Below are 113,270 nucleotides of genomic sequence, written 5' to 3' on the forward strand. Positions count from 1 at the left end.
CTGTTGGCATTTGGGGGACAAATAATTCTTCATTGTGGGAGGCTATCCTGAAAACTGCAGAATGTTTAGCAGCATCCCTGGCCTCTACCCGCTAGATTCTAGCAGCAGCACTACCCCCAGCCGTGACAACCAAACACCTCTACAGATGTTGCACAATAGATATATCCCCACTTGGGAACCACTGGTCTGCAGCATGTCTAGTTAAGCCTCAGAACAAGTAAAGCCCTGGCTGAAAGCTTAATGGCAATGTTGTGAGAGACCCTGATCCTTTCAGCTAAGCTCTTCTCAGATATCCGACTCCCAGGAACCACTGAGATAATAAATGCTTGTTGCTAAGTTTGGGGATAATTTGTTACGCAGCCATAGATGACTAATACAGTTTGGGCATGCCAAGCAGCAGCCCGGCAGCCAGAGTAAGCAGTGTCTACCAGAGTGGGGTCGAGCAGGCCCTAGAAACACAAGTGGGTTCCATGAACAGATAGCTCAGACTCCTGCAGCACTTCCTCTGGCTGTAGTTCAATTCTACCAAGCCCACACCCATGTCCTTTGACGAAGGAAAAAGAAAACACATTTGGGCCAGGTTCTCAGATGGTCCCTTGCCATTTGTAAGGCGCCGGGTGGGTATGGACTTCTAAGACACTGCAGCCCAAATTTCAATTTGGTGAGAGAGCTTCTCCCAAGGCTGAACACTGAGCAGTTGTCCACTTTGTGTAGATGGAGAGAGGGCCAGAAATGGGGGTGGGGTGGGTTACATCAATTATTGGGTAGCTAAAGTTTTGGCACATCTGTGACAGGGGAGTCCAAAGAAGAGGTGTGCAGGTGGACCTCTTTGTGTGGGTGCTGTCTCACGTGAATGCTCACTCAAGAGCACCCACTGGTAACGGTGCCAATGATCAACTGGACGGCAAGGGCCATTCTGTGAATGTCAGTCATGCCCCTCCCCAGTGACCTCAGCCACCCTGAGGCTTGCGCAGTAGGTTCCCACAGAGCGTGACCATTGTGGCAAGGATGGAAGGTATGCGTGGACTCGACAATATGGACTTCCTTCCACAAGGCTGATCGGGCTACTGTCACTGCCGAATGCCTAATCCTCTGACAGCGGGGATCCCAGCTGAGCCCCAATGTGGCATCATTCCCCAGGGGCCACCAGTCAGCCACCTGGTAGCAAGTTTATGACACTGAACTCTCCCCATTATGGAAAAAGTCGTTGGAACAGTATCGCAACCTGCAAGACTACTAAGTCTCAGACTTCAGAAATGAAGATGTACGTCATTCCATCGGGGAAGAACCCCAAACCACTGAGGTGTTGCTTAAAGGCAAAAGAAACATAGAATGGACATCAGAAGAAGCTCATTATCAATTATTGTTCAACTGTTATTATTATCAGTCAATTAGTTTTGTTACCAGTTATAAAAACAAGAATTTTAGTAGCTATGCATATTTTCTTCCTTGCCCATTATGTATATAATACTGAGTGTTACCGGTGGTTAACTTTACAATTTAGCTGTTAGATTACAAAATATCCAAGGTTTAATAGTGGCAGAAAGAGAAGAAGAATTATAGTCGATAACATTGTAATAACCATGCATGGTGCCAGGTGGGCACTGGAAAAATCAGGGGGCACACTTTGTAATGGAAATGGTTGTCTAACTGCTATGCCATACACCTGAAACCAGTACAAAATAATATGGAATGCAAACTGTAATTGAAAATGTAAAAAAGAATGTGAAATATTTTATATGGTCTGTGGGCAGTGCTCCCATTCAGCCTGTGCATCAGTCACCTTGGTCCACCATGGGGCTGGCGAATTGCCTGGACCAGCACAATGGCCTTGGCCTCACGAGGCTGCCTCTGTCCCCATCTCAGCCACCCGCTATCCTACTTCCGCTGGACTCAAGAATGAAGGCCTCATCAGCTCTTTCCTAACACCACCCCACGACTCTGTTTTCTGATTTTATCTCCTTCAATTAATTAAACAGCACTTTTGCTAGCTTCTTATCTTTTGGGTATTCAGATCACTTGGGCATTCTGCTGCCAGCTCCTAACTCATTGAAACTTTCTAAAATGGAAAAGGTAAGGTCTTGTTTTCAGTTGCCATGCCAACCCCAGCCAGCCTTTTTCCTAAGAGAATTTTTCTTGAGTGCTCTACACTTTCTCACCAACTTCGAATGTGACAGGAATCCTCATTCACGAGCATCTCGGCCAACAGGAACATGGGGCTGCATCCTTAAAATGAGTAACAGCCTTGTACCGTGGGGGCTCTACTTTGATCATCCTTAACATAGTCCTCTTAAGGCACAAATCCCCGGCAAATCCAAGCGACTAGGTTATGAAAATTCTAATTAAGGGCAAAAGCCAAAGCTGCTTTTGGTGGTCATGCGGTTATTCTGCCAACCTCATTGTCCGCCAAATTAACAAAATACATTTCTAATAACCCAGATAATGCTGGCTAAGAATTCAATATTCAAATTCGTTTAACTCTCAAAAGCATCGGCACTGGTAAATCACATTTCTTGTTTGTGCAGCTGACTCCTAGAAGCTAGCGTGGGTTATATTTCAAAGTAGTGTAAAAAATGAGAAGGAAAGTTTTTATATTTCAGGAATTGTCACACATAACATTTATGATCACTTTTACTACAGGTAACACAAGAGTTTACACTGAACATTGAATACATTAAATAGTAGTCATCTAAGGTAAGCGATGCCCTGATTTGCTTGTTTTCTAGATAGCTACAGGTTCAGGCCACAGGTGGATCTCACATACAGTTTATGGTAACTGGCTTTTAAACTCTCAAAACGTGAGGAATGTGGAAAGCCCACCCCCACATCCCTCATGGCCCACTGCCGCTATCTTCATACATAAAATCTTTTCTCGTCACTGGAATCGCTCATGTAAGTTGCGAAGCGGACGTGGACCTCGGGAGACGCTGCAGGTCTGATGCCACCCCACGTAAGTTCAACTCTTGCTGGTACATATTCCCAAAGCTCCGGTTCAAAGAAAACCCTTAGGCCTCCATCTGAATTTCAGGCAAAGGGTTCAGACTGCCCATTTCCTCCTGGCCCCGGATTCCTCTGGGGCCTATCTCTGGCCTTCTCTTTAGCTGTCGGCACCTTCAGAAACAGACTTTTCTCTCTGGGAAGTATTGTGCAGCAGTCTGGATTTTAGTTTATAATTGCATTATGAAGAAGAGTCTGAAGAGAGAGTTACTTAAGAATCACTGCACGACTTCATCTGGGATTTGGCCAACAGCTGTTGGAGTTCTTTTCAATCAGCCTTTTTCTATGAGAAACAGGGATTGAAATTTTATATTTTCTCAAATCCTCAGCCACTGCATCAAGTAGCTAAAAATGATGAAAAATAAAACAATATGGAGCATTTTCAGAATTATACATTCACTTTTGCTTCGCTTACCCCAAAATGAAGAGAACTGAGCAAATTTCATGGTAGCATATGTAATTTGAAGTAGATCCCTTTTACTGGAGTCCAGAATCTTCTCGGGTGTACTGTAGGGGGGCAATCTGTTGTTGCTGGCAGGCTTGGCCTGTAACTGATAAAGTTCTGCAGTGACAAAATACAGTTTTTATTGTCCTGGAAGAAAGGGTTGACTTTTGAAATATCTGGTAGTTTGCAAATTTAGAGCAAACAAGTAGTCTATTTTAAGAGTCTCATTGCTCCTAAGAGTGGAAGTAGGTCAAATTTTTCCTCCTTAGTTCCGGGATAGATACACAATTCTGTTAAACACCCATTACTGCAAAATTCCAGAGATGGTCACGCTCTCAGTTTCCCATTAGAAAATAGCTCAGACCCTTCGACAATAAATATTAGAGAATACTTATGAATTGCCAGATACACAACAACTCAAACAGGAGCTGTGGATTCAGGGTTGGATGCAATAGGCCAAGGACCCCGTGGTGGCAGAACTCATGTTGCTCCTTCCAAAAGGGCTTCCGGAGTGAACTGACGCACTAACAAAGTGTTGAGAGGGTGAACAAGCGAGTGCTCTTCACTGAATGTGTGAAGTCACAAATGTGATAAAAGCCATGAATAAAAAAACAAAACACTACACCAAGGACTTCTGCAATGTTCTTGTCCTTTATGCAACAGCAAGGTCCCTGAATTCTTCACTAGTGCCAGTGGGGGATGAGCCAAACTCTACTGGTTCTGTGGGGAGGGTGGTTTTCTGGAAACCATCTTGCTGAAGGGGGAAAAACACTCCTTTCTGGGGAGATTCAGACCGAGAGCTGTAAACGACTCTGGCAGGATGGGCGCTAAAGGGAGAGGATATTAGCAATTAGAAAAAGGCTGTGTTGCCAGAGGCTACATATGATGGCATTAGAAGCCACATGCGGGAATTAGGCAGAAGACATGTGCTGGTCTGGTTAAGCTCAAAGCCTCCAACAGACCACCATGAAATGACTGTAGGACAGCCAGAGAGGCGGCCGAATGCACCTCTATTGTCTCCTGGCTGGGAGCCCTGCTTTGCAGTGCAGACTTCGGGAGAGGGCTGAGAAATCGTGCCCGCACACCTGCAGGCTCTGCTCCGTTCTGTCCAGGCAGGCCCCAGTCTGGGTATCCAGCCCCGCTACACCAGGCCTTTTCACCTGGAAAAGCACCAACCTAGAACCTTCCCAATACTGCAGGGAGAGAGGAAAAAAGAAGAGAAGCAGCCAGAGGAGGAGAAAGAGGGAGAAAGGAACCACTGCTCTGCTTTGCAAGCGATTGGAGGTTTTGGAGGCGCTGGCTGTCTGTGGAGCAGCTGCTCCTGTCCGCAGTCAGACGCGTCCCACCCACCTGGGCACCTGGGCTCCCTTCTCCATCTGCCTCTAATTATCTCAGCCACACTGAGGGTTGTTTGTTGGTGGCAGTGAGGGGTTTTTTTTTCCTTTCCATTTCCTATTAATTTTTCCTGCCTTAGTTTTGTTTTCCTTTCAATAATGTACATCTTGAATCAATTCATGTGCCAAAGCGGCACAACAACCAGCCCAAACATCAGCAGGCTGCTTGGCTCACTTGTAAAATCTGCTATTACTCCAAAAATACTTAAAGGAGGGGCCTTCCCTTTTAGCCATGAACTTGCCTTTCTACTTCTCGAGGAGGCTAAGAAGAGACCTAGCACAGACCCACGGCTCTTCCAGAGAGAGCCGTCCCTGAAGCAGATGAAAGTGGTAGGAGGAGGCCGTATCACAGGGGGGGCCTGGGCTTAATGCCTGGTCGGATACTTAGGAAGTTATTTCTGACATTTTTTAAAGAACCTGGGTCCATGTTTATTTTCATTGTTAAAGAGTTTATAATCCTGGACATTGAAAATAAATATGTTTTGCATTTCCTAACTTGAGGTGGTGCTCTTAAGTGGTGTTGTTTGGTTTGAGCTGCATTTGATTGTGTTACAAACTGGTCCGGTTCCTTCAAGAAGCCACAGGCTGTAGACACTGAATCATTCACCCAGAGAAGGAATTAGGAGGATCTGGCAGCTGCTGCTAGTGGTTAAAACAGAGACCGAAGTGGAACAAAGCGCCTCCCTAGGCAAAGTTCCAGCTCCTCAAGCCCACATGGAGAGAGGAGAATGTCACACGCTGTTGAGAGCAAACCTCTGTGCACCGTGAAGCAAAGGTGATTCCCTGTGTCAGAGAGTGGACTTTGGCATCCTGGGGCCAGGGGTCAGCAGGGCCTAGTGGGTCAGCTGCTATTCTCTGTCATAGTCTGCAAGGCTGGTGGCTCAGGGATTCTCCTCCTTATACAATTCCACAGCTCCTGGCTACCTCCTGTGGCCTTTGAAATCGCCTGTTGTCTTGTGACCACTCTCCTGAAGATGGCGAAACCAGTTACAAATACACTGCATCTCAATGGGTCAAAGAATGATGTTAAAAACTGCAAAGTGATTAAGTGAAGGAAACAGGACTCAGCCTTGCCTCCAAGGTGAAAACAAAATAGAATCTGCAGATAATAAAGGACTGGAAAGATTTGTATTAGAAGTGTAGAAGCGATTATACTCGTGTTAGGGGCTTCTGCGTCACTTTGTGTTTGAAATACTCATATTTTTATGTGTTGACTGTTACTCTTCAGTGTGACATAAATACCCAGGTTCAGTATATCCTCTATTCCAGAAATGCTTTCTGAGCACATACTGTGTGTTTGTTGCTTTGCGGGGGAAGGAAAGCTGAGCTAATCCCCAGTTGTGACCTTGAAATTTTGTCTCCCATGGCTTGCACATCACCAGCCCCTCATCCTGGATCATACCACCCAGCTTTTATTCCAGTCTCAGAGCCTGGGCGAGACTCCATCCTGACCCTCCTCAGACCCTGCTCTGATTTTCTTCGTGGAACATGTCCACATGTATCTCTAAAGGTATTGTTTAGTTTTGTTTTTCTGGGGGGAGGTGGTGAAAATTATACGCAGAGACTAATCCTGTCTTTGCCAGCCTCAATTTATGTAGCACAGGTTCGCTGTGGGAATTATTATAATATCATAAGCCAATAGCATACAGGATAATATCTCTTACTCAGTAAATTAAATAAAAGAAATAACATACTTCAAACACAAAACAGATTCATCACATTATTGTTCCAGGCAAGATGAGATGAAGGAATAAAAGTCCAAATTTAATATAAGGTATACCTTTTTATAGCAGTAGGCACTCCAAGGAGACAACAACCAACCAAAACCGATTTCCATGCAAAAGTAAAAGTCCCCCTGTGAAAAGTCTCTGCTCTCTACTCCTAGTGTGAAGTTGCTCTTTCACTCCGTGGTTTCGGGCTCAGGGGAACAAACAGCTCATCAACCATCTTATCACGCAGACCAGCGGCACTTGAGGCTTCAAGGCTATTGTTGGGTCTACAGCTGGAGCTGGGGAGATGGGTGGTTCCCTAAAATCCACCTCCCTCTGGGATGTGCACCGCCAGATGTCTGCCAGTGATTCAGGAACCCGTCTCCACTTTCCTCCTTTGGGTTTTTCCCAAGATTTCCCAAACTTCCCGGATCTCTCCAGATCCAATCTCTTGTTTTTATCTGATGACACCTCTGCTGGGAATTTAGGGCTTTCTGTGGCGACAGAAGCAGAAGAATATGCACACCTCCGCATCTCTGCCCTTCACTGAAGATCGTTTTGTGGAAATTGTCAGTACATGTGTTTGTAAACACCTGATACCATTTTTCATGAGTGAGTATATCCTAATAACACTGGATTGTCGAATTCTTTTGTTCTTTCCTTGTAATGTTTCCAAACTGAATGTGACTGTCAACTTTTTTTGAAATATTTTTATTAATTTATTTTTAGGGAGTGGGGAAGGGAAGAAGAAAGAGAGGGAGAGAAACATTGATGCCAGAGGGAAACACCGATTGGTTGCCTTCCGTACATGCCCCAACAGGGGACTGAACCCTCAACCCAGTCATAAGCCCCGACCTTTGATTTGAGGGATGGCACCCAACCGACTAAGCCTCACCAGTCAGGGCAGCTATCAACTCTTCGTCATCTACTACAGGCCAAGCAGATAAGAAAAGTTTTCCAATGAAGAGTTGGAAATCACAGAAAATTTGAAATTGGGGTTCAGCACGACCTGCTGCCTGGGCAGGTACACCTTTCTCTTCTCTTTGACCAGCCAGCAAGGGAAGAATACATTCTAGAAGCAAAGTTATATGGAGCTCAGTTTACTTATGAGGCTAAAAGAGAGTTGCATTTCTTATTATGTAAGAAACTAGAATTCTTAAAGACCTGTTGTTAGGCTTTCAACTAACACTTGTGAAGAATTTTCAGGAGCAGGGGGAGCTCATTTGAGGGAGCCGTGTCTGGTTTGAGGTCCCTTGTCCTCTGTCCCTCACAGTTCTACCAAGGAAAACACATTTCGATGAGATTTCACCCTCAAAAAACCACCTCATTTGACTAAGCAAGATCCCTCTCCAGTGTTCCCTTCATCCTGTCCAAGAATCAGCTTCAACTTCCACTGCAATATTACTTCAAGTCATTTTTTAGATAAAATTTACGTATTTTTCCACTTTTGTTTATTTTTGCCCCAAAACCTTTGACATTTCCCTCCAGTGAGTCACACCATGGGAGCGTTTCAAAATGACCTCTTTAAAGAATATTCCTTTTCCTAGGGGAGATGGGAAACTGGTAAGTGACAGCTGTCCCAATATGTTCCTATATAGCATATGGATGTTTTACTAAAGAAATGCCATTTCACGTGCTACCAAAGCCACTCAATTAATGGACTTACAAAAAGACAGCTTTCTAGATATTTCCCTGACTCCACAGAGGCAAGATGGAAAAACTAAAGCATGGTTATGCAGGGTTTATTCAAATCAGCTGGATGTGAGTCAGTCCTGAAACAAACCCCATGTGGAACCCTCAGTGGTCAAGGCTGAGCCTTCTCCATGGGTCTCCCAGCAGAGCCATGGCAGTAGAAGGGCTTCTCTTCCTCTTTGCAAATGCAACCCCAAGGTCAAGTCAACTCACTGCCCTGGCCTCAGCACAATGCAGCAACAACATTCAGCAAGCTTCCCCTGGCCTGCTCTCTGTCATGAGAATGAGGAGACCAGTGTGAACATTGCCTCTGATTTGAGATTCTATGGAATTCTAAATTTCTCTGGTGTCAACCAGCATGTGGCCAGACTCTCTGTCTCTTACCTGCTCTAACCCTCTTCTCAAGTTTCTGCCATCCTCACCTCTCCAGTGTTCAGGCGCCCGAGGAACCCAAACACTCTCCTCCTCAGGGCATCTGCCAAGCAGATTGAGCCCACCAGGGCCGATCCTCAGGGCTCTGCTTCCTCCGCAAAACCACCCAGAAGGCAGTTCTTTCTCTGAGATCCTGAGGCCAGATTTTATTTATTTACATTTGTATATGTATATGTGTATATCATTGTATAAAATATAAGCACAAAATTCTATAAAAATCAAAACATACTTTAAAAACTGTCTGTTCTCCACCTATGCCTATAACCCAGCCCCTTCTCTCCATTGTTACTAGTTTCTCATTCATCTTGCTAAAGACATTCTATTCTTTACAAAATGTCTGTGTCTCCCTCCCTAATCTTCCTTCCTTTCCTTTCCTTTTCTTTCCTCCCTCCCTCCCTCCCTCCCTTCCTTCCTTCCTTCCTTCCTTCCTTCCTTCCTTCCTTCCTTCCTTCCTTCCTTCCTTCCTTCCTAATGAAAGCATACTATATTGTTAGCACACACTATAGGGCCACTTAAATTTAGATTTGTCCTCTCAAACAGTGCTCTCCAAACCTTTATGTTAACAACCTTACCATTAGGAAGTCGTTGAAGACATACCAAATGAATCTAATTAATTATTCATTTATAAAGTATAATCATGCCCCAAATAATATTTATATTATGAAATATGAATCAAAATAGAAACTTTAGAAAGATAAAATAAAGGTGAAATTTTAAATACTTAATTATTTTAAAGTTATATATTTTTGTAGCACAAAATACTTTGTTTTCTAAAATAGGACTGTTAATATTTTTAACGGGATCAGTGGGTTGAATATGCTTAGTCATGTTTGGAAAACCTTGGGGTTACTGATTGTGAAGTAGCAATTCAAATGTTTGGTTCTCTGCTCACTTCATTTTGCCTCTGGGTTTCAGATTCCATCAGAGCTGAAGGAGACACCTTCCAGAGATGTGTGGATCCAAATGGAAGAAATGTCTCACTTGCTGAGCTTTCCTAACTGTCCTGCTCGTTTTCTATCCCACGTATCTTTATGCAAGGAGGTTTGTTGAAATATTGCCTGACTTAGGGTGTTTTTTTGTAATACGCATACATTAGATGGAAATGTATCCAAACATCTGTTTCCAAATGCTCTTGCTGTGGATTAATTTCTTTTGAAAAGAAATTACTTTCTCACTAATTGTTAAATGACCACTTCTACCTTGAAAGGACAGATAATGTGTTTACTTTTAAAAAAAATACATGCTAGATGACCTACTAAGAATAGCTACTCGCCAAGGCTCATCTGCAACATCTGTCTTTTTGTCAGAAAGGAAACAAGTGCCTCATTCCCGGGTTCCATAACTCCTTTAAACACACTGCCCTGAGCTAGTCTGCGTCCTGCCAGAGACCTATGTGGCCATCCACCGCATGGTGACATGTCAGAAGATCCTCTGGGAGGGCTTTGTTTATGAAGTTAATCACACCAATAACATCCTCTAGGCATGGAAACTGCAATTCTTGGCCATAAGCTGGACCTAGGACCACAAGAAGCTGCCTCACTCCTCCTCCTGACAACAGCCCCTCCTTGCGTAAGTTGTCTGCTTACAGTAACAGCAGTCACGTGACAAATCCATCTCAGGGCTGGTCCAGGGGAGGGCACCTGAACGGATGGGTATTCCTGAGCATCTCATAGGGGGTGTGCCCCCTGATTGGAGCATTCTACACAAAGGACTCTCTCTGGTTAAACTCAAAAACTTGTTTTTCTTTAGCCTCTTTTTCTTTTACTTCTTTAAAGTAAAATACCTGGAAGATTCAGTGTTCACAGGAGCGTGTACCCTTAGAGGAGTTGGCTAGTGGGGCTCTGGGAAGGCCTGGCAAGGAGACCTCCACCCAACACCCTCCACGGTCCCAGGGCCTGGGACAGAGATGGTGAGAAAGGCAACGTCAACGGCTTCCACTTACGGAGCTATTGTTTTGTGTCCTCCTACTCTGTGCTCAGTAAATGAAGTTGACTCTCTTTGTTTCCTGTTCTTATTTTCTATAACATCTCTGCAAACACTGAATTGAAGAATTCTGAACCATTGCTTCTAGGGGAAATACAGGATTTGGTTCCTACCAGCTGTTGGTCATAATGGTTTTGTCAACCAGTCAATACAACACTATGTTTTATGTGTATTTCTGCTTAAAATTTTTTTTTTACTTTACAACATTTACTTTATATTGACTCATTACATGGAACTCATGGCCAACAGCATTAGTACTTGCACCCACTGGAAGGTTAGCTAATATACTTTGTTCATAAGGCACATCCCAGACTTCTTGCATTTACAGACAGTAGGTAGCACTTCGGCTCTATGCTTAGGAGCCCTTTAAATAGCAAAATCACCAACGAAAAGCACAAACATGAAAGTGTGGCACTAAATAGACCAAAAAGGGACATTTTCCCGATGGGAGAGCTGCCGTGAGAAGGCGGAGTGTGGCCTTGTTGGCCCTCAGCTGACTGCGTGCACAGGTGTGACTTAAAGCTCTGGTCACTCCGCACATGCTCCTGGTGACACCAAGTATTGATTGGAGGACGACAAATAAATTTTTAGCAAGGAGGGGAATACATCTATGGAATCCACGAACAATGAGGGTTGACTATGTCATTTAAAGGGACCCTTGTGAAATAGGTACTGTTACAGGGACAGGTGAGCCCCAGCAATCCCCTCTCCTGGCTACCATCCCTGAGACTTTGGTTGGCTGTTACAGAGAAGTGACTTATCCAGAAAAAGCCAGTGCATGTTTGACATGCATGCGACTAAATCCCAGGTCTCACAGCCACAGTTGGTGCCCTCTCTATGACATATTTATGGGACCAAATGCCATAGTTTGGACTTGCATGTGGGGCTCTATATAAGAATTCTTGCCTACTCTCCTGCCCAACTCTAGTGTCTTCTCTGAAACACTTAAAGTCTGCTTGTGATCAGAATGTTTGATTTGATGACTTACAGTAGGTGGGCCCAATATAAAATATGAAAAAAAAAACAAAGGAAGATCAAAACCTGAATGAAATAAGGCACAAAATGAGATGTTAAAAGAACTCCATAAAATATTTGCAGCAAGAACAAGCTTTGATTTTTTTAAATTTAGTTCTCCAAAGAGCCAATTCATAGATGGATAATATGAGAGGGTAATGAGAGGAAAACAGCCAGACACACTGTAGAACCTCAAAGATATGAGCTCATGATGAGTAAATAGGAGAAATGTGCCAAAATGCGATATTGTAATAGGAAATTTACTAATGTATGCATATTTTCAAATATGTATATTTTGATGCCAGGTTATCTCTTTCTCTTTTTTTTTTTTTGCTACTTCAATAACTATACAAAATTAAGTCATTATTTGGCTAAAAGGAGTACAGAATCTACAACCCAAATTAAAAATGGCTCATAATGAATGTGGCCTGCAGGCTGTTTGATAAATGTGAATACTCCAGATAAACCAACAAAGTGTTTTAAAAAAGAAAGAAAGAGAAGGAAAGGGCAAAGATTCAGTATGTCTTCTAACTAAGGTCTTCTGCTTATCATCAACTGTTGTATCATTACTTTTATATCTGAGATTTCTGTTTCAAAGAATTTCAGGCTACCTTTCATGTTATGACTTTCTACATTCTAGAGTCTTCCTTACCACCATTGTAACTTCACCGGTTCCTTCCGTGATGACTGAGCCATTCTTATCTAATAGTATTTACCAAACACCTGCCAGTGTGTGTTCTGGCAAAATCCTGCTCTTTATGCAACAAGGTGTTGTTACAGCTCTATTTATTCATTGTACTTTTCATATATTCTTAGGAGGAAATTTAAAATTCCTGTTCAGGGCCCCAACATCCCATTTATCCACATCTATCTTAATTGGTGTCTCAGAATCCATTCTTTTCATCTTTTAAGTTAAAAATGTAAGTCTCACTCATGTGCCACATTTTCTTGAAGTTATTTTCATGATGAACCACCTCTCTCTCCAAACGGGATCACACTTATCATTTCAAGGGTGACTTTTATTGATGAGCAACATTTTGCAGAGAGAAAAAAGATGGTTTTCTTATTTATATGACATTTTCCATTTTGAAAATTTTCTTTTCAAAAATTCACACCCCTGATATTCTCTTTGAAGAAAATAGCTCATCCATCAATAAGGATCCCATCCTTTTTCATAAATGAATCTATCAATCATTTCAAAAGCTCTCAGAGGCTGGTCAAAAGGTAAAATGTGTCCTGCACCCCGAACAATGACCTGAAAGAAGTAAAACAAAAGAAAAATAAAAAATTTGAGAAATGCATATTCTATTTTTTTTATTTTCTTCATCTTTTGTGGCTTATTTATTTATCTATTGAAAGCTTTTATTGAGATTGAAGTATTCTGAAAGCCTGCGTGGATACAGAACTTATTTTTTTCATTCCATGCCCTCAGATATGCCAGCCTCTTGCCTTTGGCAGCTTTAATAATAGGTACCTAAAGGTGGGAAAGTTTTGAAGTTGTGTAGTTATTTAATTTTACATAAAGTTGAGTTTATCATTAACTTGTATAAAACTAGAAAATTCCTTCTTGTCTTTTTCTGCTTGGGAGGGAGCTGTTGGCTCCCCTACACTGTGCTATGATTCTTACCTGGTTAGGCCCTGAGGTACAGGGCACCCACCGGAGGGATCTGTCCCAGCTCAGCTCTGCCTGCAGCTGGGTGGAGGAATTTACTCAATTCCACCCTTCATTTCGCTGGTCCACTTGGCCCTCACACTGAGCTGTACTTTTCACATCAGCCTTTATCATGAATAAATGAAAACCAAAAACAAAACAAAACAACAAGAAACAAAAAATTTTTACCACCCGAAATTTTAAAAGGCCATTGTGTTTGAGCAGCACAGAGTGAGTTCTCCCAACATTTCATTGGGAACAATTTTCAAACGTAGAGAAAATTTGAAAGATTTTCATATACACACCATTTTGATTCTCTCATCAACCCCCACTTTATTCACTTTCTCATACATGTATCCCACTATTTAGTATGAATATATCGTATCTTTTTGATACGTTTCAACGTCCTATAGCAATATCAGTACACTTTCCCCTCAAGTTGTATGCAAAATTAACGCACAATGACATGCACTAGATTTAAGTGTAGACTAAGTTTGGAAAGCAGTGGGCACCTGGGTCCCCTCTCAAGATATGTAAAACAAGTCACACAATTATAAGTGAGTGAATGAGCTAGAACCCTGGCTGCTAATGCAAACCAGTGTTTTTAATCAAATCATTGTCCTTGTCCCAAAATGCTTTCCTCTTGGACCAGACTTTACAGCTTAGTCACAGAACAGAACATTTTGCCCCTCTCTCAGCAGCCCTCCGAGGTGGGCCCAGGAAGCAGACCACCATCACAGACGTGCGCTCGCACACCGCAGAAAACACCTGCCCTGTGCTGCGCTCTGCCGAAGGCCGTCTGTGCCCTGCTGCAGTGATAGCGGGGCCATCTACCACCAGCGTCCAAGCTTGCATCTGGAAACCCAACATGTCCCACTTGTTGTCACAGGCTGAAAGTGAACAGATGTGCGACAGGAGCCCCTGCAGATGACTCTCGTGGAAAATGTTTGCTGTCCCCACGCTCCCAGGCCAGAGTTCTCTTCCTGTGAGTTCCCATCCAACTGTCTGGCCTCAGCAGGAATATGATACACAATTTTTGTGCAACTTCAGCTCAGCCAAGGACAAAATAAAGTTATGTTTGTGACAAAACCCACCTGCTTCAACTGGAAATGAGTTTGGCAGCAATGGCCCAGCACAGCAATAAACTGAATACCCATGAGTTAAGGTTATCCCATCTCCAGGACCAGAGCCGCCACTAATGGAAGGGGGGCTAGCACAGTGCTTTTCTGCCCCAGCTCAGGGCAGGGGGGCCGTGTGTCAGAGTGTGACTTTAGGCATTGCATGCTATGTGCCTTTGGGCAAGTAACTTAACCTCTCTTAGCCTCTGTTTCCTTAACTATACAATAGGAAAAGAAGTATTTCCACTGGGGAGAGCTGTGAGTTGTGTGAGAGATTCATGGAATAATGTCCTTAGAACACTTAGCACAATGCTTGGGATGATACTCAAGAAATGTTAGTCATTGTCGTTATTCTTCTAACAACTATCTTTATTCAAGATTCAGCATCAAAATGTTTGTATCAACCACCCTGGACTACTGTGTTCCCACATTAGCATCAAAGATCTCGGTTTATGGAGATCGTTTAAAACTTGGACATGCATGAAAGTACCTGAGCTTGTTCAGATGGGCTGCTGGGCCTTCTCCACACAGGGTGCAATTCTGAAGGTTTCAGGCAAGGCCTAAGAATTTGCATTATTAACAATTCCAAGGCAGTGCTGATGCTGCCCGCCCAAGGACTGCTCTTGGAGAACTACTGCTTAGAAGAGCTTTTTCTGTTCTGTGACAAGCCAGGCAATTCTCCATTTACTTCAATTTGAGGGAGGCTAAAGACATTCACTGAATGCTTACTCATGACCTCACCTTAGTGTATTTCTTCCTGGTCATCTGCTCTCCTGGTATTTACATACACACACATTCACACACCTGCCTTTTACGTCCCTGGCAATCATGTGGTCAGAGAGAGAGGACACGGTTGGAGGTTATAATGCTTATTCTCAGTGACCTGCCTGACCCTAGTCCGATTCTGAGCTGCCATATGTAATAACCAAATGCCATCATGAGGGTGTCATTCAGACTGGAAAGGAAAGCTCCTTTAGGAACAAAGTCTTCTTGCTACAAATTCTCAAAGTCCGTTCTCCAGCAGGTTCACATACAGCATTTCACCGATATTACTCTCACAAGTAAGTTTGTGAGCACAAAAAAATATACCCTTCTGTTTACAGCCACGCTGTCCGCCACTCACGAGCAAAGGCCACCCCTCCTTGCGCATGCAGCGGCACGTGACAGGGCCTGGTTACACGTGCAAATGTGAGGAGATTAATGCGCAGGCTCCCTGGGCGGTACTAGCCTCGTCACCAGAAACTGTGTATTTGGGCTGCTTCCACGCTAGAACTGAAACCGCTGGACTCCCGTGTTCCAGATGTTCCAGGGGGTCACAAATGCATCTGAATGTTAAGAAGGTCACAGAGAACGCGCTCAAACTTCAATGTGCTTTGTTTGTTAGAAAATTGTACAATTCTGCCTGGAACTAGAAGTGTGCACTGCCAGTGAAGGCTTCCCAGTAGTGGCTGCAGCTCGAACCCTGTGCCTTACAGACAAATAATAAGCACTCACACAGGGGTCATCGTACCATTATTTTCTGACTCTTTGTGACGAAAAAAAAGTTTTTTTCCCTTTGGAGAGTGGAGGAAGGGCATAAGTTACAAGATTAATAAATATAAAATTCACTGCAATACTTTTTCAGAAAGGAAGGGTTATGATACATTCTTCGGGAGGGGGAATACTTCTCTCCCGGGTGTCTTTTATTTCCGTGTGGTGAGTCCTTCCTTCCCCTGGGAAAGTTCCCAGTGAAAGTACAGAGGCAGCTTGAATATGAGCTCAAACCTCTGTCAATGTGCTTGACTTCACTGTCAGGAGTGAGTGTTACCCCTTCGGCCTGCCAACACCACGATCCACCCCGCCCTCTCCCTCCACCGCCTTTCAGCGCCCGCCCTGCCAAACGCCCTCCTCCCCACACAGGTGTCAGACGAGCAAGACCTCACTTGTCTTAGCAGAACGAGAGAAAGCTGTCCTGCCTTTTTTCCTTTCCAAGAACCCACCTCACAATGAAAGGATTTGATGCGATTAAAAAGTAACCAAAACCTCACTTCCTCCATGTCCGGGTTTATATTTGACATCCACAAGAGGATAAAAAGCACAATCCAATCCATTCATGCCCTTGCTCAATATCTAGCTTTATGATCTATATTTGTAGTTTTCTTTTGGAGGACAGAATGAGCTGGGGAGAGAGCGCGGAGGTTCCAGCAGCGAGCGCCCTGGACCAGGGGTGCCCTGGGGGCTTGGATCCTGACTCACTCACTGGCTTCTGGGTAACACGAAACAAGAGCCAGCCAGCCCGGTGGTATTTGATTTCCTGCACACGGCAGTGCTGGCTGGCTTCAGCAGTGGTGTGCCGCGGTCCTCGCCCTTGCACGCATCGCCGCCCCCTCCTCAGTCAGTGAGGCCACGCGGGTAGCTTGAACTCCGCCACGGGGAGCGTTCCCACCTTGGAAACTGGTCAACACTACGGATCAGCGTGTCCCCCTCCTTGCAACCCGCTTCGCCCCCAGACCGCTGGTTCTCTGACATTTCAACTCTCCTGGTGAAAGAAGAAACATTTGGGCATTCTTTCTTTTTCTCAAAATAGATCAAAGAGACATCCACCCGAGTGGGTAAGTCATAAGATCCAAAACTTTTCTGAAACCCTGGCTCAGGAAATCCGAAGAGCAGGAAGACCAGAAGGTCCTAACGCCGGTGTCCAATCTGGCGTCCCCACTTGGTTCCAGTATGACCGGCAACAATTGTTTCAGGGCTCCACCACCGCTTTCATCGGGACCTTCTCCATGGCGTCGTGGGAGCCCATGAGGTCCAGAGCCAGCCTGTTTGAGACAACCGACCAGACAGGGCATCTAGATTTAACTGTGTTTCATGACCCACAGCCTAACGGGACCCAGGACCCTCCAATGTCCCCAGGTCCCAGGAATTTAAAAATACAACACGGGCCAAGGATGCAACATTTTCATGGTAACATTTGTTGACAGGAAACAAGCCGCACTGTTCACTACCCAAGCCAAGACTGTGCAAAGCAAAAACTGGGCCCTTAGTTCCTCTGTTTCATCCCTCTGCCCATTTCTCTGCCCCACCCTACCTCCACCTAGTTTAACATTCCCACCTGAAATTCCGTTACTCTGGTTACACTTCTGATTCAACAGCAAAAAAAGGTGACTGTTTAAAAAGCAAACCCAATGCCCTCTTTGTTCCTCAAATAGTATTAATTGTTTAAACCCATCTTCCATGTGTGGATAATACTTTAAATGATAAACTTCTTAGTTATTTATTCACTTCCTGTAATGAATTTGTTCTCTGTTAAATTTCAATAGATTATTAAAAACCACTCAACAGCTAAGAGAAAATTATGCACCATTGCCTAGCTGCTCTACCTCAGTAAATAGATCTGCTATCCAATTTATATTTTAAATAATACAATAAATTAGCTCCCTGAGTATTAGCTAAGTGCATATTTGAGTAGATTGATTTAGAAGCATTCTTTTTCTGCTAATAAGTCTTCGCTAATGAAAAAGAGCCACAGGAACTAAGGAACTAAGAGGCTGCTTGGCAAATAATCAGAGTAAAACTGGGAGTTGCTATTGTTTATTATTTTCTTTGTTTTCAGGAAGCAAGCTGTGTCCTTTTTTAAGAACAGGAAAAATAATTCGAATACCAGGAATTCAATTTTTAAAAGGAGAAGACACTCCAGTCAGCCCTTGAGACAATGAAAGTTTTACAACACCTTCTGTAAATTGGTTTCCCAGAATGTTTTCCCTTATTCCTTTTATATGACGCAGAAAGGAAATAGTCTCCAACTGACCTAAGCAATGCCTCTTTGGGAGGGGACTGTTTTGAACCACTCATTGGCTCTGCATGTCTGGTCTGCTTCCTAGAAGATACTGTGGTGTGTACAACTGGTGAGTGACAACAACATTCCTTGTGAATTGTACTATTAACACACACATACACACAAACACACACAACTAGAAGGGTGTAGGCATGAGGCAGGGGCCAGTTTGATTTTAATACTAACTTGCTGAACATTTGCTGAGCGCTAGGAGTTGGGCCAAAGGGTTTGCTGCAGCAGAACTCATACAGTATTCCTTAGGGAGCTTAGGGAGCTCACCTGCAGTGGGAAAGTTGCACAGAGAGATGCTAAGAAGGAGGTGACTTAGATGCTGAGATTTTTGGGAGGAGGGCTTCCTAGAGGTGATGCTGGAGCTTAGCTTTGAGAGGCAAACAAAGGTTTTCCAAGCTGTCTGAGGAGCAGAAAGGGCCTCCTGAGGAACGGGGAGGGCATCCCATGGAAACTGCTGGCTGACAGCACAGCAGGTGTGTTGGAGTATTATGAGGTGGGTTTTTTCCATCCAAATTCTACTTGAGAAAAAGAGAGAGTGAAAGTTCAGGATGGGGAAGGAAGCTGAGGCCAGGTCAAACACCTTCACTCTTCTGGTAGAGTTTGGATTTTATTCTGCAAGGAGCAGAGAGTCAGGAAGAGGTTTTATACACGGGGAAAACAGGACCAGACTTGCGTTTTGGAAAAAGCACAGAGAGGATAGGACACTGGAGAGGAGGGAGACTAGTTAAGACCAGCTGAGGAGGCTCCTGCAAAAGGCAAAACATTTTAAACAACAACTTAAACCACAGTTGAACAGTTGAGTGTTCTTTTAAAACTTGTGCCTTTTCTTAAAACACCACAGGGGCAACTGACTTACTTTAGAATTTATGATATGGGGCAGCCATCATTTCTTTTAGTGTACCTAAAATGCTGCACTTTTTTGTTGGTTTGTGTAGAACCCATGTTTTTCTTTTTAAGTCATTCTTTGTGGTTTCCGTGTCAAGCACTAGGAAATGAATAAAGTCATGGCAGCGAGAAGGATGTTACAAAACAGATGTGAGAAATGCTAGCTAAGGAACTGGGGGAGTTCTATTTGCCAATTACAATTTTTCTTAATTTTCTGGTAAGACTCCCAGCAAAGCAACTGCTAAATAACTTCCTTTCCTTGCTGATTCAATAGAAAAGTAATGGAAGTGAGGAGATTTGTCCTGTGTTGGGAAAAGATTCATGTTTTTCTCCCACATGGTCCAGGGCTTGCCTGCAAATCCATGCTGTAAGTTGAAATCGGTTTATTTTATTTAGTTACTTCTTACTCTGAGCCACTGTGGGTGAGGTAAGGTGCTGAAGCAATACATTTCTGATTTTTTTTTGAGCTGGATGTTTTGGTAGCCCACCTTAGCACAGGACATCCCTAAAGAAAAACACATCTGCGTAAACAAAGCAGCACCAACACTTAGACATGATTTGTTGACTTGTTCTCATCACCCTTCCATTGTGCCCACGTGGGTGGTAGTCTTTCAATCTGATGGTAGCCAGAGAAGATGCGGAAGACAGCAAGAAAAAAAAAGGGCAAACCATGAATGGTAGACATGAGAAAGGCCATTAAGCCCACCTTCAACTTAACAAACCTAGGCGAAAGATGACAAGAGACAAGTCCAAGAGTTGGTGATGCAATAGAATAACCAGAATTCTTGTACTTTACTAGCTAGATGGCATCGATTTTGAAAATGTTTTGGCATTAGTGAATGAAGTTGAAAAAGCTCATCTTGCAAAGTCCTCAGTTCCGCCTCTAGACATTATTCTTAGAGAAACACTTACACAAAGGTACGAGGAGACAAGTGCAAAAAAGTTTGTAGCAGCAATATCTGTAGTAGCAAAAAAACTGGGAAGAACCCAAATGTCCAGTAGCAATGGAATGGGTAGATAATATAATCATGCAATGTAATACTATGCAGCAATGAAAAAGAATGAAGTGCCACAGAACATATCAACTTGGTGAATCTCACAAAGAACTGAATAGCAAAAGCATTTTAAAGCAAAATACACACAGAGTAATCCCTTTCTCTAATATTAACCAGGAAAAGTAAAATATTGTTTATGGAGATGTATATCTATAGTAAAACTATTAATTTTTTAAAGTGGGAAAAAGATGATGAAAACGAAATCCAGGACAGTAAGGAAAGGGATGGAATTGGGGAGGGCAAACTCATGGTAATGTTGCATTTCCAAACTAGCTGATAAGTAATAAGGGTGTTCACTTACCATTGTTTTATCTTATACAAGTATTATACATATTCTTTGGATATTATTCAAATTTTAATTTAAAAAAATAAAAGAAAAACCACCTACTGATGCTGTCAAACTCACAAAAACAAATCTGTAAGAAATTTAACATGTTCTCTGTCATGCTTTTTTCTTCTGCCCAACACAGAGGTGATGAGATGGGCCATATGGCTAAAAGCAGGAAGTGGGGAGGATACAGAGAAGTAATTGAACAGAAACAAAGGCAAACATGGGAAGTCCCCCTCTGGAAAGTAGCTCAAAGAAGACAGAGCTGGTGCCAGAATCTAAACCTTGGGACTCTGGTTGCTGCATAAAAAAATAAATTTTAGGAACTAAGACAAACACCCACACCTCCATGCTGACAGCAGAAGAGAAAGTTGCCAAACATTTGAGGGATTTTTTTCTCAATTGTTTTTTACTCTCTAAATCGAAACTCCTATGTTCCTCTTCTTCCCTGTTTCCATATGTTAGAAGCTAAGTACAAGTGGAAAAACAAAACCCAAAAGGCTGGGTGCTTCCTTTATTGTCAACAGGGATGGTTCCAATTATTGTTCAACCAGAAGGAGCTCGGTGCTTCAGAAGTACCTCATTACTCAATTTAGCCACTTTCATTTGCTATTATTAGACTGCCATGTAGCAAAATGTGGAACACCTTCCAAGCCCTCTATTTCTTCCACCTCTCACCAAGTGAGTTTCCTTATTTCAGTGACGCTAACACCAGATACAATTACAGTAGTTCCATACCTTTCTGAGAAATAATATTTAGTCCATTTCATCATCTGAGCCTTTAAAACATAGTGTCTATTAAGGACTGTGTTAGAGAAAAAGCTTCTTGCCCCGTGAAAACAGATTAATACTAGAAGCCGATAAAGGCAGTAGGAATAAATATTATACGTTACCAGGTGCCAGGTAGAGTCAAGTAATGTATAAGCATTATTTCAATTAACCCTAACCCTAATAAGTAATGCTTTCATGAGAGAGGTAGGTACTCATATTATGCCCACTTCACAAATGAGGCATCTCTGGAGAGTTTAAGTGACTTGCCCAAGGTCATACAACCTGTAAGCAGTGGAACAGGCAGCAAACTCACATCTAACATGGTATCAGTTTCTTAGTCCCTGTGTTACAGTGTCACTGGAGTGTGGTGACAGTAGAAGTAGTTAGACCTGCCAAGGTAATAAATTGGGAATAAAATTCAAGTCTACTTAATAGCTAAGCTCATAGCTTCTGCATCTGGAGTCACCAAAGGTGGTCTGTGCTTTGGGATGGGGAAAGTCAGTAACTTAACAACTCAAATAATCTAGCACATGGGTTCTTGGTGTTTTGTGTACCATAGACCCCTATGGCTGTTATCTCATGCAGCTCAGGGGCACCTCTCAGAATAATGGTTTTAAATATAATATAATATATATATTTAAATGTTTAAGTAAAATAGATCACACATAAAACCCTTACACTGAAATTATCAATATAGTAAAAAGTTTATGATGTAGTCATATATATATATAAACATATTCAATAAGAGCAAACAGTGGATCTGACCGTTACTGTGATTTTGGAGTAGGGATGGCCATAAATGTTGTTTCAAGGTATTTGCAACAGCATATGTATTTGACATGAAAATATTTCTGCTTTCTATTAGTGACAAAGTTGAAGGCACCACTAATGACACTGTGGGCCATTGCCTACACTCATAATGGCAGGAAATGCTAAATTTCATAATTCATAATGAAAGGAAATGCTGTTTTGGTTAGAGGTTAGTAAAAATAAAGCTGCAATCTTTTTCCCTTCTAAGTTCACTGACCCCTTGAATCCTAACCACAGGCCCTACCTAACCCCAGGTTAAGAATCCCCCTTAAAAACCTAGCCACCAGCTTAGGCAGTGCTCAGTTTATTCCTGAAAAGACTTCAATCTACATCAAGGTATTTGAATTTTTGCCTTGATGTAGAATTACTTGTAGCTGCCTAGAACATCATTTGATCAATTTTTAATATCCAGAACCAGATAATAAGGAGTGAATACCCAGATGCACATTCGCTGTGACTGGTGGGCCACATCTTTGCAGAGCCCCCTATGGACGGTGTTAACAGTAGACCCTGCTTGATCAAATTGTCTCTTTGTTGGAAAGTAACGAAGAGACACTATGACCTAAGGACTTTGCCCACAAGGGCCACATCGGTTCAGCACAGGACAAAACTTGGCTGGGAAGAAGAAGCTAATGTTTTGAATAAATAAAAGAGTTTTTCTTCGAGTCTAAATTACCTGTAGTCTATCAGTGTTTGGGGAGAACAAAGTCCACTTGTAACCCTACAATGCATGGCAGGGACTGAGGTCTAAAATTTAGCGTCAGGTTTTGGCTGAAGATTTCAGCAAACCAGAGCCACACCGGTGGACACTGTGGACCAGGGGACACTTTGCTCAATGTGATGCTTCAGCTCAATGGCTGGTTTGTTAGAAGCAAAACTAGGGTCTCAGGTTTCTGGTTGGCCGGAAAGTAAGTAAAATAGGTCAGGGTTTAGGAAACACTTTAGGTGTCAGGATGGAAATTTATTCAAACATAAGCCCCACAGGGTTCCTGCAAGATGAAGTCCATTTTAGTATCAACAGAGAGACAAACCACATCACAGCATAGGGTTCCCCCAAACGGCCTATGAGAATTAGAATTTTCCAAGAACCTAAATACTGACTGATGCTCAAGTCCCACTCCAGACAAAGAAAGTCAGAATATCTGGGGAGAGGGCCCAGGAATCTTCATCCGTAAGGTATGAGACACACCAATTCAGGAAATGTAGTAGATTAACAATGGTCCAAAGTTCTTTGCCATTCTTCCCATCAAAATGCTGCTGGCCTTGCTCTAAGATTTGCTATGACCCAGTGAAGGCAATGGAGAAAAAGATTCTGGGACTTTAGAAGCTTGGCCTTCAAAGGACTGGCATCTCTTGCTTCTCATTTTGGGAGAGGAGCTGCCATGCTGTGAAGGCCAGGCCAGGACACTGCATGGTTAGAGGCCATCCTGAGAGAGCCCTGGAGGGGAGGTGACCACCTCGCATGGCCTAGCTTCAGCCAAACTCTCAGCTGAACACAGTTGTATGTGTGACCTCAGACCGTGTCATCTGAATCAGAAGAACCACCCAGCTGAGCCCATTCCATCCACATAATTGTGAGAAATAATGAATTATTGGTGTTTAAGTCACTACATTTTGGTATGATTTCTTATTCCATAATAAGTAACTGAAAAAATATTTGCTGACAACTCTCTATTCTTTTTCTTTGAAAGATCTGTTGTTCTTATCTTGGAATCTTGACATGAACTAAAAAGCAAGGCTGGATTCATCTTTCTAATGCAGACAGGACACACAGTTACACTGCTAGCTCAGGTGGAAGCTTACCTAATACAAACAAAGGAAGACCAATCCCATATGGTCTTAGGTAAGCCCCCAGCCCCTGGATCTTGCAACTACCTCATACAGTGGCCCTTGTGATAAACATGGAACTCCACCATCAGATCCCCCTCAATGATGTACTTGCTGCTCAGCTGTGGGGAGTTTCTTCAGCAGAAAGCCTCCAGCCATCACCTCCTTTGGAGTCTGCCTCAGCTGCAGAGAGTAGTCTTTCTTAGAATGAGGCCTTTCCTGGGGTAGCTCACATTTGGGGCCTGAGAGACGTGAGGATAGACAAGCCTGGTTGTTCTGACCTGATGTGAAACCTCGATGGAAAACACTCCCTCCAGAGCTCCCTGCAATGTTGGCCAGGGATCGTGAGGCTGTATCACACCTAGATTTTTCTCCTGTGCCAGTGCTGCTTCCCACCCCTCCTTGCACAAGTGTCAATCACTAATGAACGTCCCGGGTCCCCATCGTGGCCTCGATGCCAGCTTCCGGAGGTCCAACCTGTGACTGCCATGGGGCTAGCAGGTGTTATTATTAAGGATGTGGAGTGGGGTGTGGTTTGATTGCTGCGTTCTGGTTCTCTGGCCACAGACTGATTCCCTTAAATGGACAGAAGAACTCTCCCCAGGTCTAGAAGATGGAGACAAACAACTCATGAATCAGGACTTCTGTCTTTGTGGAAGGAAACAGGACTGGGAGAGAAATGAAGATTCTGTTGAATGGTTTCTGTAACAAAGCCAAAACATTTCCCCAGGGAATTAGCTGCATTTGGTAATCATGGTCTCAAATCTGTCTAACAGTTACTTTCCCTCATTACGTACTGTCTTAAATGCTCATTCCCTCTCAGCCAGTCACATTCATTTCTCTTTGCTTACTCTGATTTGGTCAGTGCAATCAAAGACATGCTGAAGACCTTCCTGGAGCTGTAATTTCCTTCAGAAATAGTTCATAATGCTCCCCAAGCTGTTTAAAATCGTATGAAAGTGAATTGTCAGCAGGAAGTAGAAGAAAGGCAGGCGGCCAGGTCTCTGTCATTCCCTCCCTGGATTATCCACTCAAATCCTCATCTGACCTTCCCTTCTGCTCAAAGCACTGTGGTTATCTTTTTCTCAGACTCTTGGTTGTATGTAGTCAATGAAACGCAGTGAAGGTTATGGTAATTTTAGAAAATCACAGCTAGGAATCTGGAGTTACATTTTCTGTCTGCATACCATGTTTTCCTCCTCCTCCTTGTATGCACCCCTCTTTATTTTAGGGGACAAATTATCCCATGTGGACTGGATGTCCTGCAAAGACTGTGTAGCACTGACGCTCCACTCCATGAATGTCACCACCATGTCATACACATCCCAAGGGCAGACATGTGGCTCACTTCTGGGCAGTCAGAATATCCCACCCTTTACAGTAACTCCAGTGCCTCTCAGGTTCAAAGACGCCATGGTGCAGGGGAGGGGTCCATTTGGGTTGCCAAACCTTAGGTATGACTACTATTTGAAGCCTTAAGCAAGTTTCTCAGGGGAAACTTCCACTTCTTCATATATGAGTTAGTAAATTCAATCATGTAATTTACAGGGGAGCTACTATAACAGGGTACAGCTAAGGGGGTCCCCAAATGGGGATTTGTAATGGGGTCCAGAACTCAGGGAGTTCAGGAAATATTAGAAAAATATATACAGCCTTGGCTGGTGTAGCTCAGTGGATTGAGCACGGACCTGCAAACCAGAGGATCATGGTCTGATTCCCAGTCAGGGCACATGCCTGCGTTGCAGGCCAGTTTCCAGCAGAGGACTCATAAGAGGCAGCCATACCTTGATATTCTCTCCCTCTCTCCTTCCCTTCCCCTCTAAAGATAAATAAATAAAATCTTTTTAAAAAATAAATAAAAAAGAAAAATATATACATACAGGATGTCCTCACCCCCACAAGTCTGAGCTGGATGGGACACATGGAGCAGGGCCACTGAGAGTTGTTTTGAATAGCAATAGTTTTGCAGATAACCTCTAGAACGGTCATTTAACATATCTATAACCTTTAACTGGTTTTATAGATATGTTAAATAGCTGTGGCTATGCTTTGAGCCAGGGGGATGGGAGTGACTTCAACCCATGATGTTAGGGGGAGGCAACTCCTCCTGGTTACAGCACCTGTGTGAGAGCTTGGAGATGATTGGCTCCACGGCACGAGGCCACACCTGGCTGGACTTACTATGGCAGCCCAGCAAAGCTGGAAGAATACGGGAATGCTGGCAGGTGTAACTGATTGTGGGAGGAGTCAGAAATGGTGTGGCAGAGGAAGATGGGTGCTGGGATTTAAACCCAGGCACAGCAGCCATGCAGCATCTTTTTGGGACCATGCAACTTGGACAGAGAAGAATCACAGACTTCTATTTCTTTTTCTAAGATACAGTACCCTGGACTGGGCAGAGGGGTAAGGAAATACTGTGCATTTGTGGGTATTCTAAAGGACTTTGGGATCTCAGTGAAGACATTAAGTCATTACTCTTAAGTTTATGTAACTCTTTAAATAAATAATCTCTTTCCTTATCACCAATTTCTGGTCTCGAGAGACGTCTTTCCCTGGTGGTGGGCAAGGCAAACCTAGTATGGGGTGAGGGCCCCCTGGAACTCAAGGGGGGGTCCATTCAGTAAAAGTATATCGTTCAGCACCCCCTTCACCCCCGCCCGGGTCTGTTCTGTAACACTACCAGAATTCCATAACGTCGTGAGTGAAAAAGTGTCTGGCAGGCCACAGGCCAAGGGCTTGCCGGTGCCCCTTTGGCCTTCCCAACACCCCTGTGCAGCAGCTGAGCTAGCTTAGGATTCACAGAGCCAGAAACTGGCCTGGAGCTGATCAATGGCATTCAAACCAGGTTTATGTGGCTCCGCAGTCTGCCTTCCTCTCTGGCACCAAACCACCTGCAATGGTCGTGTTGTGAGGGTGACAAGCTCTCTCCCTTTGGTTCACCTGCACATAACCTCCAGCTAAAGGTCTCATTTTTTTTTTTTAGAGACTCCGGAGAAAGCCCGGGAGGGGAGGGATGCAGACCCTAGTCCCAAAGGCTCCATAAGCCAGGCCCTGGCAGGGTCCAGGTGTAGGTGCTCAGGGCATGCTCCGCTGGGGCGGGAGGTGCTCTGCTGTGACACCAGCAGCCAGGCTTTCCCTGTGGACACCTAGCTGGTCAGTGGGTATGGCCCCACAGGAAGCGCCATCTCTCAGACAGGAATCAGTCCTCCAAGTGGAATCATCCGAAGCTCATCCCCACACTGCTATTTCAGAATCGAGCATCGAGAAAGCAGTCTCAGGAAGGAGGATGGGAACCTTCTTTTCACCCAGCTCCTAACATGCTCCTGTTTTCCCGGGACCCCTTTCACTGACCTCTCTCCACCCTGGATTCATCCATTTGCTGACATTTTCAACTACCCAAAGGACAGCCTTGAAAATATGCTTCAGCCCCTCCCACGGTGACAAGTACTGCATGCTTCCACTCCTAGGAGGTCCCTGGAGCAATCAAACTCATAGAGACAGACAGTAGAATGCTGGTTCCCCGGCCAAAGAGTATGGTGGGGATTCGGTGTTAAATGGGGCAGAGTCTCAGTTTTACAAGATGAAAAGAGCTATGGAGAGGAATGGTGGTGATTGGCAGCACATGAATGGGTTTAGTGCCCCTAAACTATGCACTCCAGATGGTTAAGATCGTGAATTTTACATTTTGTGTTTACCACAGTAAAAAGGAAATTGGAAAGAAAAGCGCAGTAGACTTCTGTGGCTCTGCAGTGCTTATCTGATGAGCACTCACCCCTTTGCCTACAGTGGAGGCCACAAAATCCCTTTCCACGTCCCCTCCCTGCTTTTATTATCCAGGCTCCAGCCTGCAGACCAGGTAATGTGCTCTGCCAGTGCCCTGCCCTGCCCTAAAAACTCCTATTCCAGGGTTCTGCCCACCATGTTTTCTCTGTTCATCTTAACTGATTTTAGCATCTGTTCTTTTATAATATCAGAAGTTCCCAGGTAAAGCCATAACTTTTCTTAACAGTGGATGAGCCTGGCCTTACCACTGACTAAGCTCCAATGTCTTTTTTAAAACCCTGACACTCTGTCTCCCAGAGGTCAGCTGCTCACCCTAGATGTGAAGCACATTATTTCCCAGGCCTGCTGTAATTTATGCAGACTTGTATGCAGATTCCATTTTAAATACGTTAGCATACCGCTTCTAATCTGTCATTTTGGAGGTGGTGCCAATGTGAAGCAGGAAGCCACTGGGCTGGAAACCACAAGACCTGGAGTTTCAGGCATGAAATTGGTGGGAGACTTCGGGACGGTCACTTACCCTCTGGGTCTCAGTTTTCCCAATTGGAGAACTAGACCAAAATTTGTTCCAGCTAAAAAATGTTATCTAGCTCAGATGATCCACCCTGAAATTAGTGAGTAATTTGAATTGTGATCTATAATGAAAACACAATAAAAATACAAAGATTTAAACTGAAACTATGAAAAGCAGACTTGTCGGATAGTAGGCAAAAGCCAAAACATCAGAAGCTCTACCCAGTAAGATTTGATAACAATGAAAACTGACCAGTGACTCAACTCTTCTTTCAATGGTTATGTAGAAAATAATTTAAACAAAAGTACTTTCAGGGACATAAAGATAGAAAAGTGTGAAATGGCTCCAATGCTATTGTCAGAAAAATGTAGCTTAATAAAATTTGTTCTAGAGAAAGGTTCTTTAAAGTCATCGGTATAGTTGATGTTTCGCTTCCAATGCTCTATTTCTGCATGCAGAGTCAACCCTTCCTTGGAGTCGAAATGATGACCCAGTGACAGAAGAACTACCTGTCCTGCATTTCAAAAGCCATGACAACACCCAAAGAGATCCTGACAGTGACTCTGACGTTTGGAGAAGGACAGAGAAAGACCCTAGAAGAAGCAGCAAGGTGGACTCGACAGTGATGGCCACAGGTTGTCACCAGCCAAGGACAGAGAATGAGACCTCCGATCTACACTACAGCAGTATTAAGTTAGTACATGTCTGTAAATACACATGCACACACACATATACACACATACATACACCTACACACACACCGGAGTTGGTACCATCAGAGGGGTGTGTGTGTGGTAGGCGTGTGTGTATATCGATGCCTATAAATGCATGCACTGAAGAGCACTATACTGTTCTATACTTCTTGCTAACTGAGCCCCTCTGGGCATTAATAAAAAATAGATATTTTAGTTATTTCTCCAAAGATGTCTTAGAGAAAACTCAGTCCAAACCTGGCATTTTACAGACAAACTGAGGCTCAGAAAAGGCCACTGCCCCAGGTGACATCATAAGGTGACATGCCCCAGGTGACATGCCCAGGATGTCAAAGGCTCAGCACCTCTAGGCAAGGTCCACCACGGGGCAACAAACTACCTCCTCCCTTGGCCTGGCCCCTGAAGGCTGGCTGCAGCTGCCTTTGGTTTTCCTGGGCATCGCTTGACGGGAATACGTGGGGACGCTTGCTCTCTGCCTCAAGCACCGTTTCTCTCAGGGAGAGCTGTCATTCCTTTAATTGGACGCTTTAAAAGTAAGCATCCAAAGACAAGTCTACTTTGGTTTCGATTTTTAAATTAAGATCTGTGGAGTTTGGCAGGGAGCGAGGTTTCCTGTTTGGCAGACACACACGCATGCTTCTGTTTTGTGCGTCTAATGTTGAAAAGCAAGGCCATGGCTAAGGTCTGTTGTTTGCCTTATCGGACGCCTGACATTTGGACAGTGTCCTCCGTCCAACCCTCACAGAGAATGCCTTTGTTAACGCCAGGGCTCTTTCCCTCCTGCATTCTGCTCTCATCTCCACCCGCCGCCCCCACCCTCTGCTGAGCGTTACTGGGCAGGAGCTCCGCCAACATTTTAAAATCACCTACATAAAATGCAGACCCCTTGCCACGTGGTGAAACCCTCCCTATCACAAACATATGTGGGCCTTGCTTCTTTTGTTACCCACTTTTTGGCTGCCAGAGGAGTGCCATTTCAGCTCTCAGTGGGTTCTGCATTCATGAGAAGGGTCCGCAGGCTTTCTTGTGATATTTGCCACAAGTTCCTGAGTGGTGGCCAATCCCTTTTCTCACCTCAGTGACACATGCAGCCACAATCTGGTCTCCCCAGCTGACACTCTGTGCACAGAGCTGAGTAGGACATGTGCAATGCCAGGCCTTGGAATGCTCACAGGCTCGGCTGGGATGGTGACTTACAGGTGGCAGAGGTAGCTGACAAGGAATCTGTAAGATGTGCTGAGTGTGCCCAAAGCCATCGTCCTTGGGAAGTAGTGCAGCAGATGAGGGACAGGCGACATGCCTGCTGCTCCCTGGCTGCACAACATGCAAGTCTGCCCTTAATGGCCTAAACATGAGTATTTCAACTTTTCCCTAAGAGTTGACTTTCCATCAAACATCTTCCCTGACCTTGACTTTTATCATTTATGGATTGGCTAAAAAATCTGCTTAGTTTTTTCCATAAAATAAAAGACACATTTTTCATTTTCACCCATAAAACTTCATTCTTTGGATATTTGAGTATGTCGGCTACCTCTGGCCATTGGCTTCTGGTGGGTAGAAGTCAGGGGTGGTGCTAAATATCTTCTAATGCATAAGACAGCCTCACAGAGAAGAATTATTTGGCCAAAATGTCAATAGTACCAAGAAACTTCACAAACCACTTTCAACACACTCACTCAGTCACAGCACCTTCTCCAGACACTGCACAAATCTTTTTTTGTGTTCAGTTGCATTTTTACTTTTCTTGAGATAATGAAGTATAATATGCCAAAAATGTTGCACATTTTCTTCCATCTTCAGTATTAAAATGGCGGCACAAAAATGCACCAATTTTGATTTTTTTAAAATAAAATGCACACTGATATGACAGCTGACACAATTCAGTCTAACAAAATGGTTTCCAATGAAACTGAAGACAACTAAGCACTACTAGACCCATTCATTGTATGGAAAAAACTAAATGAACATTTTGGCCAACCCAATATAATTTTTCTCTTGTTATGTACATTCTTTACAAGTGATGCAGGGTAATAATGATAATGATAATACTAGCAAATGTTTACTAGGAGTCAGGTACTGGGCTACGCTTACGAGCTTATTGAATCCCTTCAAGAATCCGATGAAAATGCCATAGACCGTTGTTTAAGAAGTGGATCATAGTTCTGGAGCTTTCAGTTCTAGAGCTGAGAAGTCCACAAGATCAAAGTGCTAGCCGATTTGGTTCCTGGTGGGATCTCTTTCTGGCTCCCACAATGCTGCCTTCTTGCTATGTCTTCACATGGCAGAGGGGGTGGGGCAGGGAGTGCAAGTAGGCTTTCCGTGTCTCTTCTTATAAGGACACTAATCCCATAGAATCAGAGTGCCGCCTTTATGGCCTCATTTAACCTAATTACTTCCTGTCTGTCCTACCTCCAAATACCATCACATCTTAAGCTAGGGCTTCAACATATGACTTTGTGGAGACATACTTCAGTCCATAGCAAGGAGGTACTGTTTCTATCCCTATTTTTGGGAAGAGGAAATTGGGGCACAGAGAGGTAAGAAACTTACCTAAGGTCATGTTGCTATCAAGTGAAAGATTTGGAATGCAAATCATGGTCTTCCTGACTCAAATACTCATGTCTCTAACCACTGCCTTATACTGTTTCTGTATACGTATAGGTGTATGCAATAGTTGATTCTGGGCAAAGAGGCAATAAAACCGATAAACTACCATGAAGTCATAGTTAAGGGACTGGAAACCTGCATGCAGCTTTAGGGAGACAAAATTGACGTTGACATAGCACTTTCCATCTTCTCTCCAGAACTCCCTGCATGTAAACAGACACTCTTTCCTGCCCTCCCTGGCCCCATTTTCAGACCTCACACATGTGCTGCCAGAATCGTTTCTGTTGAGTCATTGAGCTTGCCATTCCACCAGTCTTTAAGCCTTTGGCATAATTTACCTCGATATAGAAACTATAACACTATAACTTTTCCAAGGTAGAGTTTCCTCTCACTCAAGCCCAGAAATATGTCTTTCAACTATTTTCTTTGTCCAAGGCAGTTAACATTCTGGGCAATATCTACATTTCTTACATGTTTCGGTGGTTGGAATGGCTGGAGTTGCAGACACAAAGCTGCCCTTTTTACATTAGAACACACATCATTTTACTTGATCTATCATTTCTTCCAACATAAATGAGTAATACATATTATAACCCAGTAACCCCCAAGAAATTCTTTGTGAACTCTCATTTATTATCTCAAAGCAAAGTACTTTCAAGGAAGTAAGTGTCTGATTAATTTCTGTTTGGAGCATGTATTTGCCTCATGGAAAATTCAAGCATTTAGAAGCTGTAATTCCAAATACCCAGAGAGGTGGAATTAAGGTCCCAAAGTCGCCTCAAATAAAACATTGTAGGGGAAAACAGTCAAGTCCAAAAGATTTAAATTTCTTGTCTTGACTAAGCAAAGGCTCACTGAAGGGCTTTCTGAATTTCTCCAAAAACTTTCTGGAGGTGAATGGTGTAATCTTCATGTAATTACGGGGAAGCCCTGCACATCCTTGAGGGGCTGAGACCCACAAACCAAAGGCACAGGGGACACCCCCAAAGTGGAGGTCACACTAGGGCCATGAGAGCAAGATTTTGTCCTGGGTTCCATGTACAATGTCCACACGGGATCCCAGATTTGCCAGCAGAGATCGCATCCACCCCTCCTTCTGTAATTCTTTCAAGTTTCCCTTTGTCCTCCGATAGACTCATTCTTTCCATAATGATTCCCCCTCTACGGCTGAGGATTATCTTTTTGATTGTTGAACCAGACCTACCTACACGTTGGCCTTGATACTTCAGTACAGACTCAGATCACTCCCCTCTTGTGGAAAGCAGACGGCAGAAGAAATGTTTTGGCTGACATGACTCTGCTTGAAGCCAGCCAGGCCTTACTGGCTCTCAGGCTTTGTCGTCAGTCCCACTGTCCTAGTCCCACTACCCACAGGCACCACGGCATTTTCATACCTGATGGAAGTTACCCACTTGCTGCACATAACCGGCCACTTCCTGATCAGACTTAAAGATCTTCCAAATCTTTCATTCTGCTTCCCTGTATTCCTGGGATCCTTTCCAATTTATGGTGATCAAATAGTTCTCAATCAGGGATACTGGCATGAGGTTGTCCATTTGGCCACCGTACATGAGAATCTAGATGAAATTGAAGCAGATAAAAATGCAGGATTTAGTAAGCGAAGCCAGAGACTCTATCCAGGTAGAGAAGGTGTGCATGCACAGGCACACACTTGAGAGAAAAGGGACCATTGTGAGCTTGTCTGATGCAGGCAGTGCTCGGAGAGGCCCGTCCCACAGGGCAGTGGGGTCGTCTTCTTCCAGGTGGCCACACACGCCGGCAACCTGAAATAAACTCAAGCCTTGTCTCAACCCTTGCATTGGCCCAAAAGATTGATCCTTTCGAGGAATCTACATAAAGGCCTTCTTTGGTTGCAGCAGTGTTTATGCCGTATTGCTCAGGGACGTCACATACTCAGATGTATGACTATGTCAAAGAGGACAGTCATTACCACATTTTAGTGGGACTAAAGAATGCCACCACTTAACACCTTCATGCAGCCTGCCTTTTATTAACTTGGCTTTCAGACCCCACGGTAGCTGGTGGTCTGGGCCTTTTCTGAGGGGTTGCGAACCTGTATTTCTCTCCTCTCCCACACTGATTTTACAGTGGCAGCTACAGTCTTTTGAGGCAGACAGACAGGTACAGGTGCCTCATGTTTGTTACTTGTTGGAGACAACTATGTCAGCCATGAAACTTCCAAGACCTCCTTTTCTTAAATAAGATAGCCACTTATCAACCGTGAAAAATGCCCTATTGTCCCAGAATTTAATTTTTTTTTTCTCAATGCTGATGAGTTGTGAAATTCCCAGGACAGTGTAGCATGGCCCTACTCTTCAGGGGAGCAGCGGTCCATTTTCAACACAAAGGTGCTAAGTGTGGAGACCTTTTGTCCCGGTAATCCCAACCTTTGAAATTTACTTTATGAAAATAAGCCCCCAAAAGTGAAAAAATACATAACTCTATTCATTAGTCTCATCACGATAAGAAACTCGAACGCAATCTAAAAGTTCCGAAATGAGTGAGTGCTGCAGTGAAGGGAGTTGTAGAAGTTTCTGGGACAGCCCAAAACCACTTACGATGCCTGAGCCACGGACGAAGCTGAACATGCTTGTCGCAAAAGTGCCAAGTGTGAAAGCCACAAGTCAAATATCCATCACAATTACGATTAGCTAAAACAGGTACGCACATTCACAGATATAGAATGAAACTCCAAAAAAAAAATGAATGCAGTCAATTAATTAATGTAGGTGGTGGAAATTTTAGTAATTTTCTCCTTTGTCTTCTACTCTGTCTGCTTAGGCTGTTTTTATGTAACTAACACGATATTAATGCCCATGAAGCATTGCCACTCTATCCCCAGCAGGGAGGTTTTGCTCAACCCCATGGACCCTTTGATCTATTTGGAAGCTCTCTGGTTTGGCTCAAGCAAAGACCTTTGGTTGAATCCTCAAACTGGATATAAAATGTTTCACTGCATGTGTTTCCATCTCCGCCTTCCTGGTGTAGGCTTCTTGAAAGGCTTACACATAATTAAACAGCCCGGGACCTTCACACACTGCAAATCCTCAAGCAGCACGGGCCAGGAATGGGCTGGAGATGAAAGGGCCCTCAGCCTCCGCTGCAAGAACATGGGGTCTTTCATGTCATCCCTCACCATCACCACCTCCCCTCCCCTCAGCAGAAACCCAAAGGGAAAAAATCCCAGTCGATTTAAAGCATCTTTAAAAGACTCAACTCCCCCATCGCAATAAAAATGTGCATTGTTTATACAAAGACATTGCCTCAAAGACCTTGAGTCCTTGGGCCCCAGACAAAACCACCACAGCTGTTTTGCCAACAATATGGAAACAATTATATATGATCTGTACCAGCAAACAAGGCTTAAATGCTTCACCATTCTAGGAAGGCCTGATTATAGCTGATTAATGAAGATAATCATCTATAAAGCAATTCCTCTGCTAGACCTCAGTGAGAAGATGCTGACTGACTAGCAAATGCATGAGCATCTCTGGACGTTTTCCTCTCTGTGGGCTGTGGAGCTTGTGTTTTTCTGACCATCTCTTGTGGCTGCTCACTATGATCAGTATATTTTGGAATTGATTTAAGGGATTTCACTCAATCGATGTCATCTTTAAAGGGTGAAAACCCACAGATGACAGCAAAAACAGGCTCAGATGTAAATCATTTGAGGGCATGTTTGTTGAACTGAATGGAAATGAAACCCATCCATGAGCTGTGTCCCTGGTTCCTCCAGACTTGACATAAACTGGAGCATTAACTCCCTGGAATGAGGTAGTGATGGGCTGAACTGCATAATTTTGTGCATGTGCTGGGTGGAAGGCCCACCTTGGGTGACAAAGGGAAATCCTTCTGCGGCAAAGCAAGGAAAAGGTCTTTAACTTCTAAAGGGCACATAAGTCAAATGCAACCCAAAAAAAAGAAGACAGATTAATGATCAAGTGAAGTGATTTCAGAGCTGGCATTTAAGGCTGCAAGCCTTAAATGTAAGGATTCTCGAGCGCTTGCTTTTATCTAAATGTCACATTTACTCTGGTCAGCCCCTATAGGAATATCCCAGGTGTCTCTGGGGCTGGGTAAGTGAACAACATAACCCAGGATGCAGTGCCAGTGAGTTGAAAAGCCAAGTGGGCGGAGTGCTGGCCTGGGTGGTCCTGAAGTCCACTGGCACATGTGGGTGACCCACGTCCTGAGGGTCAGAGACATTCGAAGACAAAGCACAAGCCCTGGTGGGCTGACCAATAATGTAGGGTCTGCACACATACATTTGCTTCATTTCTTCTCTGTAGGGTGACCAGCTGTCTCAGTTTCTTCCTGGGCTGTGGAGTTTCCCAGGATGCAGGACTTTCATGCCAGTTCTGGGACAGTCTGGGGCAAACCTCCCCCTGAGGCTTGCTGGTATTTTAAGCAACAGGGTCTAAAGACAGAGTGGAGACAGACATGAATGCAGCTCTGAGCTCCACTTCCCTTGTCGGTAATGAGTCTCACAAAACACGGAGTAGGAATGGGGCTGGAGTTGGTTGACCAGGCAGCGCCTACAACACATCCTCACTTGCCTCTCTGGTCAGCTGGGAGGCCTCCTTTTAGAGAACTTTCTTTTCTATTAGCACTTAGAGATCTGACTGCTTAGCTTGTTGAAACTAATGGTTATGCTAAGACATGGAAAATATTCCTTATTAAAAAACCAATGAGAAACTGGTGCTCTATAATTACTATAAAAAGATGCTTCTCACTTGGGAAAAGAAAACATCAAAATGCAAGCAGTAAAGGCAGTTTAAGTATGGCTGATTCATTTTAACCTACTTTCTAGATTTTTTTTGGTAAACATGGTTAAGATGCTTTTATAATGAAAAATAAATAAATAAAACAATAACAGTAAGAGGTTAGGCACCTCCATCCAGCAAAAAGATGGGCTTTGCTGCAGAATAATTTGTGCAAACTCAACTATTACAAGTTCTCAATTTTTCATGACAACTAGGTAAAAAAAAAAGGCATAACTTTAGTTCATTTACAGATGACCCTAAAAACTCATTTCAGAATTTAAGCATTCATGAGGGAGGGCACTAGGTCATTTGGATTACAGCATCTTTTTTTTTCCTTTTGTCAAAAGGTAGAGATGAGAAAAGCATTTTTATTATCTTCCTTTCTTTTTGAAGTGTTTTCATGGGTATGTGGCTTTATTCCCCCACTGCCTCACGAGGTCGGGATGAGAAGTATTACCTGGCGCACACCTCCACAGCGAGGTGGCAGAATGCATCTGAGATCACAAACTTCCAAACTTACTACCTGGAACTCCTTCAGGAAGGACCCGAATTCCTTCCAACCAACGAGCATGCACTGACTCCCCAGAGCTCAATGCTCCATGCCTCTGGAAACAGACGGCTGGTTGGACACAACATAGCTCCTATCTTCAGTTCAGAAACACTTTAGGTCTGTTTGTCCAATTCTGATAATGCACCTCCGTCATTTCTCACACTGGCTCTGCGGACAGTGATGTATGCAAGGGCTTTGCTCAGCTGGTGACAGATGCCTCCCTTCTGTGGCAGGGAGTGGCCTTGATGAAGCAGCTATGGAATAGCATCAGCTCCTAGCAAAGAGGCTTTAGTAGCAGTCCATCCATCTGCAGCCCTCGCACAGTGCCCGGCACCCCCATAAACCACATTGACACTTAGAAGGTATAGTCAGCTGCTCTCTTTGAAGGCTTTCCGTCATGCTGCGCAGGGACCGTCTACTGCCGTGGCTTGCCTAGGTCCACTTCTCCCTCTCACGAGGACTGTACTCCAGTCCCTAGAAGGATACAGCCCAAGTGGAGGCTGTCAATCAGAGTCCCTTCTTTTCTGTGCCAGGGAGGAGCCTGGGACCGAAGCTAGGATTCCCTGATGAATCTGCCCATTAGTTTTGCCACCCGGATCCCCAGAATTTTCCCTGGTTCCTATCCTTCCTCCCTTCAGGTCTTTAGGTTTTCTGTGAATTCTGTGATCTATTATGTCTTTGATTCAATTCCCTTCATACTTCCAGTCACCACAGTTGGTTTCTGTTGCAAAGAGCATGACATGCAAACCCATGCACCATCAGACCCATGAACACAGGCCTCAGCAGCATGCAGTCACTGGGAGCCCCGGGACACATGGCCTGACCTCCATGAGCTTCAGTTCCCTTTCCCGGTCATGAAGATGGCAAGACCTACATCCATTTGCAGTGACAACTAATGAGGTAATGTGCATACAGTTCCCAGTACAGCGCCTGATACCAGCTGGGAGTTCAGTGAGTGTTAGGTTGGCCTTCTGCCTTATTTGATAATTTTATAATGGCTCAGCAAAGCTCTTCTAAAATAAACCTTCAGGGTGTGTAGGGATGGTCCTCTGGTGCTGCATACTTGGTCGCCAAGCTCACTCCTTCAGACAAAGGCCTACTGTAGGAGGAAGTCCAGCCAGGGTAAACCTGAACTCTAGGTATTCAGCCTCCCAAAATACACACTCTTCACTACGACTTCCATGCATACTGGGGGTCCACTGCATCCCAAAAGCATTTTCTTGGTAATCAGAGCCATAAGTCCACTAATTACTCTTTTAAAGGAACTTTTAGTGTGGAAGCATGGGATGGAAAATCACAAGAAATTTTCCCATATTTAAATGCTAGAAAAGTATGGTAAAAGCATGGCTTTTCAAATGACATTTTGAATAAGAATTGAACTCTCATTCTTATTACAGGAACTGTGTTAACCAATTCACATCTACAGTGATTTCAAAGCACCCCCAGAAGTCTGGTATTATTTATTCTTTTTCCGATACGTGGAGACAGAGACGCAGGGAGCTGAGCTAACCAGTAACAAAGATTCAACTGCAGGTCTGCCTGCGCTCAAAGTGTGTGCTTCTAACCTCTCCTCCACACTGCCTCACTGCCTCAAGTCACTGCCTAGAAAGGAACAATTGGATAGGTGACATATTCTTTATTCATAACTCCCCATGCAAGGGGCAAACTCAAAGATTAGTGTGACTCTGAATAAAGGATACAAGTTTATAGTTAAGAGCACAGGCCCCATGACTGGGTTTGAATCATAGCGCTGCTACTTGCTAGAAGGATTATCTCAATTAACTTACCTAGCCTGTCTAGAGTTCAGTTTCTTCATCTGTACAATGGGTATGAAAGAGAAACATACAGGACAGAGAGTCACTGGGAGAACCACATTATGTAGTGCGCATATAGCTTTCTGCATCCCAGGCACATAGTAATTGGTCCAGAGCACAACTTACCTATGCAAACAGCTCCATAATCTCCAAACGAAATGTTACCTGTGGGTTACAAGTGATTTAGAATATAGTTAGAATTCTAACACAACTGCATGAGGTCAGGAATTTGGTAAAATGAATCGCAGGGATTATATAAGTAGTATGCAGACAGAAGTCTTGGCTCAACCTTGCTCAGCCTGGCCCCAGCCCTGGCTGAGCCTCCCAGGGCCTGCGCTTACTGGGTAACTTTGATATGTTATCTCGTCACTCTGAACCTTAGCTTTCTCCTCTGTGGAGTGTAGAGTGGAGTGCACATCACAGAATTGTTAGGCAGGCCATGCGAGATACGAGGTGCAAAAATGTCCTACAGCCTACAGAGCAGGGTCTCATCAATGCTTTTGTTCCTCCTTATCAAGGATAATATGAAAATTACATTTCCACAGTGGCGTGCAGAGGTTTGAAATTGGCTACCTGAGGCCTTGAGCCTTCATAGTGGTTTTGTCGGTGGTGTGCTTGCAATTAGATGCCAGCGTTCCAATACTGGGAGACCTGACTGAGCTGGGCCACCACGATGAGCGCTGGGTAGCTGCTGCCCCCTTAGACACAGCCCCTCCCCTTCCGTAGTGGTTCCCCACCCCCACAGAGGTGCAAGGGCCCTTGTCATGTGCTCAGTGCTATTGCTCTTGTTTTTCTTAAAAGAGAAAAATATTTCTCTGTATCCAAGTCTTTGTCACAGGCAAAACAGAAAGATCACTAGGTTCCAATCCAACACTCATCATTGACTTCATTTCCTTCCTGGATCCCTAAGCAGTGAGTTTCACTTCCATCCAAAATGGAAGGAAAGTAGCCTTTTGTCTGAGTGGGCGAAGACAGCATGGCTTACACAAGGAATATGCTGTGTTAGTTTACTCTGCTCGTATGCAATCTCTACTTACACAACAGCAAATGAGAGCCCAAGGACTGGGCTCTCGGGGGACAGATAGGAAAAGATATGACCCTTGCCCTGGTGACGCTCCAGATTTTTTTTTTTTTTTTTTTTTACTTTTCTAAACAGTGAATAGTCAGAAGAGGAAAGGCAAGTGTGCTCTTTCCTTCTCTAAGCTTTCCTTGCAGGAGGGGTCACCAAAAGTCTATTTCGCTTACATCTTTCTGAAATCTGGTCATTGTGACATTTCAGACCACAACCGTGTCAAGTTCTGGGTGTATATACATCAGCAGTTTATCTATAATTTAACTCTGTCAGAAAAAAAACAAAACTTTTCTCAGGAAAGACCTAACGAACAGGATCAGATGATAAGGAATCCTTATGTTACATACTGTATGCTTCTAAGAAGTATTTTTCTGGGCATATATAAAGCAGCCAACTGTGTTAGGCCAAAAAAACTATCTGTCAACCAATTAATCGGCAGACTCATCCAAAAAGATCCTACGCCCTCAGAACTCAGACTGACTTTGGGGAAGTTAGGGGGCGCCACACGACTGATACCCGAAGGGGAAAAGAGACACCTGTGCTTCCAATGGTGCCCGCACACCTGAATTCTTGAACAGAGGGGTTGGGGCCAGAGATGTACAGAAATGTGCATTTTACTATATATTGAACATTTTATTGTCGCCAGTCAAAAGCATAAGACTAAAAATAAATCATGTGAGGGCTCCTTGCCGACCTAAACTTTAACTTTTTTTTCAGTCCAAATCAAAACACTCACATTACTCACAGGAACACAAGACTGTTCCCTCTATTCGCCTGCTTACTCCACCACTTACTGGGAAAATCACTGAAACGCCCCAGAAGGAGGCTTCGGTCTCTCAATATAACAGGAAAGCAAACGGCTTTTGTGAGAAGGCTGGGTTTTTGTTGTTTCATTTTCAGACCAGAGATTTATGCTTAGATTTTGGCTCACTTACAACCCATCATAATACTTTGCAGACACAGTTGTGCTCTTTTCCCAATGATCTAGTGACCTTAATCTCTAATATTTTGTGGTTTCCTGTTTGGGGAAATGATTGAGCAGCAGCCTAAGCTATTCCAGGCGGCCCGGTGTTCCCAGTTGGCCACTATCTGTCTTCGTTTTCAATGTTCTCCTGTCCACCAATCAAAAAAAAAAATTTTTTTTTAAAGAAGTTTCCCTACAGATGCTAAATCAATGAAACTCCTACAAAGCGGCCCTCCACACTTCCTCTTCTGGCTGCCTTACTTATCTTTCTTGTGTTACAAGCTCCTACAGGGCCAGGAGTCCTTTCTGACTGAAGCAATTAGCATGCCCCACCAGGGCCTTTCTCCTGAGCAGAAGGGAATTCATTTCACTAAGATCCATCTCAGCCTCAGGTCATTCCCAAGGGTTTCTCCAAAGCTCAGCTGCCAAAGAAGAACTGAACTTTAGCTGAGGGGTACAGGTTCCAGAACTGCTCCCGACTGGGGGCAGAGTGGTTATCCTTTCACGGACACGGCCTGTGCCCCAGCTTCCTGTTGCTCGCACGTTTTGTGTGAGCCCTTCTTCCTGGCCATTTTGCAGGAATAGAAGGCAGTAAGAAATGCTCAGGAAGCCTGAGTCCCCAGGGTCTGCCCGGAGAAGCCTGTGGTAGAAAATAATACAACCGCTGAATGAAACAGTAGTCACTTCTGCCACCAAGTTAGGCTTCAAAAGGGACATATTTTGCTTCTAAGTTTAAGGAAAAGGGAAGACAATGAAAGAGGGAAAATGAACTTGGAATAAACACCCCCATGTTTCTGCCATTCGTCTACCAGCCAGTTTTGCCAAGACGCATAAAGAAAAATGAGAGTGGAGCAAAACAAGGTTGAGAGAGTGTACAGCGATTGTACAAACAATGTCTTTCAGCCAAAGAAAATTATGCCTGCTTTCTTGCAACTTAACTCTAAATAATTTCATTGCTTTCAGAGGGGAACAAGAAGCAAAGCCAGCTTGAAAAAGATCCAGCGAGTTCTCACGCCAACTCAGGGATCTCGGAAAACAAATTAACTACCTAGAACAGCGCACTTTGAATCACTTTTAGTGATGACCAAGAGTAATAGTTTGCCCCCAGTTTGAGTGGAACAGTGTCTGGGGCCCGTGCCAGGGCTCCTTTGCTTTGCCCTCTTCTTTCAGGGTCTGCTTTCACAGCCCTTTCCAGATCTGCTCACCCCTTTGAGCGTCTCCTCTGATCATCGGCTGTAACTGGATTCTGAAAACCAAATGTGTCCAGGAGCAGGCCTGCCATTCCCCCAGACAAGGCTCTCTGGGGACAGAGGTCCTCCCTGGTTGTCAGAATGTCAGCTTCAAGGCTACAGCAAGGGTCACGTCCAAAGAGTGCCACTTGCTTGCCAGCGTTACTATCCCATGGACAGGCAGGCCAAGTGGCCATTTCTTTCTCCTCCCACATCATTAAAGGGACCCAACTAACATACACACACACAATCCACCAACAAGAAACAGCGCTGCAGAGCAAACAAAACATGCTGTCATTTCTAATAGTTAAGTCTAGACCTATTAATCCATACTGAACAATACAGTAGCCACTAGCCACGTATGGCCAGTGGACACTTGAAACGTGACTACTCCAAAATGAGATATGTGATAAATCTGTGAAACCCACTGGATTTTGAAGACTTATTACAAAGAAAAGAATGTAAAATATCTCAATGATTTCTTAATATTGATTGCATGTTGATATGATAATATTTTGGATATATTGGGTTAAAAAATGTTATTGAAACTAATTTTACCTGTTTCTTTTTGTCTTTTTCATGTGCCTTCTAAAAAATTTAAATGTACATGGGTAGCTTGCATCCTCCTTGTATTAGACAGCACCCATAGACCTTGGGTTTGGTATGTCCCACAAAGGTAATCGGTCCCTTGGCAACAGTTGCCAAATGACAGATGACACTTGCAAAGGCAGCCACTTTTAGAGGCACACCCTGCAGTTCAAGAGGCTGGGTTAAGCTAATCGGAAACGAGTTCACGTGGAGGTGTGGAAGGTGCTCCTGCAGCCTCTGTGACCACAGGAGGAGTAGACAGGAGCTGTAGGAAGGCCCTTTGCCGTCAAGTCCATGAACCAGCTCTCTGCTCCCCAATATTATCAACACCTCTCAAGTTCAAAAAATAGTAGGACTGCATAACACTGAGTGGATTGAGTGGATCCATCAGAGATCTTGAGGGGAGCCCTGCCTGGCATCACTCAGTGGATTGAGTGCTAGCCTGTGAACCGAAAGGTCACTGGTTTGATTCCTGATCAGGGCACATTCCTAATACAATGTATAATTCCTAAGGCGATATAAATGCCATGTAAATAATGCCAACTGGCATGCAAGAGGCAACCGACTGTTTTTCTTGCACATCGATGTTTCTCTCCCTCTCTTTCTCCCTCCCTTCCCCTCTTTCCAAAAATAAATAAATAAAATCATTTTTTAAAAAGGTCTTAAGGGGAAAAATTGGCAAGGTGATTCCCTTTGGGACTACGAAGTGTCCCTGCTACTCTACCTTCCTTTATGCCCAGGACCACCCTGCTGAAGTTATCAGAAGGTCATCAGAACGTAGGGTGGCCTTGTCATAGGAGAAATGCTGGACAACCTGCAGAGGTAGAGGGGTATAGGTGTTCAGAAGCTCTTCTAGGAACATGGGCTGTGGGAAGTCAGACTTTGGAGTGTCCTGTGAGCAGAGTCCTCAGCAAGAAACAGCCCACCTTGGACTCAGCTGGCCTTGAGATGCACCAGACCCATCGACATCCCCTTCTCCCATAACAAACTTGCCTTCCAGTGAGAGAGAAAGTTCTAGTTGTCTGTGAATGAAGATCCCTCTGCTTTTCTCTTAGGAGAAAACTGAGAGTAAGTAGGCACTCTGCCAAAGAGCCAGAAAAACCATTTCTGCAAGTCTACTTTCCACCCGTGCTTATCCACCCCCAGGTGAAAAGAAAAGTTAGTGAAAGGTTTCCAACCAGGCTGATCTCGTGAAAGGAGGAAAGTACCTGTTTGCACAGCTCACTTTTCCTTACCAAATCAGAAACAAAAGCCCAGCTAATGCTCTGTGCTCTTTAGGATCTCATCTACACAGGAAGACCTGCTACCAGGCAGGTGCAAGGTTCTCTGCCCCATACTCTCAATGGTGCTATTCATCAAAGCCACCCCATTAGCCTGCAATTAGTTTTTTTTCTCCCCAAAACACAACTTCCCCTTGTTTGGTAAGTAAAGCATCCCTTTCCATTTTCTTTGCTGAGAATGTCAGATAGGCTCAAAAGGATTGTGCAAGTCCCTGTAACAAATACGGGGACTGTCAGGAGGCTGAAGAAACAGACGTGAATGTTCAGAATGGAAGAAGCACAGGGAGACAGGAAAATCAGGACAGAGGATATCAGGGGCTCCCGTGCAGGGCTCTTCTTTCAAAAAGCTTGCTCAAAGTTTCTGGCTTCCACTCAGTCACATGTCATTCAGTGCAGGAAGCCTGTGCTGTGGGGTTGACTGTCACCCAGGGACAGACTTGGGAGTTTCCCATCCTAAGCAGGTGCCATCGATGGCACAGACTGAGCCACGCGGGGCTGTAGTTGGAGGACTTCTACAGAGCAGGCCAGGCAAAGCCAGGGATGCAAAGCCCTTAGGAGGAGCCCTAGAGGTTGGAACCGGGGCTTCCTCAGACACTGGGGCGGGTGGGAAGGTGCCTTCCTGTCTGGACTAATGCCACTGAATGAAGTCACCCGTGCCCAGGGGGAAGAGGAAACTGCAGCGGAAAGAGCGCTGGGCCTGCAGTCACATCTTGTGGCAAATGGACTCGAGGATCACAATCAGAAAAGCCGAAGGCTGACTTTGCATTCTGGCTCTATGACACCTAATATGTGACTCTAACTTAGAGACCAAATGAGCTCCCCGGTGCCATAATGTTTGCTAATGCAGTAAATGTTAACGAAAGTTATGATCCTGTTTTCTTTCTTAAATAAAAAGGTAGAGCTTAACTATTCTGCTCCCTTGTGCCCAGGGAGGGCGGTGGGCACACACTGCTTTGGACACCACCAGCTTCCAATGGTCCGGTCTTGTTGGACATTTGCATCATAGGTTTGCATCTTCTGCTCTACTCTGACCCACTGAATAGATGGAGAGGCCTGCTTACATTTATTGTTCACAAGCTGCTCCTCATTGTATCCGTAAAAGAATAGTCACCTTGCCCTCTGTCTTTTCAAAGTAAAATGAATTGATGTGATAGCCTTTGTTTAATAGCAATTGGATTTCATAGTAACTGGATTTAAATACAGTCACTCCTCCGTATGTATAGGGGATTGGTTACTGGTCCCCTGCAGATATCAAAATCTGAGGGTGCCCAAGTCTCTTATGTAAAATGGTATGATATTTTCATATAACATACGTACATTCTCCTGTATACCTTAAATTACTCTAGACTGCTTATAATTCCTAATACATTCTAAATGCCATGTAAATAGTTGGTATACTGTATTGTTTGGGGAATAATGACAAGGAAAAAAATGTCTGTACATGTTCAGTACAGATGCAGCCATCGTTGGCCTAACTACATGGGACATGTCAGCAACAACATAATTTTTCTCTCGAATATTTTTGATCCATGGTAGGTCAACTATTCAGAGGCAGAGCCCATAGCAGTGGTGGGCCAACTGTGTGCATTTCTGAGCTTATTGATCTTAGATCCCTGGCAGCTGCATAGCAAATGGTATTGCCACTTAATATCTTTCTCCTTGCACCACCCTCGCCCTGCCATATTTGGGTGACGCCAAAATGAATTCTACTTTCCCTGTTGCCATAGATCACCAATGTACCTTCTCATGTTTTGAGCATGATCTACCTTCAAACAAACAAAAAAAAACCCTTGTAAAATGATGGCAGTGCTCACCATGCGAAGCGATTTCAAACAAGCCAGTCTGCACAGCAACAGCATGCAGTATCAAAGGGCTTTAAAAAAGGAGAAAAAAAAAACAAAAAATACACTCATTTGAACATTTGATCCCAACATAAGTATGAAGAACAGACTAGAAAATGTGTCAAAAGCATGGCAACTTTGAGTGAAATCAAAGTCTGTCTTATAATGTATGGTTAGTCTCTTTTCCCTTTATTCTTTGAAATGGTTAAAAATCAAAGAAGCCCAGATGTACGTCTCATTAAACAAACAAACAAAAAAGCGGATGCTACTCTTGCACTTGGATTGTAACTGAAGCAGGTAAAGTGAATTCACAAGGCACTCTGCAGTAGAAATGTATACTATTTATTTGCCTGTAAAGTGTCAGTTGCTTATCTGTCCCAGGATTAGCTTCCCTGTTTTCCGCTATGCTTCACTGGGAGCTAAGCCACTTCCTCCTCCCAGACATTTTTCACGGAGTGGCACTGGCATCCCCTGCACTGTCTTCAAAGGGTTTGGAAGAAAGTCAGCACCTCAGCTTCCAGTCAACAAAGCCAGACTTTTCCCATCATGGTTTCACAGGAGCTAGGGATCTAACTGTGCAGCTGAAGAATCAGGCTGACTTAAGTGGTACATTTTTCTTGGTGTGCTAGACACTTATCAAATCTAGTTTCCTGGTCACTTTCCCCATTGACATTTTACTGTCAGAAGATATTATGAAGGGAAATCCCAAAGGCAATTAGAATGACTGCTAAAATGACTTTGTTTTACTAGAAATATTTATCTTTCAAACTTTTAAGTCACATCCATTCATCAGGAACTGCCTATTTCTAAACGAAGACCTTTTGATAGCCTAGGACAAGTAAATAAAACTCTTAACGACCTGGGTGTTAAGATTTCAGTCTGGTGGTGGAGCTGAGAAACATTAAGATCCCCAATTCTGAAGATGCAATTAGTTGAAACTTAATGAGCTGCAGAATGATAAGTGACAGGGAAATGTAACTTTATAGTTACAATTTCCTGACTACAGGAACTTTTAAACACAGCAAACTAAGCCCTGCCCCAGGGCAACTTAACCTTTCAAAGTCTAATAATGTGGAAGTTGAGAACTGGCATTTGGAGATGGTGCCTCTTAAAATTATGGTGGTCTTCTAGACAACTTCGTAACAGAGATGGCCTCAAATCCATGGCCATTTTTTTTACTTTGAATACAAATGACCTTTATGTTATAGGGCTGTGGCTCCTGTTTGTTAAAACGAAGGTTTCACACAGGAAGTGCTCACACACTCACGCACATGCACATTCTCATGTCTTTGAAAATATAGTGCATATATTTTTAGAAAGGCAAGAACTATAACCAGACAAAGAAAGAAGTTAAAAACCTATTCTGAGTCTTTAGCAAGAGCCTTTGCAAGAACAATGTAACCTCTCTATCAGAAAGTACTAAAGCCCAGGGGACCTTTACGAAGAGCAGAGTTTTCAAAGCCAACAGCTCTCATGGAGTATGACTTGCATTTCTTAGATTTTAGAGATGCCCTGTCCATCCCATGTAACATTTTGTCAGTGTTAAAATCAGGATACACCTTACAATCAGTGTATAAGAGTGGCTTTGTTTTTGTTTTTTAAAGAATCGCTGCTTGACCCTGGCTGGTGTTGCTCAGTGGATTGAGTGCAGGCCTATGAATCAGAGGATAGCAGTTCGATTCCCAGTCAGGGCACATGCCTGGGTTGCAGGCCAGTTCCCAGCAGGGGATGCAGGAGAGGCAACCATACATTGATATTTCTCTCCTTCCCTTCCCCTCTAAAGATAAATAAATAAAATCTTTAATTTTTTTTAAATTAAAAAAAAAAGCTGCTTGAAAGAGGAAGGAATACCATGCTTTGCATGGTGAGCACTGCCATCATTTTACAAGGGTTTTTTTGTTTGTTTGTTTGAAGGTAGATTGTGCTCAAAACATACGTAATCAATGTAATTAGTGTGGCAAATCACTTGCAGTTAGTAAAATTAAATATGAGCTTATTATAAAGACAGCTTATGGAATAAATAACAGACCATCTGTCTTTCTAGCACTTTGTGCTTTTTTCTCTCCCTGCATTCCGCCTTTCCTCCTTCCCTCATCCGTCCTTCCCTTCCTTTCTTCCCAGTTCCTTGCACACTACTACGTGATTGTTGCTATGCCAGGATAGTTGCTGCACTAAATCAGAAATCTGGTGGAGGGGCAGTGATCAAGTATTGTTTGCAAGCTTTCCAGGTGCTTCTAATGCAAAGAGGCCAAAGCCCAGCACCAGACCTAGGACATGTGTAGGGAGGGGCTCAATCGGTTCCAGGCTGGTAATGAATTCTAGCATACAATGGAGGCGAATAAACAATGCCTACAGGTGTTTGACTTTCTCAGATTTTTCATTGCTAAATTCAACAAAAATGTAAGTTTGTAACAGGATGCAGCCAAGAGGGTCCCCAAATAGGGATTTGTAATTGGGTCCGGAATTCAGGCTGTTCAGAAAATATTAGAAAAATATATACATATAGGATGTCCTCACCCCCACAAGTCTGAGCTGGGAGATGGGACTCATGGAGCAGGGCCATTTAGAGTAGTTTTGAATAGCAACAGTTTTGCAGGTAACCTCTAGAACGGTCATTTAACATAACTATAACCTTTAACTGGTTTCATAGATATGTTAAACAGCTGTGGCCGTGCTTTGAGCCAGGGGGATGGGAGTGACTTCAACCCATGATATTAGGGGGAGGCAACTCCTTCTGGTTACAGCACCTGTGTGAGAGCTTGGAGATGATTGGCTCCACACCACTGGGCTACGCCTGCTCGGACGTACTATGGCAGCCCAGTAAAGCTGGAAGAATATGGGAATGCTGGCAGGTGTAACTGATTGTGGGAGGAGTTAGAAATGGTGTGGCAGAGGAAGACTGGAGGTGGGATTTAAATCCAGGTGCTGCAGCTATGCGTAGCTTTTTTGGGGACCACTCGGCTTTGGTGAAAGTTGTGACCATGCAGCTTTAAGGTGCTCCCTTTTCCCACACGGCTTAGGAAGCAGGAGAGATTTTGCCTGGAAGAAAAGGGGGAAAGGATTCTTGCTGGTGGGCCATGAAAAGGTGCCCCACGGTTTTGGATTAACTGGAGATCATGGTGGTGACGCAGCTGATGGTGCTGGAACTGAGCGTCTGCCTGAACCATGGACTTCCACTTCTTTTCCTGAGATAAGGTACCCTGGACTGGGCAGAGGGAGAAGGAAGGACTGTGCATTTGTGGGCATTCTAAAGGACTTCAGTATTTTTAATGAAGACATTCAGTCATTACTCTCAGTCTACATAACTTTTTAAATAAGTAATGCCTTTCCTTTTCACCAATCTCTGGCACTGAGAAATGTCTTTCCCTGGTGGCGGGCAAGGCGAACCTAGTACGGGGAGGGGGTTGCCCTGGAGCACAAGGGTGGGTCCATTCGGTAATAGTATATCATTCACCTCTGCTCCCCAGGTCTGTTCTGTGAGACGTTCATAATCAAAAATCACGTAACACACAAGTAAACAGGCCTGTTCTTTTAGTCTGTTGGTCTGTTCTCCAGCCAGTGCTGTTCTGTCCCGATGACTGTAGTTCCCTAGCAAGTCTTCAAGTGCAGCAGTGCCATTTCTCTGACTTGCTCTTCTCTTTCAGTATTGAGTTGGCTGTTCTGAGTTTCTTGCCTCTCCAAAGAAACTTTAAAATGATTTTGTCAATATCCATAAAAGTAACTCACTACAATTTTAATTACAATTACATTGAATGTATAGTATAGATCAAGCTGTGAAGAATGGTAGTTACCTGGATGAATCCTAAAAATCCTGATACCATTGTGACCTGACTGAATCATGAAGCCTTCCAATAGCCCAACAGATTATTTCTCATTCTAGCTACTTTGGAAATTGCTAATCTGGTATTTCAATTTACCCCACACACATCTGAAATTACTGAGTAGAAAATGAGTTTGAGTACGCATCCCTATAGGTCGTTACAAGAAAAGGACAATGTTTCCATGCAGTCCACCCAGAGACTGATATAATGAAGGAGTTCTATTAGTTCCCAGAAACTGAGGAGCATCCTCCTCGGTCCATCAGGGATACTCTGCGTTGGCTAAAATGAATGCAGTACTGGAAAAAGACCTCCAGGTTCCTATGAATAGAAGCATGTGCACTATTTTCTATGACAAGTTAGCACTGAGTCTTAAGTAAATACCAGTCTGAGGGAACTAATGTTTTAAGCCAACCTACGTACCTTGTTCTGATTCCACTGCATATACATTGAGGTTCACCACCACTGCAGACCAGCCAAAGCTGATGGCCACCCTGTGGGCTCTGCCAGCAGAGAAAATGAATACGCTGCCTCCACAACAGCCGCTTGGACATGTGCCCTTGGGCCGACGGAATACTTTATTTTCTTTCTTTATGGAAATGTGGTTTATCTGCATCACTAATCTATTCTCTCTCTCTTTTTTTTTTTCCGGACAACTGAGTTAGAGTTTCAAAGTTTAGGAGATACTCTTATTTCATTGGAATTCATATTGGTGGGTGTAGGATACATAGGAAATGGACAGAGATGTTTAAATGTCTTTAATCAATGTATTCTCTCTCAGTCCAGTGGACACTCTATGGCAATTGGCCAATATCAGGTGAACCGATGGTATAAACTCTCCTTGGCTGAGAAAGGAATCAGGTTCTAGTTCAATATATACAGTGGGAACATGTATCTCCCAAGGGCATCAAAAAAAATGTGCTCGGGAACTTCCCTATTGTGCTCTCCACTCTGCGTGCCACTGATGTTAGATTATTTGAAAAAGTGTTGTGCATCTAGAGATGCGACCTCTATGCTAGAGGCAGGGCCACAAAATGGACCTTCTAGGTCTGACACCAGTAAACACAGGCTAGTGATTGTGCATTTGTCCAGAAACGCCCTGGACGGTACTGAGAGTTGTGCGGTGAGCACCCCCAAGGACACGACTCTTAACCTGGATGTTGTAGAAATGAGTATCAGAAAACGGCAGTAAAGAGTTTAGATCAAATGAAAGCAGTATATGAGGGCAGGTTTTGACAGATGGGAGTGAGGTATAGTGAAGAGAGACTGGCTTTTTTCTAGTTGATGCAAAGGTGTGTTGACCACTGGCAGCTCTAGTTTTTGTTTGTCCCAACATTATTCTTGCCTCTGCCAGGAAATAGAAAGTGGACTGTCTCGCGGAGTGATCTCCTCTATCATTTACACACACTTACCCTGCATAGTTGCCCCATAAACCACGCCTGGGACGGGGGTAACAGCCCTGGAGGATCCGAGGAGATGAGAATAGAAGTGGGGGAAAAGTGCACACGATGACTTTCCCTACTTCACTTGCTCTTGGTGTCCCCCGTGTTTGTTAGAGTTTGAGAGTCTAGGAGTCCTTTGCCCGAACCCTCAGGGCTTCCTTTCCACAGCTTTGCTTTCTTCTGTTGCCTCCAGCAGCAAAGCAGGCGGTACGTAGAGCTCCACCAAATAACTCAGTGGCAGGCGTCACACACCTCCAAGGATCCTTCTGCATTCGCTTCAACCTGACACCCTGGCACAGTGTTTGGCTGAATGGAGATACTAAGACAACTGCATTTAAGCAACATGAATGAAGTCAATTATTAAGCAAAAGACACTTTTTGACTAACCAGTCGATTTCATTTATCCCTGACTTCACTGGGATTAATGTAATACACCAAACAATAAGGGGCATTGGCTTACACAAGGCAGCACCTTCTCATCTCTCCTGTGATTTTTTTTCCTCAGGAAAGAGTGAGAGGTGGCACATGCCTAGAATTTTATTTCAGGAACTACCAGGGTAAGTGATTTCATTAGAAAGGAAAACAACAAAACTTTTCATTCAAAGCATTCAAACAATTAGTGGATTGTTATTTATATTTGTAAAGCACCATAAATGTAAACATAAAATAGAAGTTGGAAGAAATAGAAGAAAGTCACCTCTGCTCTGGATAATCTGAAAAGTTCCTAAAATAGTAACTCAAATAGCTCTCTTACCTTATAATTATTCATGAGTTCAGCTAACTGTGGGAGAACTGAACGCAACATGTCTTCCCCCAAGTACTTCATAGCTTCGGATCCATCATCATGAAAAGTCTGATCTCCCACATGGATGGCTCGCCTCACTTCTGAGAGGGCCAAAAATTTCTTAAAGTAACTATATGCCTCAGGTTCCTGGTAGAAAGGGGCATCAGAAAGATATTAGGGAGCATGAAGAGCTCAATGCTGTCCAAGTTTCAAATTTCTTACAACACAGATTATAATGACCAAGATAGGATGCAACTGCTCACTTGCCTCCACCCAGAAAACTTTAACCTGGGGTTTTGTGTTCATTTAAATTTTACTAACAACAAATCTGGATGCTCTGATACTCTCGGAGACAATACCCAATTAGCAAATGCTGGATTTTCCCCTTTTAGAACTTAATCTTTTGCATTCTGTAACTCCAAAGAACAATCCCACCTGAAGTGGATACAGGGAAAGTGGAAGAGGTGAGATTATCAGAACTGATTTGCTCCTTGCCTGAGGGTCTATGGAAAGAAGGTCTAATGAGCACAGGGCTCAGGGGGACCAACTGATGATTTCTTTTCTTTGTTCAGTTTATCAAAGCCACACATACCCCATAATCAGCTGACCATCATTTGGGCGGGGGAGATAGAATATAAAAACAGGTAATACTTTTTGAGGCACATGAGACAAAAGAAAAGTTATCCATGAGTCTTATTTTTAAAACAATACTGCATGCAAGTCTCTGTAATATTCATTAAACTAAAATAAAAAGGATTCAATGTTTTAAAAAGCTACAAAAGGATGAAAAAACTCATCAGAGTTTTGAGATCAACTGTTTCATGCATCAGCAATAATTTTTGCTAACTGTGGATTATTACTTTGAAAAAAATAAAAAATTTTGTCTCTTCTGATAGCATATATTTTTTCTCTTGGTAAACTCTAAAACCACACAGCTGGCAAATTCTGTTGATAGTAGCTTTAAATTTTATTAACAAAATAGTTCATAAATAAGGTAATTTTAAACAGAATGTATTGTCCTATACACTAGACAAAGAGTACACAACCCAAACCCCCAATTTTGGCTCACTTTGCCTTATTTGATTAATTCTATACAAAAGACATCAACTCTGGCCTACTTTTATGAAAGAAGCTACTTGAATACTTTGAGAAATACTCCAGTAGGTGCAAAGTGAGGCCTATACTAGGTGTGAGAAACATCTTAAGATAAAAAAAAAAATAATAATAAAATAAATAAAAATAAAATAAATTTAAAAATTAAAAAAAAAAAGAAACATCTTAAGGTGTAAATAAGACAAAGCCAGTATTTTTGTAAAGATTTTGGTGGTTTTGATGATTTAAGTTGTCTGAAAAACAGAACAAGTAATGTGGGCATTCTCAAGAAACTCACTACAGGCTTGGAACCCTGGGACCTGATGCTCAGAAATGCGGTCTCAGCTTCTGTTCTTCCCAGAGGAATTTCTGTAAACAAGCTCTTTTGGGGGGAAATTGTGTTAATTAGAGCTTATTTTGAGTTATATGGAATATCACACATTCTCGATGGTCAGAAGGGGAAAAATCCTATAGATTAAAAGACCAAATAATGCAATACAGTTTGGCCACATTTGTCTAGTATAAAGTCAACTCTATTTCCCAAAACAAAGGAAGTTTGCTTTTGCTAAAAGTTTTAAGCCAACACTATCATGGTTTTTTAAAGTGTCATTACCATGCAGTAAACAATGTTAGACAGATCAGGACACCCTGTGACATTCACCAAGTAACTATGGTCATCATCCATTAGTCTTTCCAATACCTAAGTTGGGAAAGAAAGGAGAAAGAAAGAAAACATCCGGGTGAGTGAAAATGTACAGGCATTTGTCATTTCATTTCTTCAATAACTATTTCACTTTTTCACTCTTCCATTCAACAACCACTTATTACACACCTCCTCTGTGCTAGACACTGGGGAAATAGTAGTGACCAAAGACAGACAAAAAGTCCTTCCTTGTGGACATATATTCTAGAAGGGGACAATAAACTAGCATTAATAGGTAAGATAAGTAGTATGTTAAGGAGTGATAAGTGCTAAGGAGACAACAAAAAAGGAGGGAAGGAGAAAGTGTCATGGGAACACATGGGCGTGTGTATATGCATGCACTTATGGGACACTTACAAAGTGGCACTGGAGCAAAGACCTATTGGAAGGAGCGAGCAAGCCATGCAGACACCTAGGGCAAGCACATTCCAGGCAGAGGAAACAGCAAGTCCAAGGCTTCCACTATGAGAGCGAGCCTTGTTGGGGAGGGTTGCCATGATATGGATCATTGACCACTTGGCCACAGTGTGAGGAGAGAGGACAGAGGATATGGATATGCATGCATATGTGTGGAGCTGAACTTTAACTGCCAGGTCATCAGCAAAGGATGAGAGCAGTCAGCTTGGTTGTCAGCTTCTTTCCAGGCATGTTCAGCTCCTGAGGGACGGCATGGAATGGTTGAGAGGTGCATTCAGCAGAAAAAGCTGGAGGAGGTGCCAAAGGCTTGGAACCATGTATAATGACTGACCTTGACTTTAAGTTGGGTAATCAGAGAAATTAGAACTTGAGAACGTTAGGGATCATAGAGAAGTAGTAAGATCAATGGACAAAAAGATAACATGGCTGCATGATGGTTGTTTGAGTTTGTATATTTACAGACATGAGCTATGAGGATGGGAGGTAGTTGGAATAAGATATTTGAATCTGAGATTGTGGAGCAGTTGTTGGCTTTGGGTGGTGATGATGGGAATGAGCAGCTAAGGTAAAGAAGAGACGAGATCCCTGAAAGGGAGGAGATTCAGGAAGTGAGGTACAAATTACTAACAGAATCACGAATGTGGATACTGCAGTTCCCAGGACAAGAGTGATGCCAGAGAGAGTGACAGTGAGGGGGGGGGGTGATCAAATATGTTCAAAGAATGAAAAGGAGAGAGCGAGGGGGTGATAGGTAACTCTAAGAGTAAGTGGTGGGGGTGTCACTAAGGACATGAGAGTTGAAGTGCATTGCTTTAGGAGAGGGAACATGAACTGGAAGCAGCAATGAGGGGTCAGGAGGATACTTCCTCTACCTGTGAACCAAGTGGTACAAAGTAGGGAAGGAGGAAAACAGCCCCAGCTTGAGAGGGCTGGAGAAACAGGCGTGGGGGTAGAGGAAGAAGAGGAAGGGAAAGTCACCAGAAGAGACTGAGGATATGGGGAGTTTTTGGATGAGTCATAAGGTACTCTTGTAAAAGGACTTTAAGAGATAAATTTGGAACACTTTCAAAATCATCCATCAAGTATAAATGTAGGCTTCTTACGAGGTAAGATATTAGTATCCTAATTTTACAAGTGAGGAAACTGAGGCACACAGAGGTCAAGTCTCTTGCCAAGGACAACTCCTGAACGATGTCAGAGGTGAGGGTCGAACTCGGCCCCTGACCCTGTGTGCAACCACGCACACAGACCAGCTCCCAGTGGCCAGACCATGGTGGCTCCCACTCCGTAATTCTTTCTGGCCATGCTTTTGGGTTTAACTTTAAAATTTCATCATCTTATTAGATTATGATGCTTTTCAAACATGAAGCAACTTAAATTTATCCAAGGTACTACTGCTACAGGTTTAGGGACCAAGTATTACATTACAAGCACAATCACTGTGGAAAGTGGGGGATGGGGTGGGTAATGGGTATGCCTTCGCAATCTTGGCTCAGGGCCACTGCCTCTGGCTGTGCAGACAGTGCAGAACATGGGGACGTCTGGCTGAGGGGTGAGATGGGGCAGAAAACCAGCCAAAGTTCTTCTTGCTAAACTGGGTAATCCAGCTTAGGTCCATGTATGAAGAAATGGGCACTTCTTACTCTAGTACAATTGTGGCATCTGCCTGCCAAATCCTAAACCAACAGGACTGTGTCACCCCAGAGGTGTCCTTTTCTCATTTGTCCACTCAGAGGGGACAGAAGAGCCTAGTAGGAGTCCTGAGTGCTTGTGGCATTTTTGAAATTCATCTTTAAAAATTATCCTCAACACCAAGGGGAGCATAAACTCGACCTTTAAGAATGGATTTAATTCCGAAGAGTCAAAAATCATTGGCTGTCAGATAAGGAGGGTGGTCCAGACCCGTGAAATACAGTTTTGATTCAAAACTTGGTTCACAAAGAGAACGCTGTGATCCAGAACCCTGTCAGGGTGAGAAAGGTAATATAGGCCCAGAGATGGGTTTGTGTGCATCTTGCAGAATCTTTAAGATGTCCCAGGACTTTTACAGAAAGCCTCAAAATTACCACAGAAGAAATACTGGGGTGGGAACTGGGGAAGGAAGGACAGTTCTAGCCCCAGACCACCCACAACCTGTGAGGTGGCTTTGGGCAATTGATTGCATACCTTCTGATGCGCGCATGTGTGTCGGGAAAGAGGACGATCTTGCAAGTTCCCTCCAGCTCTGAGCTACTATTCTTCAATTAACTAAATCACTTTAAGGGATCAGAGCATCAGACAGTCTTCATTATTTAGGCTTGAGACATTGAAACCCATTTTGCTCTTGGGTTTCTGGATTTCTTACAGTTTCCATTGCACCCATTGAAACACATTGACCACGACTTGCTGACTCCCTTAAGTACCATTTGATCTACTTCCTTTGAAAAAAGCAAAGGTCTTTATGTTGTAATTCATCACTCAAGATACTGGACCAGAGGTTGGAGAGACACTGCATACCTTCAAGGGTTTGGGGGTTTTGTTTGTTTGTTTGTTTTCTGATGAATCTGGTTCAAGAGAGACCCTATTGAACCTCATGGGCCATCTCATTATCTCTGAATATACAACATACTCGAACTTTTCAACAGTGTCACTGCATCACGTACAACAAACATTGTTTTGCTTTCTTTATCCCTTCGGGCCTATGAACTGTTCTTGTTCTTGAAATTGCTTAATTACCATATGCTTTGCCAAACCCACCAAATGTCTTACTTGCAGATTGGTCTAACATGATGTAAATTTTGATAGGATTTCTAAATTCTAATGACTTGCTCCTTTCCCCTTTTTTTATCTACCATAGTGCAGGGCCTAAAATCAGCCTTGAAAATGCTGTCATTGTGAGTTAAAGAATGACCTCACACGTCCCCAGTAAGATCTCCACATTTACAACTGCGCAATTGCATAAGAAATTCTGAATCCACACTTTGCAGCCACAGCAGGTGTCCTGCCTGACACAGAGAAAGGGGAGACAGCTGGCACCCTGCGGATGGATGGCTCCGGATGTCCTGAGCTGAGTCCAGCTGCACAGCTGGCTGCTATCAAAATTCGTAGCCAGGGCAGTCACTGCCACCGCGTTGGGGGATTCCAGGTAGCGCCCTGGCACCCACTTGCAAACTGGAGCATAATTTATGTTACTCCCCTTCTCCTTAAGTTTGTGTGTCTCTTGTTTTGATCTGAACCAGCTGACATGCAGTGCCCAGAAGACTATCGATATCAGGCGTCAGTCTTAACAACAATAATGCTGTTAGATAAACTGTTATAGGATGTGCTTTCAATAACAAAAAAGATTAAAGAGCTCAAAATTCAACTCCTGCCTCATTTGCTAATGTGTCAAACATGACAGCCCTAGCATGAAGGTGGCGCCCCCACACCCCCAGGAAAGGCTGCTTACACATCACCTTTGTCTGCATTGGCAAGAGTAGCAAAAATCCCAACCTTCTGTACCCTAATACTTAGTATAGTCTTACCTTTTAAATAATAAAAAAAGGTGAAGAATATAATTATATTCTTCAATTCTCAATTTCAATATTAGGGGGGCAATGTGCCAGTATTTATAAATACCAATGGCTTTTTGCAAAAGTTTCAAATGACTACACTTTATAATCTTTGTTGCTGACCCACAGGAACCTGTGACATTTGTGACACACTCAGTCACTTCCCCAGCTAAAACCCCGTGTGTGGATGTTACCCTCCTGAAGGGTTTAGAGCAGAGGTTGAAGCATATGCATCCATTTTCCCCACTGCCTCTCCTCCTGATTTCCCTATAATAGGCTGTGCCTTTAGGGTCTACAGAGCAGCTAAAGAAATAAAACTGTTAATGAAAGACGCAGCTAGATAAACACTCCAAGGTGATCTCAGGTTTGAAATGTAGCCAAAGGAAATTCAAAGACACCCAGACAGTTCTTTTCTTCGCTATCAGCCTCCTTCTCCATGTCAACAGGCACAATAGAGACACCTTCTGTGGCAACAGAAGGGCCCTGGGGGGCTTCCAGGCCCTCCTCCTTGGCCCTCCCCGCCACTGGCCCCAGGACTCACTTCAAAGGCTTGGAGCCACTCTCCCTCCTTGACGTGCGCCAAACCCTTGTCAATCTGCTCCTGGAAATACTTTTCTCTGCTTTTCATAACAAGCCCACTTGGTACAGGAATGTCCCATAGTCCCGCACAAACTGAGGAGAAAAGAGACAAACACAAATGCCACAAAGCGAGGAAGAGGTTAGGGAAGCCCATCTGCTTGGTGAAGTAACCCTTTGTAATTTCTCGTGTCATGCTAGAATTAGCCAAGCATGACAATTACACACACATCCACCACATACTACACAGTACATAGTGTAAATGCAAACACAACTCAAAGCACAAACGCATACATTGCAAACATGCATGTGCTGCACACACAAACATACCCACACAATACATAGCACATGCCACACACACACCCATCACACAAACACACACTGCACCAACACAGTGCACAAACACACGCATAGACAACACACACCAACACATACCATAGACACACATATACACACACAACCCCAGACTTGTCCTCACGGTTAACCTCGGCTGATATAGTAAGTTGACATCTTAAAACATTTGGTAAAAATTAGAAGATTGAAATTATTAGCCATCAATTGGGCAACAGTATTTCTCTTCATCAGGATTGATCTCTAAAATAAGAGGAACCTCCATCTAAGTGAAGGAGGATTATTCTCCTTAAGGGACAAAATAGAAAGGAAGAGGAGGCACATACCATTTCAGGGTCGCAAAACCCATTTCCAATGGCGATTTCTTTTCAGGTTGATCTGCAGCAATAGCCTGGGGTTGAGGGTGTGGATATAGTGTGCAATGGCCGTCACGAATTTGCCTGCATAAGACTGAGAATAAGGGTACATGTTAAGATGAACCAGCAAAAAGGTACGCTAGTAAGATTACCTGTGTCTGCTCAGTAAGATAACAATGAGACAGCAGCATCTCTACATGAGACATATCATTTACTTCTTAACCTCCCATTATTCCACAACAGCAAACAGCTCTCACTCCATTCGTCATCCCAAATAGCCCCAAGTGACATGCAGATCACAGGTTAGGTACACAAAAAATAATGAGTGAAAAATAATAGGTGGGCCTTCGAATTTCCTTCCAAAATTAAAAAAACAAAACAAACAAAACATGGACCAGTAAGCACAATTCTGCCCCTCAATGGGCTTTTCTTATCAGAAAGTTCCATTAAAAACTTTATTTAAAAATAATCTCAAGGCCAAAATTAAGGTTTCAAAATCTGTCGAATGATGCAAATTTTAGTATTAACATGTACTAAAGGAAGAAGGAAAGGAAAATACCATTCATTGGCTAATAATTGTCACTGGAACTTACCTCTGTTTCCAATCTTTTTAGTACAAGGTTTTTTTTTTGTTTGTTTCAAAATATTTTGTGTACATAAACATATTAATAATGCTGCTTTGAGATCATGCTTAAAAAGCTACTACTATGAGTTCAGTAATATTTTAAAAATTATTTTATTGTTGTTCAATTACAGTTGTCTGCATTTTCCCCGCACCATGAGTTCAGTAAGATTTTAAAAACCACTTTACATTTCTCCCACGAAAAACTGGCTTTCTTGACATCTCCACTTGTACATTTAATGTGAAACTTCCTGTGTCCAAGATGAGGCTCCCGTCCCCAAGCCCTCCTTGCAGCTGCCCTTCCCATTCACGGTCACTCTGCCCTTCTAACTGCTCAGGCCATTCTTTAACTGGGCACCATTCTTTACCTCGCTCGTACCCTAGAACAGCCCATCTGTGACTCCACTCTGTAACCCATGGCCAAAATGCACCCCCACTTCATGTCTTTGCTCCAGGTGGATCATCGCTCACCTGGATTATTGCAGTAGCCTCCTAACTGGCTGCCTGCTTTCACCCTTGCCCTTGTCCAGTGTATTGTCAAGACAGTGGTCTGTGAAAAAAATCAGATCATGCCACTCCTCAAATCCTAAGGGCTTCCCACCTCCCTCAGAAGAAAGGCTAAGTGCTTTTTCTGAGACATAAGAGCTTACATGATATGGTCCTTCCACTAGCATTATCCCCTGCTAGCCTCTTCCTCATTCCTCTCCAGCCCCTCTGTGGTCCCACTGTCCCTCCCCTCCTGGCCCTTGCATGAGCTGTTCCTGCCACCTGGAATGTTCCCCCCAGATATCCTTATGGCTAACTCCCTCACTTCCTTAAGCGAGGCCTTTTGAGAGATGCCTTCCCTGTCCGCCATATCTAATTTTTCACACCTCTTTTTTTTTTTTTTGACATTTTCTAGGTTCCTTCTCTTCTTTTACATCTCAATCCTCATCACTTGCCCAACTAACTTTTACTTATTTTGAATTGTTATTCCCCCACCCAGACTGGAAGAGGCACAAACACAAGGATATCAGTTGCTTTGTTCATTAGTGCAGCCCCTGGGGCTGGTGTTGTTTATCTGTTAGTGCTCAGTAGACGGTTGTTGAATGAATCTTGAGCTAACCTACATGTATTTAAAAAACAGCAGTGCATTATTGTTCAAAATAGACTAGAGGGCCCTGGCTGGTGTAGCTCAGTGGATTGAGCATGGGCCTGTGAAGCAAAGGGTCCCCGGTTCAATTCCCAATCAGGGCACATGCCTGGATTGCAGGACAGGTCCCCAGTAGGGGACACATGAGAGGCAACCACACATTGATGTTTCTCTCCCACTCTTTCTCCTTTCCTTCCCCTCTCTAAAAATAAAGAAATAAAATATTTTAAAAAATAGACCGGAGGCATCATGTGGGTACATCTGAGTCTGCAGACCCTTCCCAATATTTCCAAGGCTCTCTAGTGGTCTGCATTTCAAAGACTGGGAACCCCTGAGAGCTCTCATTGATTTCAGACCATAATCATATGCTGGAGATATCATTACTTCCATTTCAATATGTGGACGCTGAGAGCTTAATTGGCGCAGTCAGAATTAAACTTGGTCTGACCTGCTCTAAAACCTAAACGCCTTCTGAGTTATGATTAAAAAGGTAATTTCCATAATTTATACAAAATCTCCTCCCTGAAGCAGCCCTCATGTGCAATAATATTATTTAGGCAAAGTCCTGAATCAAAGCAATTTATTTATTCATACTGATGGGCACATTTTAGCTTCCTTATGATAATATAAAGAGGTGTTTACATGCCTGAAACTTGGTTTGCTGCATAAATGTGCTGTATATTCTCTTTTTAAGCATAAGAAGTGAACATTTATCACATAAACTTTCTGTAGGATGATCCCCCAAAGCAAATTTTCTTAAGTAATCATTTCACCGGTAAAGATGTATTATATCATTTCCACTAGGTGATAGTTAATTGGGCAACTCTTCTGTCAGAGGCATTATAGTAAATGCTTGAGGAGACACAAACATGAATAAAGCACAAAACTTGTAAAGTTCACCATTTCTTTTGAGAATACATTATGTAAAACTTGACTCAAATGAGGTAAAGCAAAGTTTACCATTTCGTAGGTAATTATGCCCATAATGTGTATGTTGTCCAGCACATAAACCCTATTTCGTAAGTGAATGACTTATCCGATACTACTGCTAAACATTTTTCTCTATTGGAAATTAGTACAAATACTAAAAGTATATCTTCCAGTGATATCATCACTCTAGTTGTCTTGTTACAAAACCTGGCAATAAAACACCTCTCTTGACTCTCCCTGAGATGGAAAGATACGTATTCTAAATTGCTCTACAGGTAGTGATGACAAACTTAGACCAAAACAGCCACACTTTTGTGACACCTTCTCCCTTGTGACCATCCCATGCACCTGGGTATGTCCAGGCAGGAAATTGACAAGAAACACCTACTCAATTTCTGTGCCTCAAAGACAAACCAGGCTTTTTTACCTCCTTTAATCTGAGCCAATTAAAGTTAATCTTATCCTCTTATCATATTTTGAATGAGGAAATCAAAGGCCTGTGAGTTTCATTCACAGGCCTGGCTGGAATTCTATCAAGGCCCGGGTGCCTCACCACCTCCCATTTCTCATATCCAATCATATTTCAGTCAGCAGCGCTGGAACAGATTATGGGTCTCTGGTGCTCTGAGCTGGGCCTCAACCTTGGGTTCCCTGATGGCACACGCTTGCTAAGCTGACCATTTATGGAAGACACTATGGGGAGATGGGCAGTTCAATAACAACATCCAAAACAGATTCCTCCACGTTGGCTGACCTGGCAACGAGGAGGTTCACCTCATTTTCTGCTTTCTAATGACTGTCACACACTTTCTGGCCTGTGTCAGTGTGACAAATCCTTCCCTGCCATTTTCATTCATCATTTCATTGGTTGAGCTACTCAGGCTGTCACACGGTAGACAATTACAGGATTATTTAATGGAAAGCAGACACTGAAACAGTGTAGTGAAATTACAATGATTTTCACTCTCCTGTTGACACATAATTTTTTTGCAAGATCAGACTTGTTTATTCTTTTTCAATTATTTATTTCTCACTTGAATGATTCTCTGGGCACCATGAGCAGTTTAAAAGACAGTCAAACAATAAATCATATTCTCTTTTGCCTGGTTTTCCCTCTTCTCCACATGTTTTAAACAGAATTCCTTGCTTGAGGGGAAGAATTTAGGTGTGGGTGTCTGAGGGATCAGAAATGGACTAAATAGCCCCTGAGGACTCGTCATTATGATCCTGTGATTTCATGAACTCTTGCTGCTTCTGTTCTGAGTTCTGCCCGTAACGAGGAAGGACAAAGGCAATGACCATCACAGCTGAATGCCTTGTGGTTTCTCTGATCTCTTGCTGGTGCTCACCAATGTGGGCGGCAGGTGGTTCGCGAAGCTCCTGACGTCTGTGAATTAACACTGACCTTCTACCACTGAATCAGACCCTGGCCTCATAAAAGCCCAGAACAGCATCCGAGCAATTATGAAAGGACGGAACAAAAGCATGGCCAGAGAGTATCTGAGCACATATTATTTTAGAACTTGGCTGTGACCTTCAAATGAGGAACTTAGCCATATAAACATATTTATCTACCCCAATAATTCAAACTAGGTGGGTTGTCAACACATCGGGATTTTAGGCTGCTCTTATTGTTCCTTTCTAATATTTAAAGAAGCTTCAAGATGCAGTTTTCAGCTCAGTTCTTGTAAGGCTCATATTTTGAGCTCACCTCTGACAAGGACCAGAGGTACTGGGGGTGCGTTTGTATCTGCTTGCATTCGCTGGAACTTAAAGAAGCAGCTACCCCCAGTTTTCCTTGTTACATCAGAAGGATCTCAGAATTCAGCTCTCAGTCTTTTATTTCCCCCAGGAGAGAGCAAGGTCTCAACATCACAGTGGAAGAGTGGTTTTGAATCGCGGTCTGCAATCTTTCTGAGTTCTTAAATGATATTTGGAACAGCCTAATGGAAATCACATTAAGAGCATACTGTACTTGTAAAAATAGTCTAGAGAGAATGTAATGCTTGGTTAATTATCCAGATGTGTAAAAGCACAATGAAATTGTACTTTAAAAAATCTTGTAACTGTGTATTCTGTCTGAATCTCTCCCTTCTTACATGTTTTAACAATATTCATAGCAGACTTACTGTACTCTACACCCAGTGACTGTTAAGGGAGGAAAAAATATTTCATATCTAAAATCAAGCTTCAATCAGCTCCTACAGAAGAAAAAAATTGTGTCAGAAAATAATACTATAATGGAAACAATGTCCTCTCACAGAAATTTCACATATGTTAGCAGTTAGTATTGTTTAAGCTTCTCTCCGTGGTCTACATTTCTTACTCAAGTTTAGTTTTTAAAAAATGCAGTTCTGTGTATTCATTCTCTGCCTTACTTCTAAGCCTGCGTTTTATGGCAAAGAATGCAGAAACTTTACGGGTGATAATGAGCAATGGCCTTGGAAATGAGATGCACTTAAACCCAGACACAAAGTGTCACTCTCCACAGGCCCTAATTCCTAACTCTGCTTGGCAAGTGAAGAGGGGCAGTCACTGACCTCAGCCATGCTATGCTGAGGAAGGTCAGGGTCCTTCTGCACCCTTCTGCCTGCCCTGCCCCCACACCGCCAGCCAATCCAGCTAGAATGAATGACTGTTTGAAGGATTCACATGGGGGATGATGAGAACTTCTTCATGGCCCCAGAAAGAGACAAGGTGGGCTGCCCTTCTGGAGACAGTCACACTGTCCCCCTAGTTGTCCCCAAGCATAGACCATGGTGGAGGCACCCCCATTTATGGGGGCAGCAAAAGGAAAAATATGCCTTAAAGAGAATTTTATACACTGATTGCAAACCACAGAAACTGGTGAATGGAGTAACACAGGAAGCAGCAGCCAAGGGGACAGGATTAATCTAGGGTGACCTTGACTTCATCTGGCCTTGGGGTAGAGTCTTACTTCACTGTACGGTTGTTTTCTCTGAGGAGAGAAGAGGTGTGATCTTAAAGGGCCACTTCAGAACTAATGAATGGGGAAAGCAGAAACTTCAGCATTGTGGTAATCTCTATAACTTTCTAGACATTTCTAGACCATGTGTCATCCAATTTCAAGACCACACTGCTGCAATTAAAAGAAAAAACATGGCTTCTCACAAGAATATCACTTTATCTAAACATCTATTTCTCTTGAATGTGAGCTTAAAAAGAGATGAAGAATTTATAGGAATAGACATAAGAAAAACATTTTGCTCTGTATCCAACTTTTAGCCACATGCACTTATGCAAAGGTATGTTCTGCCTTCCAAGTGATAAGTCCTTATTTCAGAGTGAGAAGATGCTTCTTTAAAAAGAAATATCCATCCATGACAAGCACAGGTGAAAAAGATGTGTCTTCTCCCCAGCACCCCAACTGACCTGGTGTCAATTTTGGAGAAACCCAGCTTGAAGCCAGGTGACTCAACCAGATGAGTAAACCCTTATGTTTCAAGAGACTACAGTTAGTTTGACTTTTGAACAACGAGTATAAACATACTAGGCCGAAGTCAACAATCTGAGTCCTTTGTTTGCTGACTGCAGCTGACGTGCAGAAGGTTGAAGTTGCATGACAGATACAAGAGCCCTTCTGGCCCCAACCGTCTAATCAGGCACTATTTGTGTGGCAGCTTGCTAGGTCGCCTCAAACAAAGCTTATAATGACTTCCGATTTACTTATTTTCTTTTCCAAGGAACTGAGGAACCAGTAAACATGTGTGGATTCGACTTAGATATGCCATCCAAAAGCCTCAGGCACAATTTACAAACATTTCCATATGCCCCTGTTCAATTTTTCAGGTTGCAGCTTCAACTTTAACTTTTCTAATATTCAGCTCATTAAATAGTCACAAATCGGTTTTCAGTTCTAAAAGAAAATACTGGTGAGGCAGATGAACATAACTGAAAATAGACATTTGTCATGAGCTCCAGAGTTAAATTTCAGTTAAAATTTAGCAAGTTCCAAGCTTTGGGAAATAATTGCATTCCAAGGACTGCAAGTCTTTACATCACTTGAAACTTCCACTGACTCCATAAAACTGTGTGATCAAAGCCAAGCCTTTATGATTAAAAGTAAGTCTTGGCCAGGAAGACAGAAACATCTAAGAAGCTAGGAACTTCTTTTCTATTTGTGTAAGGTTGATAACCCTGAGAGATTCTGCACAAAATATGGAAGGAACGTTTGCCTCCCTTCCACAGAAAGGGGGTCTGTTCTGTGGGAAGGGGCAGGTCTCAAAGACAGTGTAGTTTTGTTTTTTTAAGATTTTATTTATTTATCTTTAGAGGGGAAGGGAAGGAGAGAGGGAGAGAAACATCAATGTATGGTTGCCTTTCGTGTGTTCCCTGCTGGGAATAATCGGCCTACAGGGAATAATCGGCCTGCAACTCTGAAATGTGCCCTGACTGGGAATCAAACCATGATTGTCTAGTTCGCAGGCCCGTGCTCAATTCACTGAGCTACACCAGCCAGGTCCTGACAGTGTAGTTTTGAAGACAGAGTGCCAGGCTCCATATTGGGTCCCACAAGCAGGGGCACAATCCTTACCGAGCTCTGGAGTCTGGCTGGGAGACCTGAGTAAGACCTACCTAACCTCTCTGAACCTCAGTCAACTCATCTGTAAAATGGGAATGATAATAACAGTGTTGGCTTCCTAAAGGAGCTGTGAGGATTAGGTAAGATAATGCCCAAAACAGTGCTTAGCATCATGCCTATCAACAAGTATTCTCAAATAGGACCTGCAAATAAAGGAAGTGAACTTGGTACTCTTGAAGGCCCCCTTCTGGCTACTGTATTCAATGACCACAAGCCTGGACTGAGAGCATAGTGGGGTTTGCCTATGTAAAATGAGGAGAAGCCCGTTGCCTATCCCACCCCATATTAGATATCACCCCTCAACTTGTGGGTCAGTATTTATTCCCCATTTCAAGTACCTTTTCGTGACCTGGGCTCTGTCCTCTATTCAAATGCACGGCTGTTTGTTGGGAGTCAGTTTAATGGAGTAGATCCTTTCTGATGGGCAGTGAGCTGGTAAGTCGGAATCGGGGAGAGGAACATGGCAGTCACAATGGAGATGGAGGAAGCGTTGGAAAATAGGACCTGAGCCCAACAGAGACAAGGAAAGGAAGGCTAAGAGTGGCGTAGGGCACCAGATGACCCTGTAACATAAGGGAGTAGAGAAAGGAGGGTTCCCAGGGCCTGGGAAGCAGCATAGGGAGCCAAGGGCCATGAGAGGGTAATGAGAAGAAGCTGGAGAGAAATAACTGTCCACAGTTTCATCTAGCAACAGGCTTGCTGCAGGAAGCCACTCTCTAACATGCCTTAAGTAATGTGCTTAGTATTGCATGAAACAAATTACACAAACATGGCTCTGGCCTCCTGGGAGCCTGCCCCCCAGCCGTTCCTCACCCCCCAGCCCCCAAACCCAGTGAACCATGATGATTTCAATCAAGGCTGCCAGACTCTGTGAGGCCAGCAGGACTTCGCTCATGCAAATGAAGATAAAGTATCCTATTAAGCTCACTAATTTTTAAATAGCTTCAAAGGGCCCTTAAATTAACTATGGCTGCAAAACTGCTTCTAAGGAGAGTAGGCCCCTTTCTGCGGATCAGGAAAGTTTCGATGGCATGTCCTGCCCTTCTGGAAGCTCTCCCCATCACTGCTGCCACCCTGCCCCCACCGTGAATGCCCCGAATCTTTCATGGGAGTGGACACAAAGCCACATGCTCAGAGAACAAAGGGCAGGCCCCCTTCCTCCTGTCCCCTCCCTGCCTTCCACAGAGGGCTGCTTTGCTTTCCCATCTAGCTGGGCCCACATCCTTCTGGATTCTAAGTGTGTCCACACCTTAAGAACGAGAGCAACCTCTCTAATAGTTGCTGGCTCAGAAAGGATAACACTTATAAAGCAAGTTAATTATGGGAATTAAACACAGCTTGTTTCTCTTTTTGAAGTGCTTTTTTGCTTTTTTTCATGCCTGGAGGAGGGTGATTTACAGACGCATTTGTCTCTCTTTAGGGAAAATTAATTCCAGTTGGCGTTCCAGGCAGACGCGGAGAGAAAGCAGCCCTTCCTGCTCGGTCATGCTGATGGCAGGCCCACACCGGGCCTCTGGCGGGGGTCTCCCCACGGTCCACATGGCAGTGGCAAGGAGCCTGCAGTTGGTTCCGACACATTCACTAGTGTCCAAACTTTCTAAGCTCCACCAGCATCTCTTAGATGAAGCGAACTACTTCTTTGAAAGACGATTTCAAGGTAACAGGGGACGCAATGCCACATCTGAAAACAGGTGAGCAGAGCTCTCTAAACATCCCAGCCCCTGTCCACATGCATTAGGCCATAAGCTTTGGAGCCATAATATATTAATCCAGCTTTTCAACATCAATGGTAATAATAGTCATCATGTGTTGGGTACTCCCTACACCCTGTCACTCTGCTAACTATTTGAGGAGGATTATCTAATTAAATGCTCGAAACAACCCTGTGCCGTGGATACTATTATTACTTCCAGATTTCCTTACACCATGGGAGGGGGGCACCAAACAGCTGCTCCAGACCCTCAGAGAGCCAGGCTACCCTCATCCACCCCACACTAATGTCAAGGGTATTTAGGTCCTAGTACATTTGCACTGAGAAGCGGAACACCCTTTCTTAGTTCATGTGCTTATTTTCCAAGGATGATTCTATACATTGAGCAGCACCATTTCTTCACTCTCCCTGGGAGCATGAGGAAATGAAGGGTTCAGAAGAGAAAAGGTTTCCCCTTCTTGAAAAATCTATTACAATTTTTTTCTTTTTCTCATGGTAGGAAGAGGAAGGATGGGTGGCATATGTTAAGACTGCAATTATACACAGATGTTTTAAGAGTACATCTAGGGAACTTCAGTTGAATGTCTAGTAAAGAGAAATACCCCTGGAAGTGATTTAATTTACAAACCAACCCCTCTGATGTTAAGATGAAAAGCAGAAGCCCAGAGACATTAAAGAACATGTTTGGAATCATCCAGAGAGAGGCAAAGCCCACAATGAATCTCAGGTCTGCTGATTATTTATCCAGAACGCCTTCCACTTATCCATTCTGCCTTTAAACAGAAGACCAGATGGAACAAACTAGACTGCAGAAACAGCACTCTAATAATAATAAACCATCAGGGCATTATTGGGTGCTCTTCCTTCTAGAAGGGCATGTACCCCCAGCTTTGACATATCCCATGTAGTTCTTAGGAAGGTGCTGCTGCCCGGCAACTGCCTCTCCACCCCAGGCCCTGCCTGCCCTTCTTCATATCCTCCTGCACCACTTGTAAGGCCAGGTTTCCTTAAAAGTATTCATCCTAGCAACAAAGAACATACAAATAACATTGCTCTTTCCTATACACATTTGGAAATTATATGCATGGAAACCAGCAGGCAGACATGAAATAGACAAATTTTCCATCCGGAATTTGGCAGCTTTGCTGAGAATTCAACATCATGGTTAACAACATCACCACATTATTTGCAAGACAAGGAATTACACACTAAGTAGATCACTCTTCTGTTGGAGGTGGAGACTGGGTGTTTTCCAAGGTTGCTACTAAAAATGATGGGAGTGTCTCTTCCTGCCCTTTTCCCCAACCTGCTTCTGAAATAGTTTAAAAGGCAGGGAATAACAGAGAACTACTGGTAGAGATCCCAAATACTCCTGGATGGATAACTGGCTTAAAAAATAAGCAGTCGGGATGTCCTTTCAAAAGAGCTTAGAAAGAAAAAAAAGCAGACTGAAGAAAACGGAGTTCCTAGTTCCATTAACTTGCCATTTCCTTGGAAAATGAAGACTGTTTTCCGCTTTGACTTCCTTTGAGTGGACATCTGTGGTTTAGCTTGCTCAGGATCTGTCCAGCCTCTCCTCAGGTATCATCACTTGGATCTCCCCGTGCAGACCACTGGTCTTCCACTCTCCAGCCCAAGGGTTCAGAGGGTGAGCGCCCCGCCATGATGCCTCCCCTCCTGGGGTACTGCGGTGGGCCTCAGGCCGCACTCTGGCCAATTTGTATATTACAGCCCCGAACCCCAGTTATTAATTTAGATACTCCAGTCATCACTCCACTATGTCACTCAGGACGCTGCTCCGTTGTCACCCTGTCAGAGAGCCTTTTTCGGACCATTATGTCCTAAGCGGCACCTCCTTGGCTCTCTGACCCTTACCCAGCTTTGTCCTTGCCATGACCCTTACCACTGGGTGACTGAACAGTGCATACTTATGTCTTTATTTATCTTTGTCTTCACCTCTAGGATGTAGGAAGGCAGAGAACTTTTCCTGCTTTGTTCACAGTTGTATTCCTAGCACTCAGACATTTTTGTGCTTTCAAAATATGGGTTGCTCTACATTTTTGAAATAACCTTAAACTTAAATGCAGGGGGAAAAAGGAAAAAAAAAACCCTAAATTGAAACAAACATATGCAAGTGAACCTGTACATTAAATTATAACGTGATCATCCTAAAACTAGAATCAATTTTTATAACTTTTAAATATAGTACTTGTTTTTAGACCTGTAGTGAAATAATAGTCTAATGATAAAAAATAATCGCAGCAAAAAATATTGACAATAGCTTGGAGGTTTTTTGTTGTAGTGGTACTGAGGTAGTAATTCTGAAATCATTTTGCACTTGTTATAGGACTGAGCAAAAGAATGCATACACTGATACTGTTGGGAACCCTGGTCCTCAGTGTGAACAAAGGGGCATACAAATACAGAATGGGGGAGAGAGAACCTTGTGTTGTTGAATTAGAATGACAGGTATTGGTACAAAGTCATTGTGTTTCCTACCTTTGCCCAAACACCAAGTCTAAAAGAAACTGCATCCCAGTACCAATGAGCACACTTAGTGCTGGAGTCTTGGTTTCTAAATCACAATTTCCATGAAAATGAACCAAGGTTCCTTGATTCCAGGGCTAAGGCAGGAAAAGCACAAGATAATCCTAGGAGCAGATTTGTGCCAAAAAGCAAGGACATACTCAGAAACTACCTGTCAGGAAGGATGTAGGAGCCAGACAGAGGGGCTTCCATGGACCAAATGTGGGATAAGGTGAGCATCCAAAACAACAATGATAGCAGCCAAGTTAAACACACCAGACAGAAATAACAGTTCATGAGTCCACAGTGATATTTTACACTGTAAAAACAGAGAAGAATAGGGGATGAAAGATCTGTTCTGAAGGCTGACAGACACTATCCGTAGGAAGATGGATGAGAAAAATCTGGTATCTGCCATATCTTGCCATTGGAAAGGTACCATTTTTCTTTTGAAATTAATAAATGATCTGGGAGCATGTGAATACCTGTTCCCCCCTCAATCTGTCACCCAGTACTTTTAGCATCCATTGATGACTCCTGTCTCCATCAGTTATTACACTGGGGCCGGGGGGATGCAACGACATTACCAACAAGGGGACAAATGGACATGATGTGCCTTCTGATGTGACACATAGAAAGTACACAACAGCATCTATGTTGTGTTCTTGCCGAAATGTTTCCTCCAAATCTAAGTGTGAAGGAAAGAATCAGACAAATTCAGAAAAGTAGAACATTCTATAAACCACGTGGCCTAGGCTCTTCAAAGGATAATCATGAATGACAACAACAACAACAAAGGTTAGGGGACTTAGGCATGACAGCCCATTGTGATATAGGAACCATTACTGAGCCCTACATTTGAAAAGCAATGTTACGAAATAAACGTAGAGGGGTTATTAGAGAGCGTTCGGTATGGGCTGAATTAATATTTGTGTGTGCATGCACATTCTGAATGAATACACCACAAGTGTCATGAAATATTTTAGTCCTCACAATGTTGGAATCACACAAGAAAACATGACTTCAACTCACCTGCCCCGTGACATAAAAGTCATTCTCTTGAAATTCGGGGAACAACTGGAAGAACTGAATCAGTGCGCTGCAGGAAAGAACAGGAATACAAACTGGTGAAATTGGAAAGGCTCCATGCTGCACGTGTCTATGCCTTGGACAATACTTTTCAAATTTGAAATAAGATATTATTATGGTATAAGCTCCTGTAGGCATTCTTTGTCCAAGTCTCCTGTGTGTAACATGTCACACTCTGTGGATGGTTAGAAAATATTGTGGTCTTGCTTTGTGATACTAAGAAGTTAAGACAAGTGGACGTCAATACTCTGGGCAGGTTTCCAGATCTTTGAGTTACCAACTGGGATCATTTACTTGTTCAGGGGACCCTTGAGCCAAGTGATACAGGCTTTCTCCTTCTATTTAGCAATTTTTGGAGGCAGTTCTGCACACCTCGTGACCCCATTGACCAAGGTTTGTGGTGAGTTGATGGGAACTTTTGTTGCTTACCAGCCTCTCCCTGTGGGCAACTGTGAACATTTCTGATGGGGCTCCCAGAATTTCAGGGATTTAATAATGGAGGAACTGAAAAGCTGTAAAATGACTGTAGTCTAAAGGAAACCACCAAAAGGCCATAGATATGGGAAAAGATGCACGATGGCTTCCAGGCTCAAAAAAAAAAAATCACATTTACTGAAGAATGCCAAAGCCACTTGGTGAGTTATGCTGAAATAGATTTAAATGGACTTAAGGAAACAAAATGTGTGAAACTCAGAAGCTCTACGAATGTTTTCACCCAGATTGCATCGCCGGAGAAGGGTTTTTGTGGCAGCCTCCTGCTGAGGGACTAAAAGCCAGTGAACCACCCAGTAAAGATGAAAGGCAAGGAGGCCCTGCAACATCAGAAGGAGGAGCAAGTTCAAGGATTAGAGAGAGGCCAAATTGGGCCATTGCAATCACCAAGATCCTGGCTGTACTTAATTTTCAAAGGTTCCATAAAAATCCACCATTAAAAACACTACTGAGGAGTTTTGGTGTATTTCTCTATTTTTATTATTTATAGTAAGTAAAGTCTCTGCAGCAACCATGTCTGGGAAGCTGCTTTATGTAGCTTACATTTTAGTGTTGACAATAAGCTGTCTTTGGAGGAGATAAAAATAGGAGTTGATCCTTCTCCCTTCCCTCTCTATGCTTCAGGCTGAAACAATGACTTCCCTTTCTTTCTGCTAATTGGAAAGGCAATAGATAATTTAATATAGTACATTTCAATTAAGCCATGTGCCTTAGCTTAAAGCTTGTTGGCTTGGAGAATTTGCTGGAGAGTCGTTAGGGTTGCCGGATTGAGCAAAAAAAATACAAGACAGCCGACTAAATTAGAATTTTAGATAAGCAACCAATAATGTTTTAGCATAAGTATGTCCCACATGTTGCACAGGACATACTTAGATCCAAAAAAAATTATTCGTTGTGTATCTGAAATTCATATTTCACTGGGCATTTATTTTGGCAATTTTAGTTGCTTCTTGCTCAAAGTATGCCAGCATTCTCTAGCTGAAGTGTGCAAAGCAAGGCCCCACTTAAAGAAGTTATAGAATTTCAACTTCACAGTAAGATCAGAACAAAAAGAAAAAGGCTAATTATAGCAAGCCTTTGGTAGGCCTTTCTTAAATGGGATTGAAAAATGAAAAAGTTAAATCTAGTGAGTTAGATTTCCATATGGCTTTTAGTCAAGGACTCTTCTTGTCACATGATGAAGGTTCGCCTAAAAATATAATCTAAAAGGATGGTCACATGAAATTTCAAATTTTAGAAGCAGAATTGCTAAAATATATGATACACAGTACACACAAATGTGCGTGCCCTCCACACGTGTATTCCGGCATCGGGAAGCATGCCTCTTCCAGGCAATTCCATTTGGCAACCTTGCTGGCATTGAGCCAAGTAATAATTAGAATGTTAGTCAGAAGCTACCTGGTAGCGGAGAGACATCAGGAAGAAACAGAACCTTACAAGAGAAAATGACTAGCAGAAAATTGCGCCTCAGGCCCCAAAAGGGATGATGCTGGGCTGGGTGTGTGAAAAGAGAAGGTATGTGAAAATCATAGCGCTTTAGAGACCAGGAGACGGAAGTGAGATGGGTCAGGCTGAACAGTGTCAGAGGCATAATAAATTCATGACATTCGGGAGGATCGAGGTTAAAATAATCTACGCAAAAGCTCCATAATACAAAACGCAAATAAGGGGCAGCTTTAGTCACTGGCAGTTTGACCCAAACAAGCTCAGCAACAAGGATCTGGGTGGTTTTGTTCCGATGCCAGGGACCACAGACAGGAAACCACCCGCGGCATCCATTCACCCTGCTTTGTGGTGTGGCCGGGCCTGAATGACCTTCTCGGGCCTGTGAGTGTCAGGCCATGTTCTCATTTAATATATGAAACCTGTCTCACAGTCACATGGCTGTGCAGCTTCGGGTAGCGGTAGGTACTGTTTCTCATGCTACTCTAACACGTGGGATGGATGACAGCACCCTCTCCATGCGGCAGTGAGAAAGCCACGCCAGGCAAATCATGCAGGCGGGCAGGGGCTCCCTCACTCTGTGCCCCAGCCCCAGAACGCCTGCCACGGGGTAGCCATAGATACGCAGTGGCAGAAGGGGAGGGGCACCGGTTGCTATTCTCCAAGCCAAAGTTAGTAAATGTATGATTCTTAGTTCACTTGCTATTTTTCTAAACCACAGAGGCATGGTGGCTCAATAGCCCAACCCAAGTATGAAAAAGAGAAACCAAGAGGAAGAACATTTAAACATCTTGTTAGTAAAAACATTGCCTTTCCAAGCACACAGAAAAGCAGCCCGAATGTTGGGTGCCCTGTGAGGCTTCTTCTCTTTTCCCCGGGCACTATTCATGGCCAAAAGAAAGGGGATTTTTGGAAGAAAAGAAAGATGGTTTTCAAACAGAGAAGAAGAAAGGTTTACTCTTTAAACCTGCAGTAGCCCATTTGCAGGTTCCAAAGCGACCTTTTCATTCCAACCACCCATCTGGAGAGCTGGAGAGAGGAAACAAATAGTGTAAACGAGAGAGGAAACAGCTGAAATCAGTTTTCTGCACTGCCCTTGATTAGCTATTTTTCAGTTCTAAGAGCCTGAAGCAAAAAGAACTCAAACGGCTGTAAACAATGGGTGCTTTGAAATAGGTTCTCTTTACATGTCATGCGAGAGGAGATGTGCCACATGTCAGCAGTAGATATCCACTCGGAGGGTCCACTGGAAGCTGTGATCATCCTGGGGGAGGGGAGGGGAAGGAGAGACAGAAGGGGAAAGGCAGGGCTGCAGCCCTCTGGCTTCCAGGGGACTGGTGTGTTTCTTTAATACAGAACCTCCGCCCTGGGGGTGTTTGCTAGTTAAACAACTAAGCTGGTTTGGATTTAAACCAAAAGAGGGTGGGGGTGTTGGGTAGGGGAGAAAAGGAGGTTTCCCATCTGAACAAATGAGAGCCCACAGTTGACACAAATAAGAAACACCCAGCGCTTGAGTACACTGGGAAGTGCACTTTGGAGATCATATCTGAGGATGCGGCGTGAGCCAGAATGGGGAGGGGGCCTCTTCCAGGACCTGCCCAGCCTGCTCCCGGGATTGGGGTACCGGGAGACAGAAGTGTGGGGTCCTGTGCATCCCCCTGGAAATGGAATGGAAGTGTGCAAATCACGGGACAACAGCTGCGTTCTTTTCTGGGTCAGGAAGCAGAGCAGAGAGTAATGTCTCTGGCAGAAAGGCAGGGAAGGTCCCACTTCCTCTCTCCCAGAGCCACCTGCCTTGGGGACAAAGAATACAACGGAAGGCTTTTTTGTCAGAGATTAAAAACCTCTGGCTCGATTGGATTCACTTTCACTTTTGGGCTTGGTTGCAGTTGGCTCCCCAAGTAATTAGCAGAGTGAGTGTTTGGGGGAGGTTGGACAGAGGGGCTGGTTAGCTCCTTCTGGCCACTTGGGTGCTTTTAGTAAGTTCCCATAATGCATAAAGAGTGGTGGCTTCGTGGTTGGAAGGAACTCAGGACTTGGTCACTAGTAATAATTCACAAGCTGGAAAAATGTGAATATGAAAGGTCATTTACTTTTTAAAAAAGGGTACTAGAAATAGCTATAACAATGTAAGAAAAAGAAAGGAAGAAACTACGTATGTGTACTGTTCGATTAGGCTTATAACTTTATTTTTCTTCCGTTTTTAAAATATTTATTTTCAGAGAGAGGGGAAGGGAAGGAGAAAGAAGGAGAGAAACATCAATGTTGGAAAGATACATCAATCGGTTGCCTCTTGCACACCCCCAGCTGGTGACCTGGCCCACAACCCAGTCATGTGCCCTGACTGGGAATCAAACCAGTGACCCTTTGATTTAAAGACCAGCACTCAATCCACTGAGCTATGCCAGCTAGGGAACCGTAATAAAAGAATAATTTTGTAAGATGAAGGGAAAAGGGAAGAAACTAGCCGATGAGCTGCACTGTCAGCCTGGAGAGTGATGGGAAGCAAGAGAATGAAAACCTGCCTCTGAGGGTCACAGAAGGAGGAATGCTGGGAAAGAAAACAAACACCCAAGATGTTGCTTCCTGACAGATGCGGAGTTCAACGTAATGTTGGAAGGCAAGCGGAGACCTCTCGGGCATCTGGTTGAAAGTTTTGAAGATCGTCTTTGGTTGAATAATTCTGCTCCATTCCCATTGTTTCTTTTGAAAAAGTATATTTTATTGATTATGCTATTACAGTTGTCCCAATTTTTTACCCAGTCTGTCCCCCTCTGCCCTGCACCCCCTGACCCTCCAGCACTTGCCTCCCCCCACCTTAGCTCATGTCCATGGGTTGTACATATAAGTTCTTTGGCTTTTCTATCTCCTATACTATTCTTACCTCCCCCTGTCTATTTTATGCCTACCAATTATGCTTCTTATTCCCTGTACCTTTTCCCTCCTATTCTCCCTCTTTCTCTTCAGATCATATAAATCTTTCACCATTTTCATTGTTTTCTTAAGGATTTCCATTGTTTAAGATTTCAGCTGTCCTTGTTACTTTCTCAGCTGGCCACTTTTACAGTTATCGTTGATACTATGAAAAGATAGAAAATAGACTGTGTGTGTGTGTGTGTGTGTGTGTGTATACTCCTCATGAAGAAGTATTCTGAAAATGTCTAGGAATTAGACTACAAGGACCAGTCAGTAATACTTCCACTACCGAAAGAATGTATCTGTTGAAAGAAAAGTGTTTGGTCTGCTGAAGGTTAAGAGAGAGCCGGGGCCTTTTACCTGAATAAATCTTGAGCCACATCTTCCTGGTTGGTGGCATACCCCTGGGGATCATCGGTAAAACTGAAACCTGTGCCCACCTAAAGGTGAAATAAATAAGCAGGTGTAAACACAAAGGAACACATACTTTGGAGCCCCACCGACAGATACCACACTGGGAGGAAACCGACCTGTCCCGGAAGCCCCGCCCCCGACCTCGGATTTTTGCCACCCCCTCACAGGAGGGTTCTGCCTTTCTCTTACTTCCCTTCCCCTTCTCTAAGCCCAAAGAAAAAGCATCAGCACAAACTCTGCCCTTGGTCAGTGGCTGGGCTGTCTGATCCCACAGTGGAGCCCCTGCCAAATGTTGATTTAGGGATGAGGAAGTCACCTTTTCTTGGCCCCTGCTGCAGTATCAAAAGTCTCAGTTGTGTCCTCTCTGAAACCTGGATGGTGCATGGGTGTCCTGAGCTAACAGATCGTGTGTGTGTGTGTGTGTGTGTGTGTGTGTGGTGTGTGTGTGGTGTGTATTCATTTCCTTATCAGTGAAGAATATGGCCACTCAGCCCATTCCCTTCAGTAGACAAGAGGCTATAAAACAAGAATTAGTTTTTAAGTAGTATTTCCTTATACCTAGAAGTTCATAGACAACTGAGTTGTGAGCATAAACTATTCCTTATTTTGTATCAGTAATTTGTGTGAGAAAAGCACTATCCACCAAATATAACTTTTTTCCCAAAACACCCAAGGGATCAAGAAATTTAATTCAACTTTTATTCAGTTACAGACTAGGAAAGAGGAGGGTTGATGGGGGGGGTCAGAGGGCAAGTGTGTTGGGACTTTTTTCTCTCCCTATTTACCTGTTTTCTTTCTGAGTCATCTGGGAAGTAAGAGACATTAGAGAAATTAGGAGGCAAATCATCTGCAGAAGCTGATCCTAAAGTTGCCATCTTACTTGGTAGTTTTTTGGACTCACTTTCAGAAGAGCTCCCAAGGTGAATTCCACTTTTTGTCCAGAGATGAGGCATTCTGCTTGTGATGGAAAGCGGAGGAGACCAGTTTTGACTTTTTGTATCTAGAACTCTTTGTGAAAGATTTGGAGTCCTGATACTTTGTAATAACCCCCGATGTCAGGAAGTTGTATCATCGTGGAAAGAAGCTAACCCCTTATCGTGGATGATGTAACTCAGTGAGCAGGATGTTTTACAAGATTTAAAATGAGAAAAGGAGAGAAGGCACCAAGCAAAAAATCTCCAAACCCAGATATAATGATACATGTCAGAAACACTAAATATCTAAAAATATTTTTACTAGATTAAATGCTATTTAAGAAAGAAAAAAATGAGATTTCTATTTCTTTGTTTTCCTATTTCTCAAATGTACTTAATCAAAAGGACAAAGACCAGCGAGGCCAGCATGGCCATCTTGGCAGGCCCTTGGCACTCACTGGGTTGTCAATGTACAGCATGGACAGGGTGGAGGTCCAAGCGAAGTCTCGGATGGCCACTGGCAGGACAGAGAAAATGTTCAAGAGTAAGTCATGAGCAAACCTCCCACTGAAGGCCAGGCTCCGGTCCGGAGCCCAGCATGCCCTCCTGTCCTCACCACATCGACACACTCTTGGTGTCCCTCAGCCATCTTTGTCCCCTCACTGTGGGAGCAGACACCAACACTTTCTCCTCTCCTCTCCTTTACTTTTGCCAAACCCAGAGGGTTTCTTTATCCAAGATGAAGTTTAGAAACAAAACCGTGGGCAGCTTGGTTTAGAACAAAACAGTGTGCAGCTCGCGTAGAACACCCATCCACCACCCATTCAATAAACCTGCCTGTTTCCTCCAAGGGACCATCCTCTTGTCCTGTCCTCCTGGTCCTCTTCCTCCCACCCAGTGCTGAAAAGAAGAACCTCAACAGAGGTGGCACGCAGGCACTCCTAATGAGTCACCAGCTGATGCACCTGCCAGATTCTAACCCAGGGAAAGTAAACAATTTCCCCCAAAAAAGAGATGGAGATAGACCTGGGTTACAGCCAGCGAAGCTCCCCCTCCATTCCTTCCTTCACCCCAGCCCCCACCCATAGTCTCCTGCTTCCAAGATATCCGATCACTTGTGACTGAACCACACAGTGTTCAGTTCATATGAATAATTAGGGATATAATTCACCATTAGGCCCATGCACAAGAGCTTGCCTACGTAGTAATTAGTACCACCTGTTTTCATAAGCCCAGATTGCTTCAGTTAGCAGCAGACTGCAAGAAAATAGCTTAGAACCTTTCACCCAAATTTCGAGGGAAAGAGCAGCCCAGCTCTGCTGGCCCCTCCTTCTGGGGCAGACATTGCCAGGAGGCCATGTTTTCATAATCTGGAACTGCTAAGCTATTCCTAGCGGTTCACTGTGTACTCTAAATTATTCCTGGAGCAGACAGAAGGTTCAGATGAAGAATTCTCCATAGGGAAATAAAGCTCAAGCAATACTTACCAGTCAGGTTTTCTGTGACAACGTAAGGCCCATGTTCCACAAAGAGTCCCATCAAGGATGAAACTCCTAGCCCGCCCTGCAGCCAGAGGACCACTGGAGCAGTTGACGACTGTATCTAGAGGGGACAGAGAGGATGGTGACCACACAGAGTGCTAAGGCTGTGGGGTGCACTCCAGCAAATTCGCACAAATCCTGTCTTGAGTAAATCTCATAAAGACTTCCCAGACCCCAGTGACCCTCTCCATCACAAGCAAGGCACTCATCATCTTTTGTAGTTTTGAGTTAGTATTTGCCTCCCATCCTGGGTTCTCTCTTACACCATTGTCTTTTCTCTCCAATAATCAAAAAACCCCATGGCAATGCAGAGCTGTGCCTTTGTATGTCCCTAACCATCCAGCATACTGCCTAGGACACGGTTACCGTTTTTCAGGTGTTTCAACTTTCATTTGACCCACGTATCTCCGAAGAGGCACAAAGAACCCGTCATCCTCAGTGGCAGTTTGCATCCTTCACCGAGAGCCCAAAGAGCCTCTCTAACTTTACACACTCAGAAGGTGTCTGCCAGTACAACGGCAGCGTCATTCAGCATGAGGGCACTGAGAAGCAGTGCACTGGCCTGGTGTCACCGAGCCCATGCAAAAACCACAGCAACAAAACCCTAAGCAACATCCAGGTTTGTCTCAGAGATGTAGGAGACGTAAATAAGAAACAGTCCTTGACGGGGTTGGGATGCCGCCCTGGTGTCAGCATCCTCACTCCCAACGACGGGGTATTCTTCAGTTCTTTCATTCAGCCCATATTCGCTGAGCACCTCCTACTGGCCAGGCACCATGCAGGACGGTACTCAGCAGCTCCTATTGGTCAGAAACCATGCAAAAAGATATACCGCATGAATGAAAAAGGAAGCTCCTTATTTTCTTTGAGCTTACATTTTCATGGGGAGTATAGACAATATGTAAGTAAATAAATAAATGTGATGTTTAAAGAGTACCAAAAAAAATAAAGGTGATGTTAAAAGAGTAGCTGAGGGTGGAGAGAGAGGGTCTTCCTTTAGACACATTGACCAGGGAAGGACTCAGTGATATCCTGAGAATTAAGGTAAGCCCTGGAAGCAGAGAAGGAGCCGGGCACACAGGAGCCAGGAAGCAATGCCGAAGATAAAAGGAAAACCCAGGGGAAATCTTCAAGACAAGAGGACTGGGTATAAGAGTGGTGGGTACAGAGGCTGCCTGGCAAAGTGACCCTCCAGAGCAATGTGAAAGATGGTCCATGGGGCCTCCCCAAGGCTCAGATCGGAACGTGGCAGTGAGCCCTCGTTTGACGTCATGGCTCATGTGAGGTTTGGTCAACCAGGCTTCAAAAAGGAGGATCCTATTGCTTCAGCCCAGAACGAAACGCTGTGTCTTCTGACTCAGCCCACTCATAGAGACAAACCAGCACTTGGTGAGAAGGTCTGAGAGAACTGGCCCCGTCTACGTGAGGTTGCAAGAAGGCTGTGGGCAGAAGGCAAGACTAAGTCAAGAGGAGGCGATCTGGGAGGCCACAGCTGGGACTGGAGAAAGAGTAGACCATATGGGGTTCGATCCCTGAGGACAGACTGGCTGGAGGACTTCTGTTCTTCAGTCATGAGAAGTCAGACATAGAGTCACGCGGTAGCTTTGGAAAGGGACTGAGGGTGCCTTGCTGAAAGAGAGGTGGTGGTAAGAACAGCCTCCCCATGAGGGGCTGCCCGTGGGGCCCACTCTCCAGGATTAAGGAATTAAATGAGATACTATTTGTGAAGCCCCTAGAACAACCCTAATGCATGATTAAAGCAGAGCCAGTGCAAATAGTATCACAAAGGAAACAGGTAGAAAAGGTCAGGGCCCAGAGTCAGACTGGGGACTCGGATCAGCAGGCTGTACTCCAAGAGTCAGCATGGTATAATGGATGGATCTGTGAGCTCTTGCCCTCAACTAGCTTCAAATCTGGACTTCACTGTCCACTAGCAGTGTGTCTTTAGACAAGTTACTTAAGCTCTCTGGGCCTCAGTTTCCCCACCTGTAAAATGGGGATCCGTCATAGCACCTGTGCCCTGTGGTGGTCAAGAGGACTAAATAAATGATTGGGTTGGCCAAAAAGTCCATTTAGCTTTTCCTGTAAAGTAAAAGACACATTTTTCATTTTCACCAATAACTTTATTGATTTGGGTATTTTGAGTATGTCGGCTATCTCCCACTGTTGGCTTCTAGTGGGTAGAAGCCAGGGGTGTTGCTAAACATCTTCCAACATATCAGACAGCCCCACAGCAAAGAATTACTTGGCCAAAATGTCAATAGAACCAAGAAACTTCGCAAACCACTTTTGGCATGTTTGATCAGTTATAGCACCTTCTCCACACACTGCACAAATCTTTTTTTGTTTCAGTTTGCATTTTTACCTTTCTTGAAATAATAAAGCATAACATAATATGCTGAAAATGTTGCTTATTTTCTTCCATCTTTCATATTAAAATGACTACACAAAATTTATCAATTTTGATGTTTTTTAAATGCATGCTGATATGACAGCTGTCACAATACACTCTGACAAAACTGTTTCGAATGCAGTTAAAGACAACTAAGCACTGCCAGAGCCATTGTACAGAAAAAAATGAAAGTAATAATGAAACAATAATTTCAGAAGGCCCAGTGAGTGGCATATAACTCAGGTTCTGCAAGTGTTAGCTGTTGCTATAATAGACAAATACTAGGAATTTGTAAATGGTTTTAAGGTAAACCCTCTCTACATGAGAGAATAAGAAAAACAGGTAATTTGGTGTTTTTCTTTGCTCCTTTGGCAGACATCTTCCCTAGTTGGTTTTTTATTAGTTAGTCCTCTTGCCTCAAGTGTTGCAAATATTCACAAAAAGTCAAAAGAAGTAGGGACTTGTCCTGTAAATTGAAGAAGAAAAAATTAAAATCAAAGACAGCCTTTTAAAGGTGCTTCAGGGAAACAAAGTGAGCCCTGGAATGGGGAGCCAGATGGGTTCCGGTTCTACTTGGTCGCCTAATAGCCCTGGTGTCCCAGCCCTCAGTTTCCCCATCCACTGAAAGGCGGTAGTGCCCACCTCACCTGCTGGCCTGAGCCTCAGTGAAAAGAAACGCATGGTGACATGATACTGACAACTCTGCCGGGCGGAGTAAATACAGCCAGCCTGCCCCCCCCCCAGGCCTGGCTCAAACGGTATGTATTTTGTTTGTATAAGTGATCTTTATCTCCCCTCAGATCCTCTCACTTGCTATTCAGTACCACTCACCAGGACCACATTCCACTTGTATTCCAGCAGCAGTAGAAGAATATTAGAGGGGAGAAACAATGGAATCCGTATGAAATTAGTCCTGGCCTCCGGGGAATGACATACGGCAAGTCCACCCATCCAGTGGACATCCAGTCTCCTCACCCCAAAGCACACACACTTCCTTCCTTCCTTCCTGATGTGCACGTGAGTTTCTAGAAGCCACAGTGTGCTGCAGGCGAGACAGTGGTTCTCAGCTTTTTCCTCCCATTAAAAGAGCCTAGAGAGATAAAAAAAAAAACCAAAAACACAGCTTAGGCTGAAATCCCAGGGATTCTGAATTAACTGGTCTGGTTTGAGCAGACACCAGTCTTTTTCATTTTTAATTTATTTTAAAGAATTTTTTATTTTAGGGAGGTAAAAAAGGGAGAGAGAGACATCAATTTTTTTTTTGTTCTACTTATTCATGCATTGATTGGTTGATTCCTGTATGTGTCCTGACCAGGGATTGAACCCCCAGCCGTGGGGTATCAGGACAACACTCTAGCCAAGGAAGCCACCTGGCCCGGGCTGAGACATTAGTCTCTTTTAAAGCTCCCAGGTGGGAGCTTTGTGCAGGCAGCGCTGTGGCTCTGGGAGGGCGATGGATGGGAGGTTTGCGCTCGTGGATGCCTGGGCCCTCTGCTCTCCGCCCTATCCTCCCTGGCTTTTCATGTCCCTTCCTGTGACCTGGCACAAAGAGGGAGTTCCCAGCTCTCGGGAAAATAGCCCGACCCTGAGAGGCCACACTACAAAGTCAAGTCAAACACCTAAGTGCCAAACATCTTTATTATGCAACTTCGAAACCCAGGGCACTGCATTCTTGGAATGCTTAAATAATAAGAGATCTGCATAGACACCTCTCGCCTCAGCTGACCTTGCTGCTCAAATTTGCTTTCCTGAAGGATGCGAGTGAGCTCAACAACCCTTGAAAAGGCCTATTTTTAACGAAAACTCCATGTGCACATATTTCTTCCTTGATGGGCCAACCAACCCATGAACTGCCCTTCTCTGGGATGAAATGCAAAAGTCAGATTCTAGAAGGTAAAGATGTACATGTTCAGTGCTAAAAACCCAAGAGTGAGTGATATCCCAGTACGCAGACTTTTGTAATATAATATGGCATTGTGATGTAATGACATACAGCAATAATTAATAATGACATCGTTATTATTAATTAACTAATAAGGTCATAACTAATAATGACATAGTTATTATGCGACAATGCTCAGGGGATGTGTTTAGCTCTCAGGTGTGAGAACGCGGCCCTTCCCCCACTCACCGTCCCCCACTTAGGAAGAAATAAGGATACATGAAGACATCCTGAAAAGAACTACGCTGCAAAGCTTGGGAGCAAACAAAGTAAAAACCTGCTTTAATTCATTTACAATTTTTCCAAAAGTTAGGACTTTGAAAGTATGTATTGTTTTGAGGCTCTAATTTGAGAGTGTGTTGAAGCAAGAAAAATAGGACATTGATTTTGGTCAAATGTTCTAAAAATTTTACACAAAACATTCAGGTTACAAAGAAAGTACTTATTCTTAACAATTTTTTTTCAAATAAGGTATAAAAACATTCCCCTTGCCTCACCAGTTCTTTTCCCTAAAGAAGATCCTGAAATGTTTAGGCTTCCAGATTTTTCTCTACTCACCCCCCCCACATAGATATATACATATCTTGTAGATATTATGTATACTATATATAAAAATACTTTTGCCCAAAAAATAGGATCAGGCTATAAATAATACTCTGTATTTGTTGTATCCACCTAACAACATGCTGTGAAAATGTCTTCTTGTCAGTACCTGTCACCGGGCTGAAGAGCACGCCACTCCGAATTTGCCGCAGTGTATTAACTCACTAGGCGTGTGACACGGGCCACTCATGGGGGTTGGTCTGGAGCTGGCGATGGAGACCAGCTCCCACTCACGGACAGGTGAGTAAGTGCACGAATTTTGGCACCAGACAGCCAAGTTTTGAATTCCACCTACACTATTCTATAGCTGTGTGTCCTTGGGCAAGTTACTTAATATCTCTGTGTCTCCGTGTTCTCTGCTTACAAATAAAAAAGACCGAAAATATCTACCTCATATGGTCTTTGTGCAGATTGGAAGAGTGAATATATATATATATGTATATATATATACATATATATGTATATATATATATATACACACATACACACACAACACTTAAAATAGAGCCTGGCACATTTATTTAAATGTTAGATCTGCTTATTTTTTCTTGTGAGGTGGGAAGTAAAGAAGGAATTAAAGAAATGGGTGCTCTGAGGGAGTAATGGAGGGACTAGAGGTTAAATACTTAAAGGCCTTTGTCATAACTTAACATTGGAGCTGATGCCTGAAAGATGAGTAACTCCTACTGATAAGCATTCGTATATTTAATTAAAAAGAAAATAAAATCTCTATTAAAGACATAGGTCTGAGTAGTGTAGCAAGCGCCGACAATTATAAGAAGGAACACAGAAATTCTAAATGTAAAAGGAGTCCTAAATATTTAAGGGAGAAGTCCCCGTAGCAACAGAAGAGTGTGGGCACCCAGGTCCCACAAACCAGCTCTTTCTGCTGATGAACAAGAAATTGGCTTTGCCTCCGAAGCCCTTTCAATTCTCCTGGTGACCCCTGGTGGCCAATTTGTGAACTTGGTCACTCCTTGCTTGGAGTTTGTTCCAGGATAATCAGCCCAGAAGGAGGCAGGTTATCGATTCCATTTGTGAAGAATCTCCATAGAAGGAGATTTCACAATTTCTCACACTAGTGCATTTCCTTGTTTATTCACGATGGTGAAAAATCTACCCTATGTCTTAGTAGCTTGTCGTTTGAAGCAACACTCATATTTTTGGTGAGTCTTCCTTTTCAGCCCTGCTCCCCGACCCCTTCCCATATCAAATCAAACCAGGCTTCTCTCCTTCCTCTTCTATGTAACATGGCAGAGAGAACCTTCTATGCAGGCCTTACACATATCACTGAGGTATTGAGTGCACATCCTGGGGTGGGGGAGGGCTAAAGACATGTAGGTTTCAGTACTCCCAGATACCATGACTGTATTGTATACAGAGGACTTACTGGAGTGACTCCAGGGATTCATAGGTGTCTCAACAAGTATTGGGGCCACATTTTCTGCCAATGCCCAGGGCTGGGTGCATACTCTAGCCACCCCCTTTGCCCCGCCCCCAGTAAGGCACACCACACTTTGTAAGAAAAACAGCAACTAAAACACTAACCAACCCAAATCAATGGTACTTACAATGAGAAGTGTAATTAGGAAAGTAATTAAGGCTCCCCTCACACTTCTATATGTAGAAGCTGGTTATTTGCTCGGCTTAAGTAATGTTCTCTATCTTAACTGAAGTCAGTACCCCCAAGTAAATATCCCCCAAATTCCCCCAAGTATGTTTGAAGGGACTCCTATTTTGCCATAGAGATTCCAGTTCAGCTGATACATGAGTGGCTACAATAATGGTGTTAATCAAGGCAGAGCTTTTTATTTCAAACAATTGGCTTTGTGACCAGAATCATTAACAAGGTACCTAATAACAGTTTAATCCTGCATACACACTGCCAGTGTATACTAACCACTCCCTTCAGACATTCTGCGCTTTCCAGAGGAATTGCGCCTATGGTGCTGGGGGTCGACCCTGCAGGAAGCCTTCCTTCACAGCAGTTGTCTCCCTGTGCCATCCTACAGAAAAGAGACCCTCTCAGACTTTCTTGTCTCGAGCCTCCTGCCATCACTCAAGCCTCCACTGTTGTCGAGTTTTGAGTTGTCACATTAGCCAGCTCACACCCCACTAGAGCCCTTCCCTCCTTTCTCCTTCCTAACTTTTCTACTCAGCTCTCATTACTTCATGAGGCAGTTCTGGCTTCTCTGTTTGTGCCTCTTGCCAGAAAGTTGCACTTTAGAAGACATGGGGGGTGGGGTGGAGAAAAGACCTGACTCCCCCTCCTTGATGCAAAGAAATGGTTGAAAAAATCAGTTGCTTTCTTCTCGGGGTTAAGTTTTTGTTTCTCAAAGGGAATCGGGCACACAGAGGTTTCTGCAGAGTTCATACATCCCTGGGAATGGAATGATCTATAATTTATCATTTTAGCTACTTTTTTCTGTTTTGTCTCACCTCCCTGCTACTCTTCCCAATTCCTGAAGCCGTAAGAACACAGCAAGGAGAAGATACAGTGGAAGTTTGAAGAAGACAAATGTCTGGGATCTCCAGATCTGAGCTGTAAGGTTGTTGGTTCCATAGCCATCTATGGTTAAGACATAATTAGCTCAAGCCCCCTTCTCTAAGAACTGACTCTCCATTCACCAATGGAAAGGGCCCATTAGCCACATGACCCAGCACCCTCAGCCTTAGCTGATTGGACCAGGAAAGAGCACCTGACCCAAACTGGGCCAATCGCATTCTGTCCCTGGGAGAAGTGATAATTAATCTCTGTTGATAGTACGGTCCAAAGACAGGTAAACTTGGACACTGTAGGGTAGTCATCTTCTACCAAATGCCTGAAGAAGCAAAACTTGTTGATCTGCCAACAGAGAAGAATGAAGCACAGATGGGTGATCCTGTGGCCTTGGACAGAATAGGGCTGAGACAGAAAACTGGCTCCTGATTTCTGTTCCTGGTTCCGTAGGCCAGGAACACTTTTTGCCCTTGGTGGCTCCAGGCAGGAGAGAAGGATTCAGAATGGGGTAGTTTTCTCAATTTCAAGTCAATCAGAAGATAGAAACTACATCGTAGTTTTAATTTAAACAGTTTTCTTTTTTAAAATATTACTATTATTATTGTTATTCTTACTTGGAAACACTGATCTTCAGTTCTGTTCAAATTTCCAATATTTGCTCTGGCCCCCATCAGCCATGAGCATGTGTGGGGAATCAGGGAAATTTTCACATAAAAATGATTCATTATAATGGGAGAATAATCACACGTATGTAAAGAGGATCCTAAAGAATGCCCCAGCCTGAGGCAAAGTTCCCATGGATGGACAAATTCACAAGGTGTGAACGGGGCCTTCCCAAGGCTACCCTGCAGACCTCACTTGGGAAGGTGTGGTTACAGCCCACTGCGTGGCTGAGAAGTTCACTGGGGGACTGGCCCGAAGCTGACCAACAACCCCTGGACAAGTAGGAAAGGCCCCAGGGGCTGTGGGCTGTGGCTGGCAGGGTGGTGCTGCAGAGGACGTCAGGGCCGTGGGAGCCCCGTTGCTTGAAGGGTGACGTGCAACTAAGAGTATCTGTGTCCGTGCATGGTGTCCATGATGGGAGGGCTGTGGGAAAGCAGCCTTGCGGGGCAGGTGGTCAAGGCTGCTGAGGGGGCTGCCGAGAGGTGGGCTGCTGGAAGCCTGCTTGCTGGCCAGGCCTGGGATGTATGGTGTCCATGATGAGAGGGCCACAGCCAGGTGGTCATCCTGGGACAGAGCCAGACTATACATTTGCCGAGGGTCTTCATGGTCTCGGTGCCCCTGAGGCAGAGGGCCACTGAATGTCCCCCCACACATGTTGCTGACAAATTAGTCAACAGGGAAAAGAGAAAGCAAAATTCGGGACACAGGAACAGGAAGACTCCCGCTTCCTCCTGCAATGTCCCTGTAGCACCCTCTACTGGCTAAGTTTTGTATCGTGTTCACTGCATAGGAAAATGTTTAAGCTCTATTATCACAGAGCAAGGTAAGGGTAGAGTTGAAGCTGAGAGGCAAACAAACAAACAAAAAAATGTCACAGTAGTCACCTCTCCTGTAGTTCTAATTGCCACAAGATATCACAGTCACAGCCCAAAAGTACACGACAAGAGGCTGTATTAGTTATCTAATGCTGCATAACATGTCTCCAAACGTAATAGCTTAAAACAACAATCACGTATTATCTCTTCCATTCTCTGTAGGTTAGGAACTCAGAGATATCTATCTGGCTGGATGGTGCCAGCTCAGGGGCTCTTATGAGGATGCAATCAAGTTATCAGGCAGGCTGCAGTCATCTGAAGGCTGGACTTGGGCTAGTACTTCATCCAAGGTTGATGGAGACCTCACTTCCTCTTCAGTGAGGGTTTATCTGGATGGTTGCCATAGCATCTGCCTTCCCTCAAAGTGAGTGATCCAAGAGACCAAGGCACAAGCAGCTTTGTCCTTTATAAACCTTGGAAGTCACATGCCATCATTTCTGCTATAATGTGTTGGTCATAAAGGCCAGCCTAGATTAAGTATGGAAGGGGACAACAGAGGAACCCACAGACCAAGAAACAAAGGTCACTGGTGACTTTTTGGAAGCTTGGGTAGCAGAGAGGCCATAAATTCAAGGGCTCTTCCACTCAACCTGGACCCTGACTTGGATTTCCTCAATGTTTCTATACCTTAGGGAGTACATTTAGGCATGTCTTACTAGGGAAGCTAACACTGTGAACCACAGAATGTAAGTCTGGGAAGGGACCTCAGACATAAACTAGGTTCCACATCTTCGTTTCTATATGAGCAAACTGAGGCCCAGAGGGTATGAATGCCATATTCTAATGTGGACAGCCAGGAACTGCAGACCCAGAACTAGAATTCTGGGGTCCTGACCTCCAGTTCTCTTTTCCCAAAGTCAAGTCCTCTTGCTAGCTGTACTGGAACCACTCGTTAGGCATACTTGTCAGAAATAGTGATCCCCAGACTTCTGCCAAGATAGAGGCATAGGTGGAAACACTTTGCCTCCTCGCACAACCAAATCTAAAAACAATAAAGTTTTAATAACAATAAATGCAGCCAAGCCACAGAAAATCAAACAATAAACGATAAACCACTCAGCTAAACTGGTTAGAGGGGTGAAGCCAGCAGCAGAGCAGGTTGGTCAAAAAAGATCCCCCTGACCTGGGCGGCCGCACAGGCAGCCGAGGGCACGGATCCCAGGTGCAGGGTAGCTACGGGCGGACCCAGGGAAAGCGCGGGGCAGCTGGCTGACTGCGGTCATGCATTTGCGCGCAGATAAACCAGCGAAGAGAGGATCATTGAGACAGACTGAGCAGGCCAGGCGCAGGGCGGCAAGCTCGCACATCTGCGCACAAATAAACAGGCGGGGTGTGAGCTATGAGGGGGACTGGCGGGAGGGAGGGAAGAGGACCACCATTGCTCCCTCTCTGACCCCGCCCCCACATATAACGTCACAAACCAGAGACCTGGGTGGCCCCACCCTGGTGAACAACTAAGGCACCTCTCCTTAAATGTAACAGGCATGAACAGATCAAAATAATGGCTCAAGAAGAACTCAGAGCCCCAAAGCCGATAAATCTAAGTGATCAAGAAATTGCCAACCTATCAGAGGCACAATTCAAAACACTGGTGATCAGGATGCTCACAGAACTGGTTGATTTTAGCCACAAATTAGAGGAACATGTGAAGACTAAACTAATTGAAATGAAGGGAAATGCACAGGAAACCAATAGTGATGGAAAGGAAACTGGGACTCAAATCAGGGAGCGGACCAGAAAGAAGGAAAAAATGACCAAACAGAAAAATATGAAGAAACAAGAATTCAAAAAAATGAAGAGAGGCTAAAGAATCTCCAGGACATCTTTAAATGCTCCAACATCTGAATTATAGAGGTACCAGAAGGGAAAGGAACAGCCACGAGTGGAAACCTTATTTGAACAAATAATAAAGGAGAACTTCCCCATTCTGACAAAGGAAATAGACTTCCAGGAAATCCAGGAAGCTCAGAAAGTCCCAAAGAAGTTGGACATAAGAAGGAACACACCAAGGCACATCATCATTACATTAGCCAAGATTCATATGAAGGAGAGAATCCTAGAAGCAGCAAGAGATAAGGGGACAGTCACCTACTTACAAAGGAGTTCCCATCAGACTGTCAGCTGATTTCTCAAGAGACCTTACAGGCAAGAAGGGGCTGGAAAGAAGTATTCCAAGTCATGAAAACCAAAGACCTACAACCAAAATTGCTCTATCCAGCAAAACTTTCATTTAGAATGGAAGGACAGATAAAGTGCTTCTCAGATAAGACCAAATTCAAGGAGTTCATCATCACCAAGCCCTTATTATATGAAATGTTAAAGGGACTTACCTAAGAAAAAGAAGATAAAAAAGATGAACAGTGAAAGGACAGCAAACTCACAGTTATTAAGAACCACACCTAAAACAAAAGCAAATTAAGAGGACAGCTGGATCAGGAGTGGAAACATAGAAATGAAGATCTCATGGAGGGTTAGCAACAGGGGAGTGGCAGGAGGAGAAGGGGGGAGAAGGTACAGAGAATAAGTAGCATAGACCATAGATAAAAAATAGATAGGGGGAGGGTAAGAATAGTATGGGAAATTCAGAATCTAAAGAACTTGAGACAGGTGGTCATAAACTAAAGGGGGTGAATGGTGGGGGTGGGGTGTGCAGGGTGGAGGAGAATGAAGGGGGAAATAGAACAAATGTAATGGCATAATCAATAAAACTAAAAAATATATAAAAAAGAAAGAAATAGTGATCCCCAGACCCTCTCTACACCAGCTGGATCAGACTCTACTTGGAGGGGCTGAACCCAGAGCTGGGGCATCTGTCCTATTTGTAATGCTCCCCAGGTGTTTCTGAGGTGCAGTGGCCAGCCTGGGAGCCACTGTGCTCCACCTTGTCTGTCACTGAGGAACTGGAGCCTGGTTCTGTGCCTTAACCCTGGGGGAGGTTGTCCTGCTGGCGACAGGGCACTCTTGGGGACACATGCTCCCTCTCGCAGAGAGAATGCCTCTGTGGTGACCTTGCACTTGACTGTAGACTTGTGGACTGTATTAGCCTAACCCCATGCTCTCTTGATGCTCCTGCTCTCTGATGAAGCAGGGTCAGCACCTGTATGATCCTGAAAGGGAGGAAGCACCTCGTGTTGTCTCCAGGGCCCCCATGCCTCACCCCATCTGAGCCTTTCTGATGCCTCGATATTGACCTTTCTCAGTCATTGGATGCTCAGACTCCAGGAATCCCAGCCATTCTTTTTGGCCAGAGGAGCAAGATAGAGACCCCCACGAAGGGGCCTAGGCCCAACTCTGAACACCTCTGGTTTTGACTCCATGATATTCGAGGTAAATAACCTGCAGGTTCGGGCTAAGTGTGTCCAACAAATTACCTATATTCCTATGAGAAAGTCAAATATTACATATGTTTTCCAATGAGAAGGGTATTAATTAAAAAGAATAATAATCTATATCCATCTGTATCTTCTTCAATGTGGAAAAGCCCAATTTCACTTTGTAGTTTTTTTACCTGGTAGCAATGAACCTACATGCCTGGCACTCAGCTACTTCCGTTTTGGAACAGCCCTGTACTTCCCATCTTCTTTACCCTCCTAAATTGTGACTGTTTAGTTATGTACAGTATTTGTGTTAATAACAAAAAATGATAATGATAATGATAATAGTGCAGTAATAACAATAGCAGCTGTACTTACTAGAAATCAGGCACCAATCTAAGGGCTTTCCACATTATACCAATGGTCTCGAAGCCATTGCCAAGTAGGTATTTAATCTTCATTTCAAACCAGGAAACTGGTCCCAGCTGGTGTAGCTCAGTGGATTGAGCACCAGCCTATGAACAAAAGGGTCGCTGATTTGATTCCCAGTCAGGGCACATGCCTGGGTTGTGGGCCAGGTCCCCAGGTGTGGGTGTGTGAGAGACTGCCAACCCATGTTCTTTCCCTTTCTTTTTCCTCTCTCTCTTAAAGTATACAAAAAAAAAAAAAACAACCCAAAATGGACATCACGGCTCAGAAAGGTTAAGAAAATGCACCCAAGGTCACATTTGGTCCAAGTAGTGAAGCCGAGGTTTTATGCCAGTTTGACTGACATCAGTGCCTTCATGACTAGTTTTCTCAGGATCCCCGTGGTGATCAAGAGCACAGACTTCTCTGGACCAGATCTGGCTTTAAATTCCAGTCTTGCCCATTTCTTCTTGGGCAACTGAAGAGTAATTATTCAATCTCTGTAATTCTCTTCATCTAAAAAAGGAGGATAATAATTCCTTTCTCATGGTTATTGTAAGGATTAAATAAAAATACAGTGTTTAGCAGAGGCAATGTTCAGTGAACAACAGCTATTATAATTGTTACATTTTTATTGGCTTCATTATACAATACTTTTTATCCCATGCAAAAATGCCTTTTCCTTTCTCTTGCAGACCGTGTCCCCACTGCACGCCAACTTCCAGTTCTAGAACCCATCATGCCCTGATTTGTATACAATAACAGGGGAGTCTCACAGGAATAACAGGAAAACAAAACTAATTTGAGAAATGGCAGCCCCCGAAAATACTCAGAGGATATTACAAATGTGGCGGCATCCTTCCTGGATGTCTTATTCTCTTTGCCTTTGGTTTTTCTAAGGGGTCATTTCTGTCCTGATGACGATATCGGCTGCTTCCCCGAGACAGGCAATGGATGAATATTTCTGCCAGATAAAAGGAATTCTTCCCCCATCTGGGCAACCACTGCTTCTCCTCCTCACGTGCTTTATCTCCTTCACCCAAACTGCCCGGTTCCGTAATTTATAGCCCAACTGACTTGGCAGGGACAGTTGCTTTGGGGCCCCAGGGACTGTTTCTGCAGGTGGGCCCTGGGAAGGAAGGTCTTGGAACCATCTAGCCTGGCTGCCACCAGGTGACAGCTGCCAGCGGTACTCTCTTTTCATCTCTGCCTCTCTCCCCTGAAGCTTCTATCATTTCCAACAGAACACTCCGCATTTCTTTCCTGGCATGGCGGCCTTGTGTTTACATCTTGGGGATCACCTTGAATGTATTTAGGACAACATTATTGGTCCCCCAAGACATAATCTGGTCAAGAGATGGGCAGCTAGGTTTTCATTTAATTAAGGGGGGAACCCTAACAGCTTGGTCATGTGTGATGCAGGGGGTCTGAGTTTCAGCACTCAGCCTGGCACCCAGGAGAAGGTGCAGGACCCAGGCCCATTCTCCTGACCAGCGTGACCATCCCGCTACATCACCCACATTGTAGCTATTCACCTGCTCAGGGGCAACCTAAGGAAGAAAGGACTGGGTCTTTGTTCTGTTGTTAAAACAAAAGATCAGCCCTGGGTGGTATAGCTCAGTGAATTGAGCTAAGGGGATTCCCCCTGTTCCCCTCTCTCAAATCTTTAAAGGGGAAAAAAAGATCACTTCCCTTGTCATTAGTTTCTGTTTTCACAAATCTGGGTCATGGTTAAAGAAGACTCAATATGCAGAAGTCATTGAGGAAATTACTGGTGTTGTAAACAGCCACCAAAGCTGAAGAGAAAGTAAGAAATTAGGGTCCTTGGGCAGGGTGGGGTGGGAGTAGGGTGGGGTGACAGAGAATGCAGTGGAGGCTGAGGCCCAGTAGCTGTTAGAGGAAACCAAGCAGGATTGGGGAAGCTGATCCCCAAAGGCTGCCCTCCCCTCTTCATCCTCTGTCCCGGGAGGGCGCACCAGACAACACCACCTCCATCTGGGTTTAACTGCTCTCATTGTTTCTTTCTAGGAAAAAGCATCATGGACCACTCTGGGGTCAGGAACACTGCATGCAGGGCAGTGGCCCATAGGCTATAGCGTTGGTTTCTCACACATGCCCCACGTATTCACTTTCCCAGTTTCAGGTGGGATTTGGAGGTAACTCAAATACAATAAAATGTGAGACTCGCTGAGAGAGAACATATCAAGAACCACAGATCTAGGCAAACTTCTATTTTGCAGACACCAAAGACCACCGAAGATCTCTACATCCCAATCCCCAGAACCTGTGAACAGGTTCAGCCCCATGGCAAAAGGGAATTAAGGTTGCAGATGGAATGAAGGTTGTTAGCCAGCTGACCTGCACACAGGGAGTGCATCTGGGATTATCCAGGTGGACACAGTGAAATCAGAAGGGTCCTTCAGTGTAGAAGAATGAGGCAAAAGACAAGAGACCGAGAAGGCCAAGTGACTATGGAGTCAGCCAGAGCAATGCACGTTGAGGATGCAACTTACCGAAGCAGGATTTAAAGGCAAAGGAGGGGGCTGTGAGCCAAGGAACGCAGGCCACTTCTAGAAACTGTGGAAGGCAACGGATTCTCCCCTGGAGCCTCCAGAAGCACCACAGTCCTACTAACGACACCTAGACCTCAGCTCAGTGAGACTGTGTCAGACTTCTGACCAACTGAACTGTGAAACAATACATCTGTGTTGTTACAGCCACTATTGTGATAATTTATTTGCATAGCAGCAACAGAAAACAAATGCAACAGGGTTCTCAATAAATGTCTGTACTCAATAACACTGAGAGATGTGATATTAAAAATGCACTTGCGTGCTGTGGTTTCTGAAAGGTGTAAAGTTTAAGGGACTTCCAAGAACACAGGAAAATTTCTACCTGTTAGGATTAGGTTCATATGTCTGGGCTTAATTTATATCGATTCTCCTTAAGACAGTCGTGCTGGATAACTGGATGTTTTCTTGATTGCCTTTGAAGGTCCGTTCTCTGCTCTGTGCCCTGGAAGGCAGACCTTGAGAGAAGAGACTCCCTCCCCCTCCGGATTCCAGTTGGGCTCCACCACAGGGAGGCACCAGCAGGAACCTGCAGCACAGTCAGGGGGCAAGATTGCACTTGAACCACCCGAGAGTGAGTCCCCCCTTAAACTTTGTGCGCTAGGGTCCTCATTGCCTCACTCGGCAGGAAGAAATAAAAAATCCCTTGTCGGGTCCAGGAAAGGGCTGGTCAACAGCCTGATAATGATGATGAACCCAACCAAAAAGTATCTCAACCCCCCCCATTTCTTGCATGCCTCCCCCAATCTACAAACGTGTTGAATGATGTCAGAGGCCACGGTTGGCAATGCAAAAATGAGAAGTCAAAAAATACAGAGACCCCAACAGTACCAAACAGAAGCAACTTGATTCGAAAACCATCCTGGATTAAGCCATTTACCCAGTCATTATATATGTAGCATAGCTATATGCAAATCACATGCAAATATAAATAGCACCCTCCATAGGGACAGCCTTTTCATTGTTTTCCCTGGCTCCTAAAGCAAATCCAATTTGGAAAATAAAAATAGAAAATTACCCTGTGCTGGGCTAACATTGATTTATGCATCTCAGCTCCTCTGCCAATACCTCCATCAGTACCCATAAGCCTAAAAGGATTTGTTCATGCTGAAGAACTGTGTGACTTTAGAATAAGCTTATGAAAATTGATGCAGTACGAGAGTGTACCTACCTATGTCTATTATGGGCTTCAGAGGGTAAGTGGCCCCCTTCTCCAGCAAACCATCTAAGATTGCCATTCTTTCCCACCCCTCTCCTAAAGGCCCAGAGTAGATGGGTTCAGTTCCCTCTCCTCTGTGCCTTACCCAGAGAGTACTGCTCAATTAATTAATGGATACCAGATGTATAAAGGAGTGAGTGTGGGATTATGGCCCAGCAAAATTCACAGGGCAACCATATGAGACCACAATGAGCCAAATTTAGATGTGCTCGGATATGTATTACCCGTGAGCTTCGGGAATCTCCCCACTCTTTATCCTCCTTGCCTTCCCAGGACCCCAGGGTTTTTTTGTTTGTTTGTGTTTTAAGAAAACAACAAAAAGACAGAAAGAAGACTGCGACAGGAAGACTGCAGTAGGATAAATATTCAAAAGAAGGCTGCAAGGAATTTCAAAGCTGAGCACCAGACAGAGTTACTGCTCCCTATTTTCAGAAAAAGATAACTAAATACATAAATATACCCTTCATTCAGTTACAGGCTGACGTTCCCACCCTGGAGCTGCAGAGTGCACGCCTGAGCACCCATGCTCTGGTAGGTTCTGCGGCAGGCTTCCCTCAGCCGGGAAGAACAGAAGAGGTTGCGGTTGTAGGTCTTGTTCACAGTGAGGAAGCCGCAGTAGCTCACCAAGTTCAGTCCTTGGAAAGGAGCCACGGTGCTCAGTCATCTCCCTAGTGGGGGAAATTGTACCCAAGGATTAGAGAAATAATTCAGGGTTAGCAGAACCCTGCCCTCCCCCGACCCTGGGACCAGGGCTGGGGTGGAGTCACCAGGGAGGCAACGAGGGGTGGGCAGAAGGGTGCCAGTGGTAGCGAATTCCAGTGTGTTCAGGACAAGTGCACATGTTCAACACGCACAACTTAGCCAAGGACAGTGACATCTTTCAGCTTTTCCTGGGGGTCCCCAATGATAACTTATGAGTGATGATAAGATTTTTATTAAGAGAGGAAAAAGATCACCTAATCTCAGCCCCACTCTAGAAAGGTAAGTAAACCGAGGTATTCGCATTGGGCAACCTGGAAGGCCAGGGCAAAATAAAGTCACCTGACCCCAAAGGAGGGGCTGCAAGGAAGACAAGATCGCTAAGTAGCCCTCAGCCTGGGGGGGCTGTGCTCTCCGCATCGCCTTTATCATGAAAGCCAAGGGCCTGCTACCTCCATTAAGGGAGATGGACTGAGGCCACGGGGAGTGGGGACAGCTGAGGACAACCAGGGAGGGCGGGGAGAGGCAGACGGTGAGACTGGGGTTGACCTCGTGTCTACTCAGAGGGAGCCAAATAGGACAGTGGGACAGTTGTAGAGAGCAGAGGTCCTGGCTGTCTTATGGCAGCAAAGGGAAAGGAACAGGGCAGGGTCAGGGGAAAGGAAATGCTCACGCCACTAAGGCTACTCAGGAGGAAATCATACTAGTGGGAGAGAGCACTTAAAAGGCCACTGTACACTAGGTGGGAAGTATAATTATTACCCCCACTTCAGAGGTGAGAAACTGAAGCACAGACAGGCGAAGTGACTTGCCCAAGGTCGCACAGCTGGTCGTGAAGGGAAGCCGAGGCCAGACCTGGGAGTCAGAGTGTGCCCCCTCCCCCACCCTCAGCACTGCTCCGCACTGGAGAGTTAGTCATAAGGTGTAAACAATTATGACTAGGGAAGCAGTGATTTGGGAGTGGAGAAGGATCTCATTCAGGAGAATGCAAAGGGGGACCTGACCCCCAGGGCCTCTTGCTAAACTTTCACCAGCAAGCGCACTGCTGCCCTGGGCCACAGCTTCCTCTTTGCAAACCAACCTGCCTCCCAAAGGGAAACTGTCCTCTGTACCACACTGCTGCTTTTCCCTAGGACTTCGCTGATGCTAGCACTGCTACTGACCAGCAGCTCTGTGACCACCTTTTTGTGGGCAAAGATTGGGCCTCTCTGGGCTCCAGTTTCTCACCTAGGAAAGGTGGATGATGTTAAGTCCACACCTGTAAAACCTGTAGAAAAGAAGCCGGTTTGCAGGGAGTATTGCTGTTGTTATCTTTTTTTTAAACTTTTTTATTGATTATGCCATTACATTTGTTCTATTCCTCCCCCCGTCCCCTCCACCCTGCATACCCCTCCCCCACCATTTCCCCCTTTAGTTCATGAACACGTCTCAAATTCTTTAGATTCTGTATTTCCCCTACTATTCTTACCCTCCCCCTATCTATTTTCTATCTACTGTCTATGTTACTTATTTTCTGTACCTTCTCCCCCCTTCTCCTTCTCCCACTCCCCTGTTGCTAACCCTCCATGTGATCTTCATTTCTATGGTTCTGCTCCTGATCTAGCTGTCCTCTTAATTTGCTTTTGTTTTAGGTGTGGTTCTTAATAACTGTGAGTTTGCTGTCCTTTCACTGTTCATCTTTTTTATCTTCTTTTTCTTAGGTAAGTCCCTTTAACATTTCATATAATAAGGGCTTGGTGATGATGAACTCCTTGAATTTGGTCTTATCTGAGAAGCACTTTATCTGTCCTTCCATTCTAAATGAAAGTTTTGCTGGATAGAGCAATCTTGGTTGTAGGTCTTTGGTTTTCATGACTTGGAATACCTCTTTCCAGCCCCTTCTTGCCTGTAAGATCTCTTGAGAAATCAGCTGACAGTCTGATGGGAACTCCTTTGTAGGTGACTGTCCCCTTAGCTCTTGCTGCTTCTAGGATTCTCTCCTTCATATGAATCTTGGCTAATGTAATTATGATGTGCCTTGGTGTGTTTCTTCTTGGGTCCAACTTCTTTGGGACTCTCTGAGCTTCCTGGACTTCCTGGAAGTCTATTTCCTCTGCCAGAATGGGGAAGTTCTCTTTTATTATTTGTTCAAATAAGGTTTCCACTCGTGACTCTTCCCCTTCTGGTACCCCTATAATTCGGATGTTGGAACGTTTAAACATGTCCTGGAGGTTCCTAAGCCTCTCCTCATTTTTTTGAATTCTTGTTTCTTCATTCTTTTCTGTTTGATCATTTTTTTCTTCCTTCTGGTCCACTCCATTGATTTGAGTCCCAATCTCCTTTCCATTACTATTGATTTCCTTTGCATTACCATTCATTTCAGTTAGTTTAGCTTTCATATGTTTCTCTAATTTGTGACTAAAATCAACCAGTTCTGTGAGCATCCTGATAACCAGTGTTTTGAACTGTGCATCTGAAAGTTTGGCTATTTCTTCATTGCTTAGATTTATCGGCTCTGGGGCTCTGAGTTGTTCTTGAGCCATTTTTGGTCTGTTTGCACCATTAAGAGGAGCGAAGCCTTAGTTGTTTACCAGGGCGGGGCCACCCAGGTCGCTGGTTTGTGACGCTGCGTGTGGGGGTGGGGCCAAAGAGAGAGCAATGGCGGTCCTCTCTGCTAGCCTAGTCCGTCCTGTCCCACCACTCGTCCCGGCCTGTTTATCCAGAATTGTGCGAGCCTGTTGCCCCGCGCCGTGAGGTCTCAATGCTCGCTTCTTCACTGGTTTATCTGCATGCGACCTACCGCAGACAGCCAGCTGCGCCTCTTCCCGGTGCGCTCCCGTGGCTAGCCCGCGATCCGCACCTTCAGCTGCTTGCGCACCACCAGGTCAGGGATCTTTTTGGTCAACCCGCTCTGCTGCTGGCTTCACCCCACTTACCAGTTTAGCTGAGCATTTTTTTTTTGGACTCCATATTGTCGATTTTCTGTGTGGTTTGGTTGTGTTTATTATTGTTAAAAATAGTTGTTCTTAGATTTGGTTGTGCACGGAAGCAAGGTGTTTCCACCTACGCCTACATTTGGTGGAAGTCTTGCTGTTGTTATCTTTGAAATGCACCCACCGAGTGGAAATCGGGGGTATCTGGAGGTAGGGGTGACAGTGAGGATGCAGAAAAGGTGTCAATGGGCAGTTTCCAGAGGATCCTGCTAGGGAAGCTTAATAAGACAAGTATGGGTTCCTGAGTTGGACAGACCCAGGTGTGCAGTCCTGATTAGGCTGTCTAGTGAGTCACTCCACCTCTCTGAGCCTCTTTCCCTTTATGCCAAATGTGGGTGCTGACCTCCCCCATCCTGGGCTTTCTGTGAGGACTGAATGAAAACACGCCGATGAACCCTTCCCATGGAGCTGGACAGAAAATAAGGGCTCAGGTAAAGGGAGGGACGATCATCTGCCCAGGCCACCTTGAGGGCAGTCTAGAAGACTTTGCCTCCTTCTGGCTCAGTCTAGTTCCCCCAGTGAAGGTTGCTTAACCCACACTCATTAGCTCTGCCCCTTCTCTTCCAATGAGATCTACTCCCCTCCAGAAAAAAAGAGAAAAAGGAAGGAGAGAGAAGGATTTGGAGAAAAAGAAAAGGGCGATAGATGTTTAGGGGGTGATGCTCTCTCACCCCACACCCTTCCTCCTGCAGCCATTTCTTCCCTCTCCTCTTCTTTGCTTCCACCTGAACCGGTCCAGAGAATTGTCACCCTCTGGGTTTGGGCAGCCTTTAAAACACTCCTTTGGGGGCCATTTTTAAAACTGAGATATAATCAACCTATAGCATGATGTTAGGTGTACAACCTAATGATTGGACATGTGTATGGACTGCACAGTCATCATCACAATAATGTAGTTACCATCTGTCACCACCCAACTACACATTTTTCCCTTATGATCGCAACCTGTAAGATCTACCCTCTTAGCGACTATCAAATATGCAATACCGTATTATTAGTTATAGTTGCCATGCAGTCCCTTACATCTTAGGATGTACTTCTTTTATAAGTGGAAGTTTGTATGTAAAATACACTTTAGAAATGTTTTTCACAAAACTTAATCTTCTCAAAGTCAGAGAACTCCCCTCAAGGCCTCCAAAACAGGAGGGCAGAGAACTGGAGAGGAGAGACTGGGAATGAGTGAGATGTGAAGCACAGAGGGGTAAGCAGGTGGGGAAGGATTCGTGAAAGAAGACCGTGAAAAATGAGAGGGGTCAAAGTAGAGTGAAAAGAGAGAAAATATACAAGAGAAAGGAGCTGGAGGGGATGGAATATGGGAGTGGGATGATAGGATTTATGTAGCTCTCTGAGACCAGCCCAGCACAAGGTCCACTGGCCTCCTCCAAGAATGACTCAGGTGCCCCTTGCCTTCTGAGCCCTCCCTTTTCTGAGGATCTCAAGTTTTCTCTGCTACCTGTACTTACTCAGGTCCATTTCCTACCTTGCTTTTGAGATTGGGGTCTATTGGAAAACAAGGAATTTGTCCAATTTATCTTTGCACCCCTGGGGGCATATCACACTGACTTACACATTTAAGACGGTACATCCCATACCAGACAATAACATACATAATGAATGAATGTTAATGAATGAACAGATGGATGAATGAATGAATGAACTAAGAGAGGCCACATGAACAATGCACTAGAATAAGGTTGCTTCTACAAAAATCTTTTAAGGCAGGCAGGCTTTATTAAAATCTTAAGAAGTTTAGAGAATACTTTTCTCTGGCCCACAAGAACATGGTTCCCCCATCTCAAATATTAAATTTCTCTTAACAAAACCACAGTAAATAATGAAAAATTCTTTCAACTGAAATGACTTTTTAAATATTTTCAGATTATCGGTTCATCCTTCCAGAGTCTATTACGGAACGTGGACAATAAACCCCCAAGATGTAGAATTCTTTTCTTCCTGGAACTGGGACTCACAATACAAATGTTCAAAACCATTAAAGAAAGGAAAACGGCTTCTTAGAGGCAATTTCACTTCCTCCTTGTTATTTACTGCGGTAGCTTCTTAGAGGCAATTTCACTTCCTCCTTGTTATTTACTGCGGTTCACAGTGCTTGTGATGTTACTAAAATCAAAAAGATCTTAGTGTAACCAAGGAGGGCACAACCCGCACATTCGCTGAGACTTGGGCCACCACCAGTACAGACGAGACATGACCGGACACTAAGTAATAGTAAATTAAGAAGTAATAGCTAATTATTCTTTAAAATTTGTGAAAATGCAGTGTTTGTAAACATGCTAAAATTTGCCTCCTAGATTCATTTTGCTTTAGGGAGGAAGGATGTGTTCTAGCTGCAGAGAAAGTAAACATGCACTTATAATTACATAACACTAAGCCAGCTAACTAGGGGTTTTAAAAATAAAAATTTCCCTTTTTTTTAAAAATAAAATTTTTCCCCCCTCTTTGTGAATGACTGTTCATTTCAAAAATTTCCATTGCAGTGTTAAGACTCACATTCTTAAGCTTTTGACAGACTCAACAAACAAAAGAGATTTAGGGGAATGAGCTGACCAGCTGTCCAGAGTTTCCTGAGCTTTCAGTAAAGAAGACAAATAAAATTATCTTTAACTATGTTATCAGGGCTGCATGTGAATACCCATATGTACCAGATTTTAGATCAACCATTTAAAACTCCAATAGAAGATTCTGATGCTGTAACAGAACGTTAGAAAGTGACAGCACAACAGATTTAATATTTTATTATTTATTTATTTTTAAATATATTTTATTGATTATGCGATTACAGTTGTCCCCCCTTTGTTTCCCTCTGCCCTGCACACCTTCTCCCATCTGCTTTCCCTGCTTTTGTTCTTGTTTATTGGTTGAACATGTAAGCTCTTTGATTTCTACATTTCCTATACTATTCTTAAGCTCCCCCTATTTTCTACCTTCCATTTATGCTACTATTCTCTGCGCCTTTTTCCCCCATTCTCCCCCTCGCCACCTGCTGCTGATAACACTCCATGTGATCGCCATTTCTGTGATTTTGTTCCTGTTCTAGTTGTTTGCTTAGCTAGTTTTTGTTTTTGTTTTTGTTTTTTTTAGGTTCAGTTGTTAATAGCTGTGAGTTTGTTGTCATTTTACTGTTTATATTTTTATCTTCTTTTTCTTAGATAAGTCCCTTTAATATTTTATAATAAGGGCTAGGTGATGATGAACTCCTTTAACTTGACCTTCTCTGGGAAGCATTTTATCTGCCCTTTCATTCTAAATGATAGCTTTGCTGGATAGGGTAATCTTGGATGTAGGTCCTTGCCTTTCATGACTTCAAATACTTCTTTCCAGCCCCTTCTTGACTACAAGGTTTCTTTTGAGAAATCAGCTGATAGTCTTATGGGAACTCCTTTGTAGGTAACTGTCTCCTTTTAGCTTGTTGCTTTTAAGATTCTCTCCTTATCTTTAATCTTGGCTAATGTAATTATGATGTACCTTAGTGTGTGCTTCCTGAGGTCCAACTTCTTTGGGACTATCTGAGCTTCCTGGTCTTCCTGAAAGTGTATTTCCTTTGCCAGATTGGGGAAATTCTCCTTCATTATTTTTTCAACTAAGTTTTCAATTTCTTGTTCTTCCTCTTTTCCTTCTGGCACCCCTATGATTTGGATGTTGGAACATTTAAAGTTGTCCCAGAGCTTCCCAAGCCTCTCCTCATTTTTTTGAATTCTTGTTTCTTCATTCTGTTCTGGTTGAATGTTTCTTTCTTCCTTCCAGTCCAAACCATTGATATGAGTCCCAGTTTCCTTCCTGTCACTGTTGGTTTCCTGTACTTTTTCCTTTATTTCACTTTTCATAGGCTTCACTTTTTCCTCTATTTTGTGACTATAATTAGCCAATTCTGTGAGCATCCTGATTACCAGTGTTTTGAACTATGCATCTGATAGGCTGGCTAGCTCTTCGTCACTTAGTTGTATTTTTTGTGGAGCTTTAATTTGTTCTTTCATTTGAGCCTTTTTTTTTTTTGTCTCAGCATGCCTGTTACATAGTAAGGGGAAGAGTCTTAGGTGTTTACCATGGCAAGGCAACCCATGATGGCTGTGTTGTGACGCTGTATGTCAGAAAGGGGTCTGAGAGGGAACAATGCCACTGTTCAGCTCTCTGCTGGATTTCAGTCACTTCTCCCACTACCCACAATCAAATTGGGCCCTTCTGGTGCTGACTCCCTGGGTGGGTGGGCTTGTGTACGTTCTAGGACTCTGTGGGTCTCTCCAACAAACTCTCCAGTGAGGCTGGGAGTTTCTTCTGCTGCCACCACAACCCCCACAGGTGTTTTCAATCAGAGGTTTAAAGCTTTATTTCCCCGCTGGGGCCCTGGGTTGCATGGTCTGTCCTGCTTCCCAGTTGTTCCTCCCAGTTTATCCGCACGTGAATGTGGAACCATCTGGTCTGCCAGCTGCCATCTTGCGGTGAGTCCTCTCCACCCAGCTGTCTGTCTCCACTCCTCCTTCTGGTCTGGGTGAATGTTTCTTTTTTAACTCCTTGGTTGTTGGACTTCCATACAGTCCAATTTCATGGCAGTTCTGGTTTTTTGTTTTTTGTTTTTAAATTTGTTGTTGTCCTTCTTTTGGTTGTGTGAGGAAATGAAGTGTATCTACCTAGGCCTCCATTTTAGCTGGAAGAGATTTAATATTTTAAATATTGTCACTCCTAAGATGGTGGTCTATCAGGGCTGGCATGGAGGGACAAAAGATGAAACTATCTCCCTCAAAATCTTTCTTTGCTACTGTTGAGGACCATAACTACAAAGCTGGTAGTCAAGAAACAGGACGAGAGAGATGTGGATAATTTCTCGGGTGGATTTCTCTACATGTGTCGCTCTTGATTGCACCAGATGTCTGACAGAGACACATAATGGCCACTTTCACATAATGCCTTTGTTTTAACTGTTTTCCTCATTGAGCTCTTGAGTCAACAGAGATGGGTTTTAATTCCATCTCTGCCACTTCCTAGCTTTAAATACCCCTGAGTAAGATACTAGATTCCTCTGGGCCTCCTTTTTCTCATCTGTAAAATGGGAACAGTAGTTATGCTTTCTTCTTTAGGGTTGCTCTGAGGATGAAATGAACTAATGTGTGTGTAAAGCACAATGCCCGGCACACCGTGAGGTCTAGAATTTAATTCTACAAGTATTTACCAAGTGCCAATTACACAGAGGCACTATGCTAGGTACTGGAGATTTAATTCTTAAAATGTCAGTTCCTTGTTATATTTTCTTACGACTATTACTATTTTCTCCCTGGACTGTGCCAACCAACCAGATAGCTTCCTTCTCAAAATCTGCAGCATGCCCACCTCAAATGCGACTCTTCAGTTTTCTAATATGCACTGCCTTCTTCTTGAATTGTGTCATGTGTGAATATCTGGTCACACTCCGGGAGAGCACAAGCTTCTTAAATGGAAGAAATCAGAGTAGGCATATCACAGAGCAGATGTTGGAAAATGTGGGTCATAAACACATCTCTGCTGATGTTACCTGCACCCCCTTGGACAAATCATGGAAGGCATGCGAGTCTCATCCGTAGATTGGTAGAGCTAGTTATGAGTATTTCATTCCTTCCCAATTCTAACCTAAATTGATTTGTTTTGATTTACTGTTAGTGAACATAATCTAAGTCATCAGTGTGCTCTTACTAAAGACATCAAAATAAATGCATGAGTTCCAACTTAGAAGATTTGGATTAATGATATTTTTTGCCTCTTCATATATGTCTTGTGATATGAGTCTTTCCTGATAGGCTGCCATCTATTCAGGATTTTTCAACAGCAAGTAAAAATGAGTCTTTTCAAAAAACAGACTATATCATTTAACTATATTATTTAACTATATTATCAAATGTACACTCAAGTATGCTGACTACGTCATCAAAGTTTTCCACCTTTTCTGAGAAAAGAGATTGTGAAACACAGAAACAATGGGTATTTCAGGAAAGACATATGAACAGGACTCAAATGCACCCTAAAGATATGATAATATTTTGCTTTTAAACCAAACAACAAAAACAACAATGACATCCTATGGGCTAGGAGAATGTTTCAAATGACAGAAAGTCACTTTATTTGAACTTTCCATGTGGATTTAGTTTTCATCTTTAAACAGATCACTTCCCTAAAATTTTCAGTGTCACTTCCACATTCCCATGAAATCTACCAACCCACCAGCCTCAGAGGCATTAACTCTGCCCACCCTCCTGTAACAAGGGGCAAACTTCGGTCCTCCAGAGCAAACACCAAAGCCTGTGATGGTATCTATGCACTGGATGCCATGCCTCTCCGCTAGTCAAAGAAAGGGCTCCAGCAAGAGCTGCCCCACCCAACCAACCTTCCCCTTCTGCTAGACCATTTCTCAAAGGCTCTTCCTGATTCCACGGCTTCCCCCAGCCACCACCCCATTTCTCTGCTTCCTTTCAATATCAGCTCCTCAAACAGCTGCCTATATACTCTTATAGTTAGTTCAGGAGCCTCCTGAGGTTTAGAAAGATTAATTTATCTACACAGTGATTTACCTAAGCATTAAGATCAGAATATGGGCATAAAATTTAGTTTCTGATGATACCAAATGACAACTCTTTTCCCATTAATAATAACAAAAGAAAATCCCATTTGCAAACAATATTTAGAGAGCAATTTATGGGATATTAAGTGTTTCCACGTGCATTTCTCATCTGTTTCTTATAATACCCCTGCAGTTTGGTAAGCTGTCACATCTCCATCTTATTAATGAGGGAACTCAGGCCCAGGCTGTTCGGGTGGTAACCTGCCAGGCAAGGGGGCCCAGCACAGTGGCTGTGAACATAGATTCTGCAGTGGGGTTCTCTGGGTGTGGACCCTGCCTCTGCCAGCTGATGTCTGTGTGACTGTGAAAAGGAACTTCATCTATTTCTGCTTAGTTTCTTGTGTGTTCCTTGGTTCCTTGAGTTGTCCAGATGTTTAACTTGATTTAAATATTAGTGGGATACTTGGAACCTGCAACTGACACACAGTCAGTTTTAAGATTGGTTAACCTTACTAAGTGTCCAGTGGTAGACCAGCACTGTACTAGTTTTGTAAACAGAAGTTCAGGGACTCGCCCACTAGATAAACTGGCCCCAACAAACCCTCATCTTAGCTCATAACTCAAATAATATATGACAGCCAATCATTAGTATGTGAACTAAAAAGAGTGAGCAAAAAATATCAGAATACATTTTGGATCCTGGAGAATAATTACTTAGAAAAACAACAACTACTGAAAGTATACCACGGGTTTTCTGATTGAACTTACCTTCTGTGACATTCCCAGCTTCAATGTAGGGAGTAGGAACTAGTGGCTGCCTTGCGTCTCCCTCTTTAGGCACAGAACCAAAGATATTTCTGAGCATGAACTGAAGCAGCCCACTGCCACAAGGGTGGAGCATTAGCAGGATCAACAAAATAGCCTTCTTCCACATGGCACCGGCCAGATGCTCTCAGCCTAGGATGAAAACAGTAACAGTCCTCATGAATCAGAAGAGTAAATAGTTCCCTAGCCTTTTTACATGCAAGACAGTAATTTATTCACTCAAAGAAAACTTTGTGTGTAAAGGTCCTTTGCTAAGCACCTTGGATACCACCTAACTAAAACAGACTCAATCCCTGCTCACTCTCAAATTAACAGTCTACTGGGGGGCTGGGTTATGCAAGAGATTTACTATTTAACTGGAGAAACAATTTGTATTTCTAATACTATGGTCTGGAAAGCAAATTCAACAGAGGATTAAAGTCTCAAGACAACAAAGGCTCTGTAATTAATCACGAAAAGAGTGATCGTGACAGTTTACCCACTATGGGAAGACCGAGGATAGAGAACACATTTCGGGCTGAGGGAAGTGAGGAAAGCCTTAGCAAGCTCAGGTGTGACAGGAAGGCAGGTGGGCCTCAGAGAGGCAGGAGAAATGGGGTAGACACCACCAGTGGGAGGAATATTGTGAGCAATGGTGGGACCTTTGCAGGGAAATTTAAAATCAACAAAACGGGTTTCTTATTCCCTCTGCCATCTCTTACAAAGTCAGTCACCCTTGTATTCAAAAACCAAAAAAGAGAAAAGGAAGAGAGGGAGGATTCCACAACTATCTTCAGGTCCCTGTCCCTTGGCTTCAAACTTGATTCACACAAATTTCCAAGGTTCTTCCAATCTGATGTTTGCTTTCAGTGTTCATGTGGGCTGATAATAATAATGGCCTAAAATTGTATGATGATTTCCCTAACTTGTAAATAAACATGTCAATTGTATTTACAATGGGCTTCCTTTTGCATTTTTAGCTGATTTGATCTCTTAATAACTTCACCGGGAGAGCGAGGATCATTATCACCAGTGTTATTTAAGATAATGTGACTCCAGAGTGTGCCTCACGCACGGTGTGAGAGTGGAGGAATCAGAACTCGAACTCACCCAGGGTCAGGATGAGGGAATGAATTGAGTCTGGTAGCAATGCAGGGTCCAATCTCATCTCTTTTCTAAAATTTTGATATTGTTTTCAAAAAGGGTTTTTTGAAAACAATGAAGAAAAAAATGAAGGGGGCCTTCATTTTTATTCTTTTCAAATAGTGTATTCAAACACCATTTATCTTGATGACTGAGGTTTCCTGGCACTGTTATTAAGTGTTTCACCCAAGGCGGGCACCTTGCTTCCTTCACCTAAATGCTGACCCTGTGAAGCATTACGATGCCCTACATCAGTGCTGGCACATGACTAGGCATCGCCACTGTTTAAGCGTGATCCAAGTTTTTGGCTCTGAAGTCTGAGTAGAATACATGAAATAAATAAATACTCCGTTCACTGAAGTTACTGGATGCAAAATGAAATATGCAATTATGCAAACAATATGCCTACCTTTTGGTGCTTTAAAATGCCAAACCATTATAACATCTTAAAAACATAACATGTGTAAAAAATCTATTACCACTTGCTTATCACAACCCAATTTGGAATAATATGAAAATGCTGGTTGTAGCAAATTTTAAAATATTTTCAAGCCACATTTCCCCAATAAGATAAAAATTTACAATTGTAATAGGATTGAATGTATAATCTTTGTATAGAATTATATATTCAACATGTAAAACACTTAATAAAGTCTCCATACTTAACTAAACAAGTCCAATCATACACAGTCTGTAGTTATAATTTGCTTTAGCCTATTATTGACTATAATTATGAACAAAATGAATTTAGAAACCGAAATTAGGTTCCCAAGAAGCCCAAGGGTAATGATCACTATGGCACTAATAAAATATTTTTAAAATTATGTGACCTTGTTATGCTGATGTTTTAATAACAGCCACTTTCAGGGAATGCTTGAAGTCAACAATCTTACTCTCTAGCTGGTTTAAAAAAATCTATGGTATTAAAACATACTGGAAGAAGCTCTTCCAGTAAAAGGTTGTTTTTCCTGGGGGCAGAAATGAGACACTAATCATGCCATCTAATTTCTCAGGCTTGCTGCTGCAAACCTCCGGCTCCCTTTAATGGAAGGCATTAATATTTGAACAACCAGGGTAGTTAGAGCCCTTCCCATGTAAGCAGATGTTGACTCAAAGATGTTAGAGAAAGGTGAAACTGTTCTCATTTTAAATGACATATCTAATTCATAAAAGTTTAGAGTTGGGTCATTTTAGCAGCCCTCATTAACATTTAATCAAACAAGTGTTAAAGTCGTGGTTTCCGGTGTAGGTGAATTAAAGCAACATTTTTCATTTCCTGGTTTTCATTGAGCAGTTGGAATTCCTAAAGTGGGCTATGCCGCCATCTCCCCTAATGAAAGGAAAACTGTTGTCATAGTTTTCTTCATGTCCTCCTCAAATGTTTTGCTTATCCTAAACTAGCCTGAATTTCTTTTACTTTTTGATCATCGAGTACTTCTAAACTAATAAACATTGTACCAGAAGCTACTATCTATAGAGGTGAAAGAAAAAATTATTCACCATATACTTTATCATATGTCTATTTGAAATAATATGAAAACATTGGCACTATTTTCAATTCAAATACATCATATCAAAGGATTCAGGCAAACTGTTCCATTTAATACACGTTTAGAAACAGAACAAAATCTAGGAATATTGGCAGAATCAAATAAGCTAAAGGTCAAAAGCATATGATTTGCTAAAACTGTCTTACTAAATATTAAATATTACAGTTGAAAACTATGTGGACAATGTATAATTTTTATATAAGCAAAGTTATTTATCACAGTGTTTTGAAGAATAATAAAAACAGTCAACAATGTAAAAACTTAAGTGAGTTCCTGTACACCAAAAAGATGAAATCATAAATTGCAATTAATATGACTGCTAATAATGCTTTGAAAAATACACGAAAATATCAGGTAAATAAAAGCAGGCTATTAAATTGGATATTGGTATTTTCTCTTCATTTAATACTTCTTAAGAATTTCTAAATTTTCTACCATTCATCTTATAGTCAGAAAAAAATAGTTTTTGGTTTTGAAGACAAAGTGAAACAGCTAATAAACATGGCAAAACAAATGCTTGTTTTTTTCTCCCTTATTACTACTGGTTAGAGCCTCTTGTGTTTCCTAGGAGTGACGTTCTGTTTGTTCTTTTACAGTAGGTTTTCCTTTTTCTGACATCCTGATCTCCTGAAGCCATAGGACCTCAGAGACTCAGAGTGTTTTTTCTTTGGTAAATAGAAGGCTCTGCATAAACGTGAGATTGCTATAATAATAGTTATTATTCCTACATTTGTGTTTAATTCTGCCAGAAATAGAGTGTATAACAGATGTCCATATAATTGGTACGAGGCAAATACTTGTTGAATGAATGGATCCAAAAAATGAATCATGATATTTTGGACCTAGATGAGATAATACATGCTCATATGGCCCAATTTTTCATCTTACCGACTAGGGAAACTGAAGCCAGAAAATTCAGTAAGTGACTTGCTTAAGATTACACCACTGGTGAGCAATAGGGCCAAGCAAGACTCAAAGCCAGGATTTGTTTATGGCTCGAGATCCATAAACTTCATTCCTCTCTCGCATCTTTGGTTACAGTTGCATTCAGATAGTCTGACTCTTATGGTCTCAACAGATAATGCAGCCTGCAGTGGTCCTAGACCCTTTCAAATACTGGTAGAGGATGTAGTAAAGTAAATAAATAAATAAAAAGAAACACCAGTGAGTAAATCTTTCCAGAGAAATTTGGTTTTTAGAAAGAGTTTGTATTGATCCAGGGTCAGCCGAGACTGATTCAGTGGGCTGTGGGCAGGACAGTGACTTCTCTGTGTCCCAGTCGGTGTGTTAGAACCAATGAGCAAATGTCCAGGAACCTGGTGAACCACTTGTTGGACATGGCCACAGTTACAAATTACACTACAAAAATTTACCATTAAATAAGTTATATTAAAAAGATGTCACACATACTCAACATTCATCACTTCTGAACTATTTCACTGCATTTGACTATTCTCTCTGCTCTGCAGTTAAGTTTTTTCTGTGTGTCTGGTGGATAGATTATATAATGGTTTGCTACTGCATGGTTCACTCCAACTCAGTGTTTAGTGATGTCTGTCGACAGCTTACTGTCAACCATAGTAGGAATATTTACATCATGGACATCAGCAAACACCACTGGCCAGGGCTTCCCTGCCGCACCTCCCAAGAGCCAGTTTTGAATATATACCTGCACATGCTGGTCTCATGTCTTTTATCTGAAAAACGAGCTGGAAACCACTTTCTATCAACTCACAGTTTAATTCCAATGGAAACAGCCAGCATAAGAGGCAAAAGGGAAAATCCTGCCAAGTTGTCATCTATGTGTGGAAGAGACCCGTGACACACTCAGATATGCAAGGCCCCGAGAAGAAAGCTGCCACTGGAAGGCGTGTGTTCTACCAACGAAGGAGAATACAAGAACAAAAACTTCAGAATGAGGACAGAAAAGCAAAGCCACCAATTCAAGCAGCCCTGTGTTCTCTTCATTTCTCCTTCCAACTTCTCCATTTCACATTATAGATTATTCCAGTTGCAGGATAAAAAATGTTTATGTAGCCCTGGTCAGGTGGCTCAATGGGTTGTAGTATCGTCCCATACACCAAAACGTGTCAGGTTCAATTCCCAGCCAGGATGCATACCAAGGCTGCAGTTTCTGTTCCCAGTTGAGATGCATACAGGAGCCAACTGATTTATGTTTTTTTTCTCTCTCTCTCTTTTTCTCCCTCTCTCTCTAAAATCAATAAACATACCCTCAGGTGAGGATTTAAAAAATTATTATGTAATAATTGTTATAGCTGCAATTAAAACAGTTGTTTGGGTCCCCCTTATATATTTAACTGACTTAAATAGCTCCCAACATTACAAAACATCCCCTTAAACAAACAAACAAAAACAGGCCAACTAACAGACATTTCCAAGAAATCTGTTATTGAAAAAGGACTCATTCTTCTGTGTCAGGGACGCATTCCTCTGTCGTGTGTATCTAAAGCATCTGAATCCCGTAATAAGGGGCTATTGTGCAACCCTGAGTTAAATAGTAACACTAATCCCAAATCCACCTATTTTTCGAAAAAGATTTCTGGACAAACAAATGATAGAAGAAAACCTCTGTTTGGAAGGACCCACTATTCATCTTCCCTATGATGTCATTTTAATTTCTAAAGTTGATCTTTGAAGCCCTCTGTTCCCCGAGAGAGCACAGTGAGGGGCACCTTTTGCTGAAGTGGCCCTGAGACCAAATGCCTATCTCCTTGTCACAGGCCTGCCCCTCTGGCATCAGACCTTTGGTGTCTTACCTTGCAGGTGAATTTGTCGCCCCTATGTCTGCCGTTACATCCTTGGACTCACAGAAAAAGGAGACACACTGGAGTTATGTAGCACACATAGAATGAAAAGAAATCAGGAACAGGAGATAATAATATTATCCAATACCATTGTAGGGAGCTTTACCTTGAAATCTTACTCCAACCAGAGGGATAATTTGAGTGGGGATGGAAGCAAAAGGGAGGCATGTCCCAAAATGTTAGTAAGAGCTATGAAATAGAAAGACCATTCCCATGATCAAAGGCATCATCATGACAATGATAGCAATAATATTAATTATTGAATGCTTCCCTGTGGCAGAACTGTACTAATTGCTTTATCTTTTTATTCCTAACCTTCACCATGCAGGTGCTCTTTTCATCCCATTTTACACATGAGAAACTGAGCCTCAGAGGATTTAACTTACTTGCCCAGGTTCCCATAGCTAATAAGTGGTAGTACAAGGAATTCGGGCACAGGAAGAAGATGGCCATGTGACCACGGAAGCAGAGAAGGGAGTGAGGCATCTGCAAGCCAAGAGTGAGGACGACTGAGAGATGCCAGGAGTTACAATAGGGAAGGAAGCATTCTCTCCTGTAGGGCTCAGAGGGAGCGTGGTCCTGGCTACATGGTGATTTGCACTTGTAGCCTGCAGAACTGAGGGATGAGACGTTTCTGTCATTTTGGCCACCCTGTTTGTGAAATTTTGTTCCAGCTGCCCTAGGACACTAATACATGGAGAGTGGGACCACCCCAGGGGTTGGAAAGGCAGCAATACTATTCTTAGAAAAGCCCTAAGTGCAGTTTCTATAAGGCAAAGTCAGGTGAGGAAACTGAGGCTGAATAGTTTCTCAAGTCCCAGGTTAATTTTCCCAAGCCCCGCCACTCAGACACTAAGTAGTAAAGCTGGAATTTGAAGCCAGGTATAGGTGACTCCAGAGTCCGTGTATTTTCCATATATCACCGTATAAATGACAGACAATAACAAAATCTGCCTCTGGGCAAATTTTGACAGCAGTAGAATTCCAGGTAAACGGGATTATCCCCTTATATTATTTGTAAAATTTATAGGTTCTGGAATAGCAGATGATTTAAGAGCATGTTTATCTGCAAAGAAGTGAACATCACATGCCCAGAGATTGCTTTACAATGGATTTCTGCTGTACTTCCTTTAGTTTTGAAAATAAATTTTTGGTGGGGGTGGCTGAAGCCC

The 113,270-nt window shown here is 43.5% G+C and overlaps 1 protein-coding gene and 1 long non-coding RNA gene across 4 annotated transcripts; one reads left to right on the forward strand and one right to left on the reverse strand.

Moving 5' to 3' along the window:
* The first annotated feature begins 6,218 nt into the window (after window positions 1-6,218).
* On the forward strand, window positions 6,219-14,099 carry LOC119035249 (uncharacterized). Of its 3 annotated transcripts, none has more exons than XR_008391256.1 (5): window positions 6,219-6,346; window positions 7,034-7,157; window positions 7,275-7,569; window positions 9,585-10,238; window positions 14,016-14,099. It is a non-coding gene; the product is annotated as an uncharacterized LOC119035249 (long non-coding RNA). The 3 variants fall into 3 exon arrangements; XR_008391257.1 differs by lacking the exon at window positions 14,016-14,099 and having other exon boundaries at window positions 9,585-9,710; window positions 10,150-10,666; XR_005079748.2 differs by lacking the exon at window positions 14,016-14,099 and having other exon boundaries at window positions 9,585-10,666.
* On the reverse strand, window positions 12,559-106,728 carry CPVL (carboxypeptidase vitellogenic like). The gene is given in 16 exon segments (XM_053663618.1): window positions 12,559-12,921; window positions 32,949-33,131; window positions 51,691-51,867; window positions 53,426-53,512; window positions 58,004-58,089; window positions 58,092-58,134; window positions 58,716-58,757; window positions 58,759-58,839; window positions 71,302-71,368; window positions 76,570-76,649; window positions 77,996-78,054; window positions 79,025-79,139; window positions 80,566-80,576; window positions 87,750-87,758; window positions 96,134-96,232; window positions 106,545-106,728. Coding segments are annotated over 16 exon segments (1,410 nt in total). The 5' UTR covers window positions 106,711-106,728; the 3' UTR covers window positions 12,559-12,816.
* Between the last annotated feature and the right edge of the window lie 6,542 nt (window positions 106,729-113,270).

Source organism: Artibeus jamaicensis, unplaced genomic scaffold (assembly GCF_021234435.1).
Source record: "Artibeus jamaicensis isolate MK-2021 breed Jamaican fruit bat unplaced genomic scaffold, CSHL_Jam_final contig_3230, whole genome shotgun sequence".
NCBI lineage: Eukaryota > Metazoa > Chordata > Mammalia > Chiroptera > Phyllostomidae > Artibeus > Artibeus jamaicensis.